This window comes from Aquarana catesbeiana, linkage group LG11, assembly GCF_042186555.1.
Source record: "Aquarana catesbeiana isolate 2022-GZ linkage group LG11, ASM4218655v1, whole genome shotgun sequence".
Taxonomy (NCBI): Eukaryota; Metazoa; Chordata; class Amphibia; order Anura; family Ranidae; genus Aquarana; species Aquarana catesbeiana.
In genome coordinates this window covers 91,179,599-91,323,777 of record NC_133334.1, presented here as the reverse complement: position 1 = coordinate 91,323,777, position 144,179 = coordinate 91,179,599, and the positions used below count along the sequence as shown (strand labels likewise).

The following is a 144,179-nucleotide window of genomic DNA, read 5'->3' as shown; positions in this document are numbered from 1 at the left end:
ATTTATTTATTTATTCACCAAAATTGTTGTTTATCAGGCTGAAATTCTGGGTTGTTGAATAATAGGGCTAATAACCTATATTTGGACTGAAGTGGAGTTATTTTACCCAAAGAATCCCACAGATTCAATGACAATGATAAAGTGCGGCCTTAAATAGGCATTTTTTTGTTTATCCCACGTAAGGAGGTCTAACCCTAGGGAGTGATATGAAAGTTGGGCTTGTTGGCAGTTGCCAACTGTTGCCAGTATATTATTATGTGTGTACAGAGTCCTTGCATGGGCTATGCCGATGTAAATTTGTCAAATTCCGCAGAAACTGGCCGAATTTTGAATTATTCCATCTATGGGTAGGCTGGTTGTACTACAGTTGATCGACAACCATCCTGGGAAGTTATTTTTGTTCGATTACTGCCAGCGGCTCGGAAACCTCCTGATGTCTGAATACAATAGCGCAACGGGAGGGATTCCTCCATCAACATTGGCTGTGAAGCAAAAGCAATTTTCTTTCCATCAAAAATTGCATAATATATAGCCTGCATTTGTTTTTTTGGAAAGGGGGGGGGGGGTACAGTTGAAAAAATGTTTGAGACATAAGAGGTTAAACAGACAGTAGGTCCTAAACAAGTCTGTTTTAACTTACCCTTTTCAAAACTTTTTTGGTGATAATGTGCTATAAGGGCGTATGTATCATGGTATTCCTTTGGATTGTAGATTCTAAATACAAATACAAGCTCAACTACATTTTTATCAGCAGCATTTCTTTTTAATTCTGATATAAATTTTCTACAGCCATTATATATAATCTTGAATTCTGCTTCTGTAGCTGGGTATACATGTGTTTTACAACATACTAATAGAGTCACCCAAATGTCTGTAAGATAAGACAGTGTGATCTTATCAGGACACCACTTGGGGCGTCCCCTGCTAGGAGATATCAAAGGGATCTCATTTATTTGATGTTTTATCACATGAACTGATCAGCATTTCAGAGGGAGAATTCAGTACAGTTTTACTTACTTTAGATACAAATGTAAATCTGCTTATTTACCATGTACAAAGACAGCAACCTTGATTTCACAAATTTAAAGGTGGCTCCAGGTATAAGATGGCAGCCATAATCCAAACTCCTGACAATAGATATTTGCATAGATATATACCTTCAGGGGATAAAAGTGTGCACATCGCTCATGCGTTAAGCAAATGCTTATCCTGTAAAACAATTGCAATTCTAATTAAACCTGCCATGGCCAATTAACCATCTCCTGAATACTATTACAAGGATGTTGCCTACATTGGTCAAATTGTGTCCATAGACATTGAAAGGCATGTGCCATGCTTGCTGGATTTTGTGATGAACTCTTATGTCTATGGGGTCCTACAGACACCATGATTGGCTATTGGATGTGTCTGGACTAAAATTGGGAAAGTTGGGACTTTAAAATGAGGTTATGGACACTGTGGAAATAACTGGATAAAAAACATATTTATTGATCGTAATAAAATGCACAATCAAATCAATATCATAGACCACATTTGTATAAAAGACATTGCAATAAATATCATTTCATAAAGTATTTACAAGCACATATGTATGTGCAAACGTAATACAGACATCAAGAGTACATCAAATATATACCCACTTGGTGCCATATAGTGGTCACCATTGATGATTCATACAGACAAAACATAAAATTTCATATGTATACATGTGATGTTACAGCAGCACTTTCACCGGGAATAAGGTATAACAGTAAAATCATGGTGCAAATAGAATGGTTCTGGAGTGGAAGTATAGAAAGGACATATATATGCATCCCACAATGCCCGACGTGTTTCGTGTGAAGGACACTCATCAGGGGCGATAGCACAGGGACGTCTAGAAAAAATCGTAAAGTGCAATTAGTCTGAGTGAATCTGGTCATACTAGGGGAGGGCAGAACAGCCCACCCTAAGTACTTACATGTAATCAGTACAGAAAGATATAGCGGATGTGGTACCAGGGTCCAGAAAAATGTCCGACCCGGGAGCTGAGGTATTCTGGGGTAGCGTGCAGGCGGGACACACACAGGCCACCCCTGGACACAAGACCCAGGCTGCTGATATTCATGGTAAGATAAAATGATACGCCAGGTACTACTACCTAGAATAAAAAAGGACATAATCAATATGTCAATCATGCTAGGTGACAAAAGAAATAAATAATAAAAATAAAAATGGGTAAAAAATAAAATAATGAAAATAGAACTAAAAAAGAAAAGGGAGAGGAGGAGTGGATCTCTACCTAGAACAGTGTTGTAAATTGGGCGTCTGTGCAGATGGCAAAAATTGGAGTGGAAATATGATCACACCCAAAACACAATAAAGTCTGGTGTAAAAATAAGTACAAAACTGCAGAAACAATTCCATTTGCTGAGGTAAGACAAATGAAAAGGGGAGGCTGGCTAACAAACAGAAAAATGACCTAATCATGACTTACATGTGCCCCAACAGGAACGCTGTAATGAAGTGTAGCATATCTGGTCCATGGCAGCCCAGACTGTGACAGGGGGGGTCAATATATGCAGCCCGCACACGTGCAAGCCAGCCCCAGAAACCAGCGTCACAACAAGCAAGGCAAGGGGTAGGGCGGGGCTCTGACACAGACGGCTCAACGCAGTCTGTTAGGAACACCCTTATTCCCCACCTGACCGGCTGAGATGGGAGAGGACTCCTGCCACAATGTCACGACGCCATACAAGACGTCAAACGTGAGGCAGGGGGTGTGGCGCCGATGCGCCGTGGGTGCCCGCCCACCTCACCTATCAATGCACTCCCCCTGCCCCAGACAGGGCCAGCAGGAGGAGGGGGGGAGAGAGAGAGGGGACACCCAGAGCGCATCCAGCTCCCGGGTATCAGACATGGAAATGGCCCGGGACCAACAAAAATCCGCATCATACTCCCAAATGGTGACACCGCACTGCTGTGCTGCATGGTCGCACGCACAGCAGAAACATGCAACCAGAAAAAGCACAGGAACCAGGCATGGCACATCACCCTCCCGGTTACTGTGAAAATTCCCACTCGGGTGGCAGGGGAACACTGCCTACCCAGTCCATAAACCTCCATCCCTGAAGCAACAAGAAGAGGGGGGGGGGATTTGGGACTTTAAATGAGGCACATATGTGGTGTGCCTCCATCCCTAAATTCAAGACTAAAATTGGGAAAGTTGGGACTTTAAAATGAGGTTATGGACACTGTGGAAATAACTGGATAAAAAACATATTTATTGATCGTAATGAAATGCACAATCAAATCAATATCATAGACCACATTTGTATAAAAGACATTGCAATAAATATCATTTCATAAAGTATTTACAAGCACATATGTATGTGCAAATGTAATACAGACATCAAGAGTACATCAAATATATACCCACTTGGTGCCATATAGTGGTCACCATTGATGATTCATACAGACAAAACAGAAAATTTCATATGTATACATGTGATGTTACAGCAGCACTTTCACCGGGAATAAGGTATAACAGTAAAATCATGGTGCAAATAGAATGGTTCTGGAGTGGAAGTATAGAAAGGACATATATATGCATCCCACAATGTCCGACGCGTTTCGTGTGAAGGACACTCATCAGGGGCGATAGCACAGGGACGTCTAGAAAAAATCGTAAAGTGCAATTAGTCTGAGTGAATCTGGTCATACTAGGGGAGGGCAGAACAGCCCACCCTGAGTACTTACATGTAATCAGTACAGAAAGGTATAGCGGATGTGGTACCAGGGTCCAGAAAAATGTCCGACCCGGGAGCTGAGGTATTCTGGGGTAGCGTGCAGGCGGGACACACACAGGCCACCCCTGGACACAAGACCCAGGCTGCTGATATTCATGGTAAGATAAAATGATACGCCAGGTACTACTACCTAGAATAAAAAAGGACATAATCAATATGTCAATCATGCTAGGTGACAAAAGAAATAAATAATAAAAATAAAAATGGGTAAAAAATAAAATAATGAAAATAGAACTAAAAAAGAAAAGGGAGAGGAGGAGTGGATCTCTACCTAGAACAGTGTTGTAAATTGGGCGTCTGTGCAGATGGCAAAAATTGGAGTGGAATTATGATCACACCCAAAACACAATAAAGTCTGGTGTAAAAATAAGTACAAAACTGCAGAAACAATTCCATTTGCTGAAGTAAGACAAATGAAAAGGGGAGGCTGGCTAACAAACAGAAAAATGACCTAATCATGACTTACATGTGCCCCAACAGGAACGCTGTAATGAAGTGTAGCATATCTGGTCCATGGCAGCCCAGACTGTGACAGGGGGGGTCAATATATGCAGCCCGCACACGTGCAAGTCAGCCCCAGAAACCAGCGTCACAACAAGCACGGCAAGGGGTAGGGCGGGGCTCTGACACAGACGGCTCAACGCAGTCTGTTAGGAACACCCTTATTCCCCACCTGACCGGCTGAGATGGGAGAGGACTCCTGCCACAACATCACGACGCCATACAAGACGTCAAACATGAGGCAGGGGGTGTGGCGCCGATGCGCCGTGGGTGCCCGCCCACCTCACCTATCAATGCACTCCCCCTGCCCAGACAGGGCCAACAGGAGGAGGGGGGGAGAGAGAGAGGGGACACCCAGAGAGCATCGCAGCTCCCGGGTATCAGGTGCCACACGAGTGGGAATTTTCACAGTAACTGGGAGGGTGATGTGCCATGCCTGGTTCCTGTGCTTTTTCTGGTTGCATGTTTCTGCTGTGCGTGCGACCATGCAGCACAGCAGTGCGGTGTCACCATTTGGGATTTTTGTTGGTCCCGGGCCATTTCAATGTCTGATACCCGGGAGCTGCGATGCGCTCTGGGTGTCCCCTCTCTCTCTCCCCCCCCTCCTCCTGTTGGCCCTGTCTGGGGCAGGGGGAGTGCATTCATAGGTGAGGTGGGCGGGCACCCATGGCGCATCGGCGTCACACCCCCTGCCTCACGTTTGACGTCTTGTATGGCATCGTGACGTTGTGGCAGGAGTCCTCTCCCATCTCAGCCGGTCAGGTGGGGAATAAGGGTGTTCCTAACAGACTGCGTTGAGCCGTCTGTGTCAGAGCCCCGCCCTACCCCTTGCCGTGCTTGTTGTGACACTGGTTTCTGGGGCTGGCTTGCACGTGTGCGGGCATTGACCCCCCTGTCACAGTCTGGGCTGCCATGGACCAGATATGCTACACTTCATTACAGCGTTCCTGTTGGGGCACATGTAAGTCATGATTAGGTCATTTTTCTGTTTGTTAGCCAGCCTCCCCTTTTCATTTGTCTTACCTCAGCAAATGGAATTGTTTCTGCAGTTTTGTACTTATTTTTACACCAGACTTTATTGTGTTTTGGGTGTGATCATATTTCCACTCCAATTTTTGCCATCTGCACAGACGCCCAATTTACAACACTGTTCTAGGTAGAGATCCACTCCTCCTCTCCCTTTTCTTTTTTAGTTCTATTTTCATTATTTTATTTTTTACCCATTTTTATTTTTATTATTTTTTTCTTTTGTCACCTAGCATGATTGACATATTGATTATCTCCTTTTTTATTCTAGGTAGTAGTACCCGGCGTATCATTTTATCTTACCATGAATATCAGCAGCCTGGGTCTTGTGTCCAGGGGTGGCCTGTGTGTGTCCCGCCTGCACGCTACCCCAGAATACCTCAGCTCCCGGGTCGGACATTTTTCTGGACCCTGGTACCACATCCGCTATACCTTTCTGTACTGATTACATGTAAGTACTCAGGGTGGGCTGTTCTGCCCTCCCCTAGTATGACCAGATTCACTCAGACTAATTGCACTTTACGATTTTTTCTAGACGTCCCTGTGCTATCGCCCCTGATGAGTGTCCTTCACAAGAAACGCGTCGGGCATTGTGGGATGCATATATATGTCCTTTCTATACTTCCACTCCAGAACCATTCTATTTGCACCATGATTTTACTGTTATACCTTATTCCCGGTGAAAGTGCTGCTGTAACATCACATGTATACATATGAAATTTTCTGTTTTGTCTGTATGAATCATCAATGGTGACCACTATATGGCACCAAGTGGGTATATATTTGATGTACTCTTGATGTCTGTATTACGTTTGCACATACATATGTGCTTGTAAATACTTTATGAAATGATGTTTATTGCAATGTCTTTTATACAAATGTGGTCTATGATATTGATTTGATTGTGCATTTCATTACGATCAATAAATATGTTTTTTATCCAGTTATTTCCACAGTGTCCATAACCTCATTTTAAAGTCCCAACTTTCCCAATTTTAGTCTTGAATTTAGGGATGGAGCCACACCACATATGTGCCTCATTTAAAGTCCCAAATCCCCCCCCCCTCTTCTTATTGGATGTGTCTGAGGTGCACTTTCCCCACCACTCTTCATAGGCTTATATACAAAGAGACACCCAGTGCTTTATTGTGGTTAGAAAAACTCTGGTCATTATAAATGTATGAACATGTTTATATCACACATTCAGATTCAACATCCCTCAGTCTACGGTATATGATCAACTTTAAACTACCCATAGATTTAATGATAAAATAAAATCCCCCGAAAATATGCTCCTAAGAGCTGCTATGTAAGAGGGGTTTAATTTAATCAAAAGGATTGTGTGTATCTCCTAGGCTCAGGTTTCCCATTGATAAGTACAGTTTTTTCTTTACATTTCAGACCAGGGTGCCTCGAGATTTTGCATACATTTAAAGCGGAGCTCCGCTGAAAATTTTTTTTTAAAAGTAAGCAGCTACAAATACTGCAGCTGCTGACTTTTAAAACATGGACACTTACCTGTCCAGGGCGCCCGCAATGTCGGCACCCGAGGCCGAACCGTCTCTCCGTCCTCGGGTGCTGCCGCCTCCATCTTCGGTAAGGGAATCAGGAAGTGAAGCCGTGCGGCTTCACTTCACTGTTCTATACTGGGCATGCGCGAGTCGCGCAGCGCAATACGGATGGTCCCTGCTGTCTCTGGGACCCGTGTGTTTCCCAGCAGGCAGCGGGGAGGGAGCAGGAAGTGGCGTAAATAACCACAGATTCTGCGTCTAACTATGCCGGAAGTGGGTACAGATACCTGTAATATACAGGTATCTGTACCCCCCTCCCCCCTGAAAGGTGCCAACTGTGTCACTGGAGGGGGGGAGGAATCTGATGAGTGGAAGTTCCACTTTTGGGTGGAACTCCACTTTAAAGGATGGCGCAACTGAAAAGAGGTTGAGAGACACCATCATAAAACATTAAATCAAATACTCAAGTGTTTACTTTTTCCCTTTTATCTCTGTCACAAGAACCAAGACTCCCAATATTTTATATTTTAATTAACTGCAATGTATCTGATTCAACTTGATATGGATAACTGAGTAGGTAAAACAGTGGTGATGAGGGGTTGAATAGTGGGCATATGCTTGGGTACATGGAGATAATACCAGGCACCTTGTGGTTCTTGTTATTAGGCAGGACTTTCACTTTCATTGTGGCTGAATGTTCACTTTAGGATGGCTATACATAGGAAAATAATGTAATAATGTAATGTGATTCAGCTAAATATATAAATGTCATCCGCAGAGCAGTTAACGGTAAAGTATCCCATGCCAAAAATTTAAAAAAATTGTTTTCTCTACAATTTTTGGGTCCATTGAACCACTGTTATAATTTTTTAGATAGAAATAGAATATTTTTACCTGTTTTGCCATTAACTTCATATTAGATCCCCTGTAAATAAAACATATCAATAACACTCCCCCCCCCCAAAAAAAAAACACTTTTATTCACAAAAAAGTAAATGGTAAGTACATGCAGAATTCAAACACGTTATGCGTTTGTGCATTTTATCTCAACTGTATGCCAATACTAATTGTACAATGTAAAAAAAAAGTTTGAAATGTTTGTTATCATTGCTTGGTTCCATCCCTGAGACCTGTCCTTCATCTTTTACAATGGTAGAACCCTCTGGTCATTGGCTATAGTGTTAGCTCTCTTACCATTATCCTCTTCTACTTGGTTCTGAGTAGATATTTCCACTTTATCTCCAGAACCCTCTTGACCTTGGTTCCTTTCAGTAAGTCCAATTTTATTTCCAGAACCCTCTTGCCCTTGATCTCTTCCAGTAAGTCCAGTTGTATCTCCAGATACCTTTTGACATTGGTCCCTTCCAGTAAGTAAAAATTTATTTCCTGAGCCGTCTTGCCCTTGGTCCCTTTTATTAAGTCTATTTATATATGAATCAAAAAGGTAGGCGCTGCCCTATGCATCCAAAAAAACAACACAATCCACAATTTAATTACATAGACAGTTATGGAAACCTAACATATATGAATATCAGATGTTCATATATATGATAAGTTGCCAAAAACTATAATGTGCGCAAATCTTCAATAAACAGTGCTTCACCACGCGTGTACAAAAATGCACGCTCACCAAAACCATAAGGCCAACAGAGTGACCATCGAGCGGGTTAAAACTGAATCAACCTCCTAGGGGGTTAAGGCATAGTTTTCCCCCAGCACTCTCTTAATTTTCTTTATTCCATTTCCGGATCTACCCCTATGTCACTTCCGGGGCTGTGGAACGCACGCTGGCTCTGAGAGAACAAGCCGTGGTGCGAGTTTGACAGATTCTGCAGTTGGGAAGCTGTACACGTTGGATGCTGTGTTACTTCATTTTTATGTGAGTGCATACTTTTATCTTGTTTGTATTAATGCTTGAATAAACATACTACACTATATACCCCCTTCTTGCAGTCCATTCTGGAGCACTTTATTATAGTGATATAGAGTGGAATAGAGAAAATTAAAGTAGAACTATGGGCAAAACCTTTTTTTTTAATTTTGGATAGAGCAGGGGGAGGGTTATAACCCCTGTCAAATTTGTTTTTCGCCATCTGTGTTCCATTGCGGAGATTTCCCTTCACTTCCTGTCCCATAGCCAAACAGGAAGTGATAGGAAATCCCTGCAAATTAGGATAATTTCTTGGGGACCCCCAGGTCACCAGAACTAGTGTCCCCATTGGAAGATTACTCCTCTATTACTTTTTTGGGGACAACCCAAAATGTGGGATTTTATTTTACTTTCACTTTCAATGATAATGGTAAACAGGACAAACAGAGAGGGTGAATGTCCTTAACGGGGGCACAGGCAGAAATAAAAACTTGACATGAGTTCCAATCCCTCTCCACTCCATCCAAAACTGGATGGTGTGGAGAGGGGAAAAAATTTTTTTTTTTCCCTTTAGTTATACTTTCAGAGAGTGCTGGGAAAAGATTATGCCTTAACACCCTAGGAAGAAGATTCAGTTGTAACCCACTCGATGGTCACTTTGTTGGCCTAATGCCCTGTACACACGATCAGACATTGATCGGATATTCCGACAACAAAATCCATGGATTTTTTTCCGACGGATGTTGGCTCAAACTTGTCTTGCATATGCACAGTCGCACAAAGTTGTTGGAAAATCCGATCGTTCTGAACGCAGTGACGTAAAACACGTACGTAGGGACTATAAACGGGGCAGTAGCCAATGTCTTTCGTCTCTTAATTTATTCTGAGCATGCGTGGCACTTTGTGCGTCGGATTTGTGTACACACGATCGGAATTTAACCAATCGGATTTTGTTGTCGGAAAATTTTATAGCCTGCTCTCAAACTTTGTGTGTCAGAAATTCCGACGGAAAAAGTCCGATGGAGCCCACACACGATCGGAATTTCCGACAACACAATCCGATCGTACATATTCCGTCGGAAAATCAGACCGTGTGTACAGGGCATTATGGTTTTGGTGAGCATGCATTTTTGTACACACATGGTGGAGCACTCTTTATTGAAGATTTCAGCACATTATAGTTTTTTAAGGATCACGGTGATTGGCAACTTATCATCATATATATGGACATTTCATATTCACATATGATACATTTTGATAACTATTTATTTAATTAACCTCTTGCCAACTGCTCTATGGCCAAATGATGGCTACAGCGTGGCCAGCTAGTTATGGGAGGCTGTCATATGATGGCCTGCTGTGCTCGAACTTCTCGCATGCCCCCAGGGGCACGCAGCTGGAAGCATCCGTGATAGCTGGATCCTCGGGACCCCACGCATTGTAATTGGGGTAAAGGACCAATCACAGAGGCCCTTTACCATGTGATTTCTCCGTCCAATGACCAACAAACCAGCGTCATGGCCAGTTCAGCTTGCGCTGCTGTGGGGTTTCTCTGCCTTCTCTTCACACTATATCGGTGTGAGGAGAGGAGAGAGAAACACTGCAGCAGTGTGAGCTGGCATGATCCACAGTGCCATCAGTGCCCAAACAGTGCTACATTAGTGCCCAAAAAGTGCTCATCAGTGTCCAAACAGTGCAATCATTGCCCATACAGGGCTATATCAGTGCCCAAAAAGTGCTCATCAGTGCCCAAAAAGTGCTAATAAGTGCCCAAACAGTGCCATCAGTGCCCAAACAGTGCTACATCAGTGTCCATACAGTGCCAACAGTGCTCATCAGTGCCCCTACAAGACCAACAGTGCTCATCAGTGCCCCTACAGTGCCATCAGTCCCCTACAGTGCCATCAGTGCCACATCCATGCCAACAGTGCTCATCAGTGCCCCTACCGTGCCATCAGTGCCACATCAGTGCCAACAGTACTCATCAGTGCCCATACAGTGCCACTACAGTGCCATTCAGTGCCACTACAGTGCCCATCACGGCCACTACAGTGCTCATCAGTGACACTACAGTGTTCATTAGTTCCCCACGGTACCACTGCAGTGCTCATCAGTGTCCTATGGTGACACTACAGTCCTTATCACTGCCCTACGGTGCAACTACAGTGCTCATCTGTGCCCTACAGTCAGGGCCGATCCTAGGGTCACCGACGCCCTGGTGCAGAAATATTTCTGGCGCCCCCACGTGGGCATGGTCATCTTTACAGACTCCTCCCCTTTACAAATGTTTCTATGGCAACGACTCAAACACAGAGATGTTCCCCTAAGAACTCTTCATTACCCTGGGATCCTCCCATGATCTTTAAACAATAAAGAAAATACAGGAAGAGCGTACACTGAGACCTGGAGGGGAGTCTCTCTGATGCACACAGAGAGGGCTTCTGTTAGAGAATCTGTTGGAAAGAGCCCCCAGACATAGTACAGGAGATGGTCAGAGACTGCAATCATAGTACAGGAGATGGTCAGAGACTGCAATCATAGTACAGGAGATGGTCAGAGACTGCAGACATGGTACAGGAGATGGTCAGAGACTGCAGACATAATACAATGGTCAGAGACTGAGGACATGATACAAGAGATGATCAGAGACTGCAGACATGTTACAAGAGATGGTCAGAGACTGCAGACATACTACAGGAGATGGTCAGAGACTGCAGACATAGTACAGAAGATGGTCAGAGACTGGAGATGAAATACAGGAGATGGTCAGAGACTGCAGACACACTACAGGAGATGGTCAGAGACTGCAGACATACTACAGGAGATGGTCAGAGACTACAGACATAATACAAGAGATGATCAGAGACTACAGACATAATACAAGAGATGATCAGAGACTGCAGACATGTTACAAGAGATGGTCAGAGACTGCAGACATGGTACAAGAGATGGTCAGAGACTGCAGACATGTTACAAGAGATGGTCAGAGACTGCGGCTGCAGTGGCGTCACTAGGGTTAGTGTCACCCGGTGCGGTAAAACATGGTATCACCTCCTCCACCAACTATAGTCGCTCCTCAGTATAGACCCCCTCCATCAGTGCAGACCCCCCACTTATAAACCCCTCCCTCAGTATAGACCCCCCAGGACAAAACACCCCCCTTTATCAGAATAGACCCCCCTCAGGACAAACCACCACCCTCCATTAGTATAGGCCCCCCTCAGGACTAACAACCCCCTCCACTAGTACAGAACCACCCCCCCTCCATTAGTACAGAACCCCCCAGAACAAACCACCCCCGTCCATCACTACAGACCTCCTAGAACAAACCACCCCCTCCATTAGTACAGACCCCCCAGAACAAACCACCCCCTTCATTAGTACAGACTCCCCCTCAGGACAAACCACCCCCCTCCATTAGTACAGACTCCCCCAGGACAAACCACCCCCCTCCATTAGTGCAGACCCCCCTCAGGACAAACCACCCCCCACATTAGTACAGACCCCCCAGAACAAACCACCCCCCTTCATTAATACAGACCCCCAGGACAAACCACCCCCCTCCATTAGTACAGACCCCCGCGACAAACCACCTGCCCCCTTCCATGAGTACTGACCACCCCCCTCCATTAGTACAGACCCCCAGGACAAACCATCCCCCCTACATTAGTATAGACCCCCCCAGGACAAACCACCCCCCCTCCATGAGTATAGACCCCCCCAGAACAAACCACCCCCTTCATTAGTACAGACTCCCCCAGGACAAACCACCCCCCTACATTAGTACAGACCCCCCTCAGGACAAACCACCCCCCTCCATTAGTGCAGACTCCCCTCAGGACAAACCACCCCCCTACATTAGTACAGATCCCCTAGAACAAACCACCCCCCTCCATTAGTACAGACCCCCCAGGACAAACCACCCCCCTCCATTAGTACAGACCCCCGCGACAAACCACCTGCCCCCTTCCATGAGTACAGACCCCCCCAGACAAACCACCCCCCCTCCATTAGTACAGACCCCCCAGGACAAACCACCCCCCCTACATTAGTATAGACCCCCCAGGAAAAAACACCCCCTCCATTAGTACAGACCCCCAGGACAAATTACCCCCCTACATTAGTACAGAGCCCCCAGGACAAATCACCCCCCCTACATTAGTATAGACTCCCCAGGACAAACCACCCCCCTACATTAATACAGACCCCCACAGGACAAATCACCCCTCTACATTAGTTTAGACCCCCCAGGACAAATCACCCCCTACATTAGTTTAGACCCCCCAGGACAAATCACCCCCCTACATTAGTATAGACCCCCAGGACAAACCACCCCCCCACATTAGTACAGACCCCCAGGACAAATCACCCCCCCACATTAGTTTAGACCCCCCAGGACAAATTACCCCCCACATTAGTATAGACCCCCCAGGACAAACCACCCCCCCACATTAGTACAGACCCCCCAGGACAAATCACCCCCCACATTAGTACAGACCCCCCAGGACAAATCACCCCCCCACATTAGTATAGACCCCCCCAGGACAAACCAGCCCCCCACATTAGTACAGACCCCCCAGGACAAACCCCCCCCACATTAGTAAAGACCCCCCTCCATTAGGCTAATTAAAAACTCCCGGGCGGCAGCTGGAGAGGAAAGGACGGTGTGCAGCCGAGTGGAGAACAGAGCTTGTCAGGCTTGGGCAGCAAGCAGAAGTTACACAGGAGGAGAAGTGGAACACGTCGGGGTCGGGGTCGGGCTCAGGCTCGGGCTCGGACCGCCCCCCCCGACATCACTGCGCGGCCGCGGCTGGTCTCTCTCTGCACACAGAGACAGCCGCCGCTCCAGTCTCCGGCTGTTTCGCTCTCCTCCTCTGATAGGAGGGAGGGGGGATGGGCACAGTGGCGGCGGTGACCGGCGGAGAGAGCCGCCTATGGACAAGCAGAGGAGGAGGGAGGGGAGCACTCTGGTGCTTCAGCGCCCCCACCTCTGTGGCGCCCGGGTGCACTGCACCCCATGCACCCCGGCCAGGATCGGCCCTGCGACCGCGCAATTGTCAGTTAAAGAAACGCAGTGCCAAATTGTAAAAAGTGCTCTGGTCAGAAAGGGGGGAAAATCTTCCCGGGGCTGAAGCGGTTAAAGTAGAATTTTACAAAAAAACAAAAAAATATTGGTTAAACCCACAAGTCCTTTTTTTTACCACTTTTCTCCCTTATACCGGCTTTTGAAATTTACAAATGCAACCATTTAGAAATTGGATGCAAGGTTTAGCACTGTGAAACACTTTTACAACTATATAAATCAGACCAAAGGGACAAATGCAGAGGAAAGAGGAGCTTTGTGCCAAATCAGGGACAGTCCCTTGAAATCAGTGACAGTTGGGAGCTATGCTAAGTCATGTGCTTTGCAAACAGTTTCATTGTTCTGTTGTTGCTGAGCCTGCTAGATAGTCCTGCATTTTATTCAGTATGATGGTCGTGTCTAATCTGTCGTCTTTAGAGAAGTTATTTGGATGCCACAATTTATGTATCTTTTGCCTCAGTTGACTAGAATGCTAATCTCTGGATATTTTGGAAAAGCTGCAGGAGACTCTGAGCAGTTTATGGTGCAGTACAGCAGAAGAGCCACACAGGTCCCTACCGTAAGTGACCAGAGCAGCACAGAGGTGAGTAGTAGACTTTCTTCTGTTTAATAGGTTGACAATTTCGCAGTAACCCCAATGCCCCAGTTTAAATAAACATAAAACAAAAAGCTGGATTAAAAAATATCAACTCTAGTCAGTTTAATTTACAATAGGCACAGGGAGAACATGCAGGTAGTGCCGTGGTTGGGATTTGAACCGATGACCCTAGTGCTAGCTCTAGTGCTAGTTCTCACCAGAGCATAGTGCAAGACACCTGTGTTCTGTTCATGCTTCCCACACCACATTCAAAATGCACTGCAGTTATGATCTGAGTATTAAAGCGGTTGTATACCCGCAAAAAAAAAAGTAACCTGTAAGACAAAGGCATAATGAGCTAGTATGAATTGCATACTAGCTCATTATGAAATACTTACCTTAGAACAAGGCCCCTGCATCACCTCCTGGTCACCGCTGAGAGAGCAGACATGTTCCCTCAGCGTTTCTTCCGGGTTCCGGCACTGTGAATGGCTGGAGCCGCGATGATGTCACCTCATACATGCGGGAGTCCTTTTTCCGGCGAGGACCCCTGATTTTCCAGCAGTGTCCGCCGGACCTTCAGAGCGCATGCGCCGCTGACGTCAGCGGCTGCATGCAAAGTGAATATTTCTTAAACCATACAGGTTTAGGAGATATTCATTTTACCTATAGATAAGCCTTATTATAGGCTTACCTGTAGGTAAAAATCACCTACAGGGGTATACAACCGCTTTAAGGTAATAACACCCCAAACTCAGGTCCCAAACGCAGTGCGATTGCCCACACCAGATCGCATAGTACAGTAGTGCTATGTGATGCAGTTGTAGTGAGTTTTCAAAAGTAGTGCATGGGTTACTTTTGGTGTGGTGCAATTTTAACTGCTTTTAGACCGGCCGGCGTCACAATGGCTCTCCTGCACGGATCGCCGTGGCTCGCGCAGGCTCAGTTGCAGGCGGGCTCGCGGGTCGGGAGGACTCGATGTCCTCCGGTGACCCGCAATTGCCTTGTACACAAGGCAAAACGGAGAAATGCCTATGTAAATAAGGCATTTCCTCATTCTGACAGGTGACATGACAGGTATCTACTGTTCCCAGTGGTCTAGAACAGTGATCTCTGTCTTGTCCCAGTAAGCCCATCTCCCCTACAGTTAGAAACACTCATAGGGAACACAGTTAACCCCTTAATCGCCCCCTAGTGTTAAACCCTTCCCTGCCAGTGACGTTTATACAGTAATCAGTGGCTATGTTTAGCTCTGATCGCTGTATAAATGTCAGTGGTCCCAAAAAAGCGTCAAAAGTGTCCGATCTGTCTGCCGCAATGTCACAGTCCTGAAAAAAATCGCAGATCACCGCCATTACAAGTAAAAAAATAATAATAAAAATGCCATAAATCTATTCCCTATTTTGTAGATGCTATAATTTTTGCACAAACCAATCATTATACTCTTATTGCGATTTTTTTTTTTACCAAAAATATATAGAGGAATATATATCGGCCTGAACTGATGAAGAAATTTGTTTTAGAAAAAATAAACATGGGATATTTTTTATAGCAAAAAGTAAAAAATATAGTTTTTTTTTCTTCAAAATTGTCGCTTTCTTTTGTTTATAGCGCAAAAAATAAAAACCGCAGAGGTGATCAAAAACCACCAAAAGAAAGTTCTATTTGTGGGAAAAAAAGGACGTAAATTTTGTTTGGGTACAGTGTCGCACAACTGCGCAATTGTCAATTAATGCGATGCAGTGCCGAATCGCAAAAAATCCTCTGGTCATTAAGGGGGTAAATCCTTTCGGCGCTGAAGTGGTTAAAATGAATGGGCTAAAATCACATCATACGGTCTGTGAACACGCTATGCTTTCTTGTGCAATTCTCAGTGTGAACCGGCCTTCAACTGAGTTCAACGTAAGCAAGTCTCCTGAGAGAATGTTCTAAGTTTGTTTGTTTTCTAATCACTAATGGTCAAATTGATGTTTGTTTTCAACTGCAGTGATGAGAAGATTTGAGGATGGAAAATTTTAAAAACAAACTAAATAATTTGAATGACATGAATGTTATGAGAATGTTATGAGAATTTTCGTACAAATTTGCCTAAGATGTTTCCTAAGATTTTTTGTTTTAAATCCTACCAATCTATGGCCAGCTTAACACATCACACTTCCTAGCTTGCATTGTCTTTCCCTCTCATTATGCCTTTCCCAGTATAGTGATTCTAATGACATCATATAAAGAAGAGCCATAGGGTTGGTGAAACAAGCTGGAGATTGGAGGAGGGTTGTTGCCCCCTATGGTCACATACAGTAATTACTATTCCAGTCTCTTAGTTGACAGATCCTTTCCTGTTGTCAGTAATGCCATATCTAAGTTATCTGCTGTCAGAATACCCTGATCAGTGCCTGGCTGCAGCACTCTACCAATCTACTTCTGTCAAACAGGGAGGGCCACACACAGATCGAACCCCCCAAATATTGATCCATGTGTACCCACCTTAAAATATCCTAACACTACGGGCCCGTTCACACCTGTGCATTGTCAGCGCACTACAACTATTACTACTCAGTGCTTCAAAAACGCATAAAAAATAGTCCCCATTGTATGAAACTGTTCCCATTTGTATACTGTGTTACAAAGCTGTATGCTGAACTTTTGAAAATTCCTACTTGCTGCATTTTCTGTGTCTTTTGTTAAAAATGCACTTTACATTATAGTCAAAGGTAGCGTACAGAAAAATGCACCAAAAGCGCAACAAGCATTTTTATTAGTGCGTTTTTTTATTATTAGTGCGTTTTTTGATTCACCTGTCCATTTTTCCCAGGTGCCTGAGGGTAAAAGGCATGCAAAACGCATATAAAATGTACTTTGCATTGTGTTGATCTTTAGCGCAATGCATCAAAAGCAAGATAAAAACATGATACCTGTTTCAGAAAAAACGTTTATATGTAAAACATTTGCTGTCTTAATGTCTCTGCATTCACACAAATGTCACAAGTAATCCATTATGCTTGTAGTGTGTGTAAAATGTCATTTTCTATTTCTTATGACTGTCATCTCCATCTGGTGGCCATAGTACGGTAACTGCATTTACAATGTGATTTTGATGCAGCTGCGATTTTAAGTTCTGGTCTCTTACTGTCTCACATCATGTTTGCACTGCACATATGTGAAAGGTCTCAATTGAAACACATTATTTTGCTTGTGATGCGAATCCCTGCGTTCGGAAACAAATCCCAAATAGTATCAGTGTGGACCAGGGCTAAATGCAGGCAAACAGAAAAATAAAACTGTGAAAACATTCCAGCAAGCTTTCTTTCACAGAACCATCTCCCCCTGAAATGTGAAATGTTACAATTTATTTTATTTCTAAGTTCAAGTCAGAACATTTCCACCGGGACACATTGTATACTTTTCATTTACTGGCCAGTGCAGAGTTCCCCTTATTGTTATTTTGTACATTGCTAATATACCGAGTGTCTACTGGCAGGTAATAAATAATGAATGTGTGTGTTCTATAGTGAATTAATTTTAAAGTGTTACTAAAGTCTATTTTTTTTTTACAAATTAAGATAACAAACATGTTATACTCACCTGCACCATTGCACAGAGCGGCCCTAATCTGCCTCTTCTCTGGTCCCCCATCGGTGATCTTGGCTTCTCATCTCTTCTTCGTGTGTCCCCATAGCAAGCCATTTGCTATGGGGCACACAGTGTCTGCTCGCTCCCGAGCTGTGTGTCCGCCCCAATTCCTTCTTACTGCATTTGATTGACAACAGCAGGAGCCAATGGTTATTTGAGTCCCTGTGTGAAGAGGAAGAGAGGGGAGTAGAGATGCAGTAATGCACAGCCCTGGATCTCTTCTCCCCTCTCTTCCCCTTCATAGAGGGAAGGGGGAGGACAGAGGAATATATAAACATTTTTACCTTAATGCAAGGAATGCATTTGGGTAAAAAAGATTTTTAGCTTTAGTATCACTTTAAAGCGGAGTTCCACCCAAAAATGGAACTTCCGCTTTAAGTGCAGGTGACCCCTAACATGCCACGTCTGGCATGTAATTTTTTTTGGGGGGGAGCGGATACCCTCTTTTTAGAGGCATCCAGCTCACACTTCCTCCCAGGGCTCCGCAGCACCAGAAGGAAGATCACCTCTCCCCCTCCCTGCAATCTTCTGGGACACGTCACAGGTCCCAGAAGATTTCCCGGCTATTTACAGCATGCAGCGCGGCTCGTGAATGCGCAGTGCGTGCCCGGCTGTGAAGTGTAGCTGTTGACTTTTAATAATCGGACACTCACCTGGACCATGGGACAGGTGAGTGATTATTAAAAGTCAGCAGCTACACTTTTTGTAGCTGCTGACTTTTATTTTTATTTTTTTCCGGCGGAATTCCGCTTTAATAAATTCAATTTTTTTTTTTAGGGTTTTTACCTTACGTTCAATATTTTACTTTGATGAATTGACTCTCTTATTATCTCATGACAAGATATTTCCAAAAAATGTGAATTAACTCCTATGGCGAACCAAAGGTGTGTGTGAGCCACTCAGGTTGCATGGAAATGCCTGCCACTGTGAGTGCTGGCCGGGAAAGAAGCTTGTCTATGCCCCAAGCAATTGTAGAAAGTGGCTGAATATCCTTGGGGCCGCACATCAAGTCACGATCCGCTGTGTAAGGATAAGTGGCAGTCTCAGCCTGGACCCCGCCAGGCCACGCCCCCCAACGTGTTCCACTCCACCCACCGGAGCTTACTCCGGGGAATAGAGTGGAGGGGGTAGTTTGAATACATCACTGGCCACCACTCCGTGAGAAAATGAGTGTCAGGTGTGTGAGGTAATGTGCAGGGCTGGTCATGAATATTGTGTCTTTATACGTAGAGAGAGCGACTATGAAAGATCTAGTTGCAACAAAATCGTGAGCCTCTTGTTAAATGTATGTGAGAAAATGGAAAGTGCAGAAGTGTGGTGATAGGGGTAAAATGCACGTGCTCTACCCCCCCCCCCCCATTAAAAAATTAAAAAAAAAAAACAAAACAAAGATACATTTATTGAGAAAAGACCCAGTAAAATAAAGAAGAAATAACATTATAAAGTTCTAGGTGATGTTTACACATGAATGTAAATAAATGGGTTAAAGGGAAACTCTAGCAGCATAGTTGCCAACAGTCCCGATTTTCCCGGGCCAATCCCGATTTTGGGACCCTCGTCCCGATCGGAGGCTGTCCCGAATCGGGATTTGCCCAGGGAAAATCGGGAATGTTTGCAATTTGCATTTTTGGGAAGCTGGCTTCAGTAAAATGGCGGCCGGTCCCACCGCCGCCGCTTGATCGCTCCCCCTTGTGTTCAGTAGAGAGGGGAAGGGGGCTTGATCCATGCAGCCAATGAATCGGCTTCTCCTCTCGCACGGATCGGCCCCACTCCTCTCCACTGCACACACGGCGCCTGACGCTACACAAGCGGCCACTCTATGTGCTCACTGCTGGGGCCTGGGGGGCGTTATGGGAGGGTAGGGTCTGCTGAGGGCGTCTGCACTGATGGAGGGGGTTCTGCTGAGGGGTTCTGCACTGATGGAGGGGGTTCTGCTGAGGGGTTCTGCACTGATGGGGTTCTGCTCTGAGGGTGTCTGCACTGATGGAGGGGGGTCTGCTGAGGGCATCTGCACTGATGGAGGGGGGTCTGCTGAGGGGGTCTGCACTGAGGGGGTTCTGCTCTGAGGGGGTCTGCACTGATGGAGGGGGGTCTGCACTGAGGGTGTTCTGCTCTGACGGGGTCTGCACTGATGGAGGGGGGTCTGCTGAGGGGGTCTGCACTGATGGAGGGGGGTCTGCTGAGGGCATCTGCACTGATGGAGGGGGGTCTGCTCTGAGGGGGTCTGCACTGATGGAGGGGGGTCTGCTCTGAGGGGGTCTGCACTGATGGAGGGGGGTCTGCTCTGAGGGGGTCTGCACTGATGGAAGGGGGTCTGCTCTGAGGGGGTCTGCACTGATGGAGGGGGGTCTGCGCTGAGGGGGTCTGCACTGAGGGAGTTCTGCTCTTAGGGGGTCTGCACTGATGGAGGGGGGTCTGCTGAGGGGATCTGCACACTGATGGAGGGGAGTCTGCTGAGGGCGTCTGCACTGATGGAGGGGGGTCTGCTCTGAGGGGGTCTGCACTGATGGAGGGGGGTCTGCTCTGAGGGTGTCTGCACTGATGGAGGGGGGTCTGCACTGAGGGGGTTCTGCTCTTAGGGGGTCTGCACTGATGGAGGGGGGTCTGCTGAGGGGGTCTGCACACTGATGGAGGGGAGTCTGCTGAGGGCGTCTGCACTGATGGAGGGGGGTCTGCTCTGAGGGGGTCTGCACTGATGGAGGGGGGTCTGCTCTGAGGGGGTCTGCACTGATGGAGGGGGGTCTGCTCTGAGGGGGTCTGCACTGATGGAGGGGGGTCTGCACTGAGGGGGTTCTGCTCTTAGGGGGTCTGCACTGATGGAGGGGGGTCTGCTGAGGGGGTCTGCACACTGATGGAGGGGAGTCTGCTGAGGGCGTCTGCACTGATGGAGGGGGGTCTGCTCTGAGGGGGTCTGCAATGATGGAGGGGGGTCTGCTCTGAGGGTGTCTGCACTGATGGAGGGGGGTCTGCTCTGAGGGGGTCTGCACTGATGGAGGGGGGTCTGCTCTGAGGGGGTCTGCACTGATGGAGGGGGGTCTGCTCTGAGGGGGTCTGCACTGATGGAGGGGGGTCTGCACTGATGGAGGGGGGTCTGCACTGATGAGGGGGGTCTGCACTGATGGAGGGGGGTCTGCACTGAGGGGGGGTCTGCACTGAGGGGGTCTATACTGACTCTGCTGGGGGCACCTGATGCAAGGAGGGACTCTGCCGGGGGCACCTGATACGTGGACAGACTCTGCTGGGGACACCTGATGCAAGGACAGACTCTGCTGGGGGCATCTGATGCAAGGACGGACTCTGCTGGGGGCACCTGATGCAAGGATGGACTCTGCTGGTGGAAGGCGACGTGGCAGGTTACACGCACAGGGATCCCACTGATTCTGCATTATGGTGAGTTGAATGATTTATTTTTATATTACAATGTAATAATAGAAATAATGCACTTCAATCATCCTGACACCATAACAATCATGGTGACGGAATGATTGAAGCGCTAACATCAGGTGTTTGGAGTATCTTTATCTGCTGATTGTTAAACTTTCTAGAATACACATATTTCTATTGTTGTGTAGGATCTGGGGCTGCTGTCCCTTCATTCCTCTATCCCCCTTTCCCTCTCCATCCCTTATTCATCTCAGACTCTAACCACACACCCTTTGAGCCACGCCCATTTAAGCCACGCCCACTATTTCACGTAAACCACGCCCATTTGTTGTCAGTTTTGTTTTTATTGCTAAGCCACGCCCACAAACACATGCCCTGCCCCCTAATTATTATACGGCTCCGCCTACAGCCAAAAAAGTGTCCCACATTTTTTTTTGCAACTATGTAGCAGGGCACGCTATTCTTGGAAATAGTAATAGATGAGAACAGAGGTGAAAATAAAAATGAAAACGTAAAAGTGAATAAAGATGAATGGGAATAGGAATGGCCAAAGATGGATCAAAATTTGAATTTCGATTCATCTATGGCTGGCTTAGGTCTCTGACTATACGTTTCTGCTTTGTGATGTCTATCCTGTCCAGGCCTGTCCTAGTTTTAGCGGGTGCACAGACCTGGGAGATGGCTGTAGGTTATTTAACCACTTCAGCCCCGGAAGAATTTACCCCCTTCCTGACCGGGCCATTTTTTGCGACACAGCACTGCGTTACTTTAACTGACAATTGCGCGGTCGTGCGCTGTTGTACCCAAACAAAATTGACGTCCTTTTTTTCCCACAAATAGAGCTTTCTTTGATCACCTCTGCAGTTTTTATTTTTTGCGCTATGAACAAAAAAAGAGCGACAATTTTGAAAAAACTAAATATTTTTTACATTTGCTATAATAAATATCCCAAATTTAAAAAAAAAAAAAGAAAATTTCCTCAGTTTAGGCCGATATGTATTCTTCTACATATTTTTGGTAAAAGAAATCGCAATAAGCGTATATTGATTGGTTTGTGCAAACGTTATAGCGCCTACAAAATAGGTTATTGATTTATAGCATTTTTATTTTTTAATTTTTTTTACTAGTAATGGCAGCGATCTGCGATTTTTACTGGGACTGCGACATTGCGGCGGACAGATCAGACACTTTTGACACTTTTTTGAAATCATTGACATTTATACAGCGATTAGTGCTATGAGTAGCCACTGATTACTGTAAAAATGTCACTGACAGGGAAGGGGTTAACACTAGGGGGAGATCAAGGGGTTAAATGTGTTCCCTCACTGTGTGTTCTAACTGTGGGGGGATAGGACTGACTGGGGGAGGAGACCAATTGCTGTTCCTATATACTAGGATCATACGATCTGTCTCCTCTCCCCTGACAGAATGTGGATGTGTGTGTGTTTACACACACACATTACACACACACATCCATGTTCCTGCTCTGTCAGGAGCCATCGCGAGTGCCCGGCGGGCATGCGCATTGGCTCCTCAGTGATGTGGCGGGTGCGCACGCCCCCTGTACCGGCAGGAAGCAGAGGACATCATATGACGCTTATAAAAAAAGTGATATACAAGTCAATAATTCACCGTTTAAATCTCAGCTCATATTTTGTCTAATAGCTGCTGGCTACTAAAGTGATATTAAAGGCCTTCTTTTTTTTTTGTTTAAAATAACAAACATGTCATACTCACCTGTTCTGTGCAGTGGTTTTGCACAGAGCAGCACAGGCCCCTCCCTCCTGCCAAGTCCCCTATAGGCCACTTTTACACTGAGGCGCTTTACAGGTGCTATAGCTTTAAAAATAGCACCTGCAAAGTGCCTGTAAAGTGCATCTCCTGTCACTCCATGGAGCGGTGCACTTGCGGGACGTTAAAAAAAGTCCTGCAAGCAGCATCTTTGCAGCGCTTTAGGAGCAGTGTATACACCGCTCCTAAAGCACCCCTGCCCATTGAAATCAATGGGCAGTGCCGCCAAAGTGCCTGCAAAGTGCCTCGGCAGCAGCGCTTTAAACCTTTTTCAGATGCTAGAGGCCGAAAACGACGCTAAAACAATGGTATAGTGTCGCTAAAAATAGCGGGACTTTACCGCCGACGCCCCCAACCCCCCCGTGTGAAAGTGCCCTTAGAGCAAGCATCTTGCAATGGGGGCACCCAAGCAGGCATACTCCTGAGCCACTGCTCTGCATGTCCATTCACACACAGAACCATGGCCCGGCACCACTCCCTCTCTCTCCTCATTGGCTCACTGGCTGTTATCGACAGCAGTGGTAGCTAATGGCTCCCGTTGCTGTCTTAGCCAATGAGGAGAGAGAGCCCCTGGAGAGCTGAGGCTCTCGTGGACATCGCTGGATCAAGATGGGGATCAGGTAAGTGTTAGGGGGGATGCTGCACAGAGAAGATTTTTTTACCTTTATGCATAGAATGCATGAAGGTAAAAAAACATTAAGCATTTAGAAACAATTTAGATAACTTGAGTTGTACATGGTAAAATAATAATGTGGGATGTCACTGAGAATGAGAGATTAAACCCCTGTTTGTGAGTTACTGACCTAGAGCAAGCACGCAGCAAGTGAAGTTGGAATTCCTTATCTGCATACTTGTTTGAATCTGTTTTTCTGAAAGTAATAAAGACATTTGATTAGTAAGACATCCAGACTGCTAGCATTTCAGAAGGAGATTAACCACTTGCCGACCGCCGCATGTACATATACGTCGGCAGAATGGCATGGACAGGCGAATGGGCGTACAGGTACGTCCCTTTAAATTTGCCGCCGTGTAGTCACGTGCGTGCCACCAGCATCACGCACGCGACCCTGCCGTGAGCTCCGTGAGTGTGATCGCGGGTCCCGCGATCGTCTCACGGAGAGGAAGCACGGGGAAATTCTGATGTAAACAAGCATTTCCCCGTTCTGCCCAGTGACACTGATCACAGCTCCCTGAAATCAGGAGCGGTAATCAGTGTCGTGTCACACGTAGCCCATCCCCCCACAGTTAGAACACATCCCTAGGACACACTTAACCCCTGCAGTGTCTCCTCCTGGTTAATCCCTTCACTGCCAGTCACATTTACACAGTAATCAATGCATTTTTAATCGCACTGATCGCTGTATAAATGTGAATGGTCCCAAAATAGCCCCAAAAGTGTCCGATCTGTCCGCCATAATGTCGCAGTCACGATAAAAATCGCTGATCGCCGCCATTACTAGTAAAAAAAAATTATTAATAAAAATGCCATAAAACTATCCCCTATTTTGTAGATGCTATAACTTTTGCGCAAACCAACCAATAAACGCTTATTTTCATTTTTTTACCAAAAATATGTAGAAGAATACATATCGGCCCAAACTGAGGAAAAAAATGTTTTTTTATATATTTTTTGGGGATATTTATTATAGCAAAAAGTAAAAAATATTGCTTTTTTTTTCAAAATTGATGCTCTTTTTTTGTTTATAGCGTAAAAAATAAAAACCGCAGAGGTGATCAAATATCACTAAAAGAAAGCTCTATTTGTGGGGAAAAAAGGACGTCAATTTTGTTTGGGAGCCACATCGCACAACCGCGCAATTGTCAGTTAAAGCGACGCAGTGCTGAATCGCAAAAAAGTGCTCTGGTCTTTTGGCCGGCCAAATGGTCCGGGGCTTAAGTGGTTAATGGCAGCCACCTTATTTTTCTTCTAGGTCTTAGCACTACGTTTTTGGTAAATGTAATGCAAGTTGTACAGAGATTGTACAATTAGGTTAGCCAGCTGTGTTGAAAGTGATACAATTCATGTTGTTCTCATAATACATTTTGTCCCTTTGCTTAATTTTACCTGGTTTAGAGCAGCTCTGCAGGGGAACCTTGGTGTGGTTTTGACTGTGCCTCTTTCTTTTTGAACATATTATTGGTGTAGAATTTTCTGTCACTTTCTGTCTTTTCAGTCTTTTTCCTTTTCTTTCTGATATTACCTGTGCTGTCCATTGGTACCTCTCTGCCCCTCTTTACACCAGTACCTGTTCTTTCAAGCTGACATTGTACTGGCTCTTGCTTGAGCTTCACATATTTTTCCACTTCTTCATCCTCTGAAACATTTATAGCTTCTTCCTTCTTGAGTTTAGAATTTTTTTCTCCCTCTCCTTCTGTTGCTCAATGTCCTACCTTCTTTCTGTTGGAGTCCAGCTGCTACTCTAGTAGAATGGCTGGTGATTAATGCTGGCCTTACACCTGTAGAATTTTGTTTAAATGTTCGGAAAAGAAAGTAAAAAAAAATCTCTTGTCCAACCATTAGATGGTGCATGGACTTGACTAGTTTTGAATTACTTCTTGGTCAAGCACCATGTCAATGTCTCAATTTTCCTAGAAAGATTTTGGTGTACATGCAACATTTTCATTAGTTGCATGTACACCAAAATCTTACTAGGAAAATTGAGACATTGACATGGTGCTTGACCAAAAAGTAATTCGAAATTAGTCAAGTCCATGCACCATCCAATGGTTGGACAAGAGATTTTTTTTACTTGCAACTAATGAGAATGTTGCATGCACATTTGTTACAAGTTTCTCGGCCAGGAGCAAATTCAACTAATTTGTTCATTCCCATTCAACAAACTTTTTCCATCCTTGTCCTTCTATTTTTTCGTTTGCTCTGATGATCAAAAAACTGAAATGAATGTTTTTAAAACAACCTGTTTCCAACAAAGTTCTTTAGGTGTAATTCCAGCTTTAAACATGAGAGTTGGAATGTGCAAGTTTGTATTGATGGATATGATCGGTGGCTTTGCTTATAGCATAGGTCTCTCTAAAGCCGCGTACACACGAGCGGAATGTCCGACAGAAAAAGTCAGACGGAAGCTTTTCATCGTCTATTCCGATCGTGTGTATGCCTCATCTGACTTTTTTTTTTTTAATTCTGACGGACCTAGAAATGGAACATGTTCTAAATATTTGCGACAGAACCAATTGCTATCGGGAAAACCAAACGTCTGTATGCTGTTCCGACGGACCAAAAACGACGCATGCTCGGAAGCAAGTACGAGACGGAAGCTATTGGCTACTGGCTATTGAACTTCTTTTTTATAGTCCCGTCGTATGTGTTGTACGTCATCTCGTTCTGGACGGTCGGACTTTGGTGTGACCGTGTGTATGCAAGACCGCTTGAGCGAAATTCCGTGGGAGTTCCGTCGGAGAATCCTTTGGAGTTTATTCAAACGGCAAAACCGGTCGTGTGTACGCGGCAACAATACATTTAAAAGTTGTGCTGTTAAAAAAAAACTAAAGTGGAAAAATAAAAATCTGCTGGAAAGTAGACTTTTTGCCAATGAGACATGCAAAATCATTTTTCCAAAAAACCTCTTTCTCTCCAAAAGATAAAAAGATAAAAGACAAAAGATACTGGAAATTGGTACCATCCTTATGTAGCACCCTCTAGTATGCTACACGTGATAGTGCAGGTAAACTATAGTCTGGCCCAGGGCTAAACCTGAGCTATGGAATCTGGGTCAGGGTTATTAGAGGTTAGGGCTGGATGACTCATCCAGACAGCTCTCTGGTGCCTCCTGTTTCTGGAATATTGGAGAATATTCACGAAATTAGTGGGTGGAAGCTAGGAGGGCTGTTTTAAATATTTAGGGGTCCTTAGCCAATCCCCAGGAAGTGGGCCTGGCAGGGAACTAAAGAGTCCCTAAATAGTCATGAGCCATGCCAGCCAGGGAGTCAGGTAGAAAATGGAGAAGCAGTGCTGAGAAAGTCTTTCGGTGTCCCTTGAGGGACCCCTGCAGCGAGGAGCTCTACCTCAGGATGGAGCGCAGGTGGCTGGCCTGGAAGGATCCCACCACAGGAGGCAGTTGGAGGAAAGCTTTCCAGAGAGGCAGCAGGAGCAAAGAGAGACAGAGTGAGTAGATCAGCATGGTGCAGGGCCAGACAAGTGGAGAGACTGCCATCTGTAGCAGGACTCTCTTGAAGACAGCGGTGTGCCTGAGTCTTCATCTAACTTTGCCCCGGGAGATCTTCAGTGTGTGCTAGTCAGGTAGACAGGGAAGGAGAAACAGCCAGGTGGGCTGGTGGAACGGCAGCCAGGTGGGCTAGCATTACTGCGAGAAGTAGAGCTGGGAGCAGTGTCTACAGGGAAGCAGAGTGTGATACAGGATGCAGTTCACTCCACATGTGCTACTTTTCTCAAGGGACTGAGAGTTTCTAGTCTGTAAGGGGCTATTGCTAAGCTAACAAAAAAGACTGTTAGATCCTAATTAGCTGTAAATAGGGAGGAGGTTGTCCCTGGATCTAATAGAAAAAAACTAATGTGCAAAACCAAAGTGAATAAAAACAATTATGAAGGTCTCAGAAGCCGCCACACATAAGGCAGTGTTCCCACACAAAAAGTAAATAAATAGAATGATAAGGAATATGTGGCGCTAACTAAAGTGCATAATTAAATAATAAGGATGAATGAGAATAAATAACTAAAGTGCATAAGTGAAGCAATATAACCTCAATGTATAAATGGACTATAATTAAATCACATACATAAAGTGACTGTGCATAAAATAATGGCAATTCATAAAATGTGTCAGCAAACAGATTGATAGAAGGATCCTCTAAGACAAAATGAAGTTCAATAGTGATCTAAAAGTGAAAAAAATCGCATAAAAATAAAAAAGTTGCATAAAGATGGAAAAAATCGCATAAAGTGCAAAAAACACAAAAATTAAGACAAAACGTGACTATTCTCCCTTTTTTTTTGCACTATATTGCATTATCTGGAATAGTCACGTTTTGTCTTAATTTTTGTGTTTTTTGCATTTTTTTGCACTTTATGCGATTTTTTCCATCTTTCTGTGACTTTTTTTATTAATGCAATTTTTTTCATTTTTTTGGATTTTGGAATTTGTTTTACTGTGAGGTACTTTTAGATCACTATTGAACTTCATTTTGTCTTAGAGGATCCTTCTATCAATCCGTTTGCTGATACATTTTATGAATTGCCATTATTTTATGCACAGTCACTTTATGTATGTGATTTCATTATAGTCCATTTATACATTGAGGTTATATTGCTTCACTTATGCACTTTAGTTATTTATTCTCATTCATCCTTATTATTTAATTATGCACTTTAGTTAGCGCCACATATTCCTTATCATTCTATTTGTCCCTGGATCAGTTGTTGTTATTAAAGGGGTTGTAAAGGTAATTTAAAAAAAAATAAAAAATAACAAACATGTTATACTTACCTTCACTGTGCAGCTCGTTTTGCACAGAGTGGCCCCCGAACCTGGTCTTCTGGGGTCCCTCGGCGGCTGTTTCAGCTCCTCCCCGCAAGAACTAACCACCTTAATGCGAGCTCCCTCGCATGGTGGTTAGTTCTTGTGGGCGCGCTCCTGTGATACAGCCGGCGGCTATAGCCGCTCACTGTATCACTCGGCCCCGCCCCCCCCAGCGCGCCGCGTCATTGGATGTGATTGACAGCAGCGTGAGCCAATGGCTGCGCTGCTTTCAATCCATCCACTGTAGCCAATCAGCGGCCAGACTGAGCGGCAAAATGGATGTCGGGAGCGAGTGGCTGACATTCGAAGAGTCAGGTATGTAAAACGGGGGGCCGGGGCGGTGGTATTGTCGGAAGTTTTTTCACCTTACTGCATAGAATGCAGTAAGGTGAAAAATTTTTTACCTTTACAACCCCTTTAAGTTGGCATCCTATAATCCCTACCCCATCGAAGTTATTATCCCCAAATAAAAAATAAAAAAAAAGCAAAAGACTGTTTTCTGTAGCTGGATGCAAGAAGGAAATGCTATGTGACTGGCAGTGCAGCAGTGGGGAACCCTGCTGTTTGCAACTCCTACGGGGGTAATGCTACACTTACATTTCCTTATATGAATTTTTCTAATGCCAAGATGTTTGTTGTAGATTTGGCTGCCTCATTCCAAATTTCTTATCACTTCATCAATCTCATCCCACTTGATCATTTAGTGAAGTCCTTGGTTCTATTAAACTGTATCTGTGGTTAAAATGTAAAATTATATATTCAGTTCTACACATTGGGGGTTATTTACGAAAGGCAAATCCACTTTGCACTGAAAGTGCACTTGGAAGTGCAGTCGCTCTAAATCTAAGGGGTAGATCTGAAATGAGTGGAAGCTCTGCTGATTTTATCATCCAATCATGTGCAAGCTAAAATGCTATTTTTTATTTTCCTTGCATGTCCCCCTCGGATCTACAGCGACTGCACTTCCAAGTGCACTTTCAGTGCAAAGTGGATTTGCCTTTAGTAAATAACCCCCATTGTATTTCAATTATTTCTAGCCTACTCCTATTAATCTGAATGACCTTGAAGTTTGTAAACTTACTTTTTGAAGACCCCCACACATTTACTTCCTTGAATTCTGTGACGCTTATGTACTATGATCTGTGAGTAGGCACTGCTGTGTCACACATTTTACAGAGCCTGCCTTCTGAATTACAGAGGTGCTGAGAGGAGGAGTTTCAGGAGGAGGAGTCAGTACAGGAATTGCAGCTTCCAAGCAACAGGGTATTATAGGATATGAAGTCCTTATAAATTAGTAAGAGTAAGTAAACGGCAGAGGAGTTGCAGAGGCAGAATTCCCAAGGTGAAAGGAAATTTTTCAAGTAAGCAAAATAACTCATGTTTGTATTGTTATTGCAATGCTGGTATTATAAAACGAAAGTGTATACTGTGATCCTAAATTTCCTTTGAGATTATCATTATTAATGTCTACCAAAGTACAGGTTATTTGTCTAGCCTTGTGCAACATTTTCCATGCAAATGGAGATGTAGTGCTGACTTTTATTGGGACGTTTTTATCTCTTGATGTGGTATGTTCCAGGCTTTTTAAAAAAATTGAAAAGACTTAATTCCCATGCAGGATAAAAGATATGAATATGAATATATAACATGTTTCTGCCCCCCACCCCCAATTAATTTATGCTTGTGGGCAGGAGTAAAACTGGGTTGTGTAATACACTTTCAAAGGGAAGGTGTGAGGATATACGGTCACTGGAGTATTTTGGGGAACAGTCTGTTATAATGTCTAGTCTTGCCCTGAGTGTACTACATATATAGGGGGAAGAAAATGTGTATAAACTGTGCAGAAAAGGAATGTAAATACAAAGCAGAATGATACAGCATTCTTGTAGAAGAATCTAGATCACTGTATTGTGTGGTGTATTTATTTATTTCAGGTTCCTTATATAGCGCCATCAGTTTACACAGAGCTTTACATATACATTGTACATCAGTCCCTGTTTTCAAGGAGCTTACAATCTAAGGTCCCTAACTCCCATTCATACACATACCTATACATACTGGGGATAATTTAGACAGGAGCCAATTAACCTACCACCATGTCTTTGGAGTGTGGGAGGAAACTGGAGTACCCGGAGGAAACCCACGCAGGCACAGGGAGGACATGCAAACTCCAGGCAGGTAGTGCCGTGGTTGGGATTTGAACCAGCAACCCTTTTGCTGCCAGGCAAATTTGGCTGTTGGGACATTCAGATGAATGCCTGAACATTTATGCATTCGGCAGGATGGTTATTCCACTTCTGCTATTATATGTAGCACCCTCTAGTGTGTGCTACTAGATGTGTAGAGCAGGTAAAATCTGTGTCAGGGTTAAGCTGCCAGGCTGGATGAATTATCCTGCCAGCTTTCTGGTGTCCTCCCCCCCCCCTCAGTTTCTAGAGTGAAGGAGAACGTTCTAAAAAATAGTGAGCAAAGGTTAGGAGGGGTTGTCTTTAATTTTTATGGGCGTTCAGCCAATCCCATAAATAGACATGGGCCATGCCAGCAAGGGAGTCAGGGGGAAGATGGAGAAGCAAGGCTGAGGGAGGCTGTCGGTGGCCCCTGAGAGACCACCACGGGGGGGGGGGGGGGGTTGTTTACCTCGGGCTGGAGCTCGGGAGGCTGGCCTGGAAGTAACCCACCACAGGAGGCAGTTGGAGGGATTCAAACCGGAGAGGCAGCGGAGAGAGCTAGGAGAGACAGTGAGTAGATCAGCACAGTGCAGGGACAGACAAGGGGAGAGACTGCCAGCTGTAGAAGTGCCCTCTTGAAGATAAGTCTTCATCAGCCTTGCCCTGGGGAATCTCCATGTGCATGTCAGTCAGGAGGACTGGGAACAGGAAGACAGTCAGGTGGGCTAGCATTTTCTGCAAGCAGTGTAATTGAAATCAGTGGCCAGAGGGAAGCAGAAGGAAAAGTTATATGTTGTTCCACTCCATTTGTGCTACTTTTCAAGGGACTGAGAGTTCCTGCCTGTAATGGGCTGTTGCTGAACTAACAAAAAGCCTGTCAGTTTCCTCAGGAGTGAATCAGCAGAAGCTGTGCAAAAGAATAACAAGTTTGTGCAAGTGGAAGGCTGCAGAGGAGTCTGTAAATAGTAGGGAGGATGTGTCCCTGAAGTTAAACTGTTGTCACTCTGGATATCCCATAACCCCTTATCCCATCCAAGTTATCAACCCCTAATAAAACAACAAAACAAGCCAAAGACTGATTTCTGTGTCTGGATAAAAGAAGGAAATGCTGAGTGATTGGTTGGGGAACTCTTTCACTCGTGGCCCCTGCAGGGGAGAAGGACACAGCACAGTACAGGGGGACAGGAGGGAACAGTACAGGGGGACCAATAAGGAACTATACAGGGGGGGCAGGAGGTAACTGTTTAGTACATGGGGGCCATGAGGGAACAGCACAGGGGGGTCAGGAGAGAATAGAACAAGGAGGCAAGGAGAGAACAGAACAGGGAGGCCAGGAGTGAACAGTACAGGGGGGTCAAGAGAGAATAGAACAAGTAGCAAGTAGAGAATAGTACATAGTTACATAGTAGGTGAGTTTGAAATAAGACACAAGTCCATCAAATCCAACCTATGTGTGTGATTATATGTCAGTATGACATTGTATATCCCTGTATGTTGTGGTCATTCAGGTGCTTTTCTAATAGTTTTTTGAAACTATCGATGCCCCCCGCTGAGACCACTGCCTGTGGAAGAGGATTCTACATCCTTGCCGCTCTTACAGTAAAGAACCCTCTACGCAGTTTAAGGTTAAATCTAATTTCTTCTAGTTTTAATGAGTGGCCACGTGTCGTATTAAACTCCCTTCCGCGGAAAAGTTTTATCCCTATTGTGGGGTCACCAGTATGGTATTTGAAAATTGAAATTATATCCCCTCTCAAACGTCTCTTCTCCAGAGAGAAAAAGTTCAGTGCTCATAACCTTTCTTCATAACTAATATCCTCCAGTCACTTTATTAGCTTTGTTGCCCTTCTCTGTACTCGCTCCATTTCCAGTATATCCTTCCTGAGGACTGGTGCCCAGAACTGGACAGCATACTCCAGGTGAGGCTGGACCAGAGTCTTGTAGAGTGGGAGAATTATCGCTTTATCTTTTGAGTTAATCTCCTTTTAATGCATGCCAATATTCTGTTTGATTTGTTAGCAGCAGCTTGGCATTGCATGCCATTGCTGAGCCTGTCATTTACTAGGACCCCCAGGTCCTTTTCCATCTAGATTCCCCCAGAGGTTCTCCTTCTAGTAAGTAGATTGCATTCATATTTTTGCCACCCAAATGCATTATTTTACATTTTTCCACATTAAACTTCATTTGCCATGTAGTTGCCCAACCCATTAATTTGTTCAGATCTCCTTGCAAGGATTCCAAATCCTGTAAATCCAGTATAAGGAGGCCAGAAGAGAACAGTAAAGGGATGCCTTGAGGGAACAGTACAGGGGGGCCAGGAGGGAATTATATAGTACAGGGGAGGCAGGAGAGAATAGTGCAGGGGGTTCAGGAGGGAGCAGTACAGGGGGTTCAGGGGGCAAGGAGAAAACAGTAAAGGGGGGCCAGGAGATGATTATACAGGGGGGCCAGAGGGGAACAGTACAGAGGGACCAGGAGGGAACAGTACAGGGAGGCAAGGAGAGAACAGTACAGGGAGGCCAGGAGAGAACAGTGCAGGGAGGCCAGGAGGCAACAGTACAGGTGGGACAGGAGAAAACAGTACAGGGGGACAGGAGAGAACAGTACAGGGGGACCAGGAGAGAACAGTACAGGGGGATCGGGAGAGAACAGTACGGGGGGGCAGGAGGGAACAGTACAGGGGGGCCAGGAGAGAATAGTAGGGAAAGGGAGTGTCACCGCTCCAGGAGGATCAACCAATAGTAAAACCTCTTCACCAGTATCGGAAGCCACAGGTGCTGGCAATGCATTTAGCAATAGATAGAAAATAGTTCTGGACAGCCGCACTCCTAAATAAAATGCCTTTTATTCAAAAAACAAACAAAATCCAAGTCAATGTACTTTACAAGTATTCTTGCACATAAATCTATTTTGAGCACTTTTTTCACTTTTCATTTCACTTTTATTTTCTCTTAGATTTTTCTCTTCAATCACATTTAGAGGTAAGGATTATCTATATTCACAGCATGTGTTGAAACCCTTGGTGGCTAATTGAATTGGATTTCAACTACATGTGAATTTACTAATCAATTAATGCATTAATCATCTGGTCACATGGGTCCTAACTAATAGTATTTATTTAATTCTTATTCTTGTGATTGTCAGCTATGAGTAAGCACTCATCGAAGTGCGAAACGCGTCAGTTTCCTGTTCTGCTGTGGCACGTACTTTTGGATTTTGTTTGTTTTTTGAATAAAAGGCATTTTTTTCAGAGTGTGGCTGTCCAGAACTATTTTCTATCTAAGGGGAGAATAGTACAGGGGGGCCAAGAGGGAACAGCACAGGGGGGCCAGGGGGGAACAGTACAGGGGAGCCAGGAAAGAACGATATAGGTGGCCAGGAGAGAATAGTACAGGGAAGCCAGGAGAGAACAGCACAAGGGGGGCCAGGAGGGAAAAGTATAGTACAGGGGGGCCAGGAAGGAATTGTATAGTACGGGGGGCAGGAGGGAACTGTATAGTACAGGGGAGCCAGGAGAGAACAGTATTGGGGTCCAGGAGAGAATAGTACAGGGAGGCCAGGAGGGAACAATACAAGGGGCCAGGAGAGAATAGTCCAGGGGGGGCAGGAAAGAACAGTACAGGGAGGGCAGGAGGGAACAGTACAAGGAAGGAGGGAACAGTATAGTACAGGGGGCCAGTAAGGAGATGTATAATACGGGGGGGGGGAGGTAACCGTAAAGTATAGGGGGGGCCAGGAGGAAACAGTACAGGGGGGCCAGGAGAGAACAGTACAGGGGGGCAGGAGAGAAAGAATAGTACAGGGAGGCCAGGAGGGAACAGTACAGGGGGACCAGGAGGTAACTGTATAGTACAGGGGGAGGGGGGCAGGAGGTAACTGTATAGTACAGGGGGGGCATGAAGGAACAGTACAGGGAGTCAGGAGAGAACAGTACAGGGGGCCTGGGCCCCCTGTAGAGTTCCCTCCTGGCCCCCCTGTACTTTATTTTTCTCTCCTGCCCCCCCCCCAAACTGATATCAAATATCTTTATCAGATAGGGGGGCCAGGTAAAAAAAAGTATAGCACAGGAGGCCCAGGAGAGAAAAGTATAGGGGGGTCAGGAGGGAACTGAAAGACACAATGCTGGGATCTGTAGTGGTTTACCGTTTACCTCATGCAGAGCAGCTCAGGGAAGCTGCTGGATTGCAATCACCTCTTCTCCCATCCCTCCCAAGTGATGACACACACACACAGGTTCCTGGGATGGGTGGAAGGGGAGAGTCTTCCGAGATAGGTGCAGGACAGTGATGTCAGTTTTCTTCTGCGCTCTGCAACCTGTCAGATCTTTGGGGATGTGATCTACAATTCATCTGCTTGTGGAAAACACCTAGGGACCTCTTGCGTGACCCCGGTTGAAAAACACTGGCCTAGATAGTAAGAAAAAAATGGCACAGGGTTTCTACTGTAATTCACATCATATAATATACAGTATACACTGTATATATATATATAAACAAACTCAAATCCCCACTAGGTCCTGATCTAAGCATGCAACCTGTATGACAAGAAAGCCAGGAAAGGGGGGAGAAGAGGACCACAAGTTCCCTTTGTCCTTTATCATGTGATCCTTCCACTGTTAAGCAGCTTTCATATATCAAACCAAAGTGTCAGTAAAGGAAACAGGATACACAAAAGCTCATTGTGCAAACATCTATAATAAAATCAATGCTAAAAACATAAAACACACTCACATGTTAATGTACTATGACCAGACACTAAGGTATGGTAGTGAAAAGTCTCAAAAACCCAAGGTCCGTCCCACTGTTGCAGGTTTGTGGGAAGAATGGCCTCACATGAGTGATGAGTGATGAGTTTCTGATATGTGCCTGCTGTACCATGTACTTGTATGAAAAAGTATCCTGTTCTCTTTGTATTGCTTTCTTTGTGTGAAATACCTGGTGTTCCTGCCAGTACCTCTACTTTCCTAATAAAAACTGATCACACTAAGCAGGAGAGCACAGTGCGGTCAGTTCTCTAGGTGTGATGGGAACTCAACCTGTTCTCCAATGATCAGACTTGTCCTGACATGCCCCCCCTGCACAGCCTTTCACTGGGAAGACCAGTGTACCGTTGTTTCTTTTCCCCTAGCTCCCAGCAGATGAAAACAGAGGGGATGAGATCACTTAAAAACAAAGGGGGAAAAATGTATTTATAATGTTTTTAATAGCTATTGTTTTGATTTTCATTTCTATTTTAAACTGAATGGGTTGTTTTACAAGGTGATCGTTTACGATCACTTTTAGTTAAACTCTGTGCTTAATTAAAAATTATCTAATCAAAACTCAAAAGTGGAGAAAATTATCTGAATACAAGATAATAAAGGTATTTAAAAGTAAATATGTTGCGCTGTTTTTCAAGCAGTACATATTTCACGCATAAGAGAAAAAACTTTTCCACTGTAAAGGTTTTTTTTTATGCTCAGGAGGATTATTTACAATGGGGGCCAATTTCAAATATGGAGCCCTTCTGTATAAATGTTTTTTTGGCGAGAAAAGTCCCCAAGTATTTTATCCTTGAGAAGAATGGGTCAATGGGGGTTACTTGCGAAAGGCAAATCCACTTTACACTACAAGTGCAAACTACAAGTGCAAAGTGCACTTGAAATTGCACTGAAAGTGCACTTGGAAGTGCAGTCGCTTTAGATCTGAGGGAGACATGCAAGGAAAATTAAAAAAAACAGCATTTTAGCTTGCACATGATTGGATGATAAAATCAGGAGAGCTTCCACTCATTTCAGATCTACCCCCCAGATTTACAGCGACTGCACTTCCAAGTGCACTTTCAGTGCAATTTCAAGTGCACTTTGCACTTGTAGTTAGCACTTGTAGTGCAAAGTGGATTTGCCTTTCATAAATAACCCCCTATGTCTCCTCAAAATCCCCTCAAACTCTCTATAATTGATATTAAATTGGTAATAAATACTAAATCTTATTTATCATTACCAGTACCTGATCTATTCTGGCTTATTAATAAACACTTATCAATGTTCGCCACCTTCGCCCAAACTGATTCTAAAAAAATTCCTCTGATAACCTTTTTATAGGAGCCATTGTATAAGAACATCTGTTTGTGAGTAAAAATTGGCTATATGGTCATAGTTCCTCCTTATAACCATTCGTCTTTAGTGAAATTATTAATCCATTTCTCATTAAGGCAGCTAGAGAATGGTATAAAACTATTTCTATCAGTCACTTTGAAATATAGTAAGTCCTTGGTGTAAGTTTGCCCAGAATCTTTTGGATTTTTCATTACATACACCAAAGAAACCAATCTAATACGCACACAAAAAAGTGTTTTAAAGACCCCAGGGGATCCAGTACACGTACAGCACTTGAACCCTCCAAACTATACTATACCTGAAATAAACCAGAAATACAACCTGATGAAAAAAAAATAGCACCACATCCCTAATAGAAATGCAGATTCACAACATAGAGAAACAAAGAGGGACTATTTAGGTGCCATGTACAACTTCAGAACATGAACATCTTTTTAGTTTAAAATTCCAAATATTTTATTTTACACAAATTGTATAGAATCAATTCACAAAACCAATAGTTAATAAAAATTCAATAGAACCATCCCCAAAGTGCTAGTCTCTGCTAACAAAACCACGCTTCCTATTCATATATGAATATACAGGTATACATATTATATTACTGGATAGGGATGAGCTTCGCGTTCGAGTTGAACCCATGTTCGACTCGAACATTGGCTGTTCGATCGTTTGCCGAATTGCGAACGTTATGGGCCGTTCGCGCCAAATTCGTGTGGCGCGTCACGGCCCATAATTTACTGCGGCATCGCAGAGCATTGCTGGCTGATGATTGGCCAAGCATGAACTATGACCCGCATGCTTGGCCAATCACAGCGCCGTCGGTAGAGAGCTGTAATTGGCCAAAGCCAGGGTGGCTTTGGCCAATTATGGCTCAGGGGGTTTAGAACACGCCCCACACTATATAAGGCCGCCTGCACGGCGGCCCTGTGTAGTGTGTTCCGGCGTGCTGAGAGATAGAGAGAGAGACAGTGTCATTTCATTTGAGTTAGCTAGATTAGGCAGGACAGTCAGTGAGTTGGCTGCACTTACAGTGTATTGTGTATATATATGCATCCCAGGTGTTGCATATATATATATATATATATATACACTGTATTCAGTTTAGCTAGATCTGTTCCTGTTATCTTCCTAATGACAGGCAGGCTTGTCTTGTTACAGTATTTACAGCTACCTGAAGAAAATTGCTGGTGTTCTTTTGATCCTATTAGTACCACAGTCAGGCAGCTAGACTATTTACAGTTAGTGTAGTGCGTCCTCCTCACAGTGTTCAGTTAAAGCTACAAGTTAGTTTAGTGTGACCTCTGCACAGTGTTCAGCTAAAACTACAAGTTAGTGTAGTGCACAGTGTTCAGCTAAAGCTACAAGTTAGGGTAGTGCGTCCTCCTCACAGTGTTCAGCTAAAGCTACAAGTTAGTTTAGTGTGACCTCTGCACAGTGTTCAGCTAAAGCTACAAGTTAGGGTAGTGCGTCCTCCTCACAGTGTTCAGCTAAAACTACAAGTTAGTGTAGTGAGACCTCTGCACAGTGTTCAGCTAAAGCTACAAGTTAGTGTAGTGCATCCTGCTCACAGTGTTCAGCTAAAACTACAAGTTAGTGTAGTGCGACCTCTGCACAGTGTTCAGCTAAAGCTACAAGTTAGTGTAGTGAGACCTCTGCACAGTGTTCAGCTAAAGCTACAAGTTAGTGTAGTGCGTCCTGCTCACACTGTTCAGCTAAAACTACAAGTTAGTGTAGTGCGACCTCTGCACAGTGTTCAGCTAAAGCTACAAGTTAGTGTAGTGAGACCTCCTCACAGTGTTCAGCTAAAACTACAAGTTAGTGTAGTGAGACCTCTGCACAGTGTTCAGTTAAAGCTACAAGTTAGTGTAGTGCGTCCTCCTCGCAGTGTTCAGCTAAAGCTACAAGTTAGTTTAGTGTGACCTCTGCACAGTGTTCAGCTAAAGCTACAAGTTAGTGTAGTGCGTCCCGCTCACAGTGTTCAGCTAAAACTACAAGTTAGTGTAGTGCGACCTCTGCACAGTGTTCAGCTAAAGCTACAAGTTAGTGTAGTGCATCCTGCTCACAGTGTTTAGCTAAAACTACAAGTTAGTGTAGTATGACCTCTGCACAGTGTTCAGCTAAAGCTACAAGTTAGTGTAGTGTGTCCTCCTCACAGTGTTCAGCGAAAACTACAAGTTAGTGTAGTGCGACCTCTGCACAGTGTTCAGCTAAAGCTACAAGTTAGTGTAGTGCGTCCTCCTCACAGTGTTCAGCTAAAACTACAAGTTAATGTAGTGAGACCTCTGCACAGTGTTCAGCTAAAGTTACAAGTTAGTGTAGTGCGTCCTCCTCGCAGTGTTCAGCTAAAGCTACAAGTTAGTTTAGTGTAACCTCTGCACAGTGTTCAGCTAAAGCTACAAGTTAGGGTAGTGCGTCCTCCTCACAGTGTTCAGCTAAAACTACAAGTTAGTGTAGTGCGACCTCTGCACAGTGTTCAGCTAAAGCTACAAGTTAGTGTAGTGAGACCTCTGCACAGTGTTCAGCTAACGCTACAAGTTAGTGTAGTGCGTCCTCCTCACAGTGTTCAGCTAAAACTACAAGTTAATGTAGTGCGACCTCTGCACAGTGTTCAGCTAAAGCTACAAGTTAGTGTAGTGCATCCTCCTCACAGTGTTCAGCTAAACCTACAACTTATTTTTTTGTGAGCTCTGCACAGTGTTCAGCTAAAGCTACCTGTAGAAGGTTGGTCGTGTTTTCCTTATCTTCGCTCCCAGCCATACACATGCCCAGCGGTTGAATGCTAGCTTGGCAAAATTGCTAGCACTTCAACTGCTGCCTTTTCAGTTGGTAGACTCTGTCCCCTTCCATGAGTTTGTGGAATGTGCGGTTCCTCAGTGGCAGGTACCCAAACGCCACTTTTTATCACGGAAGGCGATTCCGGCTCTCTACCGGCATGTGGAAGGCAATGTCTTGGCCTCGCTGGACAGGGCGGTCAGAGGTAAGGTGCATATTACCGCTGACTCATGGTCCAGCAGGCATGGACAGGGACATTATCTAAGTTTCACCGCGCATTGGGTGACTCTGCTGGCAGCTGGGAAGGATGCAGGACAAGGTGCAGTAGTGTTGGAGGTTGTTCCGCCACCACGCCTCCAAAATGCCACTACTAATGATTGTGACACACCTCTCTCCTCCACCCCTCCTCTTCTTCTTCCTCGATGGCCTCTTCCTGTGCTTTGTCCTCGGAACCAGCGGTGCTCCGTAGCCGTTCAAGGGGCTACGCAAGTATGCAGGCCAAAAGATGCCATGCGGTGCTTGAGCTGGTGTGCTTGGGGGACAGGAGCCACACTGGGGCAGAGGTTCTGTCAGCTCTGCAGGGGCAGGTTCAGAGGTGGTTGACGCCACGCCAACTTAAGGCAGGAATGGTGGTTTGCGACAATGGCATCAACCTCCTCTCTGCCCTCCGACAGGGACAAATGACCCATGTGTCCTGTTTGGCTCATGTCCTTAACTTGGTGGTGCAGCGGTTCTTGGGCAGGTACCCGGGCTTACAGGATGTCCTGAGGCAGGCCAGGAAAGTCTGTGTGCATTTCAGCCGGTCATATAATGCCAGTGCTCAGCTGGCAGACCTCCAAAAGGAGTTTAACCTGCCCAAGAACCGCCTAATCTGTGACATGCCCACCAGGTGGAACTCAACGTTGGCCATGCTGCAGTGGCTGCACACGCAGCAGAGAGTACCTGTGCGACTATGGCACCAGGACAGGGTCAGGGGAGCTTGTTTTTTTTCCCCACGCCAGTGGGCCATGATCAGGGATGCATGCACTGTCCTGTCACCGTTTGAGGAGGCCACAAGGATGGTGAGCAGTGACAGTGCACGCATCAGTGACACTGTCCCCCTTGTCCACCTGTTAGAGCACACGCTGCGTGAAATAATGGACAGGGCACTTGAGGCAGAACAGAGGCAGGAAGAGGAGGACTTCCTTAGCTCTCAAGGCCCCCTTTATCCAGACAGTGTCCCATCACACAGGAAGAGGATGAGGAGGAGGAGGAGGAGGATTGTGTCAGTATGGAGGTGGAGCCTGGCACTCAGCATCAGCAGCAGTCTTTAAGGGATCAGTCCCAAGAAACAAACCCAACAGAGGACTCCGGCCCGAATGCCTCAGCAATCCTGCGCTGCATGGCCTCCCTGATCCTGCAAAGCCTGCGTAAGGATCCTGGTATTCGTGGTATCAAGGAGAAGGACCAATACTGGCTGGCAACCCTCCTTGATCCACGTTACAAGGGTAAGGTTGCGGACCTTATCTTGCCATCGCAGAGGATGAAACATCTTCGGGAGGCCTTGCAGAAAAGGCTGTGCAATGCGTTCCCAGAGACTGGGAGGTTACAAACTCCTGTTTCTGGACAAGGTGTTGCTGAGGCTTCGGTCAGTCAAAGAAGGAGCGGTGGAGAAGGTGGCCGTCTGACCGATGCGTTCAGACAATTTTTTGGTCCGCAGCCCCAAGGTATGATCGGTTCCAACAACCATCGCCAGCATCTGTTTTACATGGTGCAGGAATACCTAGGGGCAAGATCTGACTTGGACACCTTTCCCACCGAAAATCCTCTGGGTTACTGTGTCTTGAGGATGGATCACTGGCCAATGCTTGCACAGTATGCAATTGAGCTACTGGCCTGTCCTGCATCCAGCGTTCTTTCGGAACGCACATTCAGTGCTGCTGGAGGCTTTGTAACTGATCACAGGGTGCGTCTGTCCACCGACTCGGTCGATCGACTGACCTTCATAAAAATGAATCAGTCTTAGATCACCACCAGCTACCAAACACCTGATGCTGATGTAACCGAATAATTTTTTTTGAAATCTCAGATCCCTTCAAAGACTGCCTATGCTGATGCTGAGTGACTATCCTGAGTAATTATCCTCTTCCTCCTCAATGATCACGCTGATAGCTTGTAAGAACATTTTTGGTTCTGGGCGCCGCCACCAGTGTCTAAGGCCCAATTTTTCAGCCCCTGTTTAACAGGGGCGTGTAATTACAATTTTTGATGCAATACTTTGCAGCAGGGCTCGTTTCTGCGTTCCAACTAGAGTATCTGTGAGGGGTTGCAGTGTTGTGGCACCAGCACCAGTACCTATGGCCCAATTTTTCAGCCCCTGTTTAACAGGGCCATGTAATTACAATTCTTGATCTAATATTTCACAGCAGGGCCCATTTCTGCGCCCACCAAGAGCGAGTGAGGACTTACAGTGTTGTGGCACTAGCACCACCACCACCAAAGGCCCAATTTTTCTGCCCCTGTTCAACAGGGGCATGTAATTACAATTCTTGATCTAATATTTCACAGCAGGGCCCTGTGAGGGCTTACAGTGTTGTGGCCAAAACAACACCTAAGGCCCAAATTTCTGCTGAGTATATAGGGCAGGCCCCTACTTTCAAACATCCAACTTACAAACGACTCCTACTTGCAAACGGAAGGAGACAACAGGAAGTGAGATGAAATCTACCCCTAGGAAGGGAAATTCTCTCCTGTAAGAGTTAATATGGGAAAAACGTTTCTCCTTTCCACTGATGCTTTATCACCAATCCTTGTTTCACAAAAAAAAACAAATTTTCAAAAAACATTTGTCATTGGGACAAAAAAATTAGGTGAAATCTTCTGAAGAGGAGCACAGACAGCAAAACAAATATCACAGGGGTGATAACCCTTCCCTATGTTTTCCAAAAAGCTTAAAATAGATTTTTTGGCTGGAGCTAAACACGTTAAAAATGTACCAGTTCAAAATTACAAACAGATTCTACTTAACAACAAACCTACAGTCCCTGTCTTGTTTGTACCGCCTGTATACTGCTGTTCAGAGTATATAGGGCCTGGTGGCCCCACGCCTTTCCTTTTTTTAATTTAGGTGTGGGGTTCCCCTTAATATCCATACAAGACCCAAAGGGCCTGGTAATAGACTGGGGGGTACCCATGCTGTTTGTCTCACTGATTTTCATCCATATTGCCAGGACCCGACATTACATTAAAGCTGCAAGCAGTTTTAAATGACTTTTTTTCCTTTAAAAAAGACATTTTGTGCAGCGACTGTTCTAAGCACGGGAAACACGCGCCACTTTACAGGCATACCATAGACACCCCCCAGGTGCGATATATTTTTTTTTGTCACATTCAGTCGACCATATAGAGAGGCATTAAATCAACTTTGCAGTTCATTTGTCTTCCAGCACGCTCTCTTTTGTCTCGTCATTGTGACTCTTGCCATATCAAAAAATTTCTTTTAAAGCCAGATATGTAACGTGTCTAATCTCAAGCCTTTATCGTCTATGGCGGTTTATCGATAGCTGATTCGACAACATTACCTTCTTATCTATTTAACCCCCCTTACTCCTCTCCCCTCCCTCCCCATCTCTCCAAAGTCTAATTTTGCCTTCTCCCCTTCTCTGATCCAGGCATTAATTCTTAAATGCTACACCACTTTTTTTAAATTTCACCCAGCGTTCCCACTCCTCTGAGCTCACATTTCTCGCTTCCCCTTCCGAGCTTGTCCTAGTCTCCAGGTAATAAGTTTCTTCTACTGCATCTATCTATTCCCATACCTCAGGACTCTCCTTCCTCTGCCAGTTCTTCGGGATTGTTCGCTTTGCAGCATTCAGGAGGTGGGGAACCAATGATTGCTTATATTTTTTAATGTCTCCGGCACCCCCATGAAACAGGACCTCCCATGGGTCTCCTGGCACTTCTATTCCTGTTATTTTCTTTATTAGGTCAAGTATCTTACTCCAAAAATGTTTTATTTTAGGGCATGTCCACCAAAGGTGCGCCATCGTTCCAATTTTATTACAACCCCGCCAGCAAAGAGCCGTCCTATTTTGATATTTACTTTTTATCTCTGGAGTAAGGTAACTTCTACTTATACATCTGTAGTTCATTTCTGCTGTCCGCACGTCGACTGCTGAGTTGCAAATCATTTTAAGAATTCTTTTAATTGCGTTTTCCCCTTTCTTTGTGCCTCATTCCCTCTCCCATTTACTTATAAATGGGGGCATCTCCAGCTGGTCAGTCTTCATCAGAGCTTTGTAAATTTTTGAGACAATATTTCTCGGATCATCTGTGTCACATAGCCTTTCAAAGTCCGTCAGATTGTCCCCTTCCCTGATCGGTACTGGAAGCTTACTCACAAAGTGGCACACCTGGAGATACCGCCATTCATCCAATCCACGTGCCTCTCGGCCGTTCCTAATTTCTTGTAGTGTCCTAATTTTACCCTCCTTTGTGATGTGTCTTAGTTGTGTCTTTCCCCAAAGTGCTTCTTTTCCTCCCATGATTTCTAATCCTGGTGGAAAAAAATTATTCTCTCTAAGTGCCAGTAGTGATGAATTATAATTCCCATTCAATTTCTTGTACACCCCGTCCCAAATTCCGAGTGCATTTCGTGTTATTATGTGTGTGTTTTCTCCTAAAATTCTAGTATGAGGGGGATTCCAAATCAAACTTCCCAGTGATGCTTTACTAAGATATTCTTCTATTCTTACCCAGCGTTTTTCGTTTACTCTCTTTGCCCATTCTACTAGTCTAGCCATTACTGCCGCCTTGTAATAATTCTGAACATCTGGTACAGCCAGGCCCCCATGTATTTTCTTTTGTTTTAAAATCCTGAAAGAGACTCTCGTTTTTTTATTTTTCCATATGAAGCTCATTATTATATTTTTTAACTTTCTCAGATAGTATAAGGGTAGTGGTAGCAGTATCATCTGGAACACGTATGTAATCTTAGGGAGTAGTACCATTTTAATAACATTAATGCGACCGATCCATGAGATAGCTTTCTTTGCGTAGTTTTTACAGTCAGCTCTAACTATATCTAACAGGGGTACATAATTTATTGTGAATATTTTTTTAGTTGAGTTGGCTAGCTTGATTCCTAGGTACGTTAGTTCTTTAGTCCATCTAAAGCTATATTTTTTTTTAGTATCCCAATTTCTGTTTTCTTTAAATTTATGTTTAATATTTCCGATTTTGTCATGTTTATTTGAAAGTTAGACAGCTCCCCATACTCCCTTAGGGCCTTGACCAATTTGGGCATAGTGATTTCAGGGTCCGAGATGTAAAATAATACATCGTCGGCATAAGCTGCGACTTTATGTTCGTCTTCTCCGATCTTAATGCCCCTGATATCTGGGTCAGCACGTATTGTTGCCAAGAGAGGCTCCATAGTAAGGACGAAGAGCAACGGGGACAGAGGACACCCCTGCCTCGTACCATTCCACATTTCTAGTGGCTGAGACATGACTCCATTCACTCCCACCGTTGCCGTCGGGTGGTGGTACAAAGTTTTAATCCTCTGATACATTTTGGGACCGAGACCCATGGTCTCCAGTGTCTGGAGCATGAACCCCCAGTCTACCCTGTCGAAGGCCTTTTCGGCATCAATCGACAGTAGTAGACCTGGGGGTCCACTCACCTTCATTTTTTGTATCAGGAGTAATGTCCTGACCCCGTTGTCCTTCCCTTCCCTTTTAGTGACAAAACCCACCTGGTCTGGACTGACCAGGGCGTTCATAGATCCCTTTAACCTCTCAGCCAGTATTTTTGTGTAGAGTTTTGTGTCAGTATTGAGAAGGGAGATGGGGCGATAACTTGAGCAGAGTGTTTTTTCTTCCCTCCTTCAAAATAACCGTGATAGAAGCCTTTAAGGCCTCCTGGCTCATATCGTAGTCCTCTCCCATCCCATTAAAATACTGGCACAACCTAGGAATCAATATTTCTTTAAATTTCCTATAATAGGTTAGTGTAAATCTGTCCGGGCCTGGACTTTTCCCGGGTGCCATTCCTGCTATTGCTTTTCTTATTTCTTCTTCGGTTATTGGAGCTTCCATTTCCTCTCTTTCCACTACTGAGATCCTGGGTAGTTTTGCCTTCTCTAGATATTTATTATTTCTCTCTCTCCTATCATTAAGCAAGGTGTCCTGTTTGCGAACTGAGCATAGCTCCTGATAATAATTTTTGAAAACCTCCGCTATTCCTTTAGAAGAATACTTTATATGGCCGTCTTTAGTCTGGATTTTTTCTATAAAATTCCTCGCTTTCCGCTTTTGCACTATATTCGCTAAGAGTTTACCTGATTTATTGGCTCAACGATACCTGTCCCCTAAAATCTTACTATGTTTTGCTCTTACTTCTTGTTCCATTAAAGTTTTTAACTCTGCCCTTTTAATGACAATGTGTTTGTATAGCACTTGGGGAAGTTGTCCTATTTGTGCCTTGTGTTTCTGTTCTAGGCTGGCCAGTTCCTCTATTAATTATTGAGTTTTCTCACATCTCTCTTTCTTCTTCCTTGTCCCTATCTCGATTAATATCCCTCTGATATAAACTTTATGGGCCTGCCACAAGGTAGACCCAGATACTTCTCCCGTGTCGTTGCTCATAAAATAGTCTCTCAATTCTTTACTGATTCTGTTGAACCCTTCGTCCCCGCTTATCAACTCTTCATTTATGCGCCACTGCCCTGGGTGTCTACTCTTTTCACCTATTTTTATTTCTATGGTCAATGGTGCGTGGTCTGAATAAGTTATATTTCCTATCCATGAGTCTACCACCCTCTCGATTTCTCTATGATCTATCAATCCATAATCGATCCGGGAGTACGACTCGTGCACAGGTGAATAGAACGTGTAATCTCTTCCCCTTGGATGTTGCACTCTCCATATGTCTACCAGCTGTAGGCTGGCGAGCTTTTGCTTCACCTTGCTTAGTTGGACACTGTTCTTCACCTGTGCCCGAGCTGTACTATCCAAACCCGGGTCCATACAGAAGTTGAGATCCCCCATTAATATCAAATGCCCTTGTCTAAACTTCGTTAATTTCTCCAAAGTTTTAGCAACATACTCTATCGGGTTCTTATTTGGTGCATAAATATTAGCCAATGTATATTCTTTTTCAAATAATCTACCTCTCATAAATATGTATCTACCTTCTGTATCAACTAGTCTCTCTTCCAGTACAAACCTAGTTCTTTTTGCGAATCCGATGGCGACACCCCGTTTTCTACTTGAGATAGTATCTCCTTGGTACCAGATTGGGTACTCCCCTGAAAATAATCTTAGTCTTGATTGATGTGATATATGTGTTTCCTGGAGGAATACCACCTCTGGTCCAAGCAGTCTAAGCTCATTAAAAATACTTCTTCTTTTGTTAGCCATATTTAGACCTTTGACATTATATGTTATATATTTTATTGTATTGGGTGTCATTTTTCTAACTCCACATCGCCCCTTGCTATCTTAGACCTTGGAGAGATACCCCATATTTTAATTATACAGGTTATACTAGAACCCCTCCCCTTATTCCTCCCCCCTTCCCTCCCGCCCCTCCCTCTCCCCCATATCCACCCCCTCCCCTTTCTGGTCATCTCTAGACCCTTAGACCAATGTGGATCCCATATATCGTAACCCACCATTGATCACCACCTCTAAAGGTGGAACTGTTGGCGTGCCAGCTATTCAGCCATCACTGCCTCGGCGGCCGGATGCTCTTGTCATCTCCTCACTGCATTCTAGCTTTATTCTTTACTTTGCATAAATTTTTCTCCCTCCCTCCTGCCCTCCTCCACCCCCCCCCTCCACTCACACCACCCCTATTCCCAGGTCTATCCATCTTTCGTTGGACCAATCCAACGTCGCTGGCACCTGTAAACCTAATTTCCTGCAGAATTCTTCCAGCTCATCAGGGAATCTTAGCCTGGCAGTTCTGCCATCTTTACTGCCGATTAGGCAGGCCGGAAAACCCCATGAGTACTTTATGTTTTGGTTTATCATTTGTTCTAGGAGAGGTTTCAGCAGGCGTCTTCTCGATAATGTGTCTTTGGCTAGGTCTGCGAATACTTGGATCCTGGAGTCTTCGTGTTGGAGTGGGGTTTGCCCCCTCAATTCTATCCATATTTTCTCTTTGTCTGTGTAAAATCTAAACCTCACAATTATATTGCGACTTCTTTCTGTTCGGCTATTATCAAGCCTGCCTATTCGGTGCACCCGTTCAATTTTTGGAAAGTTCTCTCCTCTCAACTCCAAGAGTGGGGAGAAAATGTCTGCTACCATTTTCCTCAAATCTTCCCCCCTTTTTCCCGGGACTCCTCGGATTCTCAGGTTATGTCTGCGACTTCTATTCTCCTGGTACTCTATTCTATAGCATATTTTTATCCGTTTTTGTTGCGTTGTTTTAATTTGTTCTTTTAGATCAGAGATTTCTCGCTCTTGTTGCTCCATTATATCCTCTGCCCTTTCGACTCTGGCCAGCAGGTTTCCAAAGTCTGTCCTCAACATACTTATTTCGGTTTTAATCGATGCTTCGAGTGCTTTAAACATCTCCGCGATTTAGTTTTTTGAGGGGAGATCTAGGTCCTGTCTGGGTTCCGTCATTCTGGATATCTTGTGTGTGTTTTCAATTAATGAGGACTCTCTTGATTGACTGGGAGTCTGTTCCTTCTTTTCATTCTGGCCTTTTTTCCTCTTATCGAGAGCAGTAGATGTTTGAGCTTCTTGATGCACGCCCCCTGGGCTCCCCCCCGTGGCTAAGTATTGTTTAATTGAGCTCCCACTTATACTTCCGGAGAGGTTGTCCTTTGATGTCTTTGATGGACCCCCTTTCCCTGCTTTAGTTGTGTTTCTGCTCATTATTTATCCCAGGGAGTTCTATGGGTGGGATTGAACGCTTACACCATCAGTGCAAAATAACCTACAATGCTCCTGTGTTGAGATAATTTTTATGTACTTGTAAGTGACTTTTCAATATTTGTATTTTCCCCTCCAGACCCCAGCTACTTTAGCTACCAAACTTTATTTGGATGGAAGCGGGTTGAAAAGCCTATTCTCTATCTCAGAGCTACTGTAGGGGGACTGATGTTCCCCACTTCCACCTGGTTTTATTTCACGCTCTTTTAGGGGTAGATTGTTCTAAAGGCCTTGTTTCCCCCCTCCAATGTACTTAAACTTAGGTATACCCAAAATACTGAGAGAAAAGGAAAACAATGCCAAACAGAACCTGTACTACCCCTCTTATGCGGATATTTCGTGGCGTTGCACGACTTTATTGAGGGATTAGACTAAACAAGTTTAACCCTATGCAGGTAGGCTATATCTATTGTTTCGCCTATCTACAAAGGACAGAGAGATAATAATGATAAACAATTTCAAATGCTATAGTGCGCTCGGTATTCATCCAAGTATTTTTGAAACATTTATGTCCAGTGTTTCAGGAGCAGGCGTCCTAACTTCCTGATGTTTTTGAGTGTTATGCCCTTAAAGAAATTGAATGTCCCGATTTATGGTAGAGGAACTGCAGCAGTACTAAGAGTACAGACGTATCAGCCAGCCCTGGTGTTGAAAATTGTAGTCAGTAATTTGGGTCCTCTTATTCTATCCCATCATAACTCAGTATAGCCAATTCCCCTTTAACAGTCCAACAGTACTTGGAACTAGTGCTTGTTAGTCAGAAGTTTTATGGCACTATCCAGGGGTATATAATATATATTTAGAATATTTGTACTTGTATCCAGGTACTGCCTTAGTGCCACTTATGACCTCCCCGATAAGTGTCCACTGTCCCTGGGGGCTATCCAAGCATCTATGAATTCTTTACTCCAATATATAATGTCCCTTCTGTATGGCCCAACAATTACCACTTCAAGATTTTCTATAGTATTGCTTTCCAGTTATCATGGGGAAGATGTCTCCATATGGTGCAGGTGTGTTAAGGCACATCAGTCGAGATGGTGACCTGTTACTCTTCCCTATTATAAGTACACAATAAACGGTTTTCACAGGTGCTGTTTTGCTTTCAGTTTACAGAAAGTTTTAGCTCCAGTGGAGTCAACAGAGTTCACAGTGTTTTATAGAGCATCATGTGGTTTAACTCTCTGTGGTGTATAATGACCGGAGTAGTGAATACAACAGATGTCGACAATTAGCACGCAATCTCTATTCATACACTGTTCAACACCTCAATTTTTAGTTATATGCAGTATCACCTTTTATATAATTCAGCTACTGTCGTACCTTGGTACTCCACACTGGCAATATTTCTTCCTTTCCAAACATCAATTTCTAATATTTTCTTACCTCTGGAGCCCAAGAGGAGGCATATCTCTTACCCGATCACGACCATCTATGTATCCTTGCTCTGAGAAAGGCGTTCCTACTGCCAGTTGCTTTTGCTTTCCGTTGTGGGGACCACCTTTAGGGCTCTGCAAGTTTAGGGGGTTCTCGATCTGAGCGGTGAGGTGAGTGACGTGGGTTTAGTTGGAGCCTCTCCTTCCCACTACCATCTCACCATCGGGTACAGAGGAAGGAACGGGGGGGCAGAGAGGAGCGCGCAGGAGTCATCCGGGGAGAGCACAGCCGTCTCCCTATCTTCCAGGGCCGTGCCGCTGCATCCCAGTTCTCATCGGGATCGGGGCTCCATACGCATGGTTCAGATGCAGGACACCACGATCTTTGTTTCCCCCGTCCTCGTGGCTGCTCGCCCTGCTGACGGAGCCGCCGAGACGCCGATTCACTGACACGCCGCCAGCGCCTCCCCTCCCGACAGACGCCTCACGTCATCCCCGACAGCCCAGGTACAATATTTAAAGGAATATTTCACCTTTTTTTTAACTTTAAGCATCATTAAAATCACTGCACCCTTTTTAGGACAATACCATGCAAATTAGCCTTTAAAATGAGCACTTTTGATTTCGAACGTTCGAGTCCCATAGACGTCAATGGGGTTCTAACGTTTGTGCAAATTTTCGGTCCGTTTGCAGGTTCTGGTGCGAACCGAACCGGGGTGTGTTCGGCTCATCCCTATTACTGAATATAGATGAATACAGTAGACTTGTTATCTAGGACATGGGGCAGTTGTAGGTAATGCAGAGAAGCATCCTCAGGTCCCAACACATTACACAGTTCAAAGCTTCATCAGGAGACCCAGATACACTAAGGGATAGACAAATTTAAATAAAAAATAACACAATAACATGATAACACAAGCTGACAACAGCAAAAGTCAGGTACTATACCTGTTCAAAGTTTGTGTTTTTGTGAATGAAAGTGCTCTTCTACAGCCATAATCAAGGGTGGAAGGACTCAGTGCTGGCTGTATCTCCCTCATAGGAACACCCAGGGAGATGAAGTTACAGTCAGCACTGAGAGAAATAAAATAATAATTCCATAGCATGTATTTGAATGGGGACAATAGCTTTATGTGCAAGGGCCCCCTGGGGAATGTATTATTTTATTTATTATTTATTTATTTATTTTATCCTTTGGGGATACTACTTTAGGACTCTGCCTTTCCAGGTGGATTTGCAGGGTAGGTCAGTATTTTATGAGCATTGTTAAAAACTGCAAGTCAACAGCAAGGTAGCAAACAGTTTTATTTATGGTATTGATTACTGTCCATTTGGTGACGTAATCTTAACAAGCATCACTTCACTGGGAGGAACATGAAAAGATTTAGATTGTTTCTCATTCAAAGTGATATCATCATCCTCCATCAAGGATGTATGTAAATGTTTATAAATCTGGATTAGAGGAAATAATAGGAAACATCAGAGATAAGAGAAGTTAATTCTGTAATTATGCACTTATTGTTGAAGCTCAGAGATTTTCAGCAGGAAAAAACTGCTAACTCAAGCCACATTCATCCACAGTAGGGATGAGCTGAACACACATGGGTTTGGTTCAGAAAGATTTGCAGATTTTGACCGAACAAAAACGTCTGATGCCGAATCCGAAACTCACTGAGGTCAATTAGAGCTGCACCTGTCAAATCAACCCATTTTTAAGACTAATAGCAAAGGAATTGACAAAAAGTATCAATTAAAAATAAATGAATATATATTGTATTGTGTGTTTTTTTCAGGGAGTTGTGAATAGAATAATGCTTTTAAAATGTACTGTTCTTTAAAGCCTTTCGCTGCCAAGTCTGTATGCCGTATGGATCTACAGCACCACTCCCAGCTGGCCACGTCCATATGACGTGCGGTCCTGGCATTCCTCCATCTACTAAAAACTGATGATCACCTCAGGGGCCATAAACTTATAGCAGAACTGTTAAGAAGACTGTGGAACAAACGGATAGCTCTGATTAGTGTTGCTGTTAGTGGTTTTGTTGATAGTTGAAATGATCCCCTCCCCCACTCTAATGTTGGCTTATCCCACCGCGTCATCCTTGCAGCCCTGATTCCCCCCCCCCCGGACCCCACCCCTCACAACCCCGATCCCCGATCCCCTATGGCTACTCTGCAGCAGCATCCCTCCTCTGCCCTCTCACTTTAGGTGCTTCAGGAGAGCCACAGGGGGATTTACCAAGTAGATCCCTCTCCCTGCTGCTCCGAACCCCCCCCCCCCCCGTTCTGGCATCACCCTCAGTGATCTCCTGGCACCCCTCTCTGCATTTGCTGGGGCAGGAGATCGCTGTCAAGATGGAAAGAATGGAGAGGCTGGTAAACACATGTTTACAAGTCCCCTCCCTTTCCTGAATGAGCACAGTGATCGATCGGTACTGATCACTCCTGTGTTCATTTATTACTGAAATATACTAAACAGTGTTTACTATGCTTCAATTTGTGAATGAATAGGAGTCTCTATACAGAGACTTCTATTCATTCATCTACAGTGCAGCTGCGTCTGCAGAGAAAGGGACTGTCTTCAGTCTTTTTTTCTGTCTCAAAAAGAGACATTAGGGGGGTTGATTTACTAAAGGCCATTAGACTGTGCACTCTGCAAGTGTAGCTGCACCAGAGCTTAATAAATGAGGTAAAGCTTCACTTTATAAAGAATGCAAAATCACACGCAAGGAAAATAAAACAAAAAGAACATAGACCCATGATACCCCCCCCCCCCCCAAAAAAAAGAAAAAAGTTAAACATTTAAAAATAAAATTGTACCTGTTAAAAAACCTGTAAAAAAATAGTAGGTGTAGATTTAGACATTTGTCTAAGTTTAGACATTTGTCTTTAGACATTTGTCTAAATCTCCCTCATCTCTGAAGCCCAATCCATATTTGGCTCGCACCCCAGAGGCTAGTCACAGGTGTTGATGAAGTGCAAATGCAAGATGTAACGCCTCCCCGCTGCCTGTTTCAACCCCTTTTTTGCCAACAAATGCGCTGCAACTGTGTGCATTGCACGTGGTTATGGGGCTTTTGTGGTGCTTCCTCATTGTGTAGCATTTGGTGGGCTTGCCACCTGCCAACTGCTACAAGTCGGGTCAACTTTGCCACGGGCGCGGAGTGAAGCAAAGCATATTTTTACATGTACTGTATACCATGTATGATGCCATGATGCCACGACCCCCTCTCCACCTCGTCCAACCGGAGAATGGCTTGCATTCATTCAGAAAAAGCAAAGCCTTCTCTGAATGGTTCCCATGATGAGTGGCTGACCTCCTGTGTTCACAATGCTTTAAGCTTGCCTATTGAGCACAGGACCTGGAAGCAAGTGGAGATCACTGGAGTAGCAGTAATTACTTCAGTGATTTCCAGCTTTCAGGGGCAACAGCCAGGTATGGTATATACATAGTTACATTTGTCCAAGCTGGACCAATGCAACTCTGTAAAAATGTACCATGCCTGGAATTCTTCTTAAACCACTAGCCCACTGGGCACTTTTAGCCCCTTCCTGCCCAGGCCAATTTTCAGCTTTCAGCAGTGTCACACTTTGAATGACAATTGCGTAGTCATGCAACACTACCCAAACAAAATGTTTACCATTTTTTCAAACAAATAGAGCTTTCTTAAGGTGGTATTTAATCACCACTGGGTTTTTTTTGCTAAATAAACTAATAAAGACCAAAAATTTTGAAAACAAAAACAAAAACTTTTTCACATTTTGTTATAAAATTTTGCAAACAGGTAATTTTTCTCCTTTACTGATGTGCGCTGATGAGGCTGCACTGATGGGCACTGATAGGCTGCGCCGATTGGCACTGAAGAGGTAGCACTGGTGGGTGACACTGATGAGGAGGCACTGATGGGCACTTATTGTCAGCACTGGAGGGCACTAATTAGCAGCACTGGTGGGCACAGATTGACAGCACTGGTGGACACTGTTGGGACTGCACTGATAATCAAGACACTGATAATCAGTGCCCAGATTATCAGTGTACTTGTCCCTTTAAGAGAAGCTGGTTATTGGCTCTCTTCTCCTCTCCTCATGCTATCGGCATGAGGAAAGGAGTGCCGATAACCAGCTTCTGTTTACATCCGTGATCAACTGTGATTGGGCACAGCTGATCACATGGTAAAGAGCCGCTGATTGGTTCTTTACCTCAATCTGTGATCAGTAGTGTTCTCTGGACACTGTGATCACAGAGCACACCACCCGCTCACCACAGAGGGCATGCAGCAGGTGGGATCACTTAAGGCCTCCCAGAACTAGCCGGCCGGGCTGTAGCCGTCATTCGGCTATAGCGTGGTCGGTAAGTCGTTAAAGAGGAGCTCCAGTCGTTTTTATGTTTATTAAAAGTCAGCAGCTACAAAAAGTATAGCTGCTGACTTTTAATAAAAAACACACTCACCTGTCCCAGGATCCAGCGATATTCTCACGCGAACTGTCGCTTCTCTCCCCCTCCTTTCCCCGGTGCCAGCATTTCAGCTGTGGGCACCCGGCTGTGACAGCCTGCGGCCTCACATCTGGGTGCGCACTGTGCATGCGCACATCACGCTGCGCCTTTGAATGGTCCAGCAGTTTTCTGGGACCAGTGACGTGTCCCAGAAGACTGCAGGCAAGGAAGGGGGAGAGGAGAACTTCTGCTTGGATCACCCTTTGTTCACATTTCAAATGCAGAACATTTTAAACCCTGAAATGCATTGGTTTTTTTTTGCTATTGCAGTCTTACATTTGTAATTAGACGATATACATTCTGCTTTTGTTGCTTTCATTCTTGCACATCCAGCTTGTTATTGCTACTTGTGGTCTGAGACTATTGCTACTATGGCAGTGACTAAAGTTGGCCATACATGGCTCAAATCTCGGCCTGTTCAGCAGGAACTGGCCGAGATTCGAATCATTAAACCCTCCAAAAAAGCTGTACACGGTTCCTAAATGTCAGATTAAGCTCTGTATGCAATAGACTTTTTCAAATACAGGGGTTGATATACTAAAGGCAACTAGACTGCGCACTTTGCAAAGTGCAGTTGCATTCTGCAGGTGCAATTGCTCCAGAGCTCAGTAAATGAGGTAAAGCTTCACATTGCACAAAATACCTAATCAGATACAAGGAAAGTAAAAAAACTGCATTTTTGCTTGCACATGATTGGATGGTGGAAGTCAGCAGAGCTTCTGCTCATTTACTAAGCTCTGGAGCAACTGCTCTTGCAGAATGCAACTGCACTTTGCAAAGTGCACAATCAATTTGCCTTTAGTAAATCAACCCCACAGAGTCTGTGGAAACATAAACTAGAAGAGAGAGTTCAACCAGCTGGATGCAAATAAAAATACAAAATAATCAAATGCTAATTTATTTAATTTATTAAAAAATATGCATACCAAAGCGGTAAACGGAGGGGATTTACTAAAACTGGAGCACCCAGAATCTGATGCAGCTATTTATGGTAGCCAATCAGCTTCTGTATCTTCAGCTTGTTTAATTAAGCTTTGACATTGAAACCTAGAAGGTGATTGGTTTCTATGCAGAGCTGCACCAGATGTTGCTGTAGTAAATCTTCCCCATTATGTTTTTATTTGTTTTATTTTTATTACATTTTGGAAAGAATAAACAGTACAATAAAATAAGCTCATATTTAAGGTGTCTGCTCTCTAATTAATTTTATTGTGTTCAGTGAATGGGAAAGGGCCATCCCCTACTTTTAGACTACATTTGCATTTTTAATGCAGTGCAGTTTCATGTAACATAGCGAAAAGAACTGTCCTTTATTTCCTGCTGATTGAAATATGGATTTGCAACCTTAAATCGGTCATAGACAGTTAAAATTTTGGTCAGTTCACCAGAAACCGACCAAGATTTGACCCACGTATGGGCAGGCTGAATGTACCCAAGTTGATCGATCAATCAACTTGGATACTACCAGCCTTTCAGATTTTACATGCGATTATTACCAGCAGCTAGTATAGCCACTAGCAGCAATATTTGTGTTCCCCCAGCAGGGACAGGAGAACACAATGGCTGGGAGAACACAATGGTTCCATGGAAGGAATTATTCTCCCATCAACACTGACAGTGATGATGGAGGAATCAAGCGATTTTCTTTCCTGCAACCCGTGTTTGCAGAAAAGAAAATCGCTCCGTCTATGTCCAGCTTTACTTGGCAGCAAAAGCTTCCACACACAAACCTCCAACTTGACGTGGCACCAATCCATAAGCTTGGCTGACAAGCCGATAATCCTCAAAGAAGCATCGTCACATAAAAGGTTAAATAAGCAATGCTGAGCCAATGCAATAGACAGACTTTCTCAATATCTATTCATGTCATGTTGCTGTAGAGGTTTCTCATAACTGAGAATCTTGAGTAATTCTTAGCACACGGATCGAATGTCAGGAGACATCGGCCGGTTCAAAAAAATAGCCTGACATTCTGCCCATGTGTATATCAGCTGGTCCAACAAAAGCCAGCCATTTGTCCGGCTTCTGTCAGATGAGCATGCTGGAAAACCAGCAGCCAACTGACTCCCAATCAGCACTCTCAGCTAATGGCTGAGAGTGCTGATTGGAGTATTCTGGCGGGTGGCAGTCCACCTGTGAGAACACAATAGCTCAGCAGGGGATATCGCTGTACTAATGTCATATTGTTAGTACAGCGGCTCCAACCGGAGCTGTCAGTTTTTATTATTTTCCATCAGTGAAAAACAAAGTAACATTAGAATGTATGTTAATGGGCTGCAAGGCCTCACATAGAACATTGGCGATACATATCAGGTAACATGGGTGTGATAAGGTAGTTTCATTTTAGCTTCATTGTCAAACATTTGGAATAGCTAATGTTAGCAGTCAGAAATATATGTAAAAGGCGTAAAGATAAGTAACTACTCAGAATCTCCTTGAGGATTATATAGTATCTTTGTTACCTTAAAAGCATATTCCAGTATGCTGGAGGTTGGTGCCCAACCTGCTCCGACCGAGCCCCCCGGCCAGCTCAATGGGTTCACGCTGTGGACTGGGGGGGTCCAGCCAAACCAGTCCCACCACAACCTTGTTATCCAAATGCTGGGTCTCTTTTAGACTGGGTCTTTGAAGGAACGTGTAAGGCGCGACTCTGAAACCCGGGTAAGTCACATTTTTCAGTTAGGTGATCCCAAGGAGTTAAAATCAGCATTTAATTGCTACCCGTCATTCATCTTGCCAGGAAAGAGTTACCCTCTGGAAGACTTTCAAGTTTGACTCTTTTCCTTCATTGTATTGATGACTATAGAAGACAGATTAAAGGGGGAATTAAAGTCAGGGATAGTCAGGGAGGGTTCCCCGAGAAGAGGAGATAGAGTAGGAGCATTAGGAAGCTGCCTTTAGAGAGGATTGTGTCCAGGATAAAGCGCCACTTTGACGTATTTAGCCCATGGTTCCCAGGTTGCCTCAAAGATTTTGACTTTATCTTGAAGTTTGGCTACTATTTGTTCCTGGGACATAATCCAGGAAATTAAATTTTTTGCTGCCTGAAGTGACACTGAGGATTTCTCCCAGGCGCCTGCAACGGTAATTTTAGCGCCCAGGAGCATGAAGAAGATTAGAGTCTGATCTCTTTTAGGGGCTTTGTCTACCCTGTGGTCCAGAAGTGCGATTGTCGGGCCCTGAGGAACTTCCAATCCTGTAACGATTTAAATGGAACACCCTGTTCCAGTATGACCTGTCCACCAGGTATGGTACATGGAGCCGATAAGGTTGCACCCTCTGAATCATAGGGGGGAGGCGCTAGGATAAAACCTAGCCAATCTAGCTGGGACATAGTACCACCTTGTGAGTATTTTGACACTAACTTCAATTAAGGAGATATTCATAATGCCCTTGTATGACCTTTGAAATGCATGAAACAATTTTTCCTGACCTATGTGGATTTCCAGGTCTGATTCCCAGGATTGAGCGTAGGAGGGCTTGGAGGTATTGTCTGTCTGCCAAGGAGGCGTAAATGATGGAGATACCTCCCCTCTGATCCAGCATGTTGGCACACAATAATTCGTAGTTAGTGGGTTTGGGGGGTTCAGACTTATTTGACCAGATGGAGTGTAAGAAATGATTGATCTGGGAAAGTCTGAACCTCTCCAAGTTTTGCATTTCGAGTTTGCTTGTACAATACCCAATGATATGGGGCCCAGCGAGGTGAGGAAATGACCGATTCTAAACATTCCTTTATTTAGACACCATTTGAAGGCTAGGATTTTCATTCCTGGGGGAAATGCTGGGTTATGGAATAGATGTGCAAGGGGTTACATGTCAGATATTAGCGTCTTATGTTTATGGAGGGAGTCACATAGGGCTAGTGAATGAGATAGCGTGGGGGCTAATACTGTGGGTCTTAATTTGGGAGGACAGCAGAGGAGATAATCTCTGGTGTGGGAGGGTATCGCCTGTCGTTCCATAGTGATCCAGTCGGCTTCAGGCCTTTCGAGTATGCTATAGAGATTTGAGTCAATTGTGTGGCCTTGTAGTACCACCACAGGTTGGGTATTCCCAGCCCCCCCTGATTTTTAGGACGAAAGAGGATTTCTTTATTGCATCAATAGCCTTGTTTTCCCCAAATAAATGTCATTATTTTGGATTGGACGTTCCAGAGTGTTTTCTTCTGGAGAGGAATGGGGAGGGTGCGAAAGAGGTATAGTAAGCGTGGTAGAAGCGCCATCTTGACCACGTTAATCCTCCCTAGCCAAGCTAGACCACACTTCGACCACGCCTTTAATTCTTCTTCTACTTTTCGGAACATTGGGGGGTAGTTAGCTGAGAACACGTGCTCTATTTTAGCCAGCAGTTTGATTCCAAAATATAGGTTTGGAGCCCAGGTAAATGGGAAACGATCCTTTAGCTGGTCTATTAATGCAGTAAGGACTGATAGATTTAATGCTGCTGATTTAGCAACGTTTACTTCAAGTGCTGATAACTTGCTAAAGTCTTTCAGCAGATGAAGCAGGTTGGGTGTGGAGATCAGTGGTGAGGTGAGAAAAAGCAATAAATCATCTGCGAATAGCGCACATTTGTGTCCTTGCGTGACGCAGAAATGTCAGGGTTGGACCTGATCGCTATCGCAAATATTAACGGGGAAAGGGGACATCACTGTCTGGTTCCTTTTTGTATATTGACTGTGTCCAAATAGTGACCCATCAGGCGGATTTGTGCATAGGGTTGGAATAGATGGAATGGACTGTACCCAGGAATTTTGGCCCAAAGCCCTACCTCTCTAGTATTTAAAAAAGAAAATGCCAGGAGATGGAGTCTAAGGCCTTCTGGAAGTCTGTTGATAACAGAGAACCTTCTTGTTGGGACCCCCGTCCCATCTGGAGTTTAGGATGGATATTACATCTATCGCCCTCCTAATATGATCCGGACCCTGTCCCCGCGGGATGAAGCCCACCTAGTCCTTATGAATATATTTTGCGATAAAGCTCGAAAGTCTCCTTGCTAGAATTTTGGTCATTATTTTTAGGTCATCGTTAAAGAGCGATATTGGACGATAGTTGTTAATGTCACTCGCCTCTTTCCCTGGTTTGCGGATGACTGAGACGAATGCAGAATTTAGATCTTTATTTATGGGGGCTCCATCCCGGAGAGAGTTAACCAAGTAAAGAACCGAGTCATGAAGGGGGCAAGGGCATGTCCAAATTTCTTGTAATAGCATACTGATAGACCATCTGGGCCTGGGGAAGACCCATTTTTGAGTGATTTTTTGACCTCCAGGACTTCCTTCAACGAGAAGGGTTGTTCAAGGAGTTCCATGTGGTTGCGGGAAATTTTAGGAAGGGGTACGCTTTGAAGAAATTAATCTAATTTAGAGGGAGAGGAGTGGGACTGTTCTCTATAGAGTTTATCGTAGAACTTTTTTAATGTTTCCATGATCCTGATGGGATTTTGGGTCAGGTCACCTGATGCAGAGCATATCTTGGGGATTGCTAGGGTACGTGGCTTTGGGGTAAGCTTTGTCGCTAGTCTGGAGCCTATTCTGTCCTTCTGCGAATAGAATTTTGCTCCAGACCATCGAAGGTGCTTTTCCGTTGCAGTGGTCAAGGCTAAGTTAAGGTAAATTCGGGCGGTTTCCAGCTGAGCTAAGTTACTAGCATTGGGTCTTTGTTTGTGTCGTTTGCTTATGGTGAGAAACTCCCCCGTCAGTTTCTTAATTTCCGTTTCACGTTCACGTTTTAATTGCGAGGACAGCTGTATTAGTTTTCCCCTGATTACTGATTTATGCGCCGCCCATAATGTGGCTGGTGAAACCGTATTGTTATTATTATCTGTGAAATATTCTTTCAGGGCTTTTTCTAATAATGTACAGTGTATCGGGTTGCTGAAAATTGCTTCATTTAGGCGCCATTTGTACATTCCCCTGACCCCTAGTGGTCGACTGTGGAAGAGAGAGCTAGAGGGGAGATTGCAGATTGAAGGAAGATGTGATCTATCCTGGAATATGTACGATTTGGGGCTGAATAGTGTGTGTAGTCCCTGACATGCGGGTTCAGTTCCCTCCAGATATCTATTAAGCTGTATGAGTTAAGAAGCTGTGCTATTTTTAAGGAAGGTCATTTCAGTTTCGGGGGTTCCTCTGGGTGATTTGTCCAGAGAGGGGTCGAATGGAATGCTCGAGTCTCCTCCTATCACCACTATGCCTCTGCAGTGTGGCTGTAGGGTTTTCATCAGAATTTCAAAAAAAATCCCTTGACCCTTGTTAGGGGTGTAGTATGAGATGAAAGTATAGATCCCACCATCTATTGTTCCCTCGACTAGGAGAAACCATCCATCCGGGTCTTTGATAACAATAGAGGGGGCAAAGTGTAAGTGTTTGGAGAAGAAGAAGAGAAGAGGAGATAAATGAAGGATCAGTGTTGCCAACCCCCCAAGTGAAATATACAGGCAGAAAGCCACAATTTACAAACGGCACCAATTTTTTACTGGCAAATAATTGTGACATTTACTGGCAGAGACGCATTTTTTATTGACACTGCCAAAAGTACCTAGAATGGACGTTTTCAGTGCTAAACCATGCATAAAACAATATTTAAACTATAAACATAGCTAGTGCTATTAGCAATGTGTTTAAGTTAAACAATAATAAAAAAAAACATATTTCTCCATTTACATGAAGGTCAGGTTATTATATAACCCAGCCAGCACAGAGATCCCCCATATATCAAAGTGTGCAGGATTCCCCCTTACAGTGCAAGGGAACTCTGATGTCAAGGGGAATGCTGCAGATCATGATCCAAGGGGGAACTGTGATGTAAGGGGGGGTTCTGGTCACCAGAGACCACCTTATATTAGAGTGCACTGCATTACCCTTTAAATCAGAGTTCCCAAATACATCATGGTCTGCCGCATAGCCCTTTACATCAGAGTTCCCCCTTGTACTGTAAGCTGAGAATCCTGCAGAAAATGCACATGCAACGGCTAACCAGTCTAAAACATTTAAAAAAAAAATAGTATTATTTGAACAGAAACCTATCAACAGAAACCTCTCCCCAGCCGTGAGTTAAAGGTGTGATCCGCGTGGTAAATTCCCCAATCTCCGCAAACCCTGTGCCCTGCCCCTCAAAGTAGGGGTAGGTTTTCATAGGCTGGAGAGACCATGGATTACCACACTTACTACCCTGGGAACTTAAGTTAGAGCTATCTACTGTGTTAACTAAACTTAGGCCTCCTGTCCTAAAGACAAGAGTTCTGGATTACATATAGCTTACTGACCTGTATGTGCTGATGCTGCAGGGAAGCCTAAGTAGAATTTTTAGAGAGCAGGTGGCCCAGCTCAGATTGTTATAATAGTTGGAAGATCATACAGTAGATCTAAGATCTGGGCATAAATACGAGTTCAGGCCTGACTCACTCTCCCAGGAGATTACTCCGGGGTCTTAGTGCGCTGCCTGTGCCTAAACTGTGGAGCTCCCTATCAATAAGGTGTAAAGAAATAGTTACTCTCTAAAGTTCAGTTCCTGAAGGTGTGAAGCCGGACATCTTTGTCCACATCCTGGTGTACTTCCTCAGGTGTGATGCGCTTTCCTCGACTTCTTTGACTGCTGTTGCTGCCAGACCGAGGTGAGAGGGCTCGGTGGAGAAGGCCTTTTCGCAGAAGAGGAGGCTCTAAAGGCAGACGAGATCGGGTTTTCTTGTGTGATCAGCCCCAGGTGCAAAAGTTAGTATTCCCCCTCTGAGAATGATGAGAAGCCAAAGGGCTTGTTCCGATGAGAGAAATTCAGCCTGAAGGGGAAGGACCAGAGATAGGTGATTTCTTTTTTTGCGTCAGTACTTGAAGCAGCAGTTTCAAGGAGCGCCTTTTTTGGACTGTATAGGGGGATAGATCTGCAAAAATCTGGACTCGATGTCCTTGGATAGTGAGCTTGTCAGCATTGCAGGATCTTTTCATTACTTCTTCTTTTACCATGTAAAAATGGGATTTTACAATAATGTCCCATTGTAGGCCGCCTGTGCGTAGTGGTTGCAGGGCTCTGTGAGCTCTGTCAAGCTCCAGGCGAGGTTCTGGTATGGCGGGGATTAAATCTTTTATCAGTGTACGGACTGCCGCATCTTGACTGCTTCGGGTAGGCCTCGGATTCTAAAATTATAGCATCTCGGCCTGTTTTCCAGTTTGTCAATTTTGGACATTGCAATCTCTAAGTGGTCCTGGAGATCCTGGATTCTGTCTGAATTTTGATTAATCTTGGCAAACGATTGGTCTGTTTTATTTTCTATTGTGTCTATCCTTGCTCCAATTTGTTGAAGGTCAGCATGTATAGAGTTGGTGAAGTGTGCTGCTGTTTGGGCCAGGCCCTTTATTAGCATGCTGGCAAAGGCCTCCATCATGGAGGGGAAGTCAGAGGGGGTGGGGGGATAGGTGGCTCGATAGGTCCCTTCGTGCTGATCACAAGGTCATCTGGCGATTCCTGGGACAGTCCCCTCTCATCCAGTGGCTGTGTGGGACAGTGTTTCTGTATACTGTGGTGGTGCAGAGCTCCAGGGCTATGGGGCCATCTTGGACGCTTTCGCGCATGCGCCTTGTCAGTTTTTTTTTATTCAACCCACTGGGTTGAGCGAAAAGAAAACTATTATGCCGCATACACACTTTCCAACATCCGTCGGAAAAAAACATGGACAACAAAATCCATGTTTTTTTCCGACGGATGTTGGCTCAAACTTGTCTTGCATACACACGGTCACACAAATCTTGATGGAAATTTCGAACGTCAAGAACGCGGTGACGCACAATGCATATGATGAGCCGAGAAAAATGACGTTCAATAGCCAATGCGGCTCTTCTGCTTGATTCCGAGCATGCGTGGAACTTTTTGCGTCGGAATTATGTACACACGATCTGAATTTACGAGAACGGATTTTGTTGTCGGAAAATTTGAGATCCAGATCTCAAATTTTGTTTGTTGGAAATTCCAACAGAAAATGTTGGAGCCTACACACGGTCGGAATTTCCAACAACAAGCTCCCATCGAACATTTCCCGTCGGAAAATCCGACCGTGTGTACGCGGTATTAGTGTTTACCAGGCTTAAGGATATCTCATCCAATTCTATGCAGGATTTTCAAGTTAAGTAAAAATAATCTTCCCCTCCCTGACTGTACACTAATTACTGCACAGTTATAAGTTAATTATAAACTCACTTGAGTACATTTTGCAGGTGGCAGTGAATCACAAATTCAGCATTGGAAGTATATGTCTTAGTTACACAGGTTGAAAAAAGAAGTTTGCCCATTACCTTAAAGTGATTGTAAAGCTATGTATATATTTTAAATAACAAATATGTCATACTTACTTAAATCATAATTAAATCATAGTGCAAAGTAGTGATAAATACACATTAAATGGTGTCCATAAATATTTAATATTTATGAATAGGTGCATTATTTAACATTTAGAAACATTGAACTGCAGTCTCCACTGCTTTAACCAATCTTCCAGCAATGCCAAATCATCTTCCATGTTACAGACACCTCCAGGGATATCAACCCGAATCTCCAAATGAAACAGTAATGAATTTAGATGAAAATCATTAAAATTAATTTTGTTTATTTGTTTTCTAACGCTAACGAGTTCCAACTTTTCAGAACAATTAGAATTCGGATTGGTCGAAAAATGATCAAACCGATTCAAATTCTGTGTGAAGAAATAGCTAGTTGTTAAGCAGCAGAGCAGGAAGCCGGCCACCCACGTCCTTAACAACCATGAGTCATCATCTGTCAGCGGGTTTCCCCACTGACAGATGAATGCAAAGATAAAGAATGCCGGCATTTCCCAGCAATAGAAAAATGTTTAAAAAATTGTGACACAAAAGTGTCAAAAAGTCAAAACCACAGGGAACAGTTTTTGACAATTCCTTTTAAAAAAAAAATAAAAATAGTGTCCCTCGATGTAATCCATTATCAATCATGATGCCCTCAGGACATGAAAAATAGAAAAAAATATAAACGCTCCGCCTTCTGGGAGGCTACCCGCCATATGCACGCTCTGCGCTTTGACAATTATCATATAGGTAAGGGGCAGGGCCACCCGGCTACGTCACCTGGTGGCACCGCCCCCTTCTGACATCACATGGCATCACGCCCGCCCCTTACTTATATAAGAACTGTCAAAGCACAGAGCGGGTAGACCTCCTAGGAGATGGAGCGTTTTTGTTTTTTGCTATTTTTCGGGTCCTGTGGGCCTTGTAATTGATGGTGGATTTACAGCGAGGGACACTATTTTTTTATTTTTTAATAAAGGATTTTTAAAAAACTGTCTCGTGTGATTATTACTTTTTGACACTTTTTGGTGAATGGTAGGGGGTACTCGATACCCATTCACATAGGGGGGGCCAGGATCTGGGGGCCCCCTTTTTAAAGATTTTGATAAGACCCCCACCGTCCGACCCCCCGCCCCAAAGCACCCATGTTGAGGGCATGTGGCCTGGTATGGTTTGGGGGGGGGCTCAATTAACCACTTTAAGACCTCCCACCGCTTATATACTGCAGCAGGGTGGCTCTAATGCACAAAACAACGTACTGTACGTCCTTTCATGCAATAGATACTGTGGGCGGGGGTCCAGCGGACTTGATGTCCACTGGCAACCGGCGATCGCTGCACAGAGAGGCAGAAAAGGTATCTGCCTATGTAAACAAGGTAAATCCCCGTTCTGACAGGGGAAAACATGGATATCTGCTGTTCTTAGTGATCAGAAACAGCGATCTCTGTGTTGTCCCAGTGATCCCAGCCCCCACACAGTTAGAACACACACAGGGAACACAGTTAAGCCCTTGATTGCCCCCTAGTGTTACCCCCTTCCCTGCCAGTGTCATTTATACATTGATCAGTGCATTTTTTTAGCAATGATCACTGTACTAATGTCACTGGTCCCCAAAAGGTGTCACGTGGGGTCAGATTTGTCCGCCGCAATGTCGCCGTCCCTCTAAAAATCGCAGATCGCCGCCATTACCAGTAAAAGCATAACAAAATAAATAAAAGTCCATAAATCTATTCCCTGTTTTGTAGACGTAAACCAATCAATATATGCCTATTGCGATTTTTTTTAACCAAAAACATGTAGCAGAATACATATTGGCCTAAACTGATAAATAAATTAGTTTTTTTTATATATATATATTTTTGGATATGTATTATAGCAGAAAGTAGAAATATTGTTTTTTTTTTCAAAATTGTCAGTCTTTATTTTTTTATAGCGCAAAAAATAAAAACTGCAGAGGTGATCAAATACTACCAAAAGAAAGCTCTATTTTTGTGAAAAAAAAGGACGTTAATTGTCAGTTGAATTGACTCAGTGCCGTATCGCAAAAAAGTGGTCTGGTCATTAAGGGGGTAAATCCTTCCGGGGCTGAAGTGGTTAACCTTATTGCTATCACATATGGGACCAATAGCTCCCTAAGTGTATTCAAGATCCGTAGAGGATTCCTATGCAACCTGCGTTTACCTGCATGTAATAAAGTTTGCATTTGTAGTATGATTCTTCTATGGTGAATACCTGTTCTGACGTTACAGGTGAACTCATTTTTCAGACTGAAAAATCCTATAATGGATATGATGTAGGAAAAGAAAAGATAAACCAAAGGATCAGTGTAATCCCAACTATTACATGTTTAGATCTATCATGAAATTGAAAGCTTGAAGCTTGTTTTTTTGTGTAATTAACTGGATCAAAATTAAGTCTCTACTGGTATCTCCCACTGGGAGGGTGAACAAGGCTGGTCTATATAAACAGCCAGGATAGACAGGGGGAACCAGAATACTTGTGTCCCCTGTCAGTGAGCAGTGGCACCATGGGGACTATGGGTCCAGTTATATGGATCCTTTCTACTTTGGCTCTCACACATTCCTTAGGTACACCACCACCACGAGGTAAGAATTTTCACAAGCTGTTTATCTTATGGATCCAAAGGACCGAATTTAGGATGAAACTTATTGTTGTACTTTATGGCATACTTGTTGCCAAAATTTGAGATTCATTTTTTGTTACCTTATATGTATGGTGTTATTTTTCAGGTTTGTTTTTTTCTTCTATTTCTATCCCCTTTTATGTTTGGTGATCTCTTATAAATTTGATGACAGCTGCCAAAGTTATAAAGTGACACCATCACTTTACCCATTCGGGTCTGTGACTGTCTCCCCTAGTAGCCCATTCCCCAGCTAGGAATGCTCATGATTGTCACTCCTTTACCACCTCTCAACTCTGCCAGGGCCCTCGCTCTATTGCTTGAATGGAGTCGAATTTCCAGGTATGGGGGAACTTGTTACCTTCCCCCTTGTGACAGCCAATGGACCTGATCAGTGAACACCATCCAAAACTAGGGCTCACCTAAGGTAAGCTCCTGCAGCTCCTACAGGGAGTGTAGTCTGGCAATTATATTTTCTTGGGGATTGGTGGGGACTATCAGCATCCACTGTCACTTTGATCTAAATAAGCAAAGGGACAATGTCTCTTTAAGGAGAAGCTATGGAATGCACATTCTGAAATATTATTGTAATATACCAGAAGGATTGTGAGTAAGTGCTGTACATTTGACCAGAAAAATTCCAGCATAATGGGCACCTTGTGCTGGGTTGTAAGTGAAGATGATAGGAAGTGCAGCCAACCCGTCCTCTTATGGCACATCTCCTCAACTCTACTATTGGGCTCAGCAGTCCTCACTACAACTGATTTTGTCAGGAAGGTTGTAGCTTCCTCAGTTTCCTATAAAATAGGTTTTGCCTAGTATTTCCACCCTGGTAGCAAGTTATTGGTCTGCCACATGTATGCCGTAATGTTGGCACCAGGAAAACGGAAAATTGTATACTTAGTTTGTAATTTTCCCTTCCTGATGCCAGTCTATGGCAGCATACATGTGGTAGTAGCACCAACTACTTCTGCCCACAGCAGAAGTAGTTGGTGCTACTACCTGCCATAGATTGGCATCAGGAAGGGAAAATTACAAGGTTCAGTTTTTGGCTGAAGGTGGAATAAAGATTTTGAGAATTGGGGTTGATTTATTAAAACGGGAGAGTGCAAAATCTGGTGCAGCTCTGCATAGAATCAGCTTCCAGGTTTTATTGTCAAAGCTTAACTGAACAAGCTGAAGTTAGAAGCTGATTGACTACCATGCACAGCTGCACCAGATTTTGCACTCTCCAGTTTTAGTAAATCAACCCTATTGTGTCACATTGTAAATGCATGTCCTATTGTGCTTTAAAGTCCATAGGTAGCAATTATAAATCCATTGTTTTTAGTTCAGACCTTATTCATGCACTTGCTTTAAGAGAGAAGTGCTATGCAGTGCTACTAAGCAAGAAGCACAAACTGCTAATGTAATGATTGATTAATAATTCATTATTTAATGATTAAATCTGCACGCTATCCTGAGAAACAATTTTATATAAAACCCCATTATTTGTCTTTGCAACAGAAAACAAATTTTTGGGGGAACTAATGACACATACACTAATTAGTGTCTCTTCCTAATCAAGTATTCAACATAAATATACTGTATACATGTGTACATTAAAGAAGACTTCTACATAGACATTACCAGTTGGCTCAATACAGTTGATTGCCACTCTAACTTATGCAATGAAGCAAATCAAAGACTAATAAGATTGTGAAAGTTTGGTAACACAGTCAGTATCACAATGGAAGTTGCCTTTTGTTATTTTAACAAAGTCTGAGAAGTATATTTTTTAACTGGAGCTGGACCTTACATTTTGCCTTGTCTAATTTCCTTTTTGGGAGATTTCCTTTCCATCCCTTTTATGTCTGACATTGTTTACCTGAACAGGGTAGAAATCTCATTGGGGACAAATTACATATATGTCTTCACTCCTATTCATACCAAATGATACTTTTTCTAACAGTGATGAATCCAGCACACAACAACCTTGTCTGCAGCACCTGGGGAAATTTTCACTATAAGACCTTCGATGGAGAAATCTATCAGTTTCCAGGAACATGCAACTATATATTAGCCTCAAACTGTAAAGACACATATGAAGACTTCAACATCCAGATACGACGTTCGTCAAACTCAGATAGGACAGTGGTGTCCCATGTGGTGATAAAGATTGCTGGCCTTGTCACTGAGATGAAGAAAGGTGTGATCGAAGTGGGAGGGAAAAGGTAACTCTGATTGAGAATGCACAGATTAATGTTAAATTGAATCCAAGCATACACAAGTTTCTATAAAACAACTTTTCTTGCAGGGTCACTCTTCCATACAGCCAGTTTGGAGTACAAATTGAGTACAACAGTGTATATGTGCAAGTTTCTTCCAAGCTGGGAGTAGTGCTTTTATGGAATGAAGCTGATTCTGTCACGGTAAAAGGCTTTACTCATCTCATCCACAATTATTTTCAAAAGTTTGTGTTAGTGACACTGAATCCTTTATCAAAGTAGCTCTCTTATATATGTCTAATGTTTTCATCATGTTATAATAAGCAGCCTGTTTAAAATGAATGAACTGTCAAGACATCTCAACCCATGGAAAAATAGGTCCTGCACCATCATTTATTAAACAGTGAGCACAACGCACAGAGCATAAGTATCTGGGTGTTGTGGTGTTCCTTAATGCAGATACCTTGCAGTGCACTGTAGTTGTGCATTGGGATGCAATTAACTTTGCATTGCTACATATAACTACAGTACACTACCATGTGTTGGGGTAACACTTATTATATTGTGGGCCATGATGCATGCTATGGTGTGAAGAGCCCTAAATCTACCCTATCCACCATTACTATAGCTTAAGATTTGACCTGTAATGTCCAATATTATGCTTTTCTTTAGAAATAACATTTAGGCTTTATGCACACATCTGTACAGGAACCGTACAGCATGCAGAGTCCGCATACTCATTTTCAGGGGACAAGCTGCTGCTGTGTACAGCTACCCATGAGAGGAATTAGAAGATGTGGCTGTACGCAGTTATGCTCTAGAGCAGGGATATGCAATTAGCGGACCTCCAGCTGTTGTTGTCCCATCATGCCTCTGCCTCTGGGTTTCATGCTTCTGGCTGTCAGAGTCTTGCTATGCCTCATGGGACTTGTAGTTCTGCAACAGCTGGAGGTCCGCTAATTGCAATCTCTGCTCACGGACCTATGCTCTGAACACACATTATCTGTGTTCAGAGCAAACTTTAGTGTGTGTGTGCTTTGTGCAACCGCCGGCGCATAACTGCATACAGCAGCATCTTTTATTCAACTTGATGGGTAGCTGTACGCAGCAGCAGTGGGTCCCATGAAAGTGATTATGCATTTCTGCACACTGTACAGCCCGTGTATGTAGTGTTCATGAAGCCTTAGAAGCCTTATACAACTGTGACCATCAAGAGAAACTTAATTTTGATAAAACCGGCAGAGGCCAAAGGACTAGTTACCAGTATTGCCTGCAGTCTTCCTGTAGCTGATCTTTCTCTATTACTGACATACATATTATTCTGAGACTAGTAGTCAGAGGTAGCAGATCCTTAAAGCGTTTGTTAACCCAAAAAAATAGATCCTGTTCCTTTAAAGCATGTTTTTTGACACAGTGCTTGTGCTGTGTCATTTGGCCGCCTGTAACACCTAAAAAAACCTGGCTGATCCTGCCAGTTTCTCTTCTCCCCTCTGTAAACTGACCATGGTAATCATGGCTGCTGAGCCCTGACACTGTGGTCAGTTTGCGTTCCTCTGTCCGCAGCCTGCTGTCCCGTGTCTCCTCTGTCTCCTGTGTCCTCCTTCCCCCTCCCCTACCTGCCTGTCAGCTCATGCCAGTGTCGCCCCCCTGCGCTCCTGCTGCTCAAATAACATAATAATAATGCTGCAAATACCTCATGTAAGAGCCGGGATCCACGATCACATAACCGGCCAAGTCTCCCCTCCTCCCCTCCAGACTGACGCCAGCAGGGGAATCTCGGCCCCTCCCGGTGCATCTGACAGAGGAGGAAAGGAGAGACCCGGCCGGTCATGTGCTTCACATGCCTGACGAAGCGGTCCTGCGTGACTCTGAAACGTTGCACCTTTCTTGTGTTGTTATCATGCAATAAACTACCCGTTTGGACGACACTTTGTGCCGATCCTTGGTGTGCTGGCAAATATCTACGTTACAGCCAGTGATTGCAGATATCGGCTCCTACATGAGGTATTTACAGCATTTTTTTTATAAATCACACACAGAGGGAGACACTGCATAAGGAGACTGCATAAGGAGACATACTTGTTAGAGTGGCTTAACAACCACTTTAATCTTACACTGGAGATATACAGATATGAGGCTGTAGGCACAGAAGTGTCTAGGCACAGTCACATACCAGGAAGTGCACTGCTACTTTTCAGGAGAAATCCCAAACAAAAGGTACACTGTTCAGGGCATTGCTAAGGCACAGTTATCATTTGTAGATGTTCAATATAAGGGTACATTCACAGCTGTGAATGTGCCTGACACTGATTACATGCGAGAAAGCCAGCGGGGCAATGAGAGGCCACCGGTTCTTGCAGCTAATTGTGGCGGCTCATACGTAATCGTGCAGCGATCAGCTGCTAGCGCTCAACCCCAGGCACAGACTTCTTGTGTCCATGGATGATCACTCGTCAGAGTTCTCACATGCAATCGATATTGGGCGTATTCACAGGTTTGAATGCATTCTAACATAGTAAATCTTCACTTTTTAAATGTAGACCCATTTAATGTAATAGTATATTTAATATTAGACTTGACTAAATAACATGCAACCATTGCTTCTTTCATGCTGCCATTGCTTATTTTCTTGACAACATTTTTGCCTATGGCAGGCGTGTGACACAGAGACCTTTTATTCTTTGTATCTTACACTTATGTTAATTTGATTTACAGGTGAATGTTCCATCAAAATACATGAACAGTACATGTGGATTGTGTGGAAACATGAATGGGCTGACTCAGGATGAGTTTGTGAATAAAAGTATGTTCTACTACTTATAATCCTGTATTATAACATATTCTTTCTTAGTACTTTTGACATTTACAGAAACTCACTTTCTTTCACTGAATACACTTTTTCAACAAAGCTATTTTAATTCAAATTCATTTTATAATATAGCTCTCAGCACATATTGTAGAACAGGTCGCATACCGTAAATGTGGTAGTAGATAATTATCCAATTACTGTATACTAAAGCCATATTATAGTGAAGTTGCAATAAAAATATCAGACATAATTGTGCACAGTGGTATTTAAGGGGAATCATAATGGCTTTGGGTCGAATGTATTTTAAATTTGTTTTTTTCAAGAAGAATTCAAGGTATGGATATTTTTTTATAGTTACATCTGTCCATCTTGGACCAATGGAACTATAAATATACTATGGGATCCCTCTATAAGCTGGAAATCACTGTAGAAGATTCCGCTACTCCTTTGACCCCCAATAGCTTTCGGGTCCCGTATCAAGAGGCTGCCCTGCTGCATTCTGAAAACAAAACACAAGAGGTTGCCCACTTGGCACGGGTGCCATTCAGACAATGTTTTGCAGTCCTTCAATGAATGAAAAGCATTTTCTGATTGGAAGAGGCGGGAGGTTACATAATATTTTATAAGATATACTGTACATACTATGTTGGTGAAAATATGTGTGTTTATACAGATATCCAGCTGACACCTGTGCAGTTTGGAAACCTGCAAAAGATGGATGGACCTACGGAGCAATGTGAAGACGTTGTACCATCTGCTCCTAAAAATTGTAGCAATCTGGTAAGATTTTAGAAAGACTTTTAAAACGACAAGACAAAGAGGGGAATTTACTAAAATTCAAGCAGATAAACTCTAGAGCAGCTGTGTAATTCCAACCAATCAGCTTCTAGCATTCATTTTCAAAGTTTAAAGTGAAACTTTAGTCAGAAAATCAAGTCCTGCTAGATCACTTCAGGCTGGCCCCTTTTGCAGGTATGGTTATGTAAAACATTAAAAATAAGTGCCTATACTGTTTATAATCCAGTAATACACTGCCTCTCCCTGCTCTGCACATACTCAGTTGCGCTCCATTTTTAGGCATTTTTAGGCACTGCTGAGTTTGTAGAGGACGATCTACTGACAGCCTTAAAGCAGAATTAAACCTTCCTATCCTTTACAGCCAAGGAAGCTGCTTTTGTTTGATCTGCAGCTGCCATGGTGCTGCCCATGTGATCAGTTATGACACCAGCCATTTGATGGTTTGACAGTTTGGTTGAGGACACAAGCAAATCTGACAGCAATCCCAGCATTCCAGGAATGTAACTGTTTTTTGAAACTGTTAAATTGCTGGGTTTAGTTCCGCTTTATGATTTACTGCTGTAATGTGGCTCTGGGCTTCAGCAAAATGACAGTCTCCAGTAAGAAGAAACGGGAGCTATGCCGGAGGCAATTTACAACACACACTCATTTTGGTAGCATAATTATTAATGTGGAATGTATGTTTCTTGCTAAAGAACATTATTTTTTATCAAGTTGTTATGGGTAAAGTTCCACTTTCACTGAACAAGCTGAAGAAGCTGATTTCTGATCCAGCTGGTTACTGTGCAAAGCTACTCAAGATTCTGTCTGCTCCAGTTTTATTAAATTCCCTACCATATGTTTTATTGCCGTTCATATAATCACTTATAGACTCTGCTGTTATTTATGTAATAGGGTAACTGAAAAATTACAACTGGTTCATGCACTCAAAAGGAAAGCTGCTTTGTGAATTTTTCCCAGAGATTAGTAAATGTGGTGAGATTTCATTTTCAAATATTATTCAATTATGTGCAAGGAAAATAAAAAAAAGTATTTTTGTGTGCACATGATTGGATGATGGAAGTCTTTGGAGTTTCACCTAATTTACTAAGCTAGGGAAAACTTCCCTTGCAAAGTTAAAGGAATTTTTTGGTCATAGCATACACTTTTATATTATAATAATCAGCATTTTACTAGCAAATAAGGCCTCATGTACACTGCTGTTGATAAACGGACATTTAGAGGCAGTTGGCTGCTTTTTCAGCTGCCCCTGAACTCATCCAAAGTTATCTTATGTGTACATGTATGTGTACATGTACACAGGTTCATTTAAAGTCGTTTTTAGGCAGTTGCCTTTAGAGACTTTTCTTTGAAGGCAAAAAAACGAGTTCAGACGCCAAAGTTTCTGACGTTTCAGACGCCAAACGCGGCTAAACTCGGTACCGGCGTTTAGCCGCGTTTCGTTTATAGGCATTTTTCATTTTTCGCTATAAAGGCAAACGCTTCCAAACGCAAACGCGGCAAAAACGGCACTAAACACGGCATGTAAATGCAGCAAAACGGACGTTTTAAACGTGGGTTTTTATCTGTCAAGTTAAATCGTTCAGGAGAGGTTGTAAAAATGTCCCGTGTACCTTAAGCCTAAAGGGGTTGTAAACCTTCCTGTTTTTTCACCTCAATGCATCCTATGCATTAAGGTGTAAAAACACCTGACAGTGAATTTAGAAAAATAAATGTGTGGGGACCTTCACAAGGTAAGTTTACAATCTTGACAATTGTTCAGATTAATAGTAGGCTAGCAATAATTGAAATAGAATGTGGAAATAAATATAAGGTTTTACACATATATACTATATACTTTAACAGACTATTTGGTTTGGTAAATTAACCCCGTAGTCCTTGTCAAAAGTAAGCTCAAAACTAGTCATAATGTACACCAATTTTTCCTGTTCTGCTCTTTAGGGCAATTGAAACTCTTCTTGCAGTTTGCAAGATCGCAGGTGAAATCATTAGCATGGCTCCATTGAAATGTTGCTAATTTACACACAAATATCTCCATTTCAAAGTGTGGAAACCATATACTGTATACGGATAGGCAATACTGCTACATAAAATGACAGTATGATCGTCTTTATTTCATGTAGTTACACATTATAATGATTACAGCCGTCACTACATTCTGTCATGAGCATACAGTACACATACAGTATACTTACATACAGTGCACTACAATGTTAATGTTTTTGGTCTTCTCCATGCAGAGCGAGACCTGTGTCCGGATGTTTTCCAACGCAGCCTTCGATGATTGTGACCTGCGTGTGCCTCAGGATCTGTACATCAAGGCCTGTGTGTCTGACCTCTGTAGCTGTCAGAATTCATCTGATGCCTCATGCTTCTGTGATACCCTATCTGAGTATTCCAGGCAGTGCACCCATGCTGGTGGGATGCCAAAAAATTGGAGAACCGGCACCATGTGTGGTAAATACATTTTTTCTTGGCCTTTTTAATTGTCTATGTCCTTTTCTAAGGTAGTTTTCCACTGTCGATAGTACAAAAATGACTACAGTGGTATTTATCCATATTAGGTTTATAGTCTTAGCTAGAAAGCTTCCACTTTGTTGAAAGAGTCTAATGCAGAATGTGCTGCACCAGCTATCAGAAAATGGTTGGTCATTAAAGCCGAACTTCAGGGGACACTTTTTATTTAGTTTTGGATAGAGCAGGGAAAGGTTTTATTGCTGCCTGTGTCTCTGTTAGAGAGATTTCCTCTCACTTCCTGTCAGAACAGGAAATGACAGAAAATTTCTTTAATGGGGACACAGAAGAAAAAAATCACTTGTTTTTACATTGGGGAGGAAGGGTTAGAATATCTGACAATATTTGTATTACTGACTGTGCTTTCCTGTCCTGGTATAAAATCTCCCCATATATTGTATAGACATCACAGGCACACAGGATGTGAGGGAAAAGCTCTGATGGGTTCAGGGAAAGAGATAAAAGCATTAAAAAAATCTCCACTTTAAATTGTATTCTTAAATACTGTTTGTGGCTGAAATTAGACTTTAATAAGCTGGAATCTATAGTATACTTGACACTACCAAAGTAAAATTAGTCTCTGCCCCTTTATTGTATATTCTATCTTAACATTTGTGAAACACATTGGGGTTGATTTACTAAAACTTTCACTGTTAAAAAACATCCAAATAAGTCAGGAACTAGAGATGCTGGTGCCACCTATATGATGGTCACCGTAATGATCAGACTTTATAATGGCCTATAAGATCTGTCCATGTATGCCCCCTTATGTCGCTTTAAGAGCATATCAGCAAGAAAAGTTTAGAAGTAACCATAGAAAAAAAATTGATCGAAGGAGTAGTTAATACTTGGAATAAACTTCTAGCAGAGGTAGTAAGTCAGTCAACAGTAGGTGAATTTAAACATGTTAAGGACAAACCTAGAACTATGCTCAAATAAAAAAAGGTTAAAAAAGGGGGGCAAACTCGATAGACCATTATTTTTTGGAGGACATTCTTCTGTGTTTTTATTTACCAGTTTTTTAAGCCAAGTTGGAGACTAACTACTTTCTAAAATCTGTCACTTTTTACTGACTTTGAGTGTTTTTTTTGGCAGAGAGGACCTGTCCAATGAACATGAAGTATAATGAATGCGGTTCACCTTGTGCTGATACTTGTTCCAACTCTGAGCGGACGCTTGTTTGTGAAGATCATTGCATAGATGGCTGCTTCTGTCCACCAGGTAAAATCATTTTTTTTTTTTTTTTTTTTTTAACAGCAAGCATTCCTTGTGTGTTTTTGGTGATTATTCTGAGTTGGGTTATTTCTACAGATATATAACATATTAAACTACTGAATCAACATCCTCTAAAGTTATCCGAAACTCAGTTGTTTGAAAAGGATGACACAATGGGATCATTTCTTTACAGAAGTTGAGAATCTGTAGCTGTGTTCACTTTGATTATCCAATACAGGAATTTTCATTTCACATGATTACATAATTGAAATTAATTCAGTTTATGGAGTGAAGATTCTCAACCCCTATAGGGCCTCTTTACATTTGTGGTGAAGGAGGGTGGCGCAAAAAAAAAAAAACATAGTTGAGCTGCATTTTTACCACCCCCTCCACTTAAGTTGCAAAGGCAGCAGACGGGGGTGTACACATGCTGTGGCTGTGATGCTTTGCTTTGGCTGTGGCAAAAAATGATCCCCCCCTGTTGTGGTCTGCAGACAGCACCACCACCAAGCATGACCTATTCAAGCAAATAGGGGCAACATGACAACCCCCCAGAAAAAATATGCAATGCCCGCGGTTGCAGTTCAGTGGTGCGGCCTTTACGGGGTTAAAACAGGCAGTAAGCAGGCAACATATCGCCTCCTCACCGCCTGTCAAATGTAGATGAAAAGCTGTCTGACCGCTAGTGTAAGCATAAGATAAGTAAACTGGCCTTAGTAAGTCATTACAGCGTTTACTCTGGTTATCGGTACCATAATAATAAGAGTTATTAGAACCATCTTTTAAGCTCAATCAATGTTTTTTTCAGGAACGGTACTGGATGATGTTGATGATCGAGGTTGCATCCCTCTCAGTAAATGTTCCTGCACCTACAACAATAAGAAATTTGCACCAGGAGAATTTTATACCAGCAACTGCCACAATTGGTAAGAACTAAAAATTAGCTGTGAAAGTGCTCAGTCATTTCTTTGTGTATATCTTACCGATTTGTACAGTAATCCAGCACAAAATAACTCCTCCACTTTGCCTCTTTAGAGGAGCTTTGTGTAAAGACCAGTCACTACTGATCCCTCTCCTTGTGCTGTGTGACTGGTCATGTCTCCGCCCCCTTCTGTAGTTTCGTTAAAGGGAGCCTATAGCTCAAGGACCTGCTGGACCCAATCTACAGCTCTGCTCTCTCACAGCATACACTGTTTTGTACAAAGTTATATCTGGGTTTGCAAAGGCATTTGATGCACATTGCATGGTTACTGAGGAATATATTTAACATTTTTGTGCCTGGAGTTCCTCTTTGATAGTACAGCTTTCCCTATGGGAAAGGTCTCTTTTATAAATTCTCTATCAGAATTCTTTCTTAGTACTTTCTTCTCATAACTGCAAAATACTAATACATACATTTTTGAACATGACAGTCTTAAATAGAAACATCTATTTTAAGTTGAAAAGCCGTCTAAAGCTTTTTGAAATCACAAGAAATGAATTTGAGCAATAAACATTAATAATATCATTATATCTGACTGTGTTTGCATTGTTTATTATAGCACTTGTCATGGTGGTCAGTGGAGCTGTGAGGCTATGCCTTGTGCTGGACGCTGCTCACTTGAGGGGGGCTCACATGTCTACACCTATGATGGTGGTCACTATAACTTCCATGGAGACTGTAGCTACATCTTTACCAAGGTAACATTGCTCATCAAGCCTTCAAGTTTCACTCTGAGTGCACGGTAGCAGCCATATGGTGAATTTTGATATGCACCGTATTCACCCATTGTAGTACTATTATAATGTTTTCTGTAGTTATTTTCATAAAGAATAAATTCTGTAAGTAAGAGATTAAATTAAAGCTGTCCATACAATGACAGACTTTTTTCGTTTAGCCTAAAGGTTGAATCTCCAGCTGTGGCTATTGTATTCCATCAGTAAGGACTGGCGGCTGTCAGAATACCTGAACAGCAGCTGCATCTGATTGGATGCAGTTGCTGTTTGTTTGACGGTTTTCTGCCCAGCTCCTTTGATTTTTTTTTTAATTTAAAGGATATCAGGCGGTAGGGTGCCAACAGGACCACTCATGAAGCGAAATTCAGCCAGTTCATCAGGAACCCCAAACAATGTGAAGTGTATGCCTAGCGTAAAGCATTCAATTTTACATAAACTGTGTGATAAGATGCTGTAGAACAAACATGGTTTACATAAGGTTATCCAATTGATAAGAATCTCTAGATGTCAAAATACCCGGGGCATAATATATAAAAAAGCCATCTGTATTCTGGCAGGTAGATAGATAAAGTGTAATAAAACATTTTTGTTGAAGAGATGAAAATGATATATTATCACTAAAATTTGAATCTTTTTACTAATGCAAAACAAACACCAGATTATTGCAGGTCAGTAATCCCTAGAATGACACTATTTACATACCACATTCCAATAACTCTCCCCTTCATTCTTCCTTGTAGGACTGTGTCACAAACATGTTCACTGTGCTGACCGAGCTGAGGAAATGTGGAGTGACCAATACCGAAACTTGTCTGAGAAGTATCACCCTTTCTTTGGGTAAAGGACAGACAGTGAGTAATGCTCAGTGCACCAGTACAATTTACCTCTCTTTCCAGATACTGACTAAAAATATCCTTGTAGTATACAAAGTGAATATCACTTTTTGCCCTTTTTTTTGCTCATTGTTAGTCCTGTTTAAAACTTGTGTTGCCCTAGCCATTTGTTTTAGTTTGATCATTTTATTAAACTGATGTCACCTCTGTAACCTGTAGGTTCTGACAGTGAAGTCATCAGGAACTGTGCTTCTGAATGGGATCTACGCTCGTGCACCACTAGTCACAGGTACAGAATCATGTAAACCCAAACCCAAAAATGTAATACATTGCAGCTTACTAGTCTTTGGTGTAGTGCCTGTATTTGTTTCTTTTTTTTTTACAACCTTCTTTTGCTTTACTTTCACCTAGTAATTCTGCAAATAACTCACTTCCTGTTCCTGGGTAGCTATGACACTCCTCTGCTGTATCTATGAGAGAGTTATGGTTGTCACCCAGACTGCTTTCCTGATTTGGGTTACAAACACATTTGTAGCTCTTCACCTCCATTATGTGAGTAGCACAGGCAATTGGTAGTTTACAGAAGATAGCTAGGAAGAAAAATTGTCTTCAGTGCAGTTCACAGGAAACGACAAGGGCACTGCATTTCTGGCAAGATCATTGGGTATTTTGTGTACAAAAATGTTCCTAGTTAGAAATAAAAAAAAGAAAGCAAGTTAATCCTACACATCTAAGGACTGGTAAGCTGTGATAAATAATTTTTTTGTTCTTTGTTTTAGTTATCCATTCACTTTCACCTAACTGTTCGGTACTCTGCTCTGCTTTTGTCCTACTTGAACTATTAGATGTCTCCAGCCAGGCAATCCTGAGGGTAGCACTCTAAGAATTCTTGGCGGGATATATTTCTTGCCATTAGAAGCTCTTGTAAAGACCAGTCATGTTTAGGGCCCATGCCTCAGTGTGGCCATTCTGCTACCTGTTAGGAACATAGAGGATCCCCCTCACCTGTGATATAAATGAATGCATGTACAGTATTGATGCGGTCCTGGTGCACGTATCTTCCTGTCTGCCATTCATAGGTAGTTATCTGTCCATTTGCAACTATTGTCAGGAATGTACAGTGCCCTTTTAAGGGAGTGGGGAGATTATAACAATTCTATAAGCAGAGAGTCACATACATGGGCAGGTGGTTTTTAAATCCAGGAGTTAGAGGAGATAAAATATATGCAGTTCCATAATGGCAGTTAAATAAGTCAGTTTTGTTTTTTTAACTGATTTGATAACACTCAGTGTATACTGTAGAGTGCAGCACTATGATTAAACTACGCTAATCCACTGGGCCCTAATTAACCTTTTTATGAAAGACCACAATAGATCTAAGTAGACTTGGGTGTGCACAGCAATGTTGATGCATATAACCCAAAATCATGGCATCACTAGGCAGCAATAAAAAAAAAAAAGGAATATCAATGTGGGCGAAAAAAAGCAATGGCAAGAATTTCAACCTGTGGCAGTTCTAAAACCTGAAATCCTCTATTCATATGGTCAGCACAGTCCCACTTAGGGCACAATAGCTTAGTGGTTAGCACTTCTGCTTTGCAGCACAAGATTCCCTGGTCCAAATCCCAGTTAAAACACTATTTGCATGGAGTTTGCATGTTATCTCTGCACTTGTGTAGGGTATTCTGGTTTCCTTCTACATTCCAAAGACATGCAGATTAATTGGCTCTAGAGTCCAAAATGGTCCTAATGTGTAGGTATGCATATGTGATAGGGACGATAGACTGTAAGATCCTTGAGGGTATGGACTGCTGAGCATATATAATATGTAAGTGCTATGTGAATTGTTGGTTCTATATAAAGAAATGTACAGAGGTAATCAAACATAAATATCTGTGATGAAACAGATGTAAGCGTGTCACAGCTTCTGCCTAAGAAGTGCAAGTGAAATATCTACATACTATATTTCTTCTTGGATTTTCTTTGTTTATTGAATACCAGGTTGTTAATTTACATTCTTTACATTTGTCTTTTTCAGATAATTTTGCTGTGTTGCAGCCATCTTCTTTTTATCTGGTCATTCAGACCTTCAATGGGATCCAGATCCAGGTTCAGCTTGTTCCAGTCATGCAGGTCTCAGTGAGACTGGACCCTGAGTACCAAGGAAATGCATGCGGTAAAAGTTTATCCATGTCTTTTTATTTGGGGCTTTAGTCTTTAATGTTCCTGGAAGTCAGTGTTAATTTTAGTCTTAGGACTAAAATGGCATTTTAGTTTTAGTCCCATATTAGTCTTCTGCAAATGTTTTAGTTTTAGTCGTATCTAGTCGACTAAATCTCCAATACATTTTAGTCGACTAAAATGTCCTACGTTTTAGTCGACTAAAATCTCCAGTACATTTCAGTAATTGCAATTTAGTTTTAGTCATAGTCTTTTGACTAAAATGGCATTGTAGTTTTAGTCTCATTTTAGTCTTAGGACTAAAATGGCATTTTAGTTTTAGTCTCATTTTAGTCTTTTGACTAAAATGGCTTTTAGATTTAGTCATATTTTAGTCATCTCAATTGTTTTAGTTTCAGTCGTATTTTAGTCGACTAAAATAGTATTCATTTAGTCGCTTAAAATTGTTTAGTCATTTTAGTCGACTAAATTAACACTGCTGGAAGTATAATAAATGTGAAGAGGTGTAAACAAGGCTTGATTTACTGGTGGTCCTTTGGGACACTACATTGCTTTTTATTTATTTTAACAGAATATTGTTATTTTCAATGTTTTTAGGTCTCTGTGGTGACTTCAATAAGGTCCGGACAGATGATTTTAAGTCTCTGAGTGGAGCACTTGAGGGGGCAGCAGCTGCCTTTGCCAACACCTGGAAGAGCCAGGCAGACTGCAGTGATGTGAAGGACAGTTATGAAAACCCATGTGCACTCAGTGTAGACAATGGTATGTGAGGAATCTTTTTATAAACATATTATGAGATTAAATTTGCAAATATTTTTGAATACCTTAATAGTATATATTTTAGTCATTCGGGGTGGTGGGGTATTAATGTAGGGTTAACAAAGAGAGGACTTAATTGCAGAGTCAAATGAGCAGGTTGAGGGTGCAGAGAAAACATAGTAAATTGCAAAGCTGCTAAATCTGAATAATGGTGTCATGCTCTTTTAATTATAAAACTGGTAATCTGCTTTATAGTGTGTTGCAGTATGTGAGAAAGTGGGAGAAATCCTGCTTTTGTAAGTTGTTGTCCAGCCACCACAAGTGGACAGATGAAGCCCTGTGTAAGCTTCAAGTCATAACTCCAAGCTTATACAGGACTTTCCCTACATTCATATGACCGTGCTGGGCTAATCACCAAGCACCAATATTGTAATGTGGGAGCTCTTCCATATTCAAATATAACGGGTATTTCTATTTGCTCCCAATGGGCAAATAGAGTGCTGCCTGGGGGTGGGTGAAACATAAAATGAATCTGTGGCTTTGTTCTACATAAACAAAACACAGGTGCGCTTTATGGTAAAATTATGAATATCATATAGACTTTCAACAAAGCTAATCTGTATAAACAGTTGCTTAGTTATTTAATGGCATTTAACCCTTTATTTACTAATCTTTAGAGAGGTTTGCCAAGTTTTGGTGCTCTCAGCTCTCGGACAGCAATGGAACCTTCGCTCAATGCCATGCTGTTGTGCATCCAGCTGTGTATGAGAAGGTGAGTGATCTGCTTTAAAGTAAACATAAATGTGTTAGATAGTCCACATGGCAGAAGAGACCATGTAAGTCCATAAAAGACACTGGGGTTGATTTACTAAAACTGGAGGGTGCAAAATCTGGTGCAGCTGTGCATAGTAGCCAATCAGCTTCTAACTATAGCTTGTTCAATAATGCTTTGACAAAACTGACAGTTGGTTGGTTTCTATGCAGAGCTGTACCAGATTTTCCACTCTCCGGTTTTACTAAATCAACCCCACTATCTTAAAGAAAATTATGCCGTTTTAGTTTACCTGCTTTAACAAAGCCTTATTTTTATAACTTTCCTAAATATAAATAATGTATAACATTCAAGATCAATATAATAGCAAAATCAATAGTCGTTATAAGATATACCAATTATCATACTCAATTACACAGGAATAATAAGCTATTTGTAAATGTTTTACATAAACTTTCTATAAATCAGCATATTTCTTGCAAACCTTCAGTAGACCCTCCTATTTTAAGAGTGATCACTAAGACATGGTGTATAATTGTGTTTTGTACCAACAGAACTGTATGTATGACAGCTGTAACTATGAGAAGAGTGAAGACAGTGTTTGTGCAGCCTTATCTGCCTATGCACGGGCCTGCGCTGCTGAGGGAGTGACTCTGGTTGGATGGAGAGGCGACCTCTGCGGTATGTATGGAGGTTTTTATATGGCGGATATTATCCAAGACATTTGCATTATACTTTAAAAAAAAAAATTTTGACAATGATTACTTTTGAAAAAAAATGTAAAGTAACATTATGTGTATTTGAAAAATTTGTATTCTATTGTACAGAGGGTTTAGTATCACAATTTTATTTTTTAGATCAGCTCTAATACATAATGTATAGATATTATACATAGGTTTACAAAGATCTGCAAAATGTTTAAAATTTAGAATTAAGCTGTATCTTTGCTATAACTCAGCGGTTCTGGGTGTACATTTGCATACAGTATCTTAATATGAGAAGTAACTCCTTATTTTTGCAATTTGTGATTGAATAGGCAATGTGTATACTTTCTAATCTAAGTAGGTGCTTCTGTGCTTCTTTGTTGTTGAAATACAAACATCTGTAATTTTAGGAAGAGAAATAATAACTTTTAGTGTGGTTATTTTGCTCAATCTTATGGAAGTTCCTGGATATTTTAAGGAACAAGTTTGAGTGAGTTTATGAGAAATAAATTAAGTTAAAAAAAAAAGGAATAGAGAAAAAGGGAATTTAGATTTTTGGAGATCTAGTAGGGGGTTGTACGGATTGTCTAGCTCTGACTCTGTGTTATATTCCATTACTTCCTTGTTTTTCTAGGTTTGGTGGTAAGTATAGATTGGTTGACACTGATCAATTGATACATATATTTTATAATATGATGCTTATTATTTTTGAGATTAGTACCTTGTAGTAAAATGTAAGGTTCACTTATGATATTAGAGATTCCACCCCTTTGACAAATCATCATTAAAGTGTAAAAAAAGCAAACCTGTGGAGGAAAAAGTAAAATATACAGTTATCCTCGGCTTCTGCTCATTGTACCTAGGTGAGGGTGATAAAGAGATCCTGGGAACACTGTTTGAGCTGTTTTGGTGTAATTTCTTGTGAGGTTTGGAATTAATATTTTTTGAAGGGTCTCACTGGAAAGATCATTATGTCACCTTCTCCAGTGCAGAAACCAGGGGTAATTTAAGCATATTTACTAACTTTACTCCAACAGTTATTTTCACTTTTTACTATTTAATGTGGCAATTTGTTATGGGGTTTGGGGACCCTGATGAAATAAGGGAACCTTAACTTTAAGTGTAAGGTTGGCTCTAAGACATTTTTCTTAACATGTTTGATTTCTATATTAAAATGGCTTTATGAAAATCAAACTTTTAAACTAGATACCTACAGAGGTGCAAGCTATTTTTTGATAGTAAATCAAATGTTATCTTCTGCTTTACCCAAAATGTGATTTAGGGGGTAATCCATACAAATGAAAAAAAATTGTCATGGCTAATGTAATTTTCATCTTTTCCAATTTTAGAAAAATACACAAAAGACTGCCCAAAAAACAGCACTTACCAGTACTCTATTACTACTTGCCAGAAAAGCTGTCGCTCTCTCAGTGAGCCTGACCCCAGCTGCAGCTTCCATTTCACTCCCCTGGATGGCTGTGCTTGTCCACATGGAACATTCCTTGATGACAATGGAGCTTGTGTACCAGCTGGGAACTGCCCTTGTTACTACAATGGTTCAATGGTGCCCACTGGAGAGGTCATTTATGACAATGGTGCCATGTGGTAAGCTATATAAAAACAGGGTAGTCATGGGTTTCGGTAAAAGCTAATATAGAATTTAAGACATTACTTCATTTTATTTTTATTTAGCTGTTTATTATTATTTACTTTTCCCATTAAGTTCTTTTTTATGCCCGGTTGTCCCCAAAATCAGTATTTTTTTGTGAGTATAAATGGCTCCCTTCTTCTCCGTCAGAGATAATCCAAAGGACATATTGTATGCAAGGTGGTCTATGTACCACAGCATCTTCCACATACCTGAATGTGTGTGTATTTAAGGTTCTAGTGCAACAAAAGATTTTATTGATCAAAAATTCCTAATGTTAACCCTGGTACCGGTATATCAATTCATGAGCCCGGGTTAATTAAAACAGCTTACTGTGACTCTAATGAATACTTATGCAGATTTTGAACATTTGTCGGCATGCTGGCCTAACAATATTTTACACAGTGCTGAGAATGGGAAGGAATAGGATAGGAATAGGAATCTGCAGAAAAGTTTGCTGTAATTCTTGCACTGCATTTGTTTTTTGTTTTTTTTTTCTTATAACAAAGCTGGAGTTTCATTTAAATCTTCATGGTCCATATATCGTGTTTTTTTTGTATTTGTCTAATACAAAGCTGAGTTTAATTTCAATCTACATGTTCCATATATATCTGTTTATCACATACTTTCAATGTGGTCTGCCAGTATGTACAGCAGGCATCTTAAAACTGTGTTCTCTGGTGGTTTTGTTACTCCTTCTTTGTTGCCTAGGCATAGGATGAGGCTGCAACCATTTAATCATTATATCAAAATCATGCTTTGCCCATGAAGGACAAAAGTATCAGGTTCACTTAAATGCCACTCTTCCCAGCTACACCTATTTGGCTTCATTTTGCTAACCCATTGCTCCATTCAGACACTAAAAACAAAGAGAGGAAGCCCTCTGAACACAGAGCTAAAGACCCTCTCCCTACCCACGTATGACAAAGCAAGGTGCATCACCAAGTTCCCTCACATGGAAGGAAGGAGAGTGCTTCACACTCCCCATACCAGATTTATTTCTTCCTTCTCCTGGTTTCTAAAAGGGAGGGAAGGAAAGAAGAGTATGTGCAGCTGGGAAAGGTGACAGTTAAGTAAACCTTTTGTTTTGCCCTTCATGACAATTTGAGATTTGACAATTCTACTGTAAATGTGATGCAATATGTAGAACAGCCACAAGATGGCACCATTTACAATTGTGTAGACTCCTACAGTACATCCATACTGTATGTCTGTTCTGGCTACAGGGTCCTTACTATTTTATTGGATATATAGGAAATGTCAAATTGATAAACTTTATAAAACTAGAAAAGCCTTTCTTATCCTATAACTTTCAAAATGTTTAAAGTGTTTCAATATTTTAGTAACAGCGTATAGCCTATAACAAAATATGCTGACAAGCACAGGTTAACATACATGTATTTGATTCTTCATTCCAGCACGTGTAATAGTGGAAGACTACAATGTGTTGGGAAGACACTCAGTATTGCAAGTAAGAAAATATTTAAAATGAGATATGATAATATACCATTACTGTTAATTTTAAAGCCATCGGATTCACTGAGGTGTTTAGTGACCATATAAATGCACCAGGCCAAAGGCCCCACTGAATACTAAAGTGTTTTCAGCATCCCTAACTGATAAAAAGGGGTATGCTTATGATAGACTAAAACTTCCAGTTACAGAGGCTGAGAGATATTTTGAGATGTACAACCTTTTGTGAGGCATCGAGAGATAAGCTTAGACAAATTCACAATACAATTGGGCTCTATCACTGTATCAGAAGTGCTAACCACCTTACCCAAAAGTTTAAAAGACATCTAAAGCCAAATCTTTTTTTTTATTGTAAATAGAGTGGGGAATATGTCAGACCCCTTTCAGATTGTATTGCCCTCTTTTTCCCAATTCTGCTTGGCTTTATTTCCTGACACTGTAGCAAACAGGTCGCCAAAGTGAGAAAAATACCCAATGCACACGATTTGAAATGGCCGTATGCAAAGATAACAGTCATGTTTAGGCCCTACAAATAATTTAGATCCTTTACACATATATAACCTAAGTACCAGTAGAAAATGAATGGAGGTATTGTAAAATAATGACAGTGATGAGGAAAATGACATGAAGCTCCTCCCCCTTCCAGCGTATGACTGTTCACACTAAACTCTGACATGTGGAGGGTGATCTTAATGTCCCTTGGGATTGTCTTAAGAGCAATGGAATAAAAAAATAAAAATAAAAAAATGTATGCATTTGTTACTTATGATTACGACTAATATGCTTCTTCACTCCTTGCCCTTTATTCAAAACTCAGAAACATTTCTACAGGTTTCTAAGTATCACAAAATAATCTGTAAGAGCAGAACTACCAAAAAAGAAAAAAAAAGTCTCATCATACTGTATGTTTTCCTTAGTTACCTAAGAGTAGGCTCTCAGCAAACATAGGGGTCAGCAGGCAGAAAATATGGATACAGTCATATTAATTCATTTCTCCTGTCATTCTTTTTTGTGGTAAAAATAAAAGATCAGACTGAGAGATAGTGATTCCCTGTTTCTCTGCTACCTAAGGTGAGATGTTTCTCTCTCCTTACAGCAGGGTCATTGTTAAGCTGGCCATACCCACGTGACTCAATAAAAGAACTGTAACAGATTTCTTCATCCACGCTCAAAGAAAGCAGTTAGTGGAATCTTCCCTGCCAGCTATTGTATTCTGACAGCTGGCTTCAGTGGCTGTCAGTGCACCCGAATAGTGCCTGCATCTGATTGGATACAGGCTCTGTTCAGCCAAGAATTTTCTATTGAACAGTTGGCTTTTGTCAAATCGGGCTGTGGGGGGTAAGGGCATTAACAGCCCAAATGTTGCCTGATTTAGCATGAATTGGCTGAAATTCCAGCCATATATGGCAGCCTTAAAGCCCCATACACACTATTAGATTTTCTGCAGATTTTTGTCTTCAGATTTACCAAAAGCATGTAGTGCAAAGGCCTGCCTGATTGCATACAAATTGGAACTCCTAAGGTTTGACCTCATATTATATGGTTTTGGTAACTCTGAAGACAAACATGTGCAGAAAATCTAATAGTGTGTATGGGGTCTAAGTTACATGTATTACAGGATTCATTCACACCAGACATGCTGGACAAAACATGTGGCATGTGTATTCTTTACAAATTTCCAACACAATTTTAAATGAATGAACTCTAATAGTTGGTTTTATGAATCTATTAATAAGCCATAAAGCTTTCCCTGCAAAACAAAATAGAGTAAGTACTTCACTGCCCAACTGCCTGTACCTCTAAAGCTCTGTTCAGAAACAGGAGTGTGGATCCTCTGGTCCCACGCTGAGTCCAGTGGTTCTTTCTACCAACCTTCCTATCATTAACCACTTCAGCCCCGGAAGAATTTACCCCCTTCCTGACCAGAGCACTTTTTGCGATTCGGCACTGCGACGCTTTAACTGACAATTGCACGGTCGTGTGACGTGGCTCCCAAACTAAATTGACGTCCTTTTTTCCCCACAAATAGAGCTTTCTTTTGGTGGTATTTGATCGCCTCTGCGGTTTTTATTTTTTGCGCTATAAACAAAAAAATAGCGACAATTTTGAAAAAAAAACACATTATTTTTTACTTTTTGCTATAATAAATATCCCCAAAAAATATTTAAAAAAACATTTTTTTTCCTCAGTTTAGGCCAATACGTATTCTTCTACATATTTTTGGTTGAAAAAAAATCGCAATAAGCGATTATTGATTGTTTTATGGCATTTTTATTATTAATTTTTTTTTACTAGTAATGGCGGTGATCATCGATTTTTATCATAGCTGCGACATTATGGTGGACACATCAGACATTTTTGACACAATTTTGGGGCCATTGTCATTTATACAGCAATCAGTGCTATACAAATGCACTGATTCCTGTGTAAATGACACTGGCAGTGAAGGGGTTAACCACTAGGGGGCTAAGGAGGGGTTAAGTATGTCCCGGGGAGTGTTACTAACTGTGGGGGGATGTGGCTACATGTGACACGTCACTGATCTCTGCTCCCGATCACAGGGAGCAGAGATCAGTGACACTGTCACTAGGCAGAACGGGGAGATGCTGGTTTACATTAGCATCTCCCCGTTCATCCTCTCCGTGAGGCGATCGCGGGTATCCCCGCGGCGATCCAGTACACGGGACCCGCGACCGGACTCATGGAGCTTTCGGCCGGCGCGCGCACGCAATGGCACGGCGGCAAATTTAAAGGGACATACGGGTACGCCCATTTGCCCAGCCGTGCCATTCTGCCGACGTACAGCGACGTGCGCCGGTCGGGAACCGATTAAGGTGTTCTGTATTGACGTGAAGGTCAGCAGGGGGAACCATTAAACCTGGCAGGGGAACAGTAAATCAGTACTCCCAGAACTGTAGGTTTCTGAACAGATTTCAGGGGAAGATTTCTCTTCAGTGGAGTTGTGTTTGGCAGTGTCGAACAAAGGTTGTAGAATCAGTATGGAATCTCACATTGTGTTTTTCTTTAGCGTGCCCAAAAAACATGGTTTATTTTGATTGTGCCAATGCGACACATGGAGCAAATGGAGCAGAGTGTCAAAAGACATGTCAGACCCTGGACATGGAATGTGTAAGTCTCTATATACACAGCTGTCACTAATAATATTTCACAAATGTATTATACATATAATATACATATCTCACACATTAGGATTTTCTCTTGACATTTTTATTTTCCCCTTGGGTGGATTATTTTTGGATTTTGGTGGGAAAATGTAGCAGGGTAGTGAGGAGGTAGTGGTGGTAGGTATGTGGGAAGAAACAGTGAGCAGTTACAAAACTCTGCAGCTTAGGCAACAAACAAACAGCATCTCTGTCATTTGAAAGGCTTCTAAATCATGCATTTTACATCAAGCATGTGTTCAACATACACAATACATATGCTATGCTGCCACTAGTAGCTCATTCAGCTTCCAGTTTTTTTTTTTGTCAAAGCTTAATTGAACAAGCTGAAGTTAGAAGCTGATTGGCTATCATACACAGCTGCACCAGATGTTGCACTCTCCAGGTTTAGTAAATCAGCCCCATGGAGTCTGTAAGAAAGATCAGCATTATACATATGTTTAAAAATGCATACCTAAAAATGCATTTAAAGATGCAAAGTTAAACTATGAACATGACTTCCATGTATTTTATGGCACATCTTTTCAGCCCACATGATATCCAAGGCCATTATACTAGGGAACAAATTGTTATTTTGCAGAGGCCATTCTGACAGTGGGGCCACATAGATATCTGCAAGTAATAGGGCTTATAGAGTTATAAAGCTGGACTTTAGGAGGCCAAGGACCTTTGCTTTAATAGAGATTATTATCTTAATAGAGATTATTATCTTTAAATGTACAACATCAGCTTGACTCCAAATATACTTGGTGAAGCCTAAAAAATATACTGCATGTACAATGCTATGTTTCAAGAGCAGAGCCAAATTCTCTGCATTGGTTCCTGTAAGCACACAACCGTATGCTGACAAAGAACGACCCTCACCACCTCTGCTTGGGTCACTTTTTTTATGCAGAACATTTTCTTGTTTTACTGGTCCATACCCAGCTGACTGAAGTTTATGTAAGATGCTATATTTCTGCAGACAATGAGAAAAAAAGTGTGGGCAATCACTGTACAAGGAAAATCTGCTTCTTTGCACATGCTGCTTATAGGCACAAGCCTACTGTGCCTAATGGTGAATCTGGCTATGTTCAAGAGCCCAAGTACTAAACATTCAATAAACAAATGCTCTAATACATCCTATAGACGGAAGATTACAGTTCCCAGGCACGGCCATTGTCCTCTATATCCAACTTCATTTTTATGTCTACAAATGACTAATGATGACTATAAAAGTGAATACAATTTCTGCTAATTACTAGTTTTAAAAATCAAACATGAAGAGGACAAAGAGTATTTTTCAGATTAATCACCACATCTCCAACAGTGTTACATTACAGTCATTCAACATATACAGATTTGACACTTGTAACTACAAAACAATATCTACACGTAACCAAACTAAAGGTTTCTTTTCTTTTTTTTATAACTCAGTTAAGTATTCAGTGTGCCTCTGGCTGTGTCTGTCCAAAAGGGCTTGTGCTCAATAACAATGGCAATTGTGTGCCCGAGGAGGAGTGTCCATGTATACACAATGGTGAGGTTTACCACAGTGGGGAGAGCATTCTGCAAGATTGTAATACCTGGTAAGTTATTTTACTTCACAAAGTAAGACAGTCATACATTCATTTGATGATTCATAATATCACAGGCTGTCTTAATGTTTTCTTAATAATTGGTAAGCTATAGGTACAGTTTTGACCTACCTACTTCTCTATTGATCTCTGTACAGGAAAGGTAACAGGTAGATTAGGAAGCACTTTACATTGCCTATAATTGAGACAGTAGCCCTAAAATGTCAGAACATTACATAGCTATATAGCTCTGTTAGAATAAATAAATGGATAGGGTCTGTCCACTCAAACCTGATAGTAAAGTTTTTTACTGACACAGGAAAGATAAGTAGCCCACTATCTTCTCATATCTCTTAAGGGCACCAGTGGAGAATTATCTATTCTTGAGTTCCCAGTTCCACTCATCTGTTGTGGGTTACATGGCGTGGATCTCACTGGTTTAGTTTTTCTGTTTCTTTACATTTCTAAAGATTAAAGAAGAAGGTGAGGAGAGTTAAAGTAAGGGGGTCTGAAGGAAGAGCCTCAATCTCAAGCAAGGAAATATTGTCACTGTAAGAAGAAACTAAAATTAACTCACTTGCGGTAATAGGTGATATCACATCCCAGAGAGAACTAATGTACAGTAACACCTCATATAAAAATGAACAGGACTTTAAGGATGCTACTATTCAATGAATGGTGGCATCTTTAAAGTCCTGTTAGTTTACACTAGAAGAAACTATTGTTTGGTACCACTCACCACCTAACTTCATGCTAAATAAAATGCATAATAAGGTTTTAATTATGATCAGCCAATAAACAACTAGAGAGAGGTATCAAAGGTAGCTGAAAGTCACCTATGACTCCGAAGACACTACCTCAGGGCCCTTTTCACTAAATTGTACTCAATTCTTGAAAATTATGATATCAAAGTCAATCTGAACCCAAAATTATGTATGTATAATTTCTGCTAACTCCTTTATTTTTTAGTACTTGCAAGCACCGGAAATGGCAATGTACCGAGAAAGAGTGTCACCAGACCTGTGTAGTATATGGAGAAGGGCATTATAGGACTTTTGATGGCAAACGTTTCAATTTTAACGGTGTTTGCGAGTACACTCTGACACAGGTACTTAAAAGTCTATCATATGTAAAGATGTCAAGCTTACAATATAAAGTATTTCCCCACTAAGTAGTCAGAACTTTGCACAAAATTAAAAGTCAACAATGTTCATGCATCTTTTTTATTGAAAATACACACAGGTGATCCTACCTGGTAGAAACATATGCTATGCATGTGTGGAAACACGTAATGGTCTGTGAAGGCCAGACTAAGGACATTTTGAAAACAATTATGTATATTCTACTAAAAGAGGACCACTCAAAGCTAATTTCCTCTATATGATTACCTACAGAGTCAATGCTTTTCAACTGCATAATTACTTTGGTACAGTCTAGTACAACCTCAACATCATCCTCAGATTTCTCCAGCTTACACAATCTTTTTTGTAAGGCCTTATCAATAATTTAATAATATTTCACATTTTACAAGTATTCCTGGAATATGAAGGCAAATGGTGACTATAATGTGACTGTAATCCAGTGAAATAATTCACAATAGACCATTTATATGTGTATATATATTTGTTACTTATTAAGCATCCCAAAATGTTGATTCTTGTGCTTTCTGTTAATTTGTAGGACTACTGTGCATCCAACCCTGGAAATGGTTCATTCAGAATTATCTCTGAAAACATCCAATGTGGAACAACTGGGACTACCTGTTCCAAGGCCATTAAAGTGTTTTTGGGGGTGAGTACTGAGTGTTCAGAACTTCACATCTATACTACATCATCAGTACATTTCACAAACAATAACAAAATAAAATATAGCTTACCTTAAGTGTGCTAGCCGCATTATTTTTTTTCAGGTTAAATACATTTTCTGCAAGTACAGAAAAAATACCTGTTGATCCTGCCAGAAACCAAGTGTCCTTATAGCTTTCTGAGCATCAAACTGAAATCTAAATCAATGTTATCAGTTTTCTCATCTATCTTCTGTGAACTACAAAACCCCTCCTCTCTATGTAATGGAAATGCAAAGAGAGGACGGTGTTTGTAGCTCAGGTTAGGATACCAACACTGCATCTCCATAGATACAATTATACTGTAGTTTCATGTAGCTCAACTACATGAAGCTAATAAAGGAAGAAAGCATTTTCTTACTAAGACAGTAAAGTGGCACACTGCATTCAAAAGGTTATCATTTTGCTTTTTTAACTCGGCCTACATGAAATATATTATTTGGTTGCAATATATTTATTAGATCCCTGCTTTATAGTGTGTTACTTGTACTTTACAGAACTTTGAGTTGAAATTGAGTGATGGATCCTTTGAAGTAGTGCAAAGAGACACTGGTGGTGATGTACCCTACCAGATAAGGAAGATGGGAATGTACCTGGTGATTGAAGCTAAGAATGGTTTGATCCTCATGTGGGACAAGAAGACAAGCATTCTGATCAAGTTAAGCCCAGAGTTCAAGGTAAAGAAGCTGTCATCCTTCAGAAACACAATAGTAGAGATTTCCTGAAACTGGAGCACTCAGAATCTGGTGAAGAAGGGCATGGAAGCCAATTGGCTTCTAACTTCAGCTTGTTGAATTAAGCATTGACAAAAAAACATGGAAGCCGTTTGAAATAATAAAGCTCCAATTTAGTAAATCCTCCTTAATGCTGACCACCAGTTGCTACTCTAGGCAATAAATGTGTTCAACAAACTGTTTTTTGCAACCATCCGTAAAGCACTGAGGTTGTTAACATTAAAGAATTGTGATGAATTTAGAATGTGAGGGTTTAATATTTGAATTACTCCTTCTTAATATTATAATGCACTATTCTTACCGAATGCATTAGACTTTTTTTTTTTTTAACGAACAAGCCCTTTATTGAAGTTTGAAGGAGTATAATACAAGGAGCAACAGAATAAACACCAGTACATGATAGTACAGGACAAATAAACCCACACAAAGAAAAAGGGTGAATGCATTACACTTTTGACCAACCACAGTTTTCAACTAGTGACTTTGACATTACAAAACCAAGTTAATACATTTTAAAAACACACCTAACTCTGAAAATATCTAGTTTAAGGAATAATTAACATTGGATATGGTTTTATATCATCTTGCTGTATACCTTATGGATGGTTAATTAAAGCCCAACTTCAGCAAAAACTTTTCACTTAGTTTTGAATAAAGTGGCTTGGAGCCTCCATCAGGTTTTATTGCTGTCAGAGGCCTTGATGGGGATATTTCCATTCACTTTCTGTAGAGACAGGAATGAATGGAAAAATCTCTGCAAAGAAAACATAGAAACCAAAAACATTTTTTTGCAGAGTGAGCAAGAATTAGCACTTCTAACAATCTATATATATATATATATTTTTTTTTTTTTTGCTGTATATGTACAGGGGAGAGGTACATTACAGGGAATGAGGAGAACTCTTCCAAATGGTACCACTGACCCCACCTGACAGAAATTTTAAATCATAACTCCAGCCAAAAACATTTCTTTTTCATGTTTTTAAAAGGCAGAGAAGGATCAAAACTGTCTCTGTGGAGGAAATAATCTCCAAAAGGATTACAGACAGTAATGAAAAGCTTAAACATGGTATAGCCCTTTGCTAAAGTTCTAAAAAAGGTTTTTTTTTCTCTACTGTTTTTGTCCCTGTTGGAAATTTCTCTTTAATTTCTGTACTGGTGACACACTATCATCAGATTAGGAAACCGAGGGATATCTCCCTAACAGGGCCATTGACAGCAGAAAAACTGACAGATATTATTACCCTTCCCCAGTTCATCCAAAACTGGGAGAAATAGTTTTATCTAGAGGTACACTTTAACTTTTCTCTACTTTATAACTTTATTAATTCCCAGACAAAGGGATTTAGTCATTTGGATCAAGTGGACAATTACATCATGGTTGCCCATGGTAATACCACACATATACTTAGATACCAAGCATCTCATTCAGTCTTCAGTTATGTAAAGATAAGCCTTCGGTTTCTGTAGATAGCAGGGCTCTATCCAGATAGAAACACTCCTCCTCCCCTAATATAGGAAAGGATGGTGTTTCACACTTTCTTAGGGCTGAACTACAGGCACAAAAACTTTAATGCAAACATGTTCCTCAAAGAATACAAATCTACTTTGTGTGCACCAAATGCCTTTAAAGGCCCAGATAATTCCATGTAAAAATATGTGTTGAACAAAGTCTGTGCAGAGAACAGAGCTGTGGAAGGAACTAAGCAGGTCCACCTACTACAGGCTGCCTGCAGAAAACTACAGGAGGGGGCAGATACAAGACCAGTCACCCTGCACAAGGAGAGAAGGCAGCAGTGACTGGTCTTTATTACAGGAAGCATTTGCACAAAGGAAAAATTTACTGCACAAAGGAATACCAAAGGATACCAATATTCGAGTAAGAGTACACAAGCCTCTTGTATTTAAATAATATTTGCTTATCCTGGAGTACACTTTTAAAACAGCCTGACACCGTCTATAAAATGTAGAAAAGTCCTTTCAATAGAACATCTGTATACAGTTTCCATTGTTATTTGTAGAACTGTAGGATAAACATATGAAGCAGCCACAAAATTAATGTCTAGAATTTTTACTACCTATGCTGAGTTTTATAGCTTCTGATGCGTGTTGGTGTATTATATTAACCATTTAAAAATTTTTTTTTACATTAGGGAAATGTTTGTGGTCTCTGTGGTAATTATGATGGTAGTGTTTCCAATGATTTCACCACAAGAACACAATCGGTTGTGGTCAACGTAGAAGAATTTGGAAACAGCTGGAAAGCTTCGCCAACCTGTCCTGATGCTCAGCTTCTAAAGGATCCATGCATTGCCAATCCATACCGTCAGTCTTGGTCTCAGAAGCACTGCAGTATTATCATGGACGCAACATTCTCTAAGTGCCATTCTAAAGTGGGTTCTTATGTTTTGTTTAATAGATGTGATGCTGTGTTCTAATAATTCATGTGATAGTAATCACACCCAAACATTATTTTTTAGTTTAAGTATTTGATTTCAAAGGGAGTGGGGAAGTGGGGGCAAATTTCAAAACATTGGTCACACAGCTTAGCTGTCCATAATCTTAGCTGTTCCCTTGCACAATGCTTCCTGCTGAGGTAATGTTAATCTGTGTTCCCATATTGACAGACAGGAGTCAATATTGCACACAGCTGCTAGCTATCAAACCTAGCTGGCATTGACCGCTTTGGTCCTTGCTAATGATCAGGAACCAATCAAAGTGGTTCCCTGTATTGTGATCACAATGACAGCTATGACATGGCTGGAGCGTCTATTCTGAAAACAACTTGCAGCCATATTAAATTAAATGTTATATATTTATTACAGGTTAAACATATGCAGTATATAGAGTTTAGAGTTTAGAGTTTTAATAAAACTTGAGAGTGCAAAATCTGATGCAACTGTGCATGGTAGTCAATCAGCTTCTAAATTCAGCTTATTCAGTTAAGCTTTGACAGTAAAACCTGGAAGCTGATTGGTTTCCATGCTGAGGTGCACCAGATTTTGCACTGTCAAGGTTTAGTAAATAACCCTCATTGTCAAGTTAACAGATGCATATTGGGACTGCTTAATTTGGCCTGGACATCTAAGCTTTACATTCAATACATTTTTATTGTTTACAATGCAAAAATTATCATGACAGTAACATTGTTATTTAAGTTCCAAAAGGAAACAAAAAAAAAAAACAAGAATTTATCGATATCAAGACAAAGAAACAAAAGAAAAAAGCAAAAGAAAAAAAACACAACACTAATGACACTTTAGAGAATCCAACATGTGTAGCATAATAATAATGAGAACGGTTTGCTTATTAGTCTTGAAGTGCACTTAAATCAATCAGTTGCCAACAATAGTAAAACAGAAGGTCATCATAGTTTAACCTCGAGATAGAATTTCTCGTTGCTGAGAAAGGAGAAAAGGAGAGAGATAGATGAAATAAAAATGGAAAAAAATAAAAAAGGAGTAATGGTATCGGGATAAAATCCTCAAAATAAGGAGAGATCTAGGACAAAGCTGTAGCCATATTGGGAGGAGAGTAGCTCGGTGTCTGCATAGTGCATGGGGTCAAAGACAATGGTACGTGGATATTTGACGCTCAAGGTTCCCAAGTTCATCAAACAGAGCACTTCGATCATTGATAATATTAGCAATTTTTTCATGTATCATAATGACATCTAAGCTTTATTGACTCCTGGTCTCAAAAGGGTTAAAGGTCCTGACAGAGAGCTGACAAAAGATCCAACCCAACAGTATCAACCCAAAACTAATATTTCACTTTCATTTGAACCTGCTATATTACATTACTATCCATTTGAAATTACTGAAGTGTTTTGACATTTTGAAATTAGAGCAGTATTAAATAAATGAGCTGTTGAGGACGAAGAATCTAACCATGATCTACTTTTAGGTTGACCCTACTCCATACCTTGAGGCTTGTGTTAGTGACACATGTGGGTGTGACACTGGAGGAGACTGTGAGTGCTATTGTACAGCTGTCTCAGCTTATGCCAGAGCTTGTAATGATGCCGGAATCTGTGTTTCATGGAGAAGCCCAGAAATATGCCGTAAGTTGACTAAGACTTTTTTCTCATAAATATTAAGAAAACTACCATGTTACTATGCAAGCTGGTTCCGAGATATTGACAGAGGATACTGTATATTGAAGGCAGCAATAGCTAAGGAACAAGCATATCCAGAAATAGATTAGCAATTGCAGCTCCTGTATTTTTCTCATGTTAGGTTTCCTTTAAAGGTCACTCATTCTTTGGAAAAAAGGTGGCAACTAGGAGATTTGTTCATTTGTTACATCAGTCATTTTAACGTAGTAACAAATGACCAAATCAACACTGCTGTAACATAAATAAAATCATAGGCCAAATGTAGGAAAGACATTTGAAAACAACACATTTTATTTTAATAATTTAAAACAATTAATTTTTATTTGAAGAACTGTTCTGTTGTTTAAATAGCATACTTACGGTATTCAAGGATCTTGATTCAGGCTTACCACATTCCTATGTTCTATACATCAAACTGGAGTTTCTCATTGAAAGATGAACTCCAAGCAGATAAAAACACCAATATCTTTATTGATATCAGCTGTCTATCCGCACTCAGATTGAGATAGAGGGGGGGAACTAGGAACCAATTAAATTCTTCTGTTTGCACACGTGTTGACAGAGAAGGAGGAATGTAAGGTTGGGGAGCACATCCCAACCATGGGACCATGACAGCCCCATACCTCCCAACTTTTTGATATGGGAATGAGGGACACCTATCAGCAAAAGTATGCAGGCATAGGACACACCCCTTGCCACACCCCCTTAAAGGAGAATTGTACAAAAAAAATTTGTTAAACCTACAAGTGCTTTTTTTACTACTACTATACCTTTATATTGGCTTTTGGAATTTACAAATGCAGCAATTTAGAAATCAGATGAAAGTTTAGCACTGGAAAACACTTTTTGATAGATAAAAAGTGCATTTTATATACAACTATATAGATCAGACCAAAATGAGGGACAAAGGAGCTGGATGGATTTATTACAAGGTAATGCTACTTACCTTGAGCCTCCAGTGACCTATACAAGAAAGAGTAGTACATCATTAAGTCGGAGCAACAGAACATAGCTGACACAAAAGCATCCAACCCTTCCAATTATTGTTATGGTCCTGGGTTATGTGGTTTAGTCCCTTTAATCGAAGGGGACAGTGTATTTTAGTCAATTTTATGGTCAAGTTGAGCTGTAATGGCTGAGCTGAACTTAATGGTTAAATGTAATGTTCTTATTTGTTACAAGTATTGGCTTACATTCAGTTATGGTTTATGGTTGACCACAACATACAGGGATATACAATGTAATACGTACATAAAAGCACACACAGGTTGGACTTGATGGACTTGTGTCTTTTTTCAACCTCACCTACTATGTAACTATATAACTATGTAATCATACAATTATTTAATTATGTGTTTATCATCAAAACCAATTAAAGTGCCTGCTACAATTTTCAATCTATTATGTTGTATTGTATTTTATTAATTTGGGGTTCTGTCTATGGTCCTATGAGCAGCGTATGTATTCAGGCTGCAAGCAGAGAGATGACATCACTGTATTCCAGTTTATTTAGCGGTTGTATGCCCACAAAAAAAATAAAAAATAAAAATAAAGTAAGGCAAAGGCATAATGAGCTAGTATGCACCGCATACTAGCTCATTATGAAATACTTACTTTAGAACAAAGCCGGAGCCATGATGACGTCACTCCCATGCATGCACATGGGAATCCTCTTTCCGGCAAGGAGCTCTGATTTTCCAACAGCATCCGCCGGACCTTCAAAGAGCATGCGCCGCTGATGTGAGCGGCTGCATGCAAGGTGAATATCTCCTAATCCATACAGGTTTAGGAGATATTCATTTTGACTTCAGGTAAGCCTTAATATAGGCTTACCTGTAGGTAAAAATGTGAAAGCGGGGTATACAACCACTTTAAAGCTGAGTATACATGCATAGTTTTTTTTTAGTTCAACTGACACAAGCAAGGTGGATGAAGGAATCCTCCCAGCTGTGCTATTGTACTTTGAGAGCTGGGAACCTCAACTGTCAGAATGCACTGATCAGCAGATCAAATTAAGTTTTCCAGCAGTTCCGTTGGACAGAAATTGATCTACCAACTGACCTCTGTTGAACAGGGAGGGCCACACACATTTCAAAATTCAGCTGGTCCCTGCTGAACTGGCCAAATATCAATATGTGTGTACTAGGGTTGCACCGATACTGCTTTTTTACCGTTGAGTATGAGTACCGATACTTGTACACAAGTACTCGCCGATACTGAGTACCGATACCTTTGCAGTGCGATTTGAGCCCATACTAAGTGAATGGACACAAATCACACACAAAGAATCACATGCGATTTGAAAGGGAATTCGGTGCAATTCCTGTCCGAATTGCATGCTGTTTCCTGCACCGCTCCTGTGTGAACCCAGGCTGAAGTCACTATGACAAGCCTGGCTTCACACAGAAGCAGTGAGGGAAACCACATGTGATTCAGACAGAAATCGCATCACATTCCTGTTCAAATCACATGTAGTTCTTTGCAGTGTGATTTTAGCCCATTTATTGTGTATGGGCTCAAAACGCACCGTAAAGGTAACAGTTTTAGGTTTAAGTACTCATGCAAATGCTTAGTATCGGCACAGATACAGGTATTGGTGCAACCCTGGTGTGTACCCCAACTTAACTCTAAGGGAAAACAGGGTGTCGGTCGCCTGGCCTTTTGGCAGATAAGATGACTAATATTTATCTTATTTTTCCTATATCTAGCTATGTTCTGTGATTACTATAACCCTGAAGGAGAGTGTGAGTGGCACTATAAACCTTGTGGAGCTCCCTGCTTGAAGACCTGTAGGAACCCCAGTGGCCAGTGTATGAACAACCTGCCAGGATTAGAGGGTTAGTGGAATCCATTAAAATACTTTCTATACTACATAAATAAAAGTGTTTTGCTGTCCATGAACCTTCTTTACCACTCCAAATATACGCTTTTTAAAAGCATGTTTGAGTGACTGTCATTCTCTTTAAACATTGAATTTCTTTTTCTATTAGTAGAACCAGAAGCTCTTTTTCTTTCTATCTAGGTAGTTGAAAAAAGGGAGCTGTCACATCCCATTTCTTGTATCATATTAGTTTTCCTATTTGCTGTAAATGTTTATGGATTTAAAGATTTTTTAAATTGTTATACATTCTATGCCAGGATGTTATCCGAAATGTCCCAAAACACGACCCTTCTTTGATGAAGACATCATGAAGTGTGTAGCTCAAGCAGATTGTGGCTGCTATGATGATGAAGGTGATCGGTACAATATTGGGGATATGGTACCCTCCTACAAGAACTGTGAAAGCTGGTAACTGTCTCTCTGCTTTTTATTCAGTTTATTATTGTTTGATTTTGAAGTGGAAATCCTTCTAAACACACATTTATTTTTCAGCATTTGCACCAAGAAAGGTCTTCGCTGTAACATGGATCTCAGAGGTGGGTGCTATCTTTCTTCCTTTTTTGTTCTATATTTAAATGGTAAACATGCCCTTGGCCCCATTGAGGAACTATGTGTCATTCTCCCCTTTGAAAGAAACCTTTTTATTTTGTTACTTTGTCACCAAACTGCAGGTAAAAGCAAAGAAAATCAAGTATTTTAAATTCTTAGTTGTAATGTGCATTCCGACTTACCAAGGAATATTACTACAGAGAGAGTCAATCCCCTAGCACAGTCTTCTCTCTACTTGCACAACTTAGCCCTCTACTCTTCTGAGAATATTTAATTATCTGTGCTGGCCAAGCTCCTCAGCCCCTCACTTTTATGTAGCTGATGGGGGAGAAGTGAAGGACAATATTGTAAATTGTCACTCTGGTGACAGCTCTGACACTGCTGATGCTGCTGACATTATATCCAAGAAAGAGGCATCCAGCAACAGTCTTGGGGCTTTTGGATGTCTACACAAGGGAGGCTTTTATATGTAAATAATATGCATTAAATACACATATAATCTTATGGAAAGATTGTTGTTGAAATTGTTAGTCTGGAAACAGGGTCCCTTTAATCACATAAATGTTGATTCCACTCTGCAGAAAAATCTGTGTTGGGTTGGTGTAAAGCCTGTAGGGTTTAGTGTGCCCGTAGAGAAAAAAATCACATTAAAGCAAGCCAGTGTTTTGTCCATTCAGGGAACAACATCAAGATGACTTCAATCCCCCCATTCCCAGCAGAACATGCTTACCTTTGCCTATTCACTCATGCTTCACTCTCCTGCTACGTTCAGTTGCAGGAGTTGAAGGAAATACACAGTATGTCCAGGTATAGAAGAGCACATAATTCAACCATGTGATAGCACAAGGCCAATCAGTCCTCTGTGAGCTACAACTTCAGGGACTTCCAAAGTCCACATGACTTTGCTTTCATTTCCAGTAACTGAACAGAGTGTCAGGATAGTGAAGTAAAGGTAAGTATATTGTATTGTATGCTGCTGGAGAAGGCTCTTTTAATGTGAACCTGTTGCTTTGCCCTCATCGGCAAAGCACAGATTCATTTTTAGTTTTACATATGCAAGATAATTATCATATCGGTGGTGACATTATGTTTTCTATCCAGTAATATATGAATATATCAAAGAATGACAAGTTTATCCTTAAGGCAGCCTAAAGCTGGGCAGACACTATGAAAAAATTGGGCGAACGATTGTCCGGTTTTCCTCGTTGTTTCACAGCTAGTCGGAAACTGAGGAAGGAAATAATGTACAAAGGCTTTTTTTTTTGTTTTTTGTTTCTGATCATGCGCAGAATTTCATATCTGATTTTTCTCGTATGAAAACCGTACGAAAACAGTACACATTAAATAAAAATTGTTCATTCTGTTCACATACAGGAGAAATTTTGAAGTTTGTCCCTTTAGAAAATTTTCATTTGCAAAGTCTGAATCAGATGTCGAAAGTTATGTACAACTTTTTTTTCTTCTGATTTTCTCATAGTGTGTACCCAGCTTAACACTGCCCTGCCTCTCGTTGGCCACAGCGCAGTGTACCTGTGATTAGCTGCGTTTTGCCATCAACTTCTATAATGTTTTGGTGCATTTTCTGAAAGCACATCAAAAGTCTTGCATGCAGGACTTTTGGTGCGCTTTCAGATATTGCACCAAAATCGTGGGACATAATAGAAGTCTATGGCAAAGAGCAACTAACCTGCACCAAAACCGCAGGTACATTGTGATCTGCCCCCACTGCAGCCAAAGTGCAGTGGGGCATTGTCAAGCTGCCCTTAGTGGCATATCATATAACAAAAAGATGAGAATGAACAACCTCAAATCTCTTAAAATCTCCCTAAGCATGCACATTGCTATCTACAATAAAGAGTCTCTTTACATACGCTGTACCAGTACAATTAAAATAAAACAAAAATTGTCCAGCTGATTGGCTATTTCAAAGTCATTGAGCTGTTCCCTGATCTTTGACCACATGTGTATAGTCAAAAAGTCATCAATGCTGATTTTGAGCAATTATTTGTTCCTATGTATGGATACCCTAAGGCTCCTTTCACACTGAGGCGCTTGAAAACTGCCAGGAAAACACTGAGCACTTTTGAAGAGCTTTTAAGGCACTTTTGAAGAGCTTTTCAGGCGCCTTTGAAGCACTTTCCATTCATTTCAATGGAGAGGGGCATTTTTTCACCACCCTGCCAGCACACTGCCCCAGTGTGAAATTCAGTGTGCATTCATTGATTTCTAATAAAAATAGGTTTTCGTGATCTTTTCAGTCGCTTTTTTTAGCATGAAAGTGCCTTAAAAGTGCCTCAGTGTGAAAGGGGTCTAAGTGTGACTGGGTAATAACTGATGATTATGTTTTGTAATCACTCTCTTTAACTCACAGCATGCTACTGTTACTATGGTAATATGAAGTTCAACTATGCTGACATCATCTACAATACCACTGATGGAATTGGGGGATGCATAACTGCTACATGTTCATCAAATGGAACCATTATTAGAAGTGTCTATCCATGCTCAACAACGACCAAACCTGCCACTACCTTTCATTTTGATACCACTGCCAAGCATGCAGAAAACATGTCCACTCCAGGTAGGATTTCATCTCAGATGTTCGTACTTAGCAATTCCAACTACAACATCTTTGCAACAACTGCTGATTTTTCTAGTATAGGGTATAAAATAAAAATGGGGAGCACTTTCTTATAAGAGATAAAGACAATTTTTCTTACATGCTTACTACATCTGGTTAGTATGTTGTACACACTGCAGCTGAACTCAGGCAGATATAAAATACATACATTAATACAGTTCTGTAATCATTAATAGATCATTAAATGCATATACCATATGCAAGCAAATGTAAAGGTTTGACTTGGCACCAGCCTCTTGCATTGCCTTAGCAGCAAACCTGTTGCACTGACAGAGAGGTGTTTTTGCCGGTCAGACAGGGCTGTGTCTTGTGGCAGACCTATGTAAATCTCCAGACACAATGAAGACAAATGCAAATCCATTGGCAGATAATACAGCTACCTTATAAGTATCCATTTGTGTATATCGATGGTAGCATGGAGTTCAGCTGTAACCTAGTAATTATCTTCAAAGCTTTATTTTATACAGGGGTATAAAAAAACCCTATGATCTGCACAACTGCTGCAGTTGTCAGACTGTCATTGAAATGTTGGCTGTGGCTGTACAGAACATCTATGCCTTCAAGGCGCATAAACATGGCCCTTCTGCATACAGTACAGGACTCTGCACCCATGTGAGTGAGTCCATACAGAAACAAAGAGAGAATTAGTAATAGACTACATTTAGAAATGTAAATAATTTTTTTCTTTTACAAACAATCTCAGCTAATAAATTTACTTTTGCAGCCACAAAATTGAATCTATCTTGCTGAGTAATTAGTATTATCTTTCTCCCTGCAGTACAAACTTCACCAACCTCTGTTTCTTGCCTTGAAGAAGTATGTAAGTGGTCAATGTGGTATGACATCACTTGTCCAACATATGGCGAAAATGAAGGAGACTTTGAAACCTTTGAGAATATAAGAAAAAAGGGCTACACTGTATGTAAAATACCATCCCAGGTAGAATGTCGAGCACAAAAGTTTCCAAAGATTCCTATTGCTGATTTGGGTCAGATTGTTACATGCAATACATCTGTGGGTCTTGTGTGTCATAATCAAGATCAGTTCTCCCAGCTGTGCTTTAATTATGAGATCCGAGTTCTGTGCTGTAGCTTTGTACCTTGTGGAGAATCAACCAATCCTTCTTCTTCTGACACAATAGCTCCTTCACCATTCATGACAGTAACATCGGAATTTACAACGGCCTCAACTGTCCAACCAGAAGGCACTGTTAGCAAAGCACCAAGTCACTCAACCCAAGGTTTTTCATCAATAAAAGCAACAACTATGTCTACTACTGGAATGTCAAGACTAACAAGTACACCATACCAATACATATCTAAATCCCATGAAACAACTTTTACTACTCCCTGCAAAAAACAGCAATGCTCTTGGACACCTTGGTATGATGTGCATTTCCCCAGTATTGGTAACTCTGATGGAGACTTTGAGACCCTGGAGAATATCAAAGCTGCTGGCAATATTATATGTCAAAAACCAGACAATATTGAGTGTAGAGCTGAGAGATTTCCAGATAAAAACATTACTGATGTGGGCCAGGTAGTTACATGTGACCTCACTCATGGTCTCATTTGCAATAACAAAGATCAGAATTCAAACTTTCCACTTTGCTACAATTATAGGGTTAGGATCCTTTGTTGCGCCATGGAGGATTGTAAATCATCCACTACTTATGTCCACTCTACAATCAAGGATCACACAACAGAACATTTGAAAGAAACCAGTGCTGTATTTTCAACAATTACCCACAAAACTACTGAAAACACAATCATATCCAGCACAGTTAAAGCAACAAGTAATCTATCAACCCCTCACACAGACCGTACTACAACAACAAGAAAAATTACAACTTCAGAAATAAACTGTATACCTGCATGCCAGTGGTCACAGTGGTTTGATGTTAGCTTTCCTAACATGGACAAAAATGGAGACTTTGAAACGTACGAAGAAATAAAGAAGTCAGGGTTTCAAATCTGTGAAGAGCCTTCGGAAATTCAGTGCAGATCTGCAGATCTCCCAGACATTTCACTGGAAGAATTACAGCAGAATGTGCAATGCAATGTTAGCTATGGCCTTGTTTGCCAAAATGAAGATCAAACTGGACCATTTCCATATTGTTACAACTATGAAATTCGTGTCTTATGCTGTTCTGGCTGTGCATCAACAATGGTTTCACCTGCATTTACAGATCATCAGACATCTGATGTAGAGGTTCATACATATGCACCTCTGTCAACCAAAACAACTAAAGTTATAACAGCACCACTGGAAATGGAAACCACAAAACCCACACTGAGCACAATGAAAGTAATATCTACTACTAGTAGGGCAGCAAGTTCTATGACTACTAAAGTGTCTTCCCATGAGCCTTCTAAAATGACGACTACAGTTAAAACGACTGCAAATTGGGAAACCAAATCACAAAAAACTATTTCCACAATTAAACCCACTACCAAATATGGTGAGATGACAACTAAAGATACATCTCCTAAAGTAACCACTGCATCCCACATACCAACCACAGAATCAAGAAATGAGTCTACCTCTCATGGACCAGGTTTCACCAAGACAACTAAAATGTCTACAAAACCCACTGAAGTGACATTTGTCTACAAATCTACATCAAGCAACCCTACAACAACAAAAATAACATCTCCTAACGTAGATACAGCATCCCATAAAACAACCACAGAATCTCAGGTTACATCTGCCCATAAGTCTACATCAAGTAAACCTATAACAACATCTCAAAAAGTAAGCACTCCATCCCATGAATACACCACAGAATCTGAACATGAAGAATCCACCTCTCATAGACCAGTTTCTATTAAAACCACTAAAATGTCTACAGAATCTGGAGAAGTGACATCTGCTCACAAGTCTACATCTGTGAAGCCTATTACAACCAAGGCAACATCTTATAAAGTAAGCACTGCATCCCATGAATCAATTACAGAATCTGAACATGGAAAATCCACTTCCCATGGACCAATTTCTTTGAAAACCACTAAAACATCTACAGAATCTGGTGAAGTGACATCTGCCCACAGGTCTACATCAAGTAAGCCTATAACGACCACAACTACATCTCAAAAAGTAAGCACTGCATCCCACAGATCAACTACAGAATCTGAACATGAAAAATCCACCTCCCAAAGACCATTTTCTATTAAAACCACTAAAATGTCTACAGAATCTGGGGAAGTGACATCTGCTCACAAGTCTACATCTGTAAAGCCTATTACAACCAAGGCAACATCTCATAAAGTAAGCACAGCATCCTATGAATCCTATGAATCAACTACTGAATCTGAACATGGAAAATCCACTTCCCAGGGATCAATTTCTCTGAAAACCACTAAAACATCTACAGAATCTGGTGAAGTGACATCTGCCCACAGGTCTACATCAAGTAAGCCTATAACAACCACAGCTACATCTCATAGAGTAAGCACTGCATCCCCCAAATCAACTACAGAATCTGAAGCTAAAAAATCTACCTCCCAGGGATCAATTTCTGTTAAAACCACTAAAATGTCTACAGATTCAGAGGAAGTTACATCTGTCCACAAGTCCACATCAAGTAAGCCTATAACAACAAAAGCGACATCTCAAAAAGTAAGCACGCCATCCCATGAATACACCACAGAATCTGAACATGAAGAATCCACCTCTCATGCACCAGTTTCTATTAAAACCACTAAAATGTCTACAGAATCTGGAGAAGTGACATCTACTCACAAGTCTACGTCCGTGAAGCCTATTACAACCAAGGCAACATCTTATAAAGTAAGCACTGCATCCCATGAATCAACTACAGAATCTGAACATGGAAAATCCACTTCCCATGGACCAATTTCTTTGAAAACCACTAAAACATCTACAGAATCTGGTGAAGTGACATCTGCCCACAGGTCTACATCAAGTAAGCCTATAACGACCACAACTACATCTCAAAAAGTAAGTACTGCATCCCACAGATCAACTACAGAATCTGAACATGAAAAATCCACCTCCCAAAGACCATTTTCTATTAAAACCACTAAAATGTCTACAGAATCTGGGGAAGTGACATCTGCTCACAAGTCTACATCTGTAAAGCCTATTACAACCAAGGCAACATCTCATAAAGTAAGCACAGCATCCTATGAATCCTATGAATCAACTACTGAATCTGAACATGGAAAATCCACTTCCCAGGGATCAATTTCTCTGAAAACCACTAAAACATCTACAGAATCTGGTGAAGTGACATCTGCCCACAGGTCTACATCAAGTAAGCCTATAACAACCACAGCTACATCTCATAAAGTAAGCACTGCATCCCACAGATCAACTACAGAATCTGAACATGAAAAATCCACCTCCCAAAGACCAATTTCTATTAAAACCACTAAAATGTCTACAGAATCCGAGGAAGTTACATCTGCCCACAAGTCAACAGCAAGTAAGCCTATAACAACAAAAGCGACATCTCAAAAAGTAAGCACACCATCCCATGAATACACCACAGAATCTGAACATGAAGAATCCACCTCTCATACACCAGTTTCTATTAAAACCACTAAAATGTCTACAGAATCTGGAGAAGTGACATCTGCTCACAAGTCTACATCCGTGCAGCCTATTACAACCAAGGCAACCTCTTATAAAGTAAGCACTGCATCCCATGAATCAACTACAGAATCTGAACATGGAAAATCCACTTCCCAGGGACCAATTTCTCTGAAAACCACTAAAACATTTACAGAATCTGGTGAAGTGACATCTGCCCACAGGTCTACATCAAGTAAGCCTATAACAACCACAACTACATCTCAAAAAGTAAGCACTGCATCCCACAGATCAACTACAGAATCTGAACATGAAAAATCCACCTCCCATAGACCATTTTCTATTAAAACCACTAAAATGTCTACAGAATCTGGGGAAGTGACATCTGCTCACAAGTCTACATCTGTAAAGCCTATTACAACCAAAGCAACATCTCATAAAGTAAGCACTGCATCCCATGAATCAACTACTGAATCTGAACATGGAAAATCTACTTCCCAGGGACCAATTTCTCTGAAAACCACTAAAACATCTACAGAATCTGGTGAAGTGACATCTGCCCACAGGTCTACATCAAGTAAGCCTATAACAACCACAGCTACATCTCATAAAGTAAGCACTGCATCTCCCAAATCAACTACAGAATCTGAAGCTAAAAAATCCACCTCCCAAAGACCAATTTCTATTAAAACCACTAAAATGTCTACAGATTCAGAGGAAGTTACATCTGCCCACAAGTCAACATCAAGTAAGCCTATAACAACAAAAGCGACATCTCAAAAAGTAAGCACGCCATCCCATGAATACACCACAGAATCTGAACATGAAGAATCCACCTCTCATACACCAGCTTCTATTAAAACCACTAAAATGTCTACAGAATCTGGAGAAGTGACATCTGCTCACAAGTCTACATCCGTGAAGCCTATTACAACCAAGGCAACATCTTTTAAAGTAAGCACTGAATCCCATGAATCAACTACAGAATCTGAACTTGGAAAATCCACTTCCCATGGACCAATTTCTTTGAAAACCACTAAAACATCTACAGAATCTGGTGAAGTGACATCTGCCCACAGGTCTACATCAAGTAAGCCTATAACGACCACAACTACATCTCAAAAAGTAAGCACTGCATCCCACAGATCAACTACAGAATCTGAACATGAAAAGTCCACCTCCCATAGACCAATTTCAATTAAAACCACTAAAATGTCTACAGAATCTGGAGAAGTGACATCTGCTTACAAGTCTACATCTGTGAAGCCTATTACAACCAAGGCAACATCTCATAAAGTAAGCACTGCATCCCATGAATCAACTACAGAATCTGAACATGGAAAATCCACTTCCCATGGACCAATTTCTTTGAAAACCACTAAAGCATCTACAGAATCTGGTGAAGTGACATCTGCTTACAGGTCTACATTAAGTAAGCCTATAACAACCACAGCTACATCTCATAAAGTAAGCACTGCATTTCCCAAATCAACTACAGAATCTGAAGCTAAAAAATCCACCTCCCAGGGATCAATCTCTGTTAAAACCACTAAAATGTCTACAGATTCAGGGGAAGTTACATCTGTCCACAAATCCACATCAAGTAAGCCTATAACAACAAAGACTACATCTCATAAAGTAAGCACTGCATCCCACAGATCAACTACAGAATCTGAACAAGAAGAATCTACCTCCCATAGACCATTTTCTGTTAAAACCACTAAAATGTCTACAGAATCTGGGGAAGTGACATCTGCTCACAAGTCTACATCTGTGAAGCCTATTACAACCAAGGCAACATCTCATAAAGTAAGCACTGCATCCCATGAATCAACTACAGAATCTGAACATGGAAAATCCACTTCCCAGGGACCAATTTCTCTGAAAACCACGAAAACATCTACAGAATCTGGTGAAGTGACATCTGCCCACAGGTCTACATCAAGTAAGCCTATAACAACCACAGCTACATCTCAAAAAGTAAGCACTGCATCCCACAGATCAACTACAGAATCTGAACATGAAAAATCCACCTCCCAAAGACCAATTTCTATTAAAACCACTAAAATGTCTACAGAATCCGAGGAAGTTACATCTTCCCACAAGTCAACATCAAGTAAGCCTATAACAACAAAAGCGACATCTCAAAAAGTAAGCACACCATCCCATGAATACACCACAGAATCTGAATATGAAGAATCCACCTCCCATACACCAGTTTCTATTAAAACCACTAAAATGTCTACAGAATCTGGAGAAGTGACATCTGCTCACAAGTCTACATCCGTGAAGCCTATTACAACCAAGGCAACATCTTATAAAGTAAGCACTGAATCCCATGAATCAACTACAGAATCTGAACATGGAAAATCCACTTCCCATGGACCAATTTCTTTGAAAACCACTAAAGCATCTACAGAATCTGGTGAAGTGACATCTGCCCACAGGTCTACATCAAGTAAGCCTATAACGACCACAACTACATCTCAAAAAGTAAGCACTGCATCCCACAGATCAACTACAGAATCTGAACATGAAAAGTCCACCTCCCATAGACCAATTTCTATTAAAACCACTAAAATGTCTACAGAATCTGAGGAAGTTACATCTGCCCATAAGTCAACATCAAGTAAGCCTATAACAACAAAAGCAACATCTCAAAAAGTAAGCACGCCATCTCATGAATACATCACAGAATCTGAACATAAAGAATCCACCTCTCATAGACCAGTTTCTATTAAAACTACTAAAATGTCTACAGAATCTGGAGAAGTGACATCTGCTTACAAGTCTACATCTGTGAAGCCTATTACAACCAAGGCAACATCTCATAAAGTAAGCACTGCACCCCATGAATCAACTACAGAATCTGAACATGGAAAATCCACTTCCCATGGACCAATTTCTTTGAAAACCACTAAAGCATCTACAGAATCTGGTGAAGTGACATCTGCCCACAGGTCTACATCAAGTAAGCCTATAACAACCACAGCTACATCTCATAAAGTAAGCACTGCATCTCCCAAATCAACTACAGAATCTGAAGCTAAAAAATCCACCTCCCAGGGATCAATTTCTGTTAAAACCACTAAAATGTCTACAGATTCAGGGGAAGTTACATCTGTCCACAAGTCCACATCAAGTAAGCCTATAACAACAAAGACTACATCTCATAAAGTAAGCACTGCATCCCACAGATCAACTACAGAATCTGAACAAGAAGAATCCACCTCCCATAGACCATTTTCTGTTAAAACCACTAAAATGTCTACAGAATCTGGGGAAGTGACATCTGCTCACAAGTCTACATCGGTGAAGCCTTTTACAACCAAGGCAACATCTTATAAAGTAAACACTGCATCCCACGAATCAACTACAGAATCTGAACATGGAAAATCCACTTCCCATGGACCAATTTCTTTGAAAACCACTAAAACATCTACAGAATCTGGTGAAGTGACATCTGCCCACAGGTCTACATCAAGTAAGCCTATAACTACCACAACTACATCTCAAAAAGTAAGCACTGCATCCCACAGATCAACTACAGAATCTGAACATGAAAAATCCACCTCCCAAAGACCATTTTCTATTAAAACCACTAAAATGTCTACAGAATCTGGGGAAGTGACATCTGCTCACAAGTCTACATCTGTAAAGCCTATTACAACCAAGGCAACATCTCATAAAGTAAGCACTGCATCCCATGAATCAACTACTGAATTTGAACATGGAAAATCCACTTCCCAGGGACCAATTTCTCTTAAAACCACTAAAACATCTACAGAATCTGGTGAAGTGACATCTGCCCACACGTCTACATCAAGTAAGCCTATAACGACCACAACTACATCTCATAAAGTAAGCACTGCATCCCACAGATCAACTACAGAATCTGAACATGAAGAATCCACCTCTCATAGACCAGTTTCTATTAAAACTACTAAAATGTCTACAGAATCTGGAGAAGTGACATCTGCTTACAAGTCTACATCTGTGAAGCCTGTTACAACCAAGGCAACATCTCATAAAGTAAGCACTGCATCCCATGAATCAACCACAGAATCTGAACTTGGAAAATCCACTTCCCATGGACCAATTTCTTTGAAAACCACTAAAGCATCTACAGAATCTGGTGAAGTGACATCTGCCCACAGGTCTACATCTAGTAAGCCTATAACAACCACAGCTACATCTCATAAAGTAAGCACTGCATCTCCCAAATCAACTACAGAATCTGAAGCTAAAAAATCCACCTCTCAGGGATCAATTTCGGTTAAAACCACTAAAATGTCTACAGATTCAGGGGAAGTTACATCTGTCCACAAGTCCACATCAAGTAAGCCTATAACAACAAAGACTACATCTCATAAAGTAAGCACTGCATCCCACAGATCAACTACAGAATCTGAACAAGAAGAATCCACCTCCCATAGACCATTTTCCGTTAAAACCACTAAAATGTCTACAGAATCTGGGGAAGTGACATCTGCTCACAAGTCTACATCTGTGAAGCCTTTTACAACCAAGGCAACATCATATAAAGTAAACACTGCATCCCATGAATCAACTACAGAATCTGAACATGGAAAATCCACTTCCCATGGACCAATTTCTTTGAAAACCACTAAAACATCTACAGAATCTGGTGAAGTTACATCTGCCCACAGGTCTACATCAAGTAAGCCTATAACGACCAAAACTACATCTCAAAAAGTAAGCACTGCATCCCACAGATCAACTACAGAATCTGAACATGAAAAATCCACCTCCCAAAGACCATTTTCTATTAAAACCACTAAAATGTCTACAGAATCTGGGGAAGTGACATCTGCTCACAAGTCTACATCTGTAAAGCCTATTACAACCAAGGCAACATCTCATAAAGTAAGCACTGCATCCCATGAATCAACTACTGAATTTGAACATGGAAAATCCACTTCCCATGGACCAATTTCTTTGAAAACCACTAAAGCATCTACAGAATCTGGTGAAGTGACATCTGCCCACAGGTCTACATCAAGTAAGCCTATAACAACCACAGCTACATCTCATAAAGTAAGCACTGCATCTCTCAAATCAACTACAGAATCTGAAGCTAAAAAATCCACCTCCCAGGGATCAATTTCTGTTAAAACCACTAAAATGTCTACAGATTCAGGGGAAGTTACATCTGTCCACAAGTCCACATCAAGTAAGCCTATAACAACAAAGACTACATCTCATAAAGTAAGCACTGCATCCCACAGATCAACTACAGAATCTGAACAAGAAGAATCCACCTCCCATAGACCATTTTCCGTTAAAACCACTAAAATGTCTACAGAATCTGGGGAAGTGACATCTGCTCACAAGTCTACATCTGTGAAGCCTTTTACAACCAAGGCAACATCTTATAAAGTAAACACTGCATCCCATGAATCAACTACAGAATCTGAACATGGAAAATCCACTTCCCATGGACCAATTTCTTTGAAAACCACTAAAACATCTACAGAATCTGGTGAAGTGACATCTGCCCACAGGTCTACATCAAGTAAGCCTATAACGACCACAACTACATCTCAAAAAGTAAGCACTGCATCCCACAGATCAACTACAGAATCTGAACATGAAAAATCCACCTCCCAAAGACCATTTTCTATTAAAACCACTAAAATGTCTACAGAATCTGGGGAAGTGACATCTGCTCACAAGTCTACATCTGTAAAGCCTATTACAACCAAGGCAACATCTCATAAAGTAAGCACTGCATCCCATGAATCAACTACTGAATTTGAACATGGAAAATCCACTTCCCAGGGACCAATTTCTCTGAAAACCACTAAAACATCTACAGAATCTGGTGAAGTGACATCTGCCCACAGGTCTACATCAAGTAAGCCTATAACGACCACAACTACATCTCAAAAAGTAAGCACTGCATCCCACAGATCAACTACAGAATCTGAACATGAAAAGTCCACCTCCCATAGACCAATTTCTATTAAAACCACTAAAATGTCTACAGAATCTGGAGAAGTGACATCTGCTTACAAGTCTACATCTGTGAAGCCTATTACAACCAAGGCAACATCTCATAAAGTAAGCACTGCATCCCATGAATCAACTACAGAATCTGAACATGGAAAATCCACTTACCATGGACCAATTTCTTTGAAAACCACTAAAGCATCTACAGAATCTGGTGAAGTGACATCTGCCCACAGGTCTACATCAAGTAAGCCTATAACAACCACAGCTACATCTCATAAAGTAAGCACTGCATCTCTCAAATCAACTACAGAATCTGAAGCTAAAAAATCCACCTCCCAGGGATCAATTTCTGTTAAAACCACTAAAATGTCTACAGATTCAGGGGAAGTTACATCTGTCCACAAGTCCACATCAAGTAAGCCTATAACAACAAAGACTACATCTCATAAAGTAAGCACTGCATCCCACAGATCAACTACAGAATCTGAACAAGAAGAATCCACCTCCCATAGACCATTTTCCGTTAAAACCACTAAAATGTCTACAGAATCTGGGGAAGTGACATCTGCTCACAAGTCTACATCTGTGAAGCCTTTTACAACCAAGGCAACATCTTATAAAGTAAACACTGCATCCCATGAATCAACTACAGAATCTGAACATGGAAAATCCACTTCCCATGGACCAATTTCTTTGAAAACCACTAAAACATCTACAGAATCTGGTGAAGTGACATCTGCCCACAGGTCTACATCAAGTAAGCCTATAACGACCACAACTACATCTCAAAAAGTAAGCACTGCATCCCACAGATCAACTACAGAATCTGAACATGAAAAATCCACCTCCCATAGACCAATTTCAATTAAAACCACTAAAATGTCTACAGAATCTGAGGAAGTTACATCTGCCCATAAGTCAACATCAAGTAAGCCTATAACAACAAAAGCAACATCTCAAAAAGTAAGCACGCCATCTCATTTATACATCACAGAATCTGAACATGAAGAATCCACCTCTCATAGACCAGTTTCTATTAAAACTACTAAAATGTCTACAGAATCTGGAGAAGTGACATCTGCTTACAAGTCTACATCTGTGAAGCCTGTTACAACCAAGGCAACATCTCATAAAGTAAGCACTGCATCCCATGAATCAACTACAGAATCTGAACTTGGAAAATCCACTTCCCATGGACCAATTTCTTTGAAAACCACTAAAGCATCTACAGAATCTGGTGAAGTGACATCTGCCCACAGGTCTACATCTAGTAAGCCTATAACAACCACAGCTACATCTCATAAAGTAAGCACTGCATCTCCCAAATCAACTACAGAATCTGAAGCTAAAAAATCCACCTCTCAGGGATCAATTTCTGTTAAAACCACTAAAATGTCTACAGATTCAGGGGAAGTTACATCTGTCCACAAGTCCACATCAAGTAAGCCTATAACAACAAAGACTACATCTCATAAAGTAAGCACTACATCCCACAGATCAACTACAGAATCTGAACAAGAAGAATCCACCTCCCATAGACCATTTTCTGTTAAAACCACTAAAATGTCTACAGAATCTGGGGAAGTGACATCTGCTCACAAGTCTACATCTGTGAAGCCTTTTACAACCAAGGCAACATCTTATAAAGTAAACACTGCATCCCATGAATCAACTACAGAATCTGAACATGGAAAATCCACTTCCCATGGACCAATTTCTTTGAAAACCACTAAAGCATCTACAGAATCTGGTGAAGTGACATCTGCCCACAGGTCTACATCAAGTAAGCCTATAACAACCACTGCTACATCTCATAAAGTAAGCACTGAATCCCACAGATCAACTACAGAATCTGAACATGAAAAATCCACCTCCCATAGACCAATTTCTATTAAAACCACTAAAACATCTACAGAATCTGGTGAAGTGACATCTGCCCACAGGTCTACATCAAGTAAGCCTATAACGACCACAACTACATCTCAAAAAATAAGCACTGCATCCCACAGATCAACTACAGAATCTGAAGTTAAAAAATCCACCTCCCCTGGACCAATTTCTATTAAAACTACTGAGAGGACAGCAGCGACTACCAGGGAACAATTCAGTTCTCAACAACCTAGGTCAACTAAACAATCAACTTCATCTACATTTGGAAGTCCTAGCACTAAAATCACTGTTACCAAGACATCACGACCAGTTACAGCAGGCACGGAATCGTTTTCTACCACCAGGTGTATGTGCAATTTTAACGGAACTATAGTTTCTCCTGGTAAGTATGTTTTACAGTTTGTACAAAAATTCAAATTTAAATGCCACTAATTCCAATTCTACATGTTTTCAAAAAGATGAAGATATGACGTAAACAATGTATGGACTAGAACCAAAAGCTTAAGTTTTAGAAACAATGTAACATGAATGAGAGATTACTTTTACAAATGAGATTGGAGCAAGTACAAAAACACAGTGTATACAGGCTTTACCAGCAGGAAAAAAATGTAAATGCCATAGCAGTTAGTGTTCAAAAAATTGCAAATTGACAAGAACTTAAAAGGTACAGGATGTTAATGAGATGCAACTTAGCAGGTTATTTTTACACAGTTTACACACAGCTTTCTCTATCATTGTTGTGAGAATTCATGATTTCAACGGGGAACTTCTTACTCAAAAGGCAACAGACTGGCAAGGATGGGATGCACCAGATTCATTGGTAATTGTTCTCCCGCCCAATCTATAATATTTAAGTTAAAGCGGTTCTAAAGGCTCAAGGTTTTTTACCTTTGTGCATTCTAAAAAACCTTCTCTCTATCCACGATACATACCTGATCCCCATCCAGCCTTGGCTATCTGGGGACTGTCCCTCCTCATGGGAACCATGGGAGCAATACACTCCTCTATATGGGAGAACTTGAGGTCTCCACCCATGACACAGGTGGACATTAATGGGAGGCACTGATGAGGGAGTGGGGTGCTCCTCACCCAAAAGGATTTGGTCAGAATCCATACAATAGACAAACAAGATATTTGGGGGGCACACCCTAAAAGATGCATTAAGATGGTGCAGTCATAAGACCATACAACAGAACAAAATATTACAGCGCACCCATGCAAAAAAGACATATAAATAAGCAAGGCTTATTTAAAACACCTAGACATTTTCAAAAAACATTATCAAAATAGACACACAGAGACGCGGCTCAGGAACAAGCCTGCTTGGGTGTTCCCATTTCAAACTGCTTGCTCTGGGGGCACTCAGCACGAAAGAGGGGCCAGGAGCGCAGGCGAGGGACCAGTGAAGGAGGATCAGGGCTGCTCTGTGCAAAACCATTGCACAGAGCAGGTGAGTGTAACATGTTTGTTATGTAAAAAAAAAAAAAAAAAGAAAAAAGCCTTTAATATCACTTTAAGATTACGTTAGTATGCCTAGTTAAACACATATAAATTAGTTGAAAAAAATAATTACACTGCTTACTGATTGTGTGGCTGATCTATGCAGTGTCAAAAACATTTTCAGCCATTATTAAATGAAAGTCACAATGCAGTTTTCTTAAAAATGTTCTTAGCATGGAATATGTGATGCATATCCTACTATGCTATCAGCTAACCTTCTTGCAAATACTTTTTCTTTTATTCATTTTTAAAGACCGTCTTTTGCTTCTGCTGAGTGTTAAAATGAAGATAATGGTGTAATGTTTATCTTATGCATGCTGCTGTGTTGTAAGTTTAGCATTTCCAGGTTGGCTGACACCAAGCATTGTTCAGCCTCTTCTTGTAAACCCAGGCTGTTATGGACAGACCCCCTGTATTGCTTTGGAATGCAGGCAGTTGCATTTTCACACTGCCTGGGTTCACCAGTCCCCAGTAGCAAAGACATTTTCCCTTATTTGTTCATTGCATGCTGGAAAATGTAGTCTTAGGACAGTGCACTCATGTCAAAATGTTTCAACATGAGAGTGCTGCCAAAGCCTGTCTGCAGCCTACTGCACAGAGTAGGCGGAAGAGGCAGTGGTCATCACATGACCACGGGATGCTTTATAGTGGTTGTAAATCCTAACATATACCCGGTGAAGTGATTTGCCTCAGGTGATGGACAGAGATGAAACAAATGCTACTACATAAGTTGTACCTGTTTATCTACAGCCATTTTTCCCCTACATCCATTCAAAGTGCAGAATTTACACAGGATCTCTCAGCTCTGAAAAGCAGGGGGCGGAGAGCTAAAGTTAGATCTGTGAGGAGAGCTCTGGCAGCTGATTGGAGGGAAGCGACACATGCCCCTTCACACAGGAACAGAGCTGAGGTTGTCAATCACAAACTGTGCCCTCCCCTGTCACCAGTTTTCTCTTGGTGTCAGGAAAACTTGCCAGAAGTGACTCATGCTGATAACAGAGGAACGGGGCAGTGGACAGAAATGACACTTAGTGCTCTGTATTGAGACAAGTACACACTATAGAGGGATATGCTTTGTTCATATTTCACATCTGAGGTTTACAACCACTTTAAGGTAAGTTTAAAAAATATCTACAGTTTGTATATATGGAGAAGTGTGCAGGAAGGGGGGAAATATATTCGTTTGCAGCCTTAAGTTGGGTTTAAAGGCAAATCTAACCTCAAGAACTATAATTTAATAAATTGCAACTTAGCAGTCATTATATGTGGTAGCTGCATTTGTCTTCGTTTCTCAGGCAGTACAGAAAATGCCTGGTGGTCCTTATAGAAATTCAGTATCCTTGTAATTTCCAGTGTACTCAACCTAAACAATGCTGTCAACCTTCCCAGCTATCTTTTGTGAATTAAACAACCCTTTCCCTTTCCCTTTCCCTTTATATAATGTGGATGGGGAAATTGGGATATGTTTGTAGTCTTTCTTCAAGGTGATACCTTTTATTGGTTATTTACATTGCCTAGCAAAAGAATATGTATTGCTGCATTGTAGCTTTCTTGACCTTTAGTTAATTGTTGTTCTAATTATTACTTCTTTGTTTTCAGGCAATGTTCTGTATAACACAACAGACAATGAAGGCTGGTGCTTCTACGCACGATGCAATGAGAAGTGTCAGGTAGAGAGATACAGTGAACCTTGTTCTACTGCGCCTACTGTGTCAAGCAGCACCAAAACTGCTAAAACGGTGACTGTTAGCACTGCCACTACTATCACCTCAAAGACAATAAGCACAACAAAAATACCCGCAACAAGCACTAAGACTGCACAGACGAAGACTTCAACATCAAGTGTCAGCTCAGGGAGCACCCCAACTCCTGGCTGTAGTGCAGTTATGCCTCCAAGAAAGGTAAGGGTATACCTAGTTTTCATCTGTAACATCACTTACATGCATATGGAATTGAATTGCAAAATATTGTTTAGGTAAACCAAAAATAATAAAATAGGGTCCTGCCAGTCCAATAGCCCTAAAAGCTCTGTACGTGCTTCAAGTAGGCATATGTAAGCACTGTATAGAAATACTGGTATATTAAAGCGGGGTTCCACTCAAATTTTTAACTTAATCTTACCCCCTTCAGTTAATTTCATAGATGTTCAAATGCCACATGAATTTTTTTAATTACCTTTATATTGTACTTTATTGTGGCACTTCCTGTCTCTCCTCCCATGGGAGTAGGCGTGTTTATTGCCTTTCCCCAGCGCCGCACTGTCTCCTGTGAGCTTAGTGTCAGGCTTCCCAAGATTCAGTGCGGGAACAATGATCATGCTTGTGAACAAGCTGTGAATAAACAGCATTCACCGCATCCAGGAAATCAATGCTTGTGGGCTTCACATGCCCACAAGCAAGATGGAAACAGCCAGCATCACATTTTTCTTATTATTCTTCAGTACGAAAACAGAGGCGGAAATATTACACCCAAACTGTGAGTATTATTTTGGGGTTAGCAAAGTGTCTCAATGACCTAAAAAAAAAAAAAAAAGATTGGTCGCCGGACTCCCACTTTAAGTACTACTGGCAATGCATGACTGGTCAGACACACAGAAGACTGTGATGGTCAGTGTATAATGGAAGAAGTCACACATTCATAACCTGCACTCAAATCCCATGTTTGGCCTGCTGGGTTGCTACTGCCAGAGCAGGTGATATTAGTCAAGGTAAACTTGGTGAATATATAGAAAATGAATTCTAGCGATATTGGGGGGAACTCATTTTGTGGTTTATGAGCTTGATTGTGTGCTGGGTCATTTTTGTATTTCTCAGTATCTTGCTATGCCCTTGTTCTCCTTTCCTATACTAGTTGTTATAAATGGATCTGAGCAACTGCCATATTCAGCTGTATTGGGAGAAACATAGTCTTCTCAGACGTTCAAAACTGTTTTTTGGACTATATTCAGCCTTTAAGGATAACTTTCAGCAAGCAGGGTTTATATAGCAGGTTTAGCGCAATAGCCCATCTCCAGGATAAACAGGGTATCCCACCAAAGAAAAGTGTGATAATTCGCAGCAGGTTCTACTGTTATACCAGGTCAGTTTGGTGGTATTAGTCCAAGAAGGGTATTTTTCTGTTCAGTTGCCCATTGTTACAGCACTGACACCCAGCACATCCTGCAATTAGAACAAGGGTTCTTGTAGCTCTTGCTTTCAATTACAGTGCCATCTTTTGTAGTGTAGGCAATTTTACCTATTTAACTCTGCATTCCTTTGAGCATTGGATAAGAAATATGGCATTCCCTTGCAAGTCAACACTGAATACAATAACCCTTATAATAACTTTACTTCTGTTCTAACTCAACAGCAAAGAACTCCCCCTAATCCTACTATAACAACAGCAAACATTTTCGTGGAATGGCCACAATCTCATATATATCCTTCTTGAGATTAAAGTGGTATTAAGCCGTGTACACACGAGCGGAATGTCCGACAGAAAAAGTCAGATGGAGGCTTTTCATCGTCTATTCCGATCGTGTGTATGCCTCATCTGACTTTCTTTTCGAAAATTCTGACGGACCTAGAAATGGAACATGTTCTAAATATTTCCGACGGAACCAATTCCTATCAGGAAACCCGCTCGTCTGTATGCTGTTTAGACGGACCAAAAACAACGCATGCTCTGAAGCAAGCTTGAGACGGAAGCTATTGGCTACTGATTATTGTACTTGCTTTTTCTAGTCCCGTCGTACGTGTTGTATGTCACCGCATTCTGGACGGTTGGACTTTGGTGTGACCGTGTGTAGGCAAGACCGCTTGAGCGGAATTCCGTCGGAGTTCCGTCGGAGAAACCTTCAGAGTTTATTCCGACGTCAAAACCAATCGTGTGTACAGGGCATAAAAGGTTTAGCTTTTTAAATAAAAAAAATAACAAACATGTCATACGTAATTACCTGTTCTGTGCAATAGTATTGCACAGAGCAGCCCGAGCCTCTTCTTTACAGGTCCCTCGCCGGCGCTCCTGGCTCCTCCCCCTTGACCAGTGCTCCCAATAGCAAGCCGCTTCCTATGGGGACACTGCTCTTAAGCCCTGTTCTATGCGTCCACAAGACACATAGAGCTGCGGCTCGGCCCCGCCCCCATTCTCTCCTCATTGGCTCACTGGCTGTGATTGACAGTAGTGGGAGCCGATGGCTCCCGCTGCTGCCTCAGCCAATGAGGAGAGGGAGTCCCGGGACAGCCAAGACTCCTGAGAACATCACTGGATCGAGAGCGAGCTGAGTATTGGTGGGGAGGGGGGGGCAGCACAAAGAAGGTTTTTTTCATTGAATGCATGAAGGTAAAAAACTTCAGCCTTTACAATCACTTTAAGATGAAGTTCCTGCAAAAGAACAAAACGGTGAAGGTGTCAATTGTAATTCTTTTTTTTTTACCCCACAGGTGAATGAAACATGGATGATAGATCAATGTACCCATGCTACCTGTATTGGTCAAAACAATATTGTCGTAAACAAAAAAGAGTGTGCACCAGTTAAAAATGTGGTCTGTGCCAACCGTTTAAAGCCCAGGAAAACATTTGACGAGAGTGGCTGCTGCTATCAGAACGAGTGTGATTGTGAGTCCTACAAAGCAGAATTCTTTTGCTGCATGTAATGATTTAATTGCTGTAGCATTTGCTAAGTTCTCCTTTTTTATGCCCTTAGGTGTCTGTGGTGGTTGGGGAACATCACATTATGTCACCTTTGATGGTACCTACTATGCTTTCAACGGCCAATGCACATATATTCTCGTTCAGCAAATAACTCCAGTCTTTGACCACTTTCGGGTTTACATCGATAATTTCGCTTGTGACCCCGAGGACCCATCTTGTGTTAAGTCCCTTCGTATTATGTACAATAATGACACGATCGTCCTGACCTCTCAATCTTTGATCAACCGAATAACAAACAAGGTAATCAATTCCACCTTCTAAATAGTTTTGTAGTTTGATAAGCTGTAAACATATCATGGTAATTTGCTGGACATTAAAGTGTATGTTATGGCAAAAATAATACATATGCAGTTTATCTCTCAAATATATACACACAGAAAAATACCTGGTGATGTGCCAAAAATGCACTCAGCTCCTATTTTCTTGTTGTTGGCTGACAACATGGTATTTTTGTGGTATTAGCTCTGCCCAAGTGTCTTTTGTTAACATACTAAATCTCTTCCCACTGCCCTCATCTGCACAACATAGGAACTCATTTTTCTGTAGTGAAGATAGAAACTGGTAAGGCTATTAAGGCTCCTTAAAATAACACTGGAAGTGTGCACAGGACACACGACAACTCTGATCAACGAGTATTTGTTACACAGATATAACAAAACATGGTTTATTTCAAAGACTAAGGCAGGCCATTCAGCAGGAACCGTCTGAGAGTCGAACTGTCTATAAGCAGGCTGAATGTACCAAGTTGATCGAGCGATTAACTTGGGTACAACCAGCCTGTCGGATTTTACTATAGCAACTAGCAATATTCACTGTGTTCTCCTGACGGGGATGGCTTCCCCTGCCCCCATGGTTGCAGGAAAGAAATTTGCGCCATCTATGGCCTGCCTAAAAGGTAGCAAATTAGAAATGTTTATTGTTAGAGGTAACATACACTTTGCATTTCAGCCAATACTTTTTTTTTCATTTCAGGTTTTGTTATTTATTACTCAGTAACTTTTCCCTTTTTATCTAACATTTTTGCATATATGTTACAGATTTACATCAACAATGAAAGAGTATACCCTGCAATCAACAAAAATGGTATAACTATTACATCCTCAGGCATTTTTATGGTAGTGGAGATACCGGAACTTGGAGCATACATCTCCTTCAATGTTCTTAGTTTCACTGTCAGGTTGCCAATCAACAAGTTCTCAGGCAATACTGAAGGTCATTGTGGTAAGTCTCCAAAATGTTGGATTTGTTCTGTTTGTGCTGCATTATATAATCGGTCATACTAATAAATGCACCTAATTTCAATAGGAAAGTGTTCTAACAGTCAAGCAGATGATTGCATTTTGCCTAATGGACAGCAGGCTTCATCATGTACTGAGATGGCAGGACATTGGGGAGTACCCAATCAGGACTCGTCATCATGCAGTTCCATCACCACCAGTGCCCCCACTGTTAGTAGCCAGCCAACATTATCTTACTCACCCCTTCTATCCACATACTTCTCCTCTCACTCGTCCAGTGCACCTCAAACTCTACCAACTATAGTTCCATCAACGGAAGTGTCTTTACTTCCATCAACATTTTCCACTGAGGTGCAGACAACAGAAGAACCCTGCAACACCCCTGAAGTCTGCAAGGTTATTCTGAGCAGGTGAGCTTTTTTTAAATTAGGAATAATTAAAGTCATGTAAAGATTTGGGTAAAATTGAAAATATGAGGGAACCATGCAATAAATGAAGACACATTATAACAGTGTTGTTAAAGCCACTTAAGTTATTGTAGTTGACTTTGAAGATTGTGCACAATGCTTTACACTAAAGCCATTAACTTTTGGAATTTTCAATAGTGTCTTCAAGGAATGCCATAAAGTTGTACCACCAGAGCCATTCTATCAAGCTTGTGTTAGTGATGGCTGCACCAAAACAGAAGGCGAGGTTTTGTGCGCCAGTTTACAAAGCTATGCTAGGCTTTGTGGAATTCAAGGTGTCTGCATCGACTGGAGAGATAGCACTAATGGCGCATGCCGTAAGTATAAATTCAGTCATAAGAACCAGTTATGTTTTGCATTTAAATTGCTAGCTTCTTGCATATTACACAGATAAAGATAACTTCTTTATCTTTGTACAGCCAAGAACTGTTCCTCACACCTCATATATAAACCATGTGGGCCTGCCGTAGAACCCACCTGTAACTCTAAGTAAGTGTATTTTTTTGTTGCTTTTGTATCTTTGTTGGGATTTTCTTTTGTTTTTTTGCTCTAACTTCTGTTTTCACTTTTAGGTACAATAATGTATTCTGTAACAAGACCCGAGATTTCTTGGAAGGATGCTACTGTCCTGAGGGCACTACAAGATTCAACACCATATCAGACAAATGTGTAACCAGTTGCGGTATGTTGTTTTCCATCTAGTTAAAGTATTCAGGATCAAATTGACTGCTCTGCACAGTTATAAATATACTCTCTGTTCATGCAGGATGTACTGGCCCAGATGGAATGCCTAGAGAGGTAAGGAATATAAGAGTTATAAAATCAGAAACAAATATGTGGCAGATAAGACTGTGAACAATGTAGTATGTATTGATGTTCATTTACTTACAGCCGGGAGAAACATGGGAAAGCAACTGTCAGACCTGTATCTGTGATAATGCAACAATGAGTGTGCAGTGTGCAGCAAAATCCTGTCCAATGTCTACTCCTGCATCCTGTACTGAAGAAGGATCTATGCCGGTTTCTGTACTCGACTCATCTAACCCCTGCTGTCATATCACAGAATGCCGTAAGTACAGCGGTGGTTGTAAATTCAAATCATAGTGAAAATGTACCAGTAGCCAGACTATTAAATCATTTACATATTCTTAACAAACATTAAAAGTACTTTAAAACAAGTCCCCAATCACCTCTCTAGCTGCTTGTAGGGTAAAGTAATTATATCTCAAAGAACCGAAAAGTTTACAGCAAAGACTCTAAAGTCAGTTTCAGTCAGTTTGTAATTTCATAGAAAGATCTGCTATTAAAGATAAAAAAGAAACATCTGCTGTTTGTTTTACATTAGGAATGTTGACAGGCTGCCAAGATCTGTTCTCCAGTAATGTAAACCCTTGCTTTGTAAAACAATCCACTCAGTTTAAATTCAAAATGAAAGGCATTGTATATGTATATACAATATGCAATGTATATACAATGTATTATGTATACGTATGAAAAACATTATAAATACAGTGTTTGCCCTTTTTTTAGAAGTGAACACATACTCTCTGTTCTCAGCTGTATAGGGAGCTCAGAGAGCTGCGGGAAGAGGAACAGCAGAACACTGATCTTCCCAATGAATGGCTGTGCAGAGGGGTCATGTCAGCATAAGTCTGATCATTGGAGGAGAGTAGACTGAGTTCTAGCACAGCTAGAAAACTGACCAGGGTGCTCTCATGCCTAGTGTGGTCAGTTATTAAAAGGAAAGCAAAGGGACTGGTAGGAACACCAGGGATTTCACACAAAGGAAGTAATGCAACGTGAACAGGATATTTTTCGTACAAGTACATGGTATATCAGAAATATGAAATGTTGGGCTTACATATTCTCATTCTAGGGATGAGTGAATCTGCTTTGGTTCCGTTTTTGCAAATCTTGCTCAAAGGTCACAAACTTTGAGATGAACCCCATTAAAGTTTATAGAGGGGGGAATCTTGCTATTCAATTCCACCCATTTTTAGGGCTAATAAGCAAGCAAGCTATTTTCAAACAAAATGCACAGTAAGCTGGGCACTGCCATGGGGTACGTACCGATGACAAAATGAAAGAATAAGAATAAAACGTTGGTTTCCCTACAAAGGTCTAACACAAGCTCATCAACATGGCTGCTGTGAGCCCCCTTCTTAACAGAAGTGTTGGGTTACCCATTTTTTTTTAAATCATTGGCTTTGATAACTCAGCTGACCAGGTAAAAGGCTATAAACTGCATTATAAATTGCTCCCTATTTCTGGTTGCAAACCTTTCAGCTGAAAGTTTGGGATTTGAGAACCCAAACTTCATTCCTACTCTTCCTAGAAAAAAACTGATATCAGTTTGCACTTTGAACATTAATAAATGAGGCCTTGTTTTAAAGTGTTTTTAAGAAATATGGACTCCACAGATAAATTGAAATGGCAAATCCCTATCACAGATAGCCTTTGTTTATGAATAATCTTGCTGTTTCTCCATTACAATGTATAGAGTGAATGATCAGCTGTTCTTCTTCCTGCTAACAGGTTGCAACATCAGTCTGTGTTCTGATGTAAAAGCAGTTTGTGAGCCTGGCTATGAAGCTGTGCTGCAGATGAATGCAGGAGGTTGCTGCCCAGTCTACGAATGTGGTAAGTGATTGTCTCCTTTCTCTAACACAAATATTGAGTTTCCTGTATTATGAAAATAGTCTGTTTAATTTATATTATATGTTCAGTCATTACCTAATTGTGCAAATCTCCCACTCTAGAGCATTCCCCGGCATCATGTGTTTCCTCCACCATGTTCCTATAGGGAGAAACCGTTTTCACTATTCAGTGTGGCTTGTAAAATTCCTAAAGAGGCTGCTTCTGGGAGTTCAGTTTATGTAGGCATGGCCCTAAAACTACATCTACACTCAGTGAGGTTGATCTACTAAAGGAAAATAGACTGTTCACTTTGCAAGGGAAGTTGCACTTTGCTTAGAGCTTAGTGAATGAAATTAATCTCTGGTGGCTTCCATACAAGTAAAGATGGTGTATCCTTTAATTTTCCTTGCACGTGAGTGGATATTCTTTACAATGTGACATGTAACCACATTCACTAAGCTTTTGGAAAATTCTCATGCAAAGCAAAACTTTACTTGCAAAGTGAACATACTATTCACCTTTAGTAAATCAACCCCAGTGTGCGGACTGGCTCTTTGGAGTCCAGGCAACAGCATTATTTTGCTGGATAAGAAGACAATGTATGCAAAGAGACAGGGGGTGGGGATAGGTGGAGCTCTGTAGTTCAGCAGGCAGGAATGACAACCAGTGGAGGCTGGTGCTGGAGAATTTTGGGGTGGAGGGGCTGCGGACATGCCCCTCCAGGTCCACACTCACTCTGCGGGCGGCGCCCTCCAGCAGGCACGGCTCCCCTGGTGCCCGTCTCCGCAGCTTCTGTGTTGACCCGGTCTTCTTTCCAGGTTCTGGGTCTTTGGCCTCCTGTCCTGATTGGCTGGGGAAGCTGGAAGCTGATGGTGAGTGTTGATTCGCTGGTATCGGAGAGTGGGAGGTGCTCTGCACCCCGAGGACAAAATGAAACAGGCCACTTGTGGCCTCGGGCCCTGGTTACGTGCTTGTGAGGGGGTGATGGACCTGGTGTAGACCTGCTGGTCCAGCGCCCCGCACAGTGCACGGCCACACACATGGAGCGAGGATTGTGCGGACTGGGGAGGGCACCCCTTGTTGACCGGCCGCCACTGATGACAACACTGGATAGGAATTTAAAGCACACTGGAATATTGGCAGATCCACGGTTATTTTTTTCTTCTTGCTGCAGTTTAAGGGATAAAGCATAGGTGTACCTGTATTGGATAGATGTACTGAATATGTTTTGTTCCCTAACATATACATTGTTTTTGATTATTTCTCCACAGTTCCAAAAGATGTCTGTGTTCATAATGGAACAGAGTACCAGGTAACAAAAACTGTAACTCATCTCCTCTGTACCAGCCTTTGTTGCTTATATTGCTTTCTTTAGATGTACTTTGATCAAATCTTTTTACTTTATTATGTTTTATCATGTTTTAGCCAGGTGGAATTGTTCCTTCTTCAAACCCCTGTGAAATGTGCATGTGTGATGGCACGATGAATATGACTTCGGAAATGCACAATATAAAGTGCACTCCAGTTTTGTGTAGCATCAAATGTGCAGAGGTAAGTCTCAGAAATATAACATACTCAAGATCCTCCCTGGAAGCTACATTTTAAGTTACAATCCCTGTGTTGTATCCCCTAGGGCTTTACTTACCAAGAAGTTCCTGGACAATGTTGTGGAACCTGTGTACAGACTCAGTGTGTCATGGATCTTCCTGATAACTCCACTTATCTGCTTAATGTAAGTGCTGTAGTTTTTAGGCTATGCAAAACTTTTCAGCTCTACTGAGGATTTTTTGCCTATACATCTGTTTGTGTTTTTCGTAGCCTGGAGAAACCTGGTCACATCCTGGAGATAACTGTACTGAGTATGAATGTGTGAAAAAGAAAGGCAAATTATTGCGTGTGGCATCCAAAAGATCATGTCCAAAGATCAACCTGGATGACTGTGTACCGGTAAGCATTGACACAGCGACAGCTTGAGAGCATTTGACTTATTGCCAATGCAGACTATTCACTTAGCAAAGTGAGGCTGTGTTTACTTCTATTATCCAGTCATGTGCAACCAAAATCTTTTTTTATTTCCCTTGCACTTTATTGAGCATTTTTAAAGTGAACACCGCTTCATCTTTCTTTAGTAAGCTAAGCGATCATTCATTTTGCTAAGTGCACAACCTCTACTCCTTAAGTAAATCAATCCCAGTAAACCTTCAGCCAAATATTATTCAGTTTGACACATATTTATCAATGATTCAATTAACAGTCACAAAACTTTCTTTTAGATTTCCTTTAGATTTACCAAAACCATATAATATGAGGTCAAAGCTCAACGCTTTCAATTGCTATCTAATTAGGCTGGCCCTTGCACTACATAGCGAAAGGTAAATCTATAGGAAATTGAATAAGAAAATTGTATAATGTATGGCCAGCTTTACTTCTCTATTCAGTTTTAACATAACTGATAATTATCTAGCCGATTGCCTATGTTTTTTGAAGAACGATCTTTTATCCAGTCACCATTCTGTTCATTATATATGCCATTGAGTTTTGTAAATTTACAGATTATTCATTACATACAATAAATTATTTTGATTCATTCAATCACCATCTACTCTTTTATATATATATATATATTTTTTTTACATACATGGCAAATGTTCAATTAGTTATTAAGTTACATTAAATGTCAGTAAATATTTATTGGAACTATTGTGTTAAAAATCAGCACTATTCCGTTTTAATACAACCCAATAAGTGATTTCTAAATGTTATACAATTTTCTCCCTTCTTGATGTCTAAGGCGGGTCATACACAGCTCAAACTTTGGATGATTCAACCAGAAGTTCCTGCTGAATCATCCAACATTTGAACTGTGGGTGGCCCTGTCAACACCACCAAGCTTGACAAACATTGATATAAAAAGTGAAGGATCCTCCCCTGCCAGGAGAACATAGTGATCATTGCTAGCAGCTATAGCTGTTAGCAGTAATTGCATGTAAGAATCTGACATGCTGGTTGTTCCCAAGTCGATCAGTGCTCATAGATGGTTCGAATCTCGGCTTGTCCCTGCTGAACCAGCTGAGATTTGAGCATCTATGGACAGTTTTAGTGAGGATGGAAAGATTTATCTGTATATTGCTAGCCTAATAATAAACACAGTAATAATCCATAAGCTCCAATACTTCTATCATACCTCTCTTTTCAGGGAACAATTGAGAAAGACAGTAAAGGATGTTGCCTAACTTGTAAGTATTTTATCTGGCTCTATTCAATATTAGGGTGTTTCAAGAGATATATTTTATCAATGCTTTACAATATGCTATAAACACATTTGTAAACAGATGCCACACAAATCATAAAAATAAAAGAATTTGGTGTTTTTTGTTACTTTTTTTATGAACAAGAACAAACTCATTTGAAATTATTTGAAAGTGGTGATTATCAACAAATAATGTATTGCTAGTGTATAAACTATTTCTTTAGAATGTCAGACAGGAAAAACACACACAGAAAGGATCGTCATAGCAATAAATGGAAATTTACATTCAGATTTCACTGTTATTTCATCCAGGTGTCCAAGAAACAACCAAGTGTCAGAATGTAAAGACTGAGGAGATCATCCTTCAGAATGGCTGCAAGTCTCTGAAGCCTGTAAACATGTCCTATTGCAAAGGGAGGTGTGAAAGCTACTCCAGGTATGTTGATTGCTAATGAGAAGTAAGATACTGCTGTATAGTTCAAATATAATTAAACTTTTTTTAGTTTTGGATTGAGTGGAGAGGGATTAGAACTCCTGTCAGTCGTTATTGCTGTCTGTGCCCCTGTTATGCCGCGTCCAGACAGTTGGACTTTCCGACGGGAAATGTTCGATGTGAGCTTGTTGTCAGAAAGTCCGACCGTGTGTATGCTCCATCGAACATTTGGTGTCGTACTTTCCAGCCACAAATGTTTTAAAGCAGGGTCTCAAATTTTCCGCCAACTTCACTTTGTTGTCGGAAAGTCCAATCGTGTGTACACAAGTCCGTCGCACAAAAGCTCACGCATGCTCGGAATCAAGCAGAAGGAGCCGCACTGGCTATTGAACTTCCTTTTTCTCAGCTTGTACGTTACCATGTTCTCACGTTCTGAATTTTGGGCCAACATATGTGTGACAAGACAAGTTTGAGCCAACATCCACGGTTTTGTTGGCGGAAAGTCCAATCGTGTGTACGCGGCATATGAGGGGTTCACCCTGTCTATTTGTCCTGTTTACCATTATCTCTGTGAGTGAAAGTAAAGAAAATGCCAAATTTTGTGTTGTTCCCAGGACAGGAAGAGTGGGGATATCTTCCAATGGGGACACTATTTCTGGTGACCTAGATGACAACCAGGGATTCCCTCATTTGAGGAATTCACTAGAGGAATTTTCTCTCACTTTATGTTTTGGCTATGGGTCAGAAAGTAAAGAGCAATCTCCCCAATGGGACACAGATGGTAAAAATAAACCTGACAGGGGTTATAGCCCTTCCTAAAGCCTGGTACACACTAACATTTTTTTTTATCGTGCAACTCAGCTGTACTAGTACAGCGATCTCCCCCACTGAACTGTTGTGTTCTGAGAGGGGGACCCCCACCAGAGCACTCTGCCATTGGCTGAGAATTCTAATCCGCTGCCGGTCAGCCGACTTCTGTTGGACAGACCAACATACACATGGGCCGAATGTCGGACGTTTTTTTTTGAACCAGCAAATGTCTCCTGACATTTGGCCCTTGTGTACACGGCTTTACGCTATCAAATAAGAAAAAAAAAAAGTTTGCCCTTTCATTTTAATTTAAGCTCAATCACCAGGCCCTTGCTTATTTACCATGTTTAAAATAAATAGAAAGTTGGGTACATTTACAAAGAAAATTGACAACACAATCACATATAAATCAGGTTGTCTCTCATTTCGAAACGTGTCACATTTTCTGAGTATTTGGAACCCCTGCAGCTGCAATACTTGCCAGTAAACTGTGACAGGTATGCAAAGTTTTGAAAGAGAGTTATCACTTGAGATGACAGAGATTTTCACACAAGTGGTCAGGGGCAGGTTTCATTGTATTGAAGTGCTACTGTAGAGCAACAAATGGAGAAATTATTAATCTTGCTTTCTAAATATAATGAAATTACCCCATAAGCTGTCTCACTGCTCCTGTTTAGCAATTTTTTGCTGTGCAACGGAATTGGTAAATGTCCCCTGATTGTTTTTATGCACTTATAAACGCTACTGCCTATATGTAAATTTTTGCCAATGGTTTTGTCATTGTCCTCCTATGTTAAAAAGACTGAGGCTCCAGCCGTTTGTTCATGTGGTTCATGCTCCACCCCCTATGAGATGCTTGAACCCTCTCTTAACCCTTTTTATTGCTTAAAAATCACCCTATCTTCAAAAATGCATGAAATATATGACTGCCTGAGCTTTCTTTTGTTTTTTTTTTGTGACAGTTGCATCTTAGTCTGAGTTATGTGAAAATTGGATGCTTTTATTTGGGGAATCACTGAGGCCAAATTAAAATGTTACTTATGTCTGTACATGAGCTAATTACATTAAAGTAGTGGTGAACCCCAAAAGCATATATGTAATATATTGCAGCCTACGATTCTTTAGATGTAGTGCTTCCATTCGTTTTTACCTTTTCAGTCTAAGAACAATTGCAGCAAGTACACATCCTGCGAGTTTAAACTAAAGCACAAAGGGCCGTATCTTTATTTTGTAAGCTTCTAGTCCCATTAATCCACCAAATAACGGAGATGAACAAAGACAGACATGTTTAAAGTTCAGTCTGTTCATACTGTGTGACTACCATGGCTGTCTCTATTGATACAGTGGAGAAATAATGCATAATAATGGCATTAAAATCTTGGGCGCTTTAAATTTGATTGTCTTGTACGTGCTCGAAGGTCTGCCTAATCATATGATCATTGTGTTTGGCTCCTGATCTTTATTATAAACTGAGAGCTGTCTTTGACAGTTCAGTCTCTTAGCTGGGAGCAGGCAGTGAGCACCCAGTTGTGCCAGGCGAGCACAGTGGGCACCCAGTTAAGTCACATTTGGTTTAATGACTGGACAACGCTTGTTTAATTGCATTTTTTGTACATGTACTGAAAACCATGAGAATAAATGAATGCTAAATACATATTTTGTTTATCTTCAGGTACTCAGCAAAATCCAAATCTATTGAGCACAAATGCAGTTGCTGTCGGGAGACAGAAACAGAAATAGTAACCATTGAATTAGGCTGTCCGAATGGTAATATAATCAACTACAGCTTTGTTGATATCAAGAAGTGTTCCTGTGCTGTTTGCAGTAAAGAAGAAGAAGATGGAGAAGCTTCTTATGTGACAAACGCTATACCTCAAACCACTGTAAAGGTAAAGAAGGCTACAAAGCCAACCAAGGACAGCAAAGGTCAACAAACAGAGAGCAAAGAATCAGGATCAGAGTCTATCGAAAACGAAGAGCCTGACACTAGCTCAGAGGAGACAAATAAGTCTAAGCCAATATCACAGCCAGGTGGGAAACAGGTAACAAAGCAAGTCCCACAGAGCACAAAGAAAGGTCCAAATACATCAAAGAAATCCACAGAAATTTTGAAGAAAAGCAACATGCCAGGAAATGGAAAATAAGTAATATGTAAAAAAATGGATCTTTTATTTGTGGCATTAATACTTGATCACCTAATCAAAAACAAGAAAAATATACAAAAATGTTTCCACCTTTAAATGATGGAAATCCTTTTAAAGCTTGGTTAAACCCAGGCACAAAAAATCTAAGATATTGGGGCTTACCAGTCCTGCATTCTGGTGGCTGCATTCATTTTTTTCCTTTATGTTCGCCTGCTGTTACTGCAAATAACAAAAGGTGGCTACACTCCTCCACTGCAGGTGTGGAGAGGGCTATTGTTGTCCTCTAGGTTGGACATCAAACATTTCTGGCATAGTTCATCTCCATTATATGGTGGATGAGGAAGTTAGTAGTTTTTATTGAAAAATAGGATTCTTTGTGTTTTCAGTTAAGGAGGAATGACACCGGACATTGCATTTTTGTACTTGCTGAAAATATTCTTCGCTTAGAAAAGGAAATGCATCAACCACATCTAAGGACTGATAAGCTGCAATATATTACATTTTTTGTTCTTGGGTTTAGTTATCCTTTAATTATATAACCATTGTAATTAAACCTTATGACTAAACTTATTGTACTTAAGTTATGGCATGCTGGGTGAGATTTCTTTGTGAACAATAATGTCTGTACTCAAAATGTCATCATTTATATTTATAACATTGATTAATAAACTTATTTTGAGCAAGTTACACTTTTTTTTTTTTTTTTTTTTTTTTATGAAGGTCAGGTGTAATTTGTACTTATAATATGTCTGTTCTTAGGAGCCACTTGAATACTTTCTCTTGCCTTATCTCTTCAGCTAGGCACACAGTATTTTCCACAGCCAGGTACACACTTAGGTTTGTTTCTTGAATAATCAGTCTAGGTTGTTTTTAATGTTTTGTTTGAGAACTTAGACAGGGAAGGGTAGATAGTGGGATACTCCAGATTCAACTAATTACTGGGTGGACAACTGCTTCAACTTGACTGTGAAATTCCTATTTGCAGCAACATGCACTCTTGAGCAATGAGGACAGGCTATTGCTAGCCAGTATCCCCTTTCTGCTGTACCCAGTAGCTGACTTTCCTAGCACAGAGGAGTAACCTACAAAAGAACAGACCCCTAGATCTTTGCTACAAAGAGAGAAAACAATAATTGTCGCGCTAGGTACTCCAAGGTCAGAAGCAAAAGCAACAACACTTGGGAGTTTAAAGTGTATAAGATCATACACAATAGCAGAAATATATTCAAAAGTTGTGAATGTATGTGAAAAAAGGGGGCAATGGATGTTAAACTCAGAGGCACAATGGGGAACACTATTGGTCCAGGATTTCAGGTAAAAAGGCATTGGGGAGAAGATAGTGATTAAAATAAAATGTTCAAAACAAAGTCCATAAGTCCTAAGTGGTGGCCACAGGGAATGGGGTGAGTGTCTTGAGCTCACACTTGAAAGGCAGCACGCTGAAGAGCAGAAGAGACTCTGGGATGAAAGCATAGGAGAACAGAAAAGCAGCACCAATCTGAGTGTCTCAATTTTGAAAACAAATTTATTCTAAAAGTAATGCACTCACTTAGAGGTGGTTAAAAACAGGCACATCAAGGATGGTAAGGACCCGACCGTATGTAGTAATTACAGACTCATTTCCGTTCTAAACATCGACCTTAAGCTGTTCACTAAAATACTGGCAACCCTGCTAGCCCGACACATGCAAAACCTAATCCATCTAGATCAAGTGGGGTTTATTCCCACAAGGGAAGCCAGGGACAGCACAACGAAAGTGCTGAACCTCATTCAAATAGCTAATCAGACCCTAATGCCCTGTACACACAGTCGGATTTTCCGATGGAAAAAGTGCAATTGGATTGTGTTGTCGGAAATTCCGATCGTGTGTGGGCTCCATCTGACTTTTTCCATCGGAATTTCCGACACACAAAGTTTGAGAACAGGATATAAAATTTTCTGACAACAAAATCTGATCATTTAAATTCCGACCGTGTGTACACAAATCCGACGCACAAAGTGCCACGCATGCTCAGAATAAATGAAGAAACAAAAGCTATTGGCTACTGCCCCGTTTATAGTCCCGACGTACGTGTTTTACGTCACCGCGTTCAAAACGATCGGATTTTCCGACAACTTTGTGCGACAGTGTGTATGCAAGACAAGTTTGGCCTAAAATCCGTCTGAAAAAATCCAATGGATTTTGTTGTCGGAATGTCCGATCAATGTCCGATCGTGTGTACAGGGCAATACACCATCTATATCTGTCAACACCAACACTGAAAAGGCGTTTGACCGTGTTTACTGGCATTACACGTATGCGGGCCTAAAGCATGTTGGGCTAGGGAAAACTATGATTAAATGGATTACCCAAATTTACTCAACCCCTACTGCACAGGTCAAAACTAATGGCATCCTATCAGATCCCTTCCAGATCACAAACGGAACTAGACAGGGTTATGGACTGTCGCCCCTCTTATTCGCCCTATCCCTAGAGCCATTCCTATGCAAGGTCAGACTGAACCCAGACATTCAAAGCCTCACAGTTGGAGACACTCAATACAAAGTCTCAGTATATGCTGACGACTTACTTTTCTCTCTCACAAACCCATCTATCTCACTCCCGAACCTCCTCCGAGAATTTGACATTTAAGGAACTAAATTTAATTTGAAAATTAATTATATCAAATCAGAGGTGATGGGGGTCAGAATACCACCTATCCTCATGTCCACACTCCGCTCTAGTTTTAATTTTAAATGGACATCCTCCACCATATCTAGGTACCTCGGTCCCAGCTGATTTAACCCGCACTTTCGACCTGAACTTCCTACCCCTATTGATCAAGACCCAAGCCCTGCTAGACTCATAGCAAAAAGGTCTGCATTCATGATTTGGATGTAACCTGATTAAGATGTGCATCCTACCCAAATTTCTATACTTACTACAGACACTTCCAATCTCAATCCCCTTGCAGTTGTTTAAAAAAATACATGCGCAATTTAATACTTTTATTTGGGGACTTTTATTTGTCCCTCCCCAAGCTTAATGGAGTCCTGGCAGTTCCCGATGTGAGAAAATACTACCAGGCTGCCCACTTGGGCAGGGTCATTGATTGTTGTCATCATCAGGAATCTAAATTATGGACATGTTTGGAACAAGCCCAAACACAAGTCCCGCTCGGGACCTGAAGAAACACCCAACTATAGGTACAACAATCCGCATAGGCTCACAAGCTTGTTTTACACACTTGCTATCCACGACTGAATCACCATTATTTCCCATTATAGGAAACCCTCAATTCCCTCCCGGGGTGGACCCCCAAATCAGAGACATGCTTTACACAGCTAACCGCACAAGGGCACAACACTTTTTGATAAATGGCTCCTGGGCCTCGATAGCAACACTTACATGCGCCACAGGTCCATTTAAGCTGCCATTCTGGACCGCTCTCCAATTAAGACACTACCTCACGTCTATACCTAATCCACAATGTTTTAATAAGCCATTAACAACATTTGAGGAACTCTGTACGACAGAGGATACCCTCCCGAGGGTGTTGTCTTTGATGTCTCTTGATCTCTCCAGCGGAGGACATGACGTTGAACTTCATAAGTAAGTGGGAAAGAGACCTGGACTTGGATCCTTAAAATCACCTTAAAATCCTCTATCTGTACTAAAGTACAGGAAACAAATTACAAGCTTCTAACGGGGTGGTATCTCACCCCACACGAAATTTACAGAATACAATATCCCGGACAATCTGGCCTTTTTCCTATTACACGTCTCTACCATGTCGGCAAAATTATACAAAAAGTCGATTGTACGTCACCTATTAAATGCTGCCAAAGCCTGTATTCCACTCTGTTGGAAGAACCAAACACCGCCAACAGCAGCAAGCTGGATTCGGAAGGTGTTAGTAAGTTGGAAGACCTAGTGCTCTCTGCGAGACACCAACAAGAAAAATATAACAAAACATGGGTGATATGGAAACAATTCATTCTCTCCCCGGAGGGCATTGCCCTCAGAGCTTCCTAATAGAACAGACACCTTGGTAAATCTGAACCTCAAGGCCGTCCTGAATCAACCAGGGCCCTAACGTGCCCCACCCTAATAACCTACCCTCCGTTCTCCTTTCATTTATCCCACCCCCCTCCCAGGGCCATCTTAATAGCATCATGGGCCCCTGGGCAAAGTAATGCCCTGGAGCCCCTACAATGGAGACAGCTCAGTTAAACAGACATCAAGTAGGTACCTTTTGGGTGGAGCTCCGCTTTAACTACATGAACAATCATTCTGAACTGCAAAGAAAACAGTGGGAAAATACTACATACATAAAGTAACAAAGCTGTCCTGTGCACATAATATACAGTATCTCAAAAAAGTGAGTACACCCCTCAGATTGTTGCAAATATTTTATTAAATCTTTTCATGTGACAACACTGAAGAAATGACACTTTGCTACAATGAAAAGTAGTGAGTGTACAGCTTGTATAACAGTGTAAATTTGCTGTCCCCTCAAAATAACTCAACACACAGCCATTAATGTCTAAACCGCTGGCAACAAAAGTAAGTACACCCCTAAGTGAAAATCTCCAAATTGGGTCTTATTAGCCATTTTTCCTCCCCAGTGTCATGTGACACGTTAGTGTTACAAGGTCTCAGGTGTAAATGAGGAGCAGGTGTGTTAAATTTGGTGTTATCGCTCTCTCATACTGGTCAATGGAAGTTCAACATGGCACCTCATGGCAGAGAACGCTCTGAGGATCTGAAAAAAAGAATTGTTGCTCTACATAAAGATGGCCTAGGCTATAAGAAGATTGCCAAGACCCTGAAACTGAGTTGCAGCACAGTAGCCAAGACCATACAGCGGTTTAACAGGACAAGTTTCACTCAGAACAGGCCTCGCCATGGTCGACCAAAGAAGTTGAGTGCATGCTCAGCGTCATATCCAGAGGTTGTCTTTGGGAAATAGACGTATGAGTGCTGCCAGCATTGCTGCAGAGGTTGAAGGGGTGGGGGGGTCAGCCTGTCAGTGCTCAGATCATACGCCACACACTGCATCAAAGTGGTCTGCATGGCTGTCTTCCCAGAAGGAAGCCTCTTCTAAAGATGATGCACAAGTAAGCCCGCGAACAGTTTGCTGAAGACAGGCAGGCTAAGGACATGGATTACTGGAACCATGTCCTGTGGTATAATGAGACCAAGATAATCTTATTTGGTTCAGATGGTGACAAGCGTGTGTGGCAGCAACCAGGTGAGGAGTACAAAGACAAGTGTGTCTTGCCTACAGTCAAGCATGGTGGTGGGAGTGTCATGGTCTGGGGCTGCATGAGTGCTGCTGGCACTGGGGCGCTACAGTTCATTGAGGGAACCATGAATGCCAACATGTACTGTGACATACTGAATCAGAGCATGATGCCCTCCCTTCGGAGACTGGGCCATAGGGCAGTATTCCAACATGATTATGACCCTAAACACACCTCCCAGATGACCAATGCCTTGCTAAAGAAGCTGAGGGTAAAGGTGATGGACTGGCCAAGCATGTCTCCAGACCTACAAAAGGAAATGCCGCTCCCAGGACTACCACACCTGGATATATGCTCCCACCCTACTCAACCTTTTAGGTGCTGGCTCTGCACTAGTATGTGGAAGAGGAAAAGGATCCTGGACAGCCGCACTCAATGGAGAAAGGCATCTTTATTTGACGAAAATGAATAAAATCCAAAATACAGTCACATCAGGGGTGGATAACACGCGTTTCACATCAGCTGATGCTTACTCATAGCTAGATTATTGAATGTCAACTAAATGCATATAAGGGGGAAAATTGATATGGAATACTCCAATCACATGTGAAATTGGAATTGAAAAAACACACCTATTGCATAGTTAACTTTCGTGAACCCAGAAAATAAGGTGTACCTGTGAATGTGAAGGACACATATAGAACAAGACCAAAATGTAAAAATAGAAAAAGGGTGAAAAAAAATAATAATAAATAAGATACCAAAAAAAAGGCGTGATACCAATATATATATATATATATATATATATATATATATATATATATATATCCATGACTATATATGTGAACACATATTGGCACATGGAGAAGTGTAAAAAAGAATAGTAATAGTGATCTTAAAATCTATTGTATATACACTGAAAAATCGGGAAATAACAATTGTTCAAAGATAGATTTACATCACTTTACAAATGTGTATAATACAAAGCAATTAAATCTCTTAGAATACACATATATATAGCAATATTGAAAAAGTTGGAAAGGAAACTATACTCTCATAAGCAAAAATATGTAGCATATTACATGATGCATAAAGAGTATATAGAATAGAATAAATAATGCAAATAGACAAAACAAACAAAAGATGTATAACCAACTATTTAAAACATTACTAAGTACAAAAAAGGGGGAGAGGGTATTGACCCTCTTCCCGAATAGTGCTGAAGAGAGCTTTGTAAAATATTATGTAGGATAAGGAAGTTCTGTATATGTAACAAACATTTGTGATAGACACAGACATGCGCTGAAACTCATCACCATCATTGAATAAATGTAGGACTAAGGTTCAGAATTACAAGTGATAAAGTCTAATGGAGTTTTAAATAACATATTTAATGGTGGGTGGTGAGCGTATGAATGTATAAAAAGTCGCCAGGACTCTAACTATTGTAATGTGTTGTAATATAATAGATTTGAATAACAACTGGAAAAAATAGCTCGGGGACACATTGTTAGAGTGACGAATGGGTAAATAATAAACAAAAATAAAAATAAACACCTTGACAAGTATCTAGATTAAAGACCATAAATTATTGAACTATAGATTTATTGGTAGAAATGTGACACGTTCCATTCAAAGTTAAGACCAAAGGGACGTCTAGTATTCAAAATGAAAATCCACCGAACCTCCCGCTTACATAAAATATTAAACTTGTTACCGCCTCTGAGTGTTTTTTTAATTTTTTCTATCCCCTGGATAGTGAGACTTGATGTGTTTTTCTGGAGAATTTCGTTCCAGTGTCGTGCAACGTTTGTGGCATGGTTTTTCTCGATATCATAAAGATGATCGTAAAGATGATCTTTTAGTCTGCGTGTAGTCCTGCCAACGTATTGTATGCGACATGTGGTACAGGTAATGACATACACGATGTAGCGTGTGTTGTAGTTAATGAAAGAATGTATCTTATGAGTTTTTCCTGTAGAAACAGACATAATGGTGTCTCCCTTTTGAATAAAAGGACAATAGATACAGCCACGGCCCCCACATGTCTCCAGACCTAAACCCTATTGAGCATCTGTGGGGTATCATCAAACGGAAGGTGGAGGAGCGCAAGGTCTCTAACTTCCACCAGCCCCGTGATGTCGTCATAGAGGAGTGGAAGAGGACTTCAGTGGCAACCTGTGAAGCTCTGGTGAACTGCATGCCCAAGAGGGTTAAGGCAGTGCTGGAAAATAATGGTGGCCACACAAAATATTGAAGCTTTTATTATTTTTTTTAAATATTGACACTTTGGGCCCAATTTGGAGATTTTCACTTGGGGGTGTACTCACTTTTGTTGCCAGCAGTTTAGACATTAATGGCTGTGTGTTGAGTCATTTTGAGGGGACAGCAAATTTACACTGTTATACAAGCTGTACACTCACTACTTTGTAGCAAAGTGTAGTTTCTTCAGTGTTGTCACATGAAAAGACATAGTAAAATATTTACAAAAATGTGAGGGGTTTACTCACTTTTGTGAGATACTGTATTTGCTAGAATCATGCTTAGGACAGTTGTAACAAGTATATTGTATCACTCCAGCACTCTGAACCCTCTACACCCTAGATATCCCCCCAGCACTGTGACCCCTCTACACCCCAGATATCCCCCCCAGCACTGTGATCCCTTTCTGCACCCCAGATATCCCCCCAGCACTCTGACCCCTCCACACCCCACATATCCCCCCAGCACTATGACCCCTCTGCACCCCAGATATTCCCTCAGCACTCTGATCCCTCTCTGCACCCCACATATCCCCCAGTGCTCTGATCCCTCTCTGCACCCCACATATCCCCCAGCGCTCTGACCCCTCCACACCCCAGATATCCCCCCAGCACTCTAATCTCTCTCTGCACCCTAGATATTCCCCCAGCACTGTTATCATATACCATAAGATACCCCTTGTATTGTGACCCCACTACATCACTGATACCCCCTACACTGTAGCCTCTCTACATCCCTGATACCTCTAGCACTATAGCCACCCAAAATACCCCAAGCATTGCTACCCCCTATACACCCCAGATCCCCCCTCAGCATTGTTTTCCCCCATACACCCTTGATATCCCCCAGCACAATTATTCCATCCATGTAGTACCCCCTTTTCCAGTGGAGATACAGTGCATGTGAACTTTTGGCCCACCTCCAGCACTGGACTCACCTATACCAATCAAGTCATGCAGGCAGAAGGAGGGGTGGAGGAGGGAGCATCCCTCCGGGCATTCCAAGCCCTTCGGTGCAAACAGTGCTGGACAGCTGGGCTCACCATGACACCATCCACAATTTCACTTCCGCAGGCGGGCTCTCAGTGCTGCCGACTCAGCAGCTTCCACTCCAGCTCCTGCTCAGTGGCCTCCGAGTCCCGAGCATTCAAGCTGCATGGGGCGGAGTCATCACTGGCGCTCTGGCCCCGCCCCTCCCTGCTGGCTGGGAAATAGGTATCGTTCTGCACAGCACAGTGCACCGCTGCCAGCCTGTCTCCCCTGTGTATCCATCACTCTCAGTGCCATCATGGGGCCCCCAATTTCCGGGCAGTGTGGGTTTAAGGAGCAGGACCAGGCCATCACTCTCTTGTCTTCCTTCCACGCTTCCTTCTATGCTTGCTTCCAGGCTGTGGCTCTGGTGTTGGAGTTGTGGCAGGAGGTGGAGGATGTGGAGGAGGAGGATGGTCCAACTCACACAGGTGGGTTTTGCTTGTGGGTTCATCCCTCAACCCCTTATTTAGGGCCATATATATCACTTCCTCACAAAAGAGGCGTTGGCCCACCTCCATTTCCATTTCCTGTTGGCAGCCATGCAGGCATAGGCCTCAAGAAGACTGGGGGGTTCTGAGGGCCGCAGAAGCCTGCCGAATTAACCCAAGTGCTGACTCCTCCACGTTCCTGTCATTCCTGGGCCTTTTTTGTTGAAGGCGGAGGGGAGGGACCTAGGATTCGGTCAGGCTATTGGGCCCGGCCACCTCCTGGCTGCCACTTACCCCTGCCACCTCCTGGCTGCCACTTTTCCCTGCCACCTCCTGGCTGCCATTTTCCACAGCCTCCTCCTGGCTGAGGCTTTCCTGTGTATGAAAAAGGGACATAGATTTAGTTTATTGTTCATCAATCACACACAATTTTGAGAAATATGTTGAACAATGCTATACCTGAGTAAATAAATAGATAGGGGGCGCTAGAGACTAGAATATAATAGTTTAAAGTGCAAAACAAATACTTAATTAAATACTATAATTGATACAAAATTAAATAAGATAAAGTAAATTAATGGCAATAAAGTTAGTACATGGCCTACAAAAGACAATGCATTGATATCAGTGCTGGTGATAAATTTTCCCAATACAGTGAATACATTCTAAAATTAAGTGATATCTTCCAATATGTGCCAAATTCTTGCCGCTGATATAAAGAGTTCTGTCACCAAAGAAAAGAAGAGAATACACCTTGAAGTAATAGATATCTGCTTACCAGATACCAATGACCCCTTTACTTAAAAAGAGAGTCACTAGTGCTTATGCAGGATTGTGCCTGCTCACATGGACGGCTGGACAACTGGATGATGCTTTAGGCATGGACCCCTTCGGTCCCAATCGTTCAAGAAAAGGATATATGGGAAACGAACAAAGTCTCCGTAGCGTAAAACCATTTATTAAAAGGTTAAAATAAGATTGAAAAAGCCAAATGGCCGCTTACATTTGTAGGTGCCTACCCGGCACTGCGGCTGCTCGTTTGTCAGGGTAAGATTGGTGTCAGAGACCCATCACATCGCATCACGGATGGCGTGCGTTCCACCCGGCACGAGAGACAACCAGAAAACCCGGATGTGGGTAAGCAAACACGTGACCACATACCGCTCCGACGTACGTTTCGTTATGAACGTCTTCAGGGAAGCGTGCGTTGGTCACTAGGTTTACTCGTATCTATCTATTTATTTACTTACTTTTGATCATTTATGTTCAAATTGGGGAGCAGCTTGTTATATGTGTATTCCTATTAGACTACATTTTTTCACTGGTAGCAATTTTTTATATGATTCACTTATTGGTTTTTAAAAAAATATTGACACCACTGGCACGGAGGTAGTTGTTTTTCAATGCTATACCTGACTCAAGCTGGGCTCCTCCACATCTTCTTCCTGGGTGGAAGGCCCAGGTTGGACGTCAGAAGCCTCAGCTGGGGTGGAAGAAAGAGTGGAAGAAAGGGTTGAGAGTGATGGCCTGATTTCAGTCTGGTCTGGCAGAAACCACAGGTCACAGTACCACAGCCTGGATACATAAATGTCATCTGCTGCTGCTCCTGATCTCATGGAATCCTTGACCTTCTTGCGCTCCCTATTATAAGTGCTCCTCAGGCCACCAACTTTGCACTTCAAATAGTTGATGTCTGCCGTGGGGATCTGCGGCTTCACAAATTCAAGCAATTTATCCAGTGCTGCCTTCCTCTTTATTCTATTAGTATAAAAAGGGTGTTTCACCTGCCACAAACAGGGCAGCTCTCTGCACATATCAATGAATTGGGGGAGGAAGTCGTGATCAATCCATTTTATCTGCAAGACACAACACAAGACAAACCCTAATGTCAAGCTAAACTCGCATAATATTGTCCCAATATAGGTCTCAATCTCTAAGCAGTATATGCCACTGATGCCCCAAGTTAAAATTGTACCTTCATTATCACAATCGGCGCTTCCAATACTCCTTCCTCCACTCACAGATTGTACGTATGACGCACGCGTGTTCCGCTTTATATACACTTCG

General features: G+C 41.7%; 1 protein-coding gene across 1 annotated transcript; it reads left to right on the top strand.

Annotated features, from left to right (window-relative positions):
- The first annotated feature begins 66,328 nt into the window (after nt 1-66,328).
- LOC141111710 (uncharacterized) lies at nt 66,329-133,840 on the top strand. Its single transcript, XM_073603855.1, has 48 exons — nt 66,329-66,407; nt 68,394-68,655; nt 68,739-68,853; nt 71,365-71,452; nt 72,132-72,238; nt 74,497-74,713; nt 75,866-75,991; nt 76,794-76,911; nt 77,527-77,665; nt 78,442-78,552; nt 78,754-78,823; nt 80,573-80,710; nt 81,313-81,477; nt 82,152-82,246; nt 82,801-82,927; nt 84,300-84,555; nt 86,017-86,069; nt 89,100-89,200; nt 90,670-90,821; nt 91,779-91,917; nt 92,490-92,600; nt 93,150-93,329; nt 95,540-95,779; nt 97,293-97,449; nt 100,212-100,340; nt 100,642-100,792; nt 100,877-100,920; nt 103,305-103,514; nt 104,353-107,659; nt 107,840-116,376; nt 119,094-119,395; nt 121,916-122,090; nt 122,179-122,426; nt 123,224-123,407; nt 123,492-123,834; nt 124,030-124,208; nt 124,311-124,380; nt 124,464-124,573; nt 124,658-124,689; nt 124,783-124,960; nt 126,427-126,531; nt 127,800-127,840; nt 127,954-128,079; nt 128,162-128,260; nt 128,347-128,475; nt 129,725-129,764; nt 130,091-130,214; nt 132,694-133,840. Exons 1-48 carry the CDS (start codon nt 66,329-66,331, stop codon nt 133,163-133,165), a joined length of 18,681 nt encoding a protein of 6,226 aa, XP_073459956.1. The 3' UTR covers nt 133,166-133,840.
- Nucleotides 133,841-144,179: the final 10,339 nt, after the last annotated feature.

Excerpts from the sequence above, each read along its gene's own strand:
- LOC141111710 (XM_073603855.1), top strand. The coding sequence starts at position 66,329 with ATGGGGACTATGGGTCCAGTTATATGGATCCTTTCTACTTTGGCTCTC. Across the intron at positions 122,091-122,178 it reads CTATCAGAACGAGTGTGATT|GTGTCTGTGGTGGTTGGGGA; the intron begins GTGAGTCCTACA and ends TTATGCCCTTAG. Across the intron at positions 124,209-124,310 it reads TAGCACTAATGGCGCATGCC|CCAAGAACTGTTCCTCACAC; the intron begins GTAAGTATAAAT and ends ATCTTTGTACAG.